General features: G+C 38.6%; 9 protein-coding genes and 1 pseudogene across 16 annotated transcripts; 4 read left to right on the forward strand and 6 right to left on the reverse strand.

The window, feature by feature from the left end:
- Positions 1 to 13,426: 13,426 nt before the first annotated feature.
- Positions 13,427 to 18,575, reverse strand: LOC114357156 (lipid droplet localized protein). Its single transcript, XM_028310655.1, has 3 exons — positions 18,304 to 18,575; positions 17,603 to 17,768; positions 13,427 to 13,780 (listed from the first exon to the last, which is right to left on the reverse strand). Exons 2-3 carry the CDS (start codon positions 17,766 to 17,768, stop codon positions 13,572 to 13,574), a joined length of 375 nt encoding a protein of 124 aa, XP_028166456.1. The 5' UTR covers positions 18,304 to 18,575; the 3' UTR covers positions 13,427 to 13,571.
- A 101-nt stretch (positions 18,576 to 18,676) lies between these two features.
- On the forward strand, positions 18,677 to 25,086 carry alpha-PheRS (phenylalanine--tRNA ligase alpha subunit). Its single transcript, XM_028310663.1, has 6 exons — positions 18,677 to 19,045; positions 19,293 to 19,647; positions 19,948 to 20,225; positions 21,490 to 21,630; positions 22,583 to 22,790; positions 24,836 to 25,086. The coding sequence occupies exons 1-6, from the start codon at positions 18,773 to 18,775 to the stop codon at positions 25,054 to 25,056; spliced, it is 1,476 nt and encodes a 491-aa protein (XP_028166464.1). The 5' UTR covers positions 18,677 to 18,772; the 3' UTR covers positions 25,057 to 25,086.
- A 383-nt stretch (positions 25,087 to 25,469) lies between these two features.
- Positions 25,470 to 36,166, forward strand: LOC114357150 (glutamate dehydrogenase 1, mitochondrial). Of its 2 annotated transcripts, XM_028310648.1 has the most exons (12): positions 25,470 to 25,640; positions 25,695 to 26,022; positions 26,215 to 26,338; positions 26,414 to 26,521; positions 26,608 to 26,700; positions 26,771 to 26,857; positions 27,697 to 27,863; positions 30,139 to 30,276; positions 31,837 to 31,998; positions 32,620 to 32,824; positions 33,743 to 33,885; positions 35,706 to 36,166. In XM_028310648.1, exons 2-12 carry the CDS (start codon positions 25,762 to 25,764, stop codon positions 35,820 to 35,822), a joined length of 1,605 nt encoding a protein of 534 aa, XP_028166449.1. In that variant the 5' UTR covers positions 25,470 to 25,640; positions 25,695 to 25,761; the 3' UTR covers positions 35,823 to 36,166. The 2 variants fall into 2 exon arrangements, with proteins under 2 accessions (XP_028166449.1, XP_028166448.1); XM_028310647.1 differs by lacking the exons at positions 25,470 to 25,640; positions 25,695 to 26,022 and having other exon boundaries at positions 26,179 to 26,338; positions 35,706 to 36,164.
- LOC114357152 (uncharacterized) lies at positions 28,342 to 29,181 on the reverse strand (annotated as a pseudogene).
- Positions 36,167 to 36,991: 825 nt separating the features above from the next.
- Positions 36,992 to 41,153, reverse strand: Gmer (GDP-L-fucose synthase-like protein). Its single transcript, XM_028310649.1, has 8 exons — positions 41,000 to 41,153; positions 40,752 to 40,903; positions 40,317 to 40,431; positions 39,940 to 40,068; positions 39,786 to 39,859; positions 38,440 to 38,579; positions 37,831 to 37,959; positions 36,992 to 37,414 (listed from the first exon to the last, which is right to left on the reverse strand). Exons 2-8 carry the CDS (start codon positions 40,901 to 40,903, stop codon positions 37,179 to 37,181), a joined length of 975 nt encoding a protein of 324 aa, XP_028166450.1. The 5' UTR covers positions 41,000 to 41,153; the 3' UTR covers positions 36,992 to 37,178.
- Positions 41,154 to 41,652: 499 nt separating this feature from the next.
- Positions 41,653 to 74,092, forward strand: Fmr1 (synaptic functional regulator FMR1). 5 transcript variants are annotated; one of them, XM_028310670.1, is made up of 16 exons: positions 41,653 to 41,765; positions 42,135 to 42,187; positions 42,279 to 42,432; positions 43,317 to 43,480; positions 47,490 to 47,639; positions 48,959 to 49,045; positions 52,697 to 52,868; positions 54,608 to 54,751; positions 57,120 to 57,185; positions 59,266 to 59,403; positions 60,879 to 61,029; positions 64,534 to 64,624; positions 67,710 to 67,866; positions 69,389 to 69,476; positions 71,363 to 71,434; positions 73,749 to 74,092. In XM_028310670.1, exons 1-16 carry the CDS (start codon positions 41,715 to 41,717, stop codon positions 73,931 to 73,933), a joined length of 1,923 nt encoding a protein of 640 aa, XP_028166471.1. In that variant the 5' UTR covers positions 41,653 to 41,714; the 3' UTR covers positions 73,934 to 74,092. The 5 variants fall into 5 exon arrangements, with proteins under 5 accessions (XP_028166471.1, XP_028166472.1, XP_028166475.1 ...); XM_028310671.1 differs by having other exon boundaries at positions 52,721 to 52,868; positions 73,749 to 74,091; XM_028310674.1 differs by lacking the exon at positions 71,363 to 71,434 and having other exon boundaries at positions 73,749 to 74,091.
- On the reverse strand, positions 43,764 to 45,331 carry LOC114357173 (collagenase-like). Its single transcript, XM_028310676.1, has one exon. It carries the CDS (start codon positions 45,051 to 45,053, stop codon positions 44,226 to 44,228), a length of 828 nt encoding a protein of 275 aa, XP_028166477.1. The 5' UTR covers positions 45,054 to 45,331; the 3' UTR covers positions 43,764 to 44,225.
- Positions 74,093 to 80,179: 6,087 nt separating the features above from the next.
- On the reverse strand, positions 80,180 to 83,665 carry LOC114357163 (uncharacterized; the record flags this gene model as incomplete). Its single annotated transcript, XM_028310661.1, has 3 exons — positions 80,180 to 80,468; positions 81,374 to 81,461; positions 83,428 to 83,665. Coding segments are annotated over 3 exons (474 nt in total), but the record flags the coding sequence as incomplete, so codon positions are not given.
- On the reverse strand, positions 81,929 to 83,208 carry LOC114357155 (protein transport protein sft2). Its single transcript, XM_028310654.1, has 3 exons — positions 82,890 to 83,208; positions 82,614 to 82,765; positions 81,929 to 82,520 (listed from the first exon to the last, which is right to left on the reverse strand). Exons 1-3 carry the CDS (start codon positions 83,070 to 83,072, stop codon positions 82,250 to 82,252), a joined length of 606 nt encoding a protein of 201 aa, XP_028166455.1. The 5' UTR covers positions 83,073 to 83,208; the 3' UTR covers positions 81,929 to 82,249.
- On the forward strand, positions 83,591 to 86,389 carry Daao1 (D-amino acid oxidase 1). Of its 3 annotated transcripts, none has more exons than XM_028310653.1 (2): positions 83,591 to 83,690; positions 84,295 to 86,389. In XM_028310653.1, the coding sequence occupies exon 2, from the start codon at positions 84,301 to 84,303 to the stop codon at positions 85,309 to 85,311; it is 1,011 nt and encodes a 336-aa protein (XP_028166454.1). In that variant the 5' UTR covers positions 83,591 to 83,690; positions 84,295 to 84,300; the 3' UTR covers positions 85,312 to 86,389. The 3 variants fall into 3 exon arrangements, with proteins under 3 accessions (XP_028166454.1, XP_028166451.1, XP_028166452.1); XM_028310650.1 differs by lacking the exon at positions 83,591 to 83,690 and adding an exon at positions 84,046 to 84,182; XM_028310651.1 differs by lacking the exon at positions 83,591 to 83,690 and adding an exon at positions 84,046 to 84,178.
- The last annotated feature ends 57,790 nt before the right edge of the window (positions 86,390 to 144,179 follow it).

The following is a 144,179-nucleotide window of genomic DNA, read 5'->3' on the forward strand; positions in this document are numbered from 1 at the left end:
CTGGAATCGATGTCCATCAAGAGCTCAGAAATGTTCGTAAGATAGCTGTTAGCGAGTGGACAGTTCGTCTAAGATATAAGCAATAGAATTTGACTCCAAAAAGGCCTGCCACAGGCTCGAAACTGACGGCAGGTCACCGATAAGCACCCTTTCAATTTGCTCGTACACATCTCGATGGGAAGGCGAGTAATGGAGGCGAGTTCTGTTCTCCGATGAATGCAAACTGTGTTTGCAGGGCAGCAGTCGAAGAGGTCGGGTTTATAGGCGGCCTGAGGAGCGATTTGTGCAGTGCTGGTTCGCTGAAACAGTGGCTTATGGGGGTGGCTTGCTCGACTTAACATCGAGATGTGTACGAGCAAATTGAAAGCGTGCTTATCGGTGATTTGCCGTCAGTTTCGAGCCTGTGGCAGGCCTTTTTGGAGTTAAATTCTATTGCTTATGTCTTAGACAAACTGTCTACTCGCTAACAGCTATCCTACGAACATTTCTGAGCTCTTACTGGACGTCGATTCCAGTCAAATGACGATTTCATAGAGAGGTTGACATGAAAAAACGGTCTTCCCTCTGCGATGTGCGCCGGCGCTGTTCAGAACTTGGTCTCGGGATAAAGCCACCAGTCTCCCGAAAGCGTCTTAAAACTTTCGAAACCCAGGACTGGCTTATGTGGCGCTGACGTGCGACAGCCCGCTGGCTGAGCCCTTCTTGCAATAGTGCAACGATTTGTGCTGCTTCTGAAGGTGTAGAATCCCAGGTAAAGTGTCAAAAGAAGCGGAGATGTGTATGAATCAACGTGTGAAAGCAAAAATCCGAAAACGCGTGCTTTTATAGGGGGTAAATAGGCCGCAACTCGCGACGTATCAAACAGTTCATACATGTCTTTTTCGTTACTTCTTCACATCAGCCGGGATATCTTTTTAAATACTGGTGTGATTTAAATGAATTTGGTATCAATTTAAAGATAAAAGTTTAATCTTTAAAATGGTGCCACTTTTTTTGTTCCTAACAAATTCGTTAGTACACAAGCTCGCGTGGAAACAACTTCATGTAAGTGATTCCATACTTTTGCTCGCGAGTGTAGTTAAAGGGCTTCTTCCAAACAAGTATTCTTATGCCCCAGTTCCATCATACAGAAACTTATCGGTTTCTCTATCACACTTGGTTCGTGCCGGAAGCCGGTTCAGCGACCGCTTTATGTAATCACAATGCACGTCTGCAAGGGGCAGAAATTACAAGATATCAATGCGTTTAGTTATGTTCGACGTGAGTGAACATTTGTACTTTAATTTAATTGAATGATTCAGGTTTTTTTTTCTCAGCAGACTCTACCACAGATAACATAATCTACGTAGGTCCGTATCGTTCTCAGTAGTCGTAAAAAAGGTTACATAATGATATCAATAAGCCTAAGCTAAGAATGTATTGTATGAATGTATTATGACCTCGAATGAGCTGAGACATTGCAAACAAACAAAAAACTTGGGTTTAGTTAATGACATAACTGAAAAAAAAAACTTATCAATAGAAGGGTAATAATCATCGTTGAAGCTGATGGATCCTCGACTGAAGGGGCACACGTACACGTGCTACCCTATTTGATCTGGGTACTCTGGCAGATTTAATTGCAAAATGTAATTAGCACTTTAAAATGCGTTAAAACCGTCAAAGGTAACTAACCGAGCTGTGCTTTTACAAAAAGTAACATTCGATTCGATACCGATAAATATTAGCGAAAATGAACGCTTTTTACACAAAGCTTTTCAAACGTTTCTTAGCGAAGCTCATCACTCAACAACTTAATGAAGTTAGTTAGTGATTAATGTGTTTGAGTAGGATATTATGGATACTCGTAGTCATGAATGCAACGCTGTCATATTTTCTTACAATCTACATCACAATTTGATTAGGTACCTAACCTAACTTTTAGTACTTAAGCATTGTTTATGTTTTCTTAGAAGCACGTTTGATTACATAACTGATCAATTCATACCCCAGACAAGGTACAGTAAAATGTAAACAGAAGCGAGCCCGTCAAAGGGCGTTCATTATGCAGCGCATCGGAGACCGCCCCCGCCGGATATTGCCGGCAAAACGCTACGTGCAAACTTTGACAACGTCGTGTACTGGCAGGCAGTGCTATAGCGATAAAGGTGAGAATGAGAACTGAGTAATAATATCGCCCACATTGTCATCTATCATCTCTCATTCATGGTTTGTTAAAGATCGCCCAAGATGTCAACTAAAACACGCAGTTTTCATTTCAAAAAATACCTTTTAAAATTACGTCAAAATAGCCAAGCCAGAAGTTTTTTAAGTACTAACATAAAACCATTGAACGAAATTGGATAAATTGACAATACAAACAGAAGACAGAAAATCCATGATTTTGACTTTGTTCACTTTACGGTCGCACCACATAGCTATGATAGTAGATCATGACTTGATATTAATGATATTTGATAGAATGAAGTCTCATCTTTCAACTTATATGCAAATCAATCTTGTTTTAAGTAGTTGCATTTAAAGCACCATGTCCAACACCTTGTATGGGCTCGATCCACCGTGCGACGTTACGGGTATATCTAGCATCTCGCGAGGGATGAAAACATTCGAACTTTGGATTTCGTTTTTGTGAGCAGCCCTGCTTGACTTCTTTTTCTTTTTTTAATGGCTCGCGTGGCTTGCTCATTTGCCAATGTCAAGGTAGGAAAACGGATGTCAATAAAAAAGCGGAATTTCGGAATTCAGGGCCAAGATCAGTATAGGTAGGAACTGAAAACGTTACTTTTATTCTTACACCAAATAAAGTTGTATAGTCAGCGTCAAATAGTTCGTGACATCCAAAGTGGCCAAAAAGTTGATAAGCCAAACTTATTCCAATTCTAATAAAAACGTGTTGCAAACTTATTAGTTACTTTGAGTGTCGCGAACTACTATTTGACGCTGACTGTAACCAAAATTCTGGACTATTAATTATTTTTTTTATCCACTATGAGGAAGTTCTTGGCCTGTATCTCACCTGATGATAAGAGATGATCAGGGCGAAGGTAGCGGGGATAATTAGAGTCCCCGCTAACCCCTCAAAATGTATGCTTGTATTAGGAGTACTTACCATAATTTAAATACTTAAGTCCAGAATTCCTGAAATCTGCCGGACCTATTGACTCGTAATAATAAAGCGTTGCATTGCACAAATCAGTCGTCCGTGTCGTTTTCACCTATAATGGTTTGACAACGTTGTGTAGAGAGTGACTGAATATCTAGGCAGCGCTATATTCATACTAAATCAAGTCTTATTATTATTTGTTTCTATTTTGGTTACTAAATTTTCTAAAATTTATAGCTTAGCTAGGTAAGATGTCACAAGCCTTAAAATGCTTCTATCTACTCTATTTTCCTGTCGCTGACTCTGCATAAATGCACAACATAATCATTTTAAGTTTCAGTAAACAGGATCTCATTTGAAAATATCTAGAGACATTAACATTATATAGAGTTTGGGGATAAAAATATGAATTGAAGTTCCCAATTATATTATTTTCAGCTGACGATCAATTGAGTAAAAAGAGCTTAGGGCGTCAGCTGTCGAGCGCCCTCAAGTAGCTTAAAACAAAAAGGTACTCCAATTGAAGTAGTCTTGATATGCAAAAATACGAATTTCAATAGGGCTTTGCCGTCCCTAAGTGAAATGTAGATTGTAGAGTTCGGAATATTCGTCATTACGTCACCCCTCTACTTTTAGAATTTTTTATAATGTAATACTGCCATAGTACGAGTAAGTTATGACGCGATTCCCACGTAATAGAACGTTACGTAATTGGCTTACTAGTTTATAATAATATTTTTAAAAGGAAAAAGAAACAATTTTGTACACCCACATTGAGTGCACCGAAAATGTCAAGACTCAATCACAATCATAATAGGTACAATACAAATCATTTATGAAAAAAGAAATTATGATGAATTGATGACCCCAAATAATATTTTTTGTTTCATAACTTATTGTTTTGTATGGTGCATACTTAGATTAATAAAACCTAGATAGATAGTCAGTGCACGAAAGGTGAGGCAGTTTTTAGGGAGCCGGCAAGGCTTACCCGTAAACGTCACATGAACTGTCAAAGTGAAAAATTGGTAAACACGTCGGACGACTTTTAATTAATTAAGACGGTTTGTGCTGTGAAAGGGTGTCTAAATACATCAGAAAAACGAAAGAAAGTGACCAGTGTTACATTTCATAAGTAAGTACTACGATTCGACGCGTATTTTGCTTGAATTTGGCTTTCAAAAATTAAATACGGGAATGATACCAGTAACAAGAAAATTTATTTCCCAATTGTTCGCCGTACAAATACACTTCCTTTTTTATGAAATCGAGACTTTTAAGTCGATTTATCTTATTGTTATTAGGTAGGTACTTTGAATTCAATAAATAAGTAAGTACATGATACGTTTTGTTGTTGTTAATTATAAAATAATTAAAAACGTATTAAAAATTTCCCTGCTTTCGGGAAAATCGCCTTCACTGTCTACACTCCCCAACAAAATTGACACTAATGACATAAGATTTTTGCCTCACTCTTGACGAAGCGTTTGTATGAAGACTATCCATCTAGGTTTTATTAATCTAAGGGTGCATATTACACAGGTAACCGCCGGTTAAATTTTTTGATACCATACTAAAAATCAAAACAAACCATAAATCATAAAGCTACCAAAAACATTTACACCATGCAACCCCTAACCTGTTCGGCTTTTGTAACACCACTAGTGCACTATTTTGAATCTTAACACCATTTGGAGACGGTAGTAAATAGCCCCAACTAGCTGACCATGCACAGCCCCTAAGTGGAAGACCTGCGCATGTCAGAGGGTGCGGTAGACAGTCTGCCGCCGGTGAAACGGGGGTGCCGTGGTGTCAGGGTCAACGAACGCACCAAAACAATGCCACCTGTGGCGATATGATGTACGACGAACTAAAATATTCATTTGTTTTTTATTGATACCAATTTTTGATAGGCATTTGTTTTTTGATGCAATTCCTAAATAGAACCCTTTTGATATTCATTTGTTTTTAGATGACAAGCAGTTATTGAAATATTTTTTGTTGGTTGCCAGTTACTAAGTTTGGGTAAACAAGTTTCAATTAGGAATTCTTAAAGTGTATGTTTATAATGTAAAGTTTTTGTGGCATGATTCGCATGCCGAAAATAAGACGGTGTTCGTACCTGAGTGCTTATTTAAAAAAATACATATTAGCAGTAAAGCTTAACGTTTTTTAGTCTCAAAATGTAACTCTAATTACTTTAAAAGATTATGTAGGTATTCAGAAGCGGCAAGACTTTAAAAGCAGTCTAGTGAGCGATATTCATAAATTAAATAGAAAAAAACAGCTGTGTGCCCGTAAAACAAAAGTTTTACAACAGTATGCACAACTTTAATGCACTATTGTTCTGCTTCTCAGAACGATTTGCGATTTTTCTTCAGAAGTAAGTAGACACTCGCATCTTCAGGGAATTGTAAAACAATCGAATATTGCTTAATACTTTTTGTGTGAGTTATGCGAGTGAAATTATGCCACGTAGTTTTTTACCTGCAGAATAATTTCTGAGAATTCAAAGCCGACTGACGAATTACCTACATTATTCCTTTTTGAATCTTAAATAAATTATAACTAAAAGTTGTCAGAACCAGAACAACTAAAAAAACTAAGAAATAATACCTAGGTACCTATGTTATACTCTTTAGAATTTACTCATACCTATAACTTGCATGGAAAAACATCCTTCAGTTACATACGAGTATCTTCCAGTGCCACATAAATTTCTCAACACGGAACTCCAAAAGTCTTCGTATAAAATAAAAGCAAATTACATTCTGGAGAGCCCATTACAAGTGTGAGCCAGATTAATTAGATCCCTTCCTGCGATAGTCATGGTTTCTTCCCTCCACTTCACACACGGAGGGGAGATTCCCTACCCGTTTAAAAATTATTCATTTACACATTCCCATCTTTACAACGAAGATCTAAAGTCCAAATTTGTGGAACCCAAAGCAGAGAGGTGTAAGTTCTCTTTGTTTTAAATCGCTCGTGGGGACTATTATTTGCTTTAATTAAGCTATCGAGACCAAAATTGGGATATAAATTTATCAATCCTTAGTTTAACTCGTAAATTTAAATAATGAAGTTTAAAAGCTCATTCCTTACCTGCTTAGCCAAGAACCAATTTAAAAAATCCAAATTATTTTTTTAATATAAGCACTTTATCCATACTCAATGAAATCTAAAGTCTAAATCAACACTTTTTACTGCTCGAAGCCTTATTTCGTCAAATTAATAAAACATTATTGACACAAACACTTGTTTTGTCGCGCGACTAATCGCGATAAAGCCAAGACCACACTGCGCAATGTCAGCGCGTTATGTCACAGATCAACCTTGAACTCTGTTGATTATGTAAATTGCACTTTAAGATATCTTTGCGAACAAGTTTGCGCGTTTTGCAGTGTTTATAAACGCATCAAACGGTGATTGTGGAGCTGACATTGGGTGCTACAATGTATGTGCGGTCATCTTTACAAATACACTTACAAGTAATTGACGGTCACATTGTGTATGTTTAATAACTAGCAAAAAGATTATACTGATAAAAAAGTGTAAATACTTACATTATGTGAGCATAGAGCTGTAATTAGGTAGGATGTAAGTAGGTGGATAGAATTATGCATAACTAATGGTATAAAAATACAATTAGAATGTCTTATAAAATACCTCATACAAGACCTACAAGTTTCAGGCATCTGTTGTCCTCAATTGTTCGCTCTAGGACCAATAGCATGCAGATTTTATTATTTTACTTGCAACCATTTGCAATTAGTACGGTAGTACCTATGTAATTTCATTACTGGGCACAATATGTTTTAAAGAAGATAATCTTCATTTACCATAACTACAGGTAGATAAGGGAGGTTACTTACTACCCAGGCAACCTTCTTTCCTTTCTTATAATAAAAACGGTAGCTAGTCACGAATGAAGTTCATTCATTTAGCCAACGAATAACTGTTCTTCTGACATGTAAAATTACCGCTCTAATAGACAACATCACGCCATCGAGGAAACAAAAACATTTGATAGACACTAAACAATGGCAGCCATTGAATCTACCGTTTACATACAACGATTGACTACATTTATGACTACACTAGCTGTGCCCACGACTCCGTAGGCATGAACATAGTTTGAATTGTTAGATTCGTACACATACTCACTCACAAATTGGATATTAAATACAAATAGTCTGAAACCAACTTATTCACCAATACCATAATTTGCTAAATCAAGCCATCAATCATAGGTACACAACACACTTTCGAAAGCTCTCGGCTTTACTCGCTCGCGGCCCACGTTCGAATGCCACAAGGAATATCTTTTTGTTATCCCGTACGACTCCCCGCGTTCCTCAGGTGTAATTTGATAGCCAAATCAGCGTTAATCCTTTCGTTGCTAACAGACGGCCGTCCTGATGCCGGAATGTCCCCATTCCGCTTCGGCCATTCGAACGTTATGATGTATGTCCCCATACATGTATGCTATCTATATCGTTTAATTACTTGAGAATCAATTATCATCTGCAACACCTTAATCAACAGTTGAATCAATCATCCAGCTGAAATTCGATTCGCATTTGACAACACCAGTGTAGTGTCAACACCTTCCTTGTGAATAGTTTCACCCGAGGACCTTAAATTAAANATTTCATTTCATTTCATTTCATTTCATTTCATTTCATTTCATTTCATTTCATTTCATTTCATTTCATTTCATTTCATTTCATTTCATTTCATTTCATTTCATTTCATTTCATTTCACTTCACTTCACTTCACTTCACTTCACTTCACTTCACTTCACTTCACTTCACTTCACTTCACTTCACTTCACTTCACTTCACTTCACTTCACTTCACTTCACTTCATTTCATTTCATTTCATTTCATTTCATTTCATTTCATTTTATTGCATTATTTTATCTCATCTCATCTCATCTCATTTAATTTCATTACATTACATTTATTCAATTCATTACATTATTTAATTTCATTTCAATACAATTCATTTCCTTAATAACAGGTTTAGGCGGCATAGATACAGTGTAGGTTCCATGACACTACCTTGTGGAACTCCTGCTTTCACTTTACCAATTTCCTAATTATAATATGCATTTAATATTCTCATACACATCTTTACTGCTTCTATGTATAATAGCAGGTACTTTAAAATTAACATATTTTACTTTTATTTTGTTTTTAAATGAGCAGTTAAACCAAACTGAATACAATCATAATTTCTCTCTAATAATGACATAATATCAAGTTCTCATGTTGTACAGTGCCTGTAACAAATCTCCATCGAACCGGCTTCTTTACCAATCCCTTTAAGATTCTACTCGTTCAAAAACTGAGTAAGCATCGNCCGACGGTATATTCATAATATTTATTTATACATTATTTGCAAGTCATATTTCATCACATACATCATACTTAATATTAACTCTGTAAGGGTGTAGCAATTTTACAACTTATAATAATTTAGGTACTGAGTGAGCGCAGCTTGTGCTTCGACATCCCTTTCACAATTAAAGTGAGCACCGCTTGCACTTCGGCCTCCTTTTCACTCATAATAAATAAATATCAAGTTCTCATGTTGTATAGTGCTTGTAACAAATCTCCATCGAACCGGCTTCTTTACCAATCCCTTTAAGATTCTACTCGTTCAAAAACTGAGTAAGCATCGCTTGTGCATCGGCATTCTTTTCACTCATAATAATATGTATATTCATAATATTTATTTATTCATTATTTGCAAGTCATATTTCATCACATACATCATACTTAATATTAACTTGGGTACTGAGTGAGCGCAGCTTGTGCTTCGACATCCCTTTCACATTTTCGAGTGAGCACCGCTTACACTTCTGCCCCCTTTTCACTCACAATATACATATTCTTAATAATTCAAGTACTGGGTGACTACCGCTTGTGCTTCGACATCCCTTTCACAATTAAAGTGAGCACCGCTTGCACTTCGGCCTCCTGTTCACTCATAATAATATNCACCCACTCCTCTGAAGGTTGGAGACTCTACTCTCGAAGTTGTTGACAATTATGTATACCTGGGACAAACAGTGCAGTTAGGTAGGTCCAACTTCGAGAAAGAGGTCAATCGTCGAATCCAACTCGGATGGGCAGCGTTCGGGAAGCTTCGCCATATACTCACATACATCATACTTAATATTAACTTAGGTACTGAGTGACTACCGCTTGTGCTTCGACATCCCTTTCACAACTAAAGTGAGCACCGCTTGCACTTCGGCCTCCTGTTCACTCATACGTACATAAGATTTATAAACTTTAGCGTTCCATTTCAATTCAGTAACTCGTATAAAAATGTCGCATTGAGACCAGTGTGGGGGGTCAGGTTCGCTCCGATGTAAAAATAACGCCGTTTTAAATGTTCACAAAACAGTTTATTGCGAGTATTTGCAAGTTCAGTACACTTTTGGGCAAACACGTGTTTCTTGCGCGCGGTAGGCTAACGCGGTATCGCTCCGAGGGCGTTTGACAGCAGACTGGAAGACGCGTGAAATTGTGTGCGAATAAAAACTGCCGCGTCGCGTACCAACGACACCGAGTTACCCTCCAATCTATATATATAAAAGAAAGTCGTGTTAGTTACTTCGCTTATAACTCAAGAACGGCTGAACCGATTTAGCTGAAAATTGTCAGGGAGGTAGTTTAGAGCCAGGAGAAGGACATAGGATACTTTTTATCCCGTTATTTATTGCCATTAAGGCGGAACAAAGTTCGCTGGGTCAGCTAGTAGAAAATAAAAATTGTTCTTAAACTACCGTTATATAATACANGACTAACGCGGTGTCGCTCCGAGGGCGTTTGACAGCAGACTGGAAGACGCGTGAAATTGTGTGCGAATAAAAACTGCCGCGTCGCGTACCAACGACACCGAGTTACCCTCCAATAGAAAATAAAAATTGTTCTTAAACTACCGTTACATAATACAATAATATTCCGTCGCTAACAACCAGCGTTTCTTTATTTTACTCATAATGTAGTTTTAAAATAATTCAGCTATCTACTGAGTGAGCACCGCTTAAGCTTCAGCATCCATTTCACGATTAAGTGAGCACTGCTTGCTCTTCGGCATACTTTTCACTGCTTTGTCTAATGAATAATATTAAACCATTAACCTCGATTGGTGTCAGCATTACTACCAAAATAATATTCTTAATCACCATTTTTTTTTCACTTGCTTTCCTTTTAAGTAGTTTGGTCCCGTTACAGTAACATAATAAACATTCTGAAGTAAGGAATTCAACCATTGCTTTAACAGTAACATTATAATTTACATTACATTACATTTCAACATTTCATTCTCAATATAGTCAACCAATATGTAAATGTTCACAAGTAGGACCCAGTAATCATTACTTGTAGCACACATGATTAAAATAGTTGCCTGCAAATTATGTCACGTACATATCCCAAAATGAGTAGTAATAGGCTAGTTGCCACTATTTTTATTATTTGATAAAACGGTTCATTACGATTATATTACACCATAAAAAAATTATGAATTTTTTTGAAGCCTACCTATCCTAATATATTTTAAATTTTAAATTATATTTTAGCTATACAGCCATAAACGCCGTCCGCCATGATGGTCTATTAATTATCTGTGCCGTGACGTCACTAATAAATAAATAAATAATTTATTTCATAATATAAAACGGTTTACAATAATTAAAATATTGACCAAACTTCCTTTTAGGTAAAAATATACCTGTGCCAGGAAGTGAGGCTCTTCTATATCTAGGTATTGTTACTTATCTAAACACTTGTTTTGGAATAAAATAAAATAAAAACTAAGTTACATTACATAAAATACACTTTTTTCTAGTTCGGGGGTAGAACCAAAAATAGTTGGTAACCGTTCTGTTCTGTGGTATGGTACAAGTGAACAGCGGTTGCCTTTTTAATAAAATTATACAATTACAACTTAACAAATCTTAAAATGTTGCTTCTATTTATTTTTGATGTATGTGTTGTGTGTGTGTATGTGTGAATTTCGTTAGCTGCAACCGGAGGTTCCAAGAAAAAGCAAACTTTATTTAATTAAATTTAATTTAAAAGAAAGAAATTACAATAAAAGTAAAACTAGTGATACCGTCTCGAAGTATGAAACAAATATGATTATAAAATAATTGGTAAAATTAATGAAACGTCGCCGCTGTCGACATGAGAGGCGCATTTTGCTGATGCTGTTGTCAAGAGAGGCGCGTTTTGCTGATGCTGCTCCGCGCGGTCCATAGTGCAATGTGCAATCTTGATTTGGGTAAACTGGGTCAGCGTCGATGCAGCGATCTTCATAGATTAGGTGTGCGTAACACCTCCCCCCGAAGAACAGCCACCACCGAAGAATTTCGTAGTGAATTGAGGTGGGGGTTGGCTTGCCCTTGTCTTTGGTTCTGGTACAGCATATAGTGAGTTTCNCTCTCATTTAAATGAATTACGACTTGTTGTATCCTTTGCAACTTAATTATTTATGTATGAATGAATGAATTTCATATAGGTACATAATGTTCCGATAATGTTCTATCACAATAACTACCCTGGAGCCTGGAGTCGGTCATTTGAAATGTTCGTAAACATCTGTGTCCACAGTTCCACACTTGTATCGACTTCCATGGACAAATTTTTCATATGTGGCCAATTAATTATTACATTATCAACATTATCATCTTCAACTTTTCATTATCTTATGCTATTAAATTCAGTTACGGTTTCATTACATTAGATTTTCGGTATAATGTCATTATCTTCAGATTTTAAAAGAGGGAATCAAATAAGTATGCGTTATAACCCTTGTGAACTGGGTCGATCGTTGCAGAATTCAGTAAATACTTACTAACTCTTTCACCAATGAACTTGAATCATTATTAAGAAGTTTAGTACCAAGTAAATACATGTAATGTACTAAAATAATGTCTTATTTTAACACTGGAACAGTCAGTTCGAGAATTGCCAAGATAAACGTAAACTTTTACTGTTTGCAATTATTGCTCTATTTTATTAATATTTCATTTAATCTAGTGATCGGGTTTTCAATAAAATTTTGTCCTCCATCAAAAGCCTGCTTAAGGTATCTTTTGCTACTCGTATTATATCCATTATCAATAGGCAACTTTTTTTTCATTTTCTTAACTTTCCATTTATTAACCTTTTACTTTTATCTCCATCCCTAGAGTATCATTCTGATGTTAACTCAATCACCAAATAAGTACATTACTTATTTTAAATTTTCGTATACAATATTTTAAGTGTATCTTGAAATGTGATTAAATTTTATTTCTGTATAATAACATCTATCCATGCGAGGATTTTATATATCTACTCAAAACTACTACTGAGTACATTGTTTTCACCGTATGACACTCGTAGAAGCTGCTCTTAATTAACAAAATGCTCTAAAATCTGTCTGTCAGGCACATGCCTCCTCGTCATTAGACCAGGTAGTCCTGTTTTAAATTTACATAGTTGTATTCTCCAATTTACACACCTCTAGTTTTTCGTCTTCAGTGTTGTAGGTCTCGCATATACGTAACAACAGCTAAATTGAGTCTCATAAATCATTAGTATTGTGATATCAATTCATTATCAGGCAGGTCCACTAGTACACTACTCGAAAATGGTAGGTAAACATTAAACTCTACATAAGTTACAGAGAATGTGACCATGTAATATGAACTTCAGAACGACGAGTCTGTTTCGATTCCTCGTCTCGCAAATAAGCAGGTTGCTTCTTTTATTTTTTTTTAACTCGGATAACATTTGTCACGGATATTTTGAAAGATTTTCAATAAACATACATTCNTTTTTCATAATCATATTAAGTGCACTTTATCAAGACACACTGTTTAAACGTAAATCAGTCTTTGTCGTCCTGAGAAAAATAAATAAAAGGTTACCCTACTTAGAAAGAGAGAGCCTGCCCACAGAGAGCGAGATAGTGATACATAGGTTGTGCTTCAAGTAGGTATTCTAAGTCTGGCCTCCATTTTTATCTTTAGCTTCATGATGCTACCGTACCGCGGACTTTTTTAAAGAACTTTTAAAGGGGAACAATCCTGTCAACCTGTCATACATGATTTTTGCGAAACTTTAACCGTTTACGCAGCGTCAGCTCTCAAAGGAAAAAATTCACTGATTTGAAATATTCTTGATTGGTGCTCCGCTCCTATTGGTCTTAGCGTGATGATAAATAGCCTAAAGCCTTCAGGAACTAACGGGCTATCCAACACAAAAAGAATTTTTCAAATCGGTCCAGTAGTTCCTGAGATTAGCGCGTTCAACCAAACAAACAAACAAACTCTTCAGCTTTATAATATTAGTATAGATATAGATGCTAGGTAGGCATATCCGGGTTTGTTTCGATGGTATGTTTGTTTGTTTGTTTATGGTACTGATTGAGATGCTTTATGGAATCTATGCTAACACACCGTTAAAGTCGATCAAAACTCACATCTTCCTCGCCAGTGATGTCGACGTAGTGCGCCTTGGCTTCGATAGCTGCACGCACCACCGGCTCACCATACAGGCGGTAAGGCCCGCAGCAGTTCAGCAACACCTTGGCCTGTCTGCACATGCTTGTCAGCGACGACTGATCGCTGACGTCAGCAATTATAATTTTGATACCGGATATGACTACGCCTGAAAAAACAAGTTTGTAACAGTCAACCTTCCAACCAAGTCAAGACTTGAAAATATAATCAGCTTGAGAAAGGGACAGCTAACTTTTCTTCTCGTACCCATACCTCCATAAGTTTTTATAACTCATTATTATGTGATTTACTGAGTTGCACCATCTTATTTTAACTTAAAAAAACGTCAAAAATCAGTCAAACTCTATACTTACAAAAAACAACGGTTATCGTCAAAGTTACGGTCAAATTTAGGTCGTGCAACTCAGCCTAAGCGTTATGGAAAATATTCACCCATCAAAAACAATACTTGTCAAAAAAACCAAGTCTCGCAACTCAGTTGTTCTACGGTAAAAAATTGTGAGATCCATGTAATACCAAGTCCAGGCCAGGAAATCTTTAACGTTTTACATAAATTATTGACTTGGCCATCGCACTAAATAATTTAATTTACACGTGTTTTCATGCGATGGCCAAGTCAATATATTTATGTAAAACGTTAAAGATTTCCTGGCCTGGACTTGGTATTACATGGATCTCACAACTTTTTACCGTAGAACAACTGAGTTGCGAGACTTGGTTTTTTTGACAAGTATTGTTTTTGATGGGATCTCATTTCTTTTTGTATTTTGTAGACAGCAGTTATGTATCTAGAAAACTGGACCGAAATTGAAAAATTTTACTCGACTTGGCGGTTGCACTACCGTGCCCCCAAATATTTTAGTTTTTCCTTGATTCATACACCAAACACTACTTATATTCCAAATTTGAAGCTTCTAGGTCTGCTAGAAGTGCCTTAGAGTTTTGATGATCGGTGAGTCAGTGAGTGAGTCAGTGAGTGAGTGAGTCAGTCAGTGAGTGACAAAATTAAGTAACTTTGACCCGTTATAATTCTTAAACTACTGGTTCAAATTGAATGAAATTTTAAATATACCGTGTCTTTACAATGCCTGCATAGCTAATGAAAATTCAGCCTTCTAGTTTTATCCACAACGAAGTTACAGGCGGTCGAAAATGGCCTGAATTGCTTCGAGAAAAGGATGGTACGGCCGTGCCGCTTTTTTGCTCGACTTGGTGGGGGCACTGCCGTGCCCCCAGATTACACTGACAAAAGATAATAATGACCTTTGATTTTATTTAACCTTTGGTTCCAATGGAAACTACACTTGACGTCAAAGAAATCGCACCTCCCGCGACAATAAAGGTTTTCTTCTGACCACCAATATTGATGTTATTTGAAAGCCCAATTAAAAAACACATTTAGTTTTTTTTAAATAAACAATTAACAGGTACCATAAATGTGACTTGAAAAAAGCAAATGTTGCCCCTCACCTAGAGATGTGCCGCTGAGAAAGTTCTCGTTCCCGGCAATATTCCCAGTGAGAATATTCTCGAGAACTGAGAACGCTCCCGGGAATATTCTCAGTGTTCTCGACAGAATACATTTAGTTTTAATTTTAATTTTGTTGTTTATATGTGGTATTATTTGTAATGCTTCGATGTTTTATTAACTGGGCGTTAAGACTAGTCGTTATAAACAAGGCATGAAACGTGTGAGTGAAATATTGCTGTCTTGCTCACTCTTTTCATGGCGAACGCGTACCGCGGCTTTAGGACTCGGCTACGGTATTTGAACATGAGTGTGCCTCTGAGTTTTAAGGCCCTTGCCACTCTGGCGGATTTCAAGCGGATTCAAAGCGGATTTAAAGTGGAGCGGCGACGCGACGGCGGCGCCGCGTGAAAATATCGTGAAGCTTCCCGAAGGCTGTCCAACCGAGCTGGATTCGATGATTGACCTTTTTTTTTCGAAGTTGGACCTACTTAACTGGACTGTTTGTCCCAGGTATACATTGATGTCAACAACTTCGAGTGTAGAGTCTCCAACTTTTAGAGGAGTGGGTGGGTGCAACACGGATTTTAGACATGATTTTTAAATCTTGTCCATGGTCATTTTGAGACCCACTTGTTGAGAGACTCTATTGAGGCCATCGAGCATTGTGCCTAGATCTTCCTGCTAAATCCGCTCCAGCCCAGAAGCTTGAAAACATCTTCTAGGGCGGTGGTGATGACGTCTCCCTGTCTCATCCTTCGCTGCAACTGGATAGGTTTCGGGTCCTGATCTTGAAACGGACTATTACTATGGCGTGTTTGTACAAGCCTTTCAACACTTCTATGTATCGATAGTCAATTTGGCACAGTTGGAGAGACTGCAGCACTGCCCATAGTGCCCATGTCTCAATCGAATCGAAGGCTTTCTCATAGTTCACAAACGCAAAGTGGCTGATTTTACTTCTTGATCTTCCTTATAATCTGCCGTAGCGCATATTATTATGGTCTATGGTACCTACTAAAGCCTTTTCAGAAACCGGCTTGTTCGGGGGGCTGAAAGTTGTCAAGCCTGCTAGCGTGACAATTCGTAATGACTATCAAAAACAGCTTATAGATATGGCTCAGAAGCGAAATGGGTCTATAATTCTTCAACAAGGTTTTGTCGCCTTTTTTGACGAGGAGTATCACCATACTTCTTTGCCATGCCGTAGGCGTAATTCCCTTGAGGATGACGGAATCGAACAGCTTCTGAAAAGCCTTTAGTACCGGCGTTCCACCTGCTTTCAGAAGCTCAGCCGTGATTACGGTGCCTTGTTGCTTTTCAGCTGTTTGAGAACCATTCTAATCTCGTACAGACTAAGATCAATCTAGCTAGCACGTATTTTATATAAACATGTGTCAAATGATCCGTCAGACAGGCTATCCACAACTTATCCAGAAGTGGCGAAACAGGCCCTTACTAAACGATTGTGAAAATATGCCCTAATGTCAAATGTAAAGAATAGTTTAAAAAACTAAAAACACGCTTTTAATTACTAACAGGAATCATCAGGACCCTGGACATCATCTAGCATTAAAGTGCTCGAAAAGACAAATCCAACGAACCCAAACTAGATGAGTTTCCGCCGTTTCGTTTAGGAGTTTCTATGGCCACCTCCTGACTCTATCATTAGGACCCTGGACATTATCTAGCACTTAAAGACATCGAAAAGACAAATCCAATGAACCCAAACTCGATGTGATTCCACCGTTTCGTTTAGGAGTTCCTTTGGCCACCTTCCAGTCCTATCATCAGACCAGCTGGTACCACAATATTGTATTGTCATCTAATCTGCATAAAGTTTCATGATGATACAAGACTTAGAAATGCATGTAATCAGATTCTAAGATTCCATTACATAGTTAGTTACATACACGACGACCTAATAAAAGCGTGTTAAAAACGAAAAAATTTACAGTTATATTATTTAATTGCATGTAAAAAGAAATTTCTGACATCTTACATATCATTAAAACGACATTTCACGACGAAAAAAATAAAATAAAATAAAGGAACAGTTGCCGAGAATATTTCCGAGAAAGTTCCCGAGAATATTCTCGGGAACACTGAGAATATAGCCTTTCTCTGCAAATACAGTGTATTGTTTAATATACACTTATCTGTCGACTTAATTTAAAACTATTTTACTTAAGAAAGTTTGTTTATTTCCATTTGATAAACATGATTCTCAACCTTTCTCACTTAGGAGAACGCTCCCGGGAGCGCTCCCGAGAATATTCTCAGTGAAGAGAGCGTTCTCGGGAACGGCACATCGATACCCTCACCTCTAGGACCAATTAGACCAATTTTGTGGTTAAACAACCAAATAATAATGATCTCACGTGTCGACGCCGTCTGTATAAATTTACCTAACTTATTTGAAAAGTGAGATTATTCCATGAAAGAAAAATAGCAAAAACAAGTCGGTCTACAGGTGCACTTACAAACTGCACCATACCATACCATACTTGGCAGAAATATCGCTTAACAGGCTCTGCAACTTGGCTTCCGAGCGGCCGGCCACTGCCCAGGTGACCCCAGCATACTTGGCTCTTCCACGGGAAATCTCTTCCACTACCTTCTTACCAGTGAAGCCAGAGGCTCCAAATATTACAATATCAAACTGCATCTAGAAGAGATGAATATATTTTTATTTTACCCAGAGAAATAATATATTTTCATATCTTAATGGATAGACAAAACAATTTTATCAAAAGGTGGAATGAATGTCACGTAAAATTCTCTGCATTCTTAAGGTATAATCTTTTGGGATAAGCAGAAAATTTTACTATGTAGGTACAGGTAGGTACCTACCTAATAGCCGTATCCGTATAATATACCCACAAAACTATCTTATACAATAAATGATTTAGGTAGTGTACTCAACACAAAACAATAAATAAATAATTATACTCAATCAATGTCTCACTTACTGATAAATAAATAGCCTGTTTACATACATCTGTGAAATTAACATTACTTTAAAAAACAAAATAATGTGCCTGATGTCGTATTTTTTTCATCCCGCCCGAACAACTAGGTATAATTTAGTGATAGAAAAGTAAACTGAGCATTTTTAATCCTGTTTTATGTAACAGTGGTATTGTATGAATTCCGTAACAAGTGGGTTAAATAAAGGCAATAAAATTGATTGATTTACTTACATTACAGTGCAACGTAGATACAAGGAATTTTCCGAATTATCTAATACCTACTTTCGCAATTTAACATTTACACTCACGCACGTGCAAATTGTGCATGCTGCTACAGAAACTGAGTTTTAATTTAAAACTGAGCGCCAATTTTTTTCAAAGGGAGGGCAAGGTGGTTACTTGCCATGTTAAATAATGGTTTAGAGTGAACAATAAAAAGGCATTATTTATTAAACAGCGTAATTATTTTAATTTGTTGTTATTGGGTGTGTAATTAAGTGATTACGACACGTTGCATTATAAAGTTTAAAAATAAATATTTTTGAACTTGTTCGATTTTTTTTACAAGCCTCGGATTTAGCCTGCTGCCATCTGTCATTGTCAAAAGTCAAGTCGTGTTGTCATCAGTCGTCTGTTGTGTCAATGTCACCACTTTTATAACCTAAAACGAAGACGAAACTAAAATAAATTTGCCACAAAAATGGAACTGAACGAAAGAATTTTGCTTGTGCTAGACAAAAATGAGAGGGTGGACACTTTAAAACTAGCTTTAGAGTTCAATGAGGACCATCAGAAAGTAGTGGGTGCTGTGAAAAGCCTCGAAGCGCTGGAGATGGTGACTTCGGAGGCGGTGAAGAGTACCCGATGGGAGCTGACCGAGGAGGGCCAGCTGGTGGCCGACAAAGGGAGCCATGAAGCTGTTCTTTACCGCAGTGTACCGGATACGGGGATACCACAAGCAGAACTTATGAAAGTACGTGTTTTAAAAACCACTACACTCATTACTTTTATCTATTACTTACATCATAATTCCTTAGATTTCGGCTTTGAAATGTTTACGCATAATCATTTTTGGGCCTTATGTAGGCCAAACACACTTTGAAATAATTTGAATTTGTCCTTTAATGCATTTAAACAGATCAAATCATGCTTGCTTACAACTTCAAATGTTTAATTCCTAATTGTAATTGTTAGATTCNAATCACCTTAATTGATTTCAGACAGTTCCTAATGCAAAAGTAGGCTTCAGCAAAGCCATGTCATCGGGATGGATATTAATAGATAAGTCCGGGGGAGCACCTCTTGTAAAAAAGAAAGTGGATAGCATCACAGACACAGTGCAGGATCACCTGAACGAAATAAAGAAAGGCATAGACAATCTAGCCGATAACATTAGGAATGACTACAAAAAGAGAAAACTCCTACAAGAAGTAACTATCAAAAGCTTCCTTCTATCCAAGGGACCACAGTTCGCAACCACAATAAAGAAGCTGGAGACTGATTTAACTAGTGAAATGCTGTTGACAGGGTCGTGGAAGAATTTGGATTTCAAACCATATAATTTTGATGCTTTAGGTATGTAAAAATCTTATAACATACAATAGTTACCTATGTATTTTATAAATAGCAATGATAAGTTAAATAATTCATAATCATAAGATAATGTAATATTGGTAAATATGTACCTTCACTTCCATTGTGTTAATGATTATGAATATAACTTTTAAAGTTTTATGTTAATACATTACCTTTTTATTATTTATCCATACAATATTTGATTACTATGTATGAATAATAAAGTGCAAATAAATATACTGGGTCTAAGCTAAATCTATTTTATTACTCTTACTAACTACAAAATCTAAACTATTTCAGGTCAGCCCCCAGAATGTGGGCACTTGCACCCCCTACTCAAAGTGCGGTCAGAGTTCCGTGAGATATTCCTCGAAATGGGTTTCACTGAGATGCCAACCAACATGTATGTGGAGAGTTCTTTCTGGAACTTCGACGCTCTGTTCCAACCGCAGCAGCATCCTGCGAGAGACGCTCATGACACCTTCTTCATATCGAACCCTGCGGTCACTACGAAGTTCCCCATGGACTATTTAGAAAGGGTTAAACAGGTCCACAGCAAGGGAGGATATGGATCACAGGTACTACTATTTTAGCAATACAGAATATTTTTTTTGTTGACAACAATTATTAGTTTTAGAAAGATGTTTATGGCGATTATCACACTGCGCCGCGGTACGCGGGACGACAGATTTAATCATTGTATGCAAGTACCTCAGTTTGTATAGAAAACACGCGCGGCACAACACACTAACAACGCGTCCGCGCGCGGGATTTTTTATATGAAATCACGCGGACCGCGGCGGAGCGCGGCGCAGTGTGATAATCGCCTATTATAACATACTTTTACCAGTTTTATTTTTCCTATGCCAAATAACATTTAAACTGAGTCTTCTTATGATTTTTGTAAATGTAAGTCATATGATGCACTTGAACTCGTTGGCGCCATATCAGGATCTTACAAATGTCGAGTATGTTTACTATTAATTGACGCTGCTCATAGACAAGCAAATGGGTCGCCAACTTACGTCGCCAATGATGCCAAGTACGGTGTCGCTCATTGTACAAGGGGCTTAGTATGAGTTTATTTCAAATGTATTCGATGTCGTGAAAAAGTCTATGAAGATTTTAGTTCTGGAAAGTTTCCGCTAGGGGGCTGTGCAATCATACATAATGTACCTTTTATTCGCAGTCGAAATCGAAAGCGTTTGAAGTAAACTCACACTTGAGTTTGGTGGGACAGTTCAGCGTGGGTCATCTATAGAATGGTTTAACATGTATTACTTTTCTCTATGGTAACCCCCATGTTGGTACCCGCTGAAAACCAGCTTCGTGACTTGACGACTTGTGTCATGACACGATTTTCGCTGAGCGGGCGCCTTTTCAGCATGGCTCAGTAATTTAACCTCTTTACATGTATGCATATAAATGTTAATGCTGAATAAAGGTATTCTATTCTATTCTATTCTATTCACACTACGCCCCCTGCCCCCCTAGACAAAACGCACTTTTTGATCGAATCGAAAATCGAATCCGTCAAAACTCCATACAAAAAAGGGGCTTTTCGACCACTTTTCGACTGGTTTGCGATTATAATTTCAACTTTGTCTAAAACCTGGTCCGTGAGCACGTAGAATCCCGTCCAATGACCCCAAGCTACCCATCCCTATCTGTGTTGCTGTCGCGACTGTGCGACGGGCGCCCGCAGTGAGTGTGCGAGCGCGACAGCAACATAATTACGCGCGAGCGATAGGGATGGGTAGCTTGGGGTCATTGGACGGGATTCTACGTGCTCACGGACCAGGCTTTAGACCCACTGATCTCTTATGACGTAACGGTTCGCAGGGCTACCGGTACGACTGGAAGCTGGAAGAGGCGCAGAAGAACCTTCTCCGCACGCACACGACCGCGGTCAGCGCGCGTATGCTGTACCAACTCGCGCAGCAGAAGCAGTTCACGCCGCAGAAGTACTTCAGCATCGATAAGGTAACATAAATCAGAAGACTAGCTGTGCCCGCGACTTCGTACGCGTGAAAACCCGTTTTCGCACATTTTTCATTTTTGCTCTGCAGCTATTACTCATAGCGTGATGGTATATAGCCTATAGCCTTCCTCGATAAATGGGCTATCTAACACTGAAAGAATTTTTCAAATCGGACTGGTAGTTCCTGAGATTAGCGCGTTCAAGTAAAAAAACAAACTCTTCAGCTTTATAATGTTACTAGCTGTGCCCGCGACTTCGTACGCGTGAAAACCCGTTTTCGCACATTTTTCATTTTTGCTCTGCATCTATTACTCGTAGCGTGATGGTATATTATATAGCCTAGGCTATAGCCTTCCTCGATAAATGGGTAGTTCCTGAGATTAGCGCGTTCGAGTAAACAAACAAACAAACTCTTCAGCTTTGTAATATTAGTATAGATTCAGAAGCGAAGATTTTTCTAAGAAATCGTCCATTTTCTTACAAGAAAGAAACCCTAAGGGGGCTTTTCTAAAACTCTCGCGGGCGCCCTCGGACATTGAACACTAGAACACAACCTTCACATCCAAATGTGATGCAAACATTATAATTATTTTTTGCTTTTCAAAGGTGTACCACGTGCCGATGACTCGATCCTATGTCATGGAGACACGATGCTAGGCCGCGTCTCCTTTCATTTACTCCATTTTCTTTGATAGTATGATATGTTTTTTTGCCACATTTGACCAATTGAAGAATGCAGTTTAAAAAAAAACTTGTAATGAAATAATGTAGAATCATCTATCAAACTTCAACACATATTACGTAGCCACTAGTGATGTTTTCTTCTACTTATCGTGTCGACAACAAACCTAAACAGCGTTATCCCAAAACTCCAGTGATGTATTGCGTAGTTGGCATTTAGTGTGTTAACCAGAATTTTTACCTCCACCATGATATCGTCAATGTATATTCCAGGTGTTCCGCAACGAGACCCTGGACGCGACGCACTTGGCCGAGTTCCACCAGGTGGAGGGCGTGGTGGCGGCGCGCGGGCTGTCGCTGGCCGACCTTATCGGCACGCTCGACGCCTTCTTCAAACGCCTCGGCTTCCACAGGCTGCAGTTCAAGCCTGCTTATAACCCTTATACGGAGCCTAGTATGGAGATCTTTGCTTACCATACGGGTGAGAATTTCAAACTTCTTATTCTTTAGCAATTCCGTCATTTACTGTCGCTTCGGTTTGAAGAAGCTGCAGTTTAAGGCCGCCTATATAAATCTTATACTGAGCCGAGTATGGAGATCTTCGCTTACCATACAGGTCAGTGATGTTTAAAAAGTTCTTTGTACAGATACAATATAGTGAAATAGCTACAGAGCTTTTCCGCCTTCTTCCACCACTTCGGCTTCCACAAGCTGCAGTTTAAGCCTGCTTACAACCTTTACACTGAACTGAGCATTGAGATCTTTGCGTACCATACGGGTAAGTGTCGCTTGCTTTACATACTACTCTGTCAGTAGCTGGCCGACCTCATCGGCATGCTCGAATGTTTTTGAAGTTCTTTGTCTGTAGCTGTTCCACCTTCTTCCGCCGCCTTGGCTTCAAGAAGCTGCAGTTCAAGCCCGCCTACAACCGTATACCGAGCCTAGTATGGAGATCTTTGCTTATCATACGGGTGAGTGTCGCTAGCCATACAGACTTTTCCAGTAGCTAGCCGACCTCATCGGCACCCTCGACGCCTTCTTCAAACGCCTCGGCTTCCACAAGCTACAGTTCAAGCCTGCTTATAACCCTTATATGGAGATCTTCGCTTACCATACAGGTCAGTGATGTTTTTGAAGTTCTTTGTCGTAGCTATTCCACCTTCTTCCGCCGCCTTGGTATCCACAAGCTGCAGTTCAAGCCCGCCTACAATCCGTATACCGAGCCTAGTATGGGGATCGCGCGTACCATACGGGTGAGTGTCGCTTGTCTTACAAACCTTTCGTCTGTAGCTAGCCGACCTCATCGGCACCCTCGACGCCTTCTTCAGGCGCCTCGGCTTCCACAGGCTGCAGTTCAAGCCTGCTTATAACCCTTACACCGAGCCTAGTATGGAAATCTTTGCTTATCATACCGGTAAGAGTTTCAAACATCTTATTCTTTAGCTATTCCGTCATTTACTGTCGTTTCGGCTTCCACAAACTGCACTTCAAACCCAGGCAAACCCTGTACTGAGCCGAGTATGGAGATATTCGCTTACCATACGGGTGAGTGTCGCTTGCCTTACAAATCTTTCGTCTGTAGCTGGCCGACCTCATCGGCACCCTCGACGCCTTCTTCAGGCGCCTCGGCTTCCACAGGCTGCAGTTCAAGCCTGCTTATAACCCTTATACCGAGCCTAGTATGGAAATCTTCGCTTACCATACAGGTCAGTGATGTTTTTGAAGTTCTTTGTCTGTAGCTATTCCGCCTTCTTCCGCCGCCTTGGCTTCCACAAGCTACAGTTCAAGCTTGTCTATTGAACCGAACATGGAGATCTTCGCTTACAATACGGGTGAGTGGATCGAGTTAGGTGTACTTGGAGTTTCCCTATGTGATCGATTATGAAATGTGGTGATTCGTAGCAGAACCAAAGCAACCGATATAACCCGCGGAATCGCCAAACTTGAGTGGCAGGGGGCAGTGGCGTAACTATTATAGGGAGGCAGGGCTGGCAAAATGTTGCGGGCCCCCGACCCGAGAGGACCCCGGCCCAAATCCCTAATCGCACTGCTTCAGGGAGATGGTCCCGGTCCCCCCTGAAATAAAAAACCCAGAATTTGCCACGGGCCTTGGGTGCTATAGTTACGCCATTGGCAGTGGGCTGGGGACAAAATAGAGCTGTAGGTTTTCACGCCGTGCTTTAATGCGGTTGCATTAGCGCTATCCTTACGTTTTACCGAAGTTGAGCGCTTCATGAGGACTATAGTTTTTGTGCGTCATTCTGGTAAGTGCAAATGCTATAGTCTTCCAAGTCCTCCAACCTTCAGTGCACACCAGTTGGCACCACTATCTTAGCCACTAGGATTTCTACAACGACCGGTCTTACGCTGCCCGCATCCAGGCACCTTCCGCGACCACAGCTTGTCGGTCCACTTAGTGGGCAGTCTTCCGGCCCGTGGTCGCCATTCGAGAACCCTATCCAGAGCCCTCAGCAGTATCGATAGACAATGTACCCAGAAGTAACTGATCCCCAAAACCTTCCGCAGGTCTCGGCAAATGGATCGAGATCGGCAACTCGGGCGTGTTCCGTCCAGAGATGCTGCTACCAATGGGGCTGCCCGAAGACGTACGTGTCATAGCATGGGGGCTGTCTCTGGAGCGCCCCACCATGATCAAGTACGGGCTCAACAACATAAGAGACCTGGTGGGCCCGCGCGTCGATCTCCAGATGGTGCAAACCAACCCTATCTGCAGGCTAGATAAATAAGCTATTTATTTGAATAAAGCGTTAATCAGATCTGTTGTTTATTTTATTTGCTGTTGAAGAATGTGTGTGCAGTGTCATGAGCGTTTTTGAATTTACATATTGCGTGGTTGAGGAGTAGTAATGAGGGCTAACGTTTTTATACTTAACAGTTGGCACCCCTGGCGATTGACAGGACCTTACTCTACAGTGGCGCCATCTTGAGTGCAAATGCGATAGTCCTCCTACCACTTTAGCGCTCTCCAGCTGGCGCCACTGTCTTCGCTACTAGCAAGTGACAGGACCTTACTCTACAGTGGCGCCAACTGGTGAGCGCTAAAACGATAGCCCTCATTTGACAAGACAAAATTGGATGATCTATTCCACTTTGATCACCTGGACCTGGATGCCTAGGTGATTTCACCAGTGATCAAAGTGGAAAAGACCGATTGGAATAAGATGATTTTTTTAAGGAATTCCCTGATAAATATTCAATGGGCTCTATGATTTTTTCTGCATTGTCTCAATGCCGCGATTTTAATGCGTGACATCTCATTAGAAACTAAATCAAAAACTAAATCTGACAATCTTAAAACGTCAATTATTATTTTATTTATTTTATTTTTTATCCACAACGAGGAAGCTTAAAAGCTTAAGCTTATTTATTTTTGTAATCGCTTACCAAAATACTGAATTAATATTCGATTATTGATATATTGTTTTCAAAATATGGCTTTGCCAGTGCGTAAGTGTGCTAGGAAGGTGTTATCATTAGCCTTCGGTCCGATTAGGATCAGTTTGCGATGTTACGAGATACCGGAGCACCTGAAAACAATCGCCACCGACCCGAACCCGAGCTTCTACCGGATGGTGGAGTATTATTACCACAACGCCGTGCAAGTCGTGGAGCCCTCGTTGATCGAATATTTAAAAAAATACCAGCATATGTCGGATAAGAAGAGGCTGAATCGAGTGGCTGGTATATTGAAGGTAAGCCAACTTTTTGACAATGGGAGATAGCTGTTTAACACCGCCTTGGGTTGTCTCATGTAGCAGCATAAAGCTTATAATTGTGAACTTACATAATAATATGTACCTTACTTACCTGATAACAAAATTATATGAACCCAAAATGGATTATTACCTCTATTTTTGCCAGAAGTACGGTTTTGTATTTTTCAGGTAATGGGTTCCTGCAACAGCTCACTGCAGTTTGAGTTCCCGCTGCAGAGAAAGAATGGCCAGTATGAAATTATACACGGCTACCGCTCGCAGCATAGCGTCCACCGGTTGCCATGCAAAGGAGGTAGGTATTTACATACCTTCATGTATAGCTATTTCGAATAGAATAAAATAGCATACCTATTCAAATGTTCCACAGGAATCAGATTTTCAGACGAAGTGAACCTCGAAGAAGTAAAAGCACTGGCTGCGCTCATGACTTATAAATGCGCCTGCTCCAATGTACCATTTGGTGGAGCTAAAGGAGGTAGAATCACTAGATAATTTATTGTTCATCTTTAAGTTTCAAGCTCAATTCCGGGTTAACTAAAATCAAATGGTTTGTGTACGCAGGTGTTGCAATAAACCCGAAAAAGTACACCGCCGCGGAACTGCAGAGAATAACCAGGCGTTACACGTTAGAGCTGGCTAAGAAAAATTACATTGGTAAGATTTTTCCACACTATCTTCACATGGTAGTAACGATTAGATATAAAAATGTATTTAATTGACACAGGAGCTGGAATCGACGTCCCGGCGCCTGATGTGAACACTTCGGGCAGAGAGATGTCCTGGATCGTCGACACGTACATCAAGACCATAGGTAACGTAGAAAGGCGTGTGTTGACGAGCCGATTTCTATCCGGTTCGGCGCCGGGCGTGCGTGTGTTCACGAACCGGCGTCTATCCGGCGCCGGACTGGATAGAAACCGGCCCATCAACACATGATCTAATATTCACATTGCTCTTATAGCTTTATTACTTCACATCTGAACAAAAGCCATTTTTTTCTCTGCTCCTTCCCGCTGGGTACGCCCATAATTTGATCTACCCTTCACCCATCAACGGCTAATCACCTGCGAAACCTCACGAGATTCTAATAGATCTTACTAGCATTGGAATTAAAACAAACCTTAAGCAAAGCACTTCGATCTCCATTAATTGCTTGAAGAAGTTAAGACACTATGTACCTGACAGGTTTCATGGTGATCCAATTATATTTAAGGCGATTATCACACTGCGCCGCGCTCCGCGGTACGCGGGACGACAGATTTAATGATATGCAAGTACCTCAGTTTTTATAGAAAACACGCGCGGCACAACACACTGACAACGCGTCTGCGCGCGGGATTTTTTATATGAAATCACGCGGACCGCGGCGGAGCGCGGCGCAGTGTGATAATCGCCTAAGACCTTATATCAACACTGTGAAATGCATGTACAGAATACCAGCATTCATTGTTCTGAATGGAACATGATACAAGCTGAGTAGGAGCCATTTTGGTATTTAAATTGTGTAAAAAGTTTGTTTGAACCAAATAAACTATTTTTCTTTCTTTTTTCCTTTCAATAAAGAATTGAGTATTGAGTTGCAGTGCTCGATCGAAACGTCACCAAAGCCCTTTACTGAACTAATTGATGAACTTAAGCCTTTGTATTCAGGTTTCCACGACATAAACGCGGCAGCATGCGTGACGGGCAAGCCGATCAACGGCGGCGGCATCCACGGCCGCGTGGAGGCTACGGGCCGCGGCGTCTTCATGACCGTGCACCACTTCATACACAACGCCGACTGGATGAAGCTCATCGACGTCCAGCCTGGCTTCGAGGTACAACCACAGAATAATAATAAGTACTACGTACAGAAGTTTTACTTCTCGAAGGTATTTAAAAAAATGTATGCTCAATGTCATTAACAATATGGTGTAATTTAGCTTGTCTCAAGAGTCAAGCAAGTTTGTCAGAAGTTTTGTTGACAAACGTCAGTGATCGGTACTGCGCCGAAGCTATTGGGAACGTGCGAAGTGGGTGAAAGGGGTAAAGAAAACGATCGCTGCGCTCGTCGCGGCACAAATGTGTAACATTATGGGCAAGGGAAGCAAACAAACTTGTCTTGTCATTGTCAATGTTGTTTTGATTTTATTGTGATTGTGTTAATTTATTCAATTGTATTGATGATATTGTACATGTATGTTGTGTTTTAGTTAATTTACAGCCTCCAATCTTTTCCAAGAGTAATACTGTTGTAAAAGGTAAATAAAAATCAACTTTTGAAAAACATAACTGTTTTTTATTTTATAAAGTTCTGCACTTATATTATTATCATTATAATATTAAATTAACACTTTCTTATCAGTATCATTACTGCAACACATCCAAACATAAGAAGTTAGCATAAATTGGAGATATTTGATGTAATATAGATTGTGGTTCACAACAGTCAGTCTTAGATACTGATCCAAACATATCTTGAAAATAGCTTCCTTTGGAATATTTACAAGCTACAAATCGACGAATAATGGGTTCTCCCCATTGTTGTTCGATGCTCGTTTTTAAATTACTAACTTTGTTGTTAATGTAACATATTAAAGCAGCAACATGTTTGCACTTGCTGCTCTGGTTATAAACGCAGCTGCATTTTACTCCTGTGACAACCCTAGCATGATCGATCTGTAATAAATGCAATGAATATTAATTTTATAACTTTCTCTAAATCTTTAGTCATATTTTTAGGTTAGGAGATGACTTACGTTTAAACTTGTTTTATAGGGTGTCGAGGTCACCGATGTTTGACGAATGATGGTGGCTCAATAAATAACTATTGCCATTAGTTCTCAGCTCTTCTACATTCCTCACATGCTCTGCTAGCACCAATTTTTTTCCTTTTAGCTGAGTTTGGGGTTGGAAACTTATTGTGTGTTTTACACACTCAAAACCAGTTTTTATAATGACGTCCATTTTCTCCATAAACAGTTTTTATCAAATTCCATTCAACGTACCATGTGCATTTATTGTCTTCTATAGTATATTTTATTTACTCTAATCAATAAAAATAAGAAAGCTGTTGTTATTTATTTTTTGACATATGCCCCTTAAAGTTTCGTTGGCAGATGGCGCTAATGTCGTGCACGTTCCCAATAGGGCTGACTTCGGTAAAATGATGTGACGTGAGGTGCCAATCTGCAGAAAATGGCGGAGGAAATACATGATTTAGCATGAATTAAAATGAATAATATTAACTACTTATTTACCTCTCAGTGTCTTGAGGCAACTTAAAAAAGTACATTCTGTGTTTTTATTATTATTTATTTATTTATTTATTTAAAATCTTTATTGCACACATAAAAATACAGTGGTACAACAGGCAAGCTTAATGCCATGTGGCATTCTCTTCCAGCTAACCAGAAAATTAAACAAAACAGAGAATTTAAGTAGGCGGTGCAAAATAGTAAAAATACAATAAAATAAAATCTAATACAATATTTAGGCAGTTAAATACTACACAGTATTTAGTACACCATTTTCTTTATTTTTTTCCATCATACACAAGAATACGCGTGCGTGAGTCAATGTTCGCTCGTATGTGAGGCCTTGTCGAATAGTACTCTTGTAGGGGGCAATCGTGCGTGTTTTGTTTTCGATGTAAACTCGCGGAGATGAACAGGCCTGGTACAACTAACACTAACTTTGCAAGTTGAATAGTACTCAACTCAATGTGTAGACAATTTTTTCAGACATTTGCTCGACAATGGCCTCCCAAGGATTCCCAGCAAGGCCGGCCTTGCCCTGCCCGCATTCAGGTGCTTTCCGCACCTTCACCAGATCGTCAGTCCACCGAGTGGGAGGCCCGCCTACTATGTTTTCTAGTCCGTGGTTGCCACTCGAAAACTTTTCTGCTCTAATGCCCCGCCCATTACCACTTGAGTTTTGCTAATATGCACCGGTTACTGTATATTCCTACGGATCTCCTACAGTTGTAGTCAATAGCTCAACGGTATAGGCATCGAACTCTTCCGGTTCAATCTCAATCTTATTTTTACTCTACAAACACCAATAATACCGGACGTAACCAGTCAATAAACGCATTTAAATGGTCGTTTCCAGAACAAGACGGCGATCATCCAGGGCTTCGGCAACGTGGGCAGCTACGCGGCCATCTACCTTCACGGGAAGGGCGTCAAGATCATCGGCGTGCTGGAGTTCGACTGCAACCTCCACAATCCGGACGGAATCGACCCCAAGGTGAGAATACTATAAATATTTTAAGGTGGGTCTACGCTAGACGAGCGGAGTACGAGCGAACCAAAATTCATGGAGTGTGGACCGACTTACGAGCCTCAAACGAACGCGCTTAGAGCGTTTATAAAAACTCATTTATTTATGCAAGTAGGTTTTTGAAAAGCACTTTTGTACGTCCCAGTATTAACCCTACCATTGCTTCAGGACAATAAATGGGCCAGTGCTGAGAAGAAGCAGAGCAAGAAACTCAGCCACATTGTCAGCCTCTTTTTCAAGGGTTTACAGACTTTGAAATATATTAGGATAGTGTTCGACTGTGCTTCCCCTATTGTCGGTTATTTGACGATCATAAAGAGATTTGCATCGCGCTAAGTGATCTTGTAGGCTCATTATAAATAAATAAATATCCTTGGACATTTTACACTGCGCTTCTAGTCCCAAACTAAGCAAAGCTTGTACTATGGGTACTAGATAACGGATATAAACAACATACTTAAATACTTTTTTTTTGTAAATACATACTTATCTATATATATAAAAGAAAGTCGTGTTAGTTACTTCGCTTATAACTCAAGAACGGCTGAACCGATTTAGCTGAAAATTGTCAGGGAGGTAGTTTAGAGCCAGGAGAAGGACATAGGATACTTTTTATCCCGTTCGAAATTTAAAAAAAGTCTGCTTATTTATTGCCATTAAGGCGGAACAAAGTTCGCCGGGTCAGCTAGTTATACATAGAAAACACCTAGTCCAATACAAACAAATATGTTCATGCACACAAATGTTTGTACTGTGCGGGAATCGAACCCGCTACCTCCGGAATAGTAGTCCGTTTCGAACCACTACACCAAACGGCCGACAAATTATACATCCACACTTGACACCGCGAGTAGAGCGGCTTGGGCTCAGCTCGGTAGTATAGACCCACCTTTACCATATACAGGTTTATAGCCATGAAATTAGACTAAAAACGTCCACTGCTGAACAATGCATCCCCCAATTATTTCCATATTGACCGGTTGGTAGCGGCCTGCATCCAGCGCCTTCTTGCTACCTTTTTCAGGCCGTCGACCTTGTGGGTGGACGTCTCACGCTGCGCTTTCCGGTATGCCGCCTTCACTCCTGAACTTTGCTGCCCCATCAGAAATTAGACTAAAGACTATGTCAAGTGTCGTTTGCTAAGACAAGCATAAGATTTAACTTCATCCGATTAGTGTTCATTTTTGCATTCGAGCAGACCTTGAATAAAGAGGAGGTGCAATGGTAGAAACGAGAGGAGTCCTTGCACTTTTTGGAGCTGTCCAGTTGATGTTGCTAAAATATATATGTCACCGTAAAATTATGAATTCCGTCAGATTATAATCTGACGTAGTTAAATTATAATCTACCCTAACCTAACCTAACCCACTGTTAGTTTACAATCTAACGCGTTATATTATAAACTGACAGAGTTCACAATTTCACGTTGACATATACATCAGCTTACGGAACTGTACCAACCTATACACGATCAAAGAAATAAAGATTTGATGTAACGTTCAACCCAACAAAATGTTCTTTGCGCAGGCGCTTCAACTGTACAAAGCGAAGAACAGAGGCAGCGCCAAAGGCTTCGAGGGCGCCAAGGACACGGGCCCCGAGCTCATGTTCGAGCCCTGTGACATCCTCATCATGGCCGCCATGGAGAAGGCGCTCACGCACGAAAACGCCGCCAAGGTCAACTGCAAGGTTGGTATACGCTGACCCACCTGGATCTAAATCCCGGTCCCAAAGGAATTATGCAGACTTTTGAGGAATTAATTTCATCATCATCACCATTTCAGCTACAGGACGTCCACTGCTGAACATAAGGCCTCCACCAATGATTTCTACATCGCCCGGTTGGTAGCGGCCTGTATCTAGCGCCTTAACCACTTTACCTATAGTGGCTGAATTGTTGTCACCATATTTTTAACTTTATTGAGATGACATAAGGTTTAAAACCAATTAAAAATATTTTTATCTATGTATACCAGTTAAAGGGTTAAATTCCTGCTACCTTAATGAGGTCGTCGGTCCACCTTGTAGGTGGACGGACGTCACACGCTGGGTTTTACGGTTCGTGGCCTCCATCCTGAACCTTGCTGCCCCATCGGTCGGCAGTTCCGCGTACTATGCGCCCTGTGCATTGCCACGTCAGCTTGCTAAGCGCAGTATTGACTGCGCTACTGCGGTACAATATATATATTTTTTTTATGTGACAGGAGGCATACGAGCATATATGAATCATTGGCACTGCCAATATACATATGATAACATCATGCATGATGGCTTATGATAAACAGCTTTATTGGCACCTCCCACCCCCAGATAATAGGCGAAGGTGCAAACGGCCCTACGACCCCTGCCGCCGACAAGATCCTCAGAGAGCGTAAGATCCTGGTCCTCCCAGATTTGCTGGCCAACGCGGGAGGCGTCACGGTGTCCTACTTCGAGTTCCTGAAGAATTTGAACCACGTCAGCTTCGGAAAGCTCAGCATTAAGTTCTGGAAGGACTCCAATTCGGCGTTACTGGGTGAGCACTCAGTGGAATCACGCATTACTTTATTTCGAGGTAGGCTCTATTGCTAGACCCTGCGGGAATGTAATGTCCCAGTCCTTCCGAGTTTGCTGGCTAACGCGGGAGGCGTCACGGTGTCCTACTTCGAGTTCCTGAAGAATTTGAACCATGTCAGCTTCGGGAAACTCAGCATTAAGTTCTGGAAGGACCCCAATTCGGCGTTACTAGCCTCTTACCTACGGGAGGCACCTATAGTTGCCAAGTCAAAAGTCACTTCTCAATACGGGTGGCATCTATTGTTATTTTAGCAAAGCCAATACTAAATCACGGTTTGCGACAATAAAACAATAAAATTGCAAATTAAGTGTAAAATGCGCTTGTAATTATGAAACTACATTAGTTGCAAAATATAATATTCCAAATTTCAATCCGCAAGCCTCATACTTTTTAAAATATCTTGATGTAAAGTGGAGCAAACAATTTTATAGGTTAAAATACCCCGTATTGAGAGGCGACTTTGGTTTCCAAGGGCCCCGTAGGTAAAGGGCTAGGTAAATACTCAGTAGAAACGGGCATTTCGTTTATTTTGAGACGGGTAGTAGGTTATTTGGCATAAGTTTGCTAACGGCACTTTTTGTTCAATAAACAATGAGGGCTATCTTTTTTATAGGACTTAACAGTTGGAAAAGAATATTAGCAATTTGTATTGCACAAATTACTAATAGTCCCATTAGCCCCTCGTGTTAAGCTAAATAAGCTTGTGTTACGAGTGGGCTCACCATAATAGTCGAGCAGCGGTGGGATCCGAACCCGCGTTCCTCGGATCTAGAGTCGGTCAGTCCGACTCCTTCACCGTTCGGCTATCGTAGCTATGTATTTATGTCTTGCCTGCTTGTATTCCTTTCTTACAAAACAGTTTTCTATTGTATTCAGAGTCAGTGGAGGAGTCGCTGAAGGCAGCCAACGTGAACGCCAAGATCCAGCCGTCGCCGCTGTTCCAGACCATGATCGAGGGCGCCAGCGAGAAGCACATCGTCAACTCCGGCCTCGAGTACTCCATGACCAACGCCTGCGATGTACGGACTATTTAGGCCCACGGTGACTTTTTGTAGTGATGCTGTCGCGCGTTTCGTAAACAAGCGACAACACAGCTACTAACGCGCGTTAGTAGCGAAAACCAACGTCGGGGCACAAAATATAACAGAAGGTAAACTCCATACTAAGCGCACTCGAGCCACGCACACATAGACACCGCTCACGTACGCGTTATCAAGACTGTCTCGCACGAATGCGAGCGCGACTGCGTTCGCTTGAGTGACGCTGCTCACGCGTTCGTAAAATTATTTTGTTTGTGCGAAAATTAGTGAACAACAAAAAAGGGGTATTATAACATTTGTTAAGTAGACGGTTGCTTACACTCAACATTAAAAACTAAATTTTCGTGTTTGAAACTAACAGTTGATTCCGGGAGGTAAGTAAGGTATTTATTTGTATTTCAATAGTTCGTTTAACGTTGACAAATTGAAAGCCAACTCAATTATTAGGAATATCGAATTGTTTTAGAGAGGTTTTAGGAATTATTGGATAATAGTGTCAACCACTCAACTAAATACTACTTCCTTCTCGTGTATTTGTTTGTAAACTAAAAAAAACAGTCGTTCGACGCCGTCAAAGGCAGACGTGTGTCCGATTTCTTAACAAAATATCTATAATTTGGCATTTTAAANAAACTATTACTATAATAACGTACTAAATATAACTGCATAAGTATACGTGGATATCTGTTATTGTCTTTCTTCCATAGTATTAAGAGTAACATTTTTCTATCATAACGAAATAAACGCAACACATGACAAGACAACCCTGGCGCACGGCCGAGCGTGCGAGCGAGAGAGGTATGCAAAGCGAGGTACATACATGAGTTTACCTTCTGTACCTCTAGTAGGAAAAACTTTCGAGTTCGTTTCGTTGCGTATTCAAAGTGTCATCGAAAAATTTTGTATGAAAAATTAAACAGCGCCCCCTAGGGCGGCTATAATATAGGGGGCGCTGTTTAATTTTTCATACAAAATTTTTCGATGACACTTTGAATACGCAACGAAACGAACTCGAAAGTTTTTCCTACTAGAGGTACTGTTATATTTTGTGGTCGGGGCACGCGTGCATGTTCGTATAGCTCGATTAATGCTGAGCGGGAGCCTTTTTTGGCACAAAAATATGCGAGTAGTAGGTATAGTCTTAAGTCCCTTTGTTCTTTTTTTTATTTTCTTTTTGTGTCAAATAAAGTTTTTCTTATTAAAGTAGTTCTTAAAATTGCCGAGAGGTCCCGGGTTCGATTCCCGGCCGGGCAGAAATTTAAATTATGAATTTTAATTTCTGTGACGGGTCTGGGTGTTACTATGTATAATATGTATGTATTTACAAAAAAAAAAAGTATTTAAGTATGTTTATATCCGTTGTCTAGTACCCATAGTACAAGCTTTGCTTAGTTTGGGACTAGAAGCGTAGTGTAAAATGTCCAAGGATATTTATTTAAAATAAATTTATTTAAAAATATTTATTTATCTTATCTTAGTCGCATTTGCAGAGCGTTACAGAAGTGATGCCAGTGTGCTACTAACGCGTTACACTACAGAATCGCTACTGCATCGCTACAAAAAGTCGCCTTGTGGGTGAGGGACCTTATACATTTTAACCCTTTATGACACAATCGACGAGATATTTTGAACGTTATTGGCTTTTTAGAGCCAAACGATTATTATAATAGTTGACTCGGTGGGCATATTTGCCCGGGACCGTACTGATATGGCGAAGGCGACGTATACCCGTTGTTTTCATCAAATCTATGATACATTTAGTTAAATTACTCCGGCTGATTATGGTCAATTGTTTACAGAACGTGATGCGGGTGGCAAAACAGCATAACCTGGGCTTGGACGTGCGAACGGCGGCCTACGTCAACGCCATCGAGAAGATATTCATGACGTATGACGACATGGGGCTAGCGCTATAACGCTCACGTCACTATACCACCGGTATTCCCTTGGCCATTTGATTGAGACGTTGAAAATTTTTTGAGCATAAGGCCCAGAACAGACGGTGAAACGCAGCTGCAACGAAACTGCAACTTTCTGATGATTCTGTACACTTACCATGAGTTTACGTTAGATGTGCTCGCTAGCGACTGCGTAAACTAAAAATATGACATTAAATGTATGACATATTGTGCAGCGCCCCTAGCGGCTACTTTCAAGAAATATAATCTTCATAGATTTTTCGCTAGCGAGCACACCTAACGTAAACTCATGGTAAGCACACTGATGAATGAAACTGAAAGTTTCAAACTGGTCGCGTCATGTGTGGTCTCTCAACGGACGCTATGGCAGAAACTTAGATGCAACTCAAAAGTAACTAGCAGTTGCAGTTGCGTTTCACCGTCTGTTCTAGGTCTTAGAGTTTAAATTAGCTTGACAAGCCGATGACTTCTGCATTCGTAAACTAATTTGAATTGTATTGCTCCAAAAATATACGCTTCATTTTTATATCCTACAAGATAGAGATGGTGGTACGAATAAACCTAAAATGACGCTTGCAAACTTTCGGTTTAATTAATTCTATCAGATTTACCGAAACGACTGAAAGTTATATTTAAGTATTTACAAGTTGTTATTATTCTTATTTTACTTTGTAATAAACGTAAATGTAGTAAATTTTTAAAACGTGTTTCTTTTAGAAAATAGAAAAATATACTTTTTTGAGTTTTAACAAAATGATAAGGCAAGTTGGCTGCTAAAAACATCGCAAGTTTGGATTGGTCCATAAACATTTTATTATAATAACAACGAAAACACTTTGAAACTTATTCAATGCTTACGGCGTTTGTTCGAGACCTGTCTCAAACAAATGCCGGACGCATGTAAAAAAATAAGCACATTAGACAAATTATTGCAAAATTGTTCCTGTAACAACTGCATAAGGTGTCTTTTCGATGTGCCGTCGCCTGCATAGTCAGCGTCAAATATTTTGTGACACCCAAAGTTGCCAAAAAGTTCGCAACACGTCTTTTACAATGAGGGCTATCGTTTTTATACTTAACAGTTGGTACCCCTGGCGATTGACAGGACCTTACTCTACAGTGGCGCCATCTTGATGAGTGCAAATGCGATGGTCCTCCTACCACTTTCGCGCTCACCAGTTGGTGCCACTGTCTTCGCTACTAGCGAGTGACAGGACCTTACTCTACAGTGGCGCAACTGGTGAGCGCTAAAACGATAGCCCTCATTGGAATAAGGTTGTGTTGTCAACTTTTCGGTCACTGGGTGTCACGAACTATTTGACGGTGACTGTTCCTTTAACCTGTTCAACTGCATCACGTCCGCGCCTGCTCCTTGTTCTTCTTAAACCAGTCCACAGTGTCCTGTATGGCTTGCTCGAATGGCGTGAAGTGGAAGTCTTTGCAAAGAGACCGCAGTTTCTTGTTGGAGGCAGTCTTTTTGTACTGGCCGTCGGCTTTGCTGGTGTCGTAGACGATCTGGCCGGTGTAGCCGTGCGCTTTCTTGATAGCTTCTGCTACTGCGCTAATTGGCACCTCGTCTTCTTCGTCCACTGGGGATTTAAAATGATGGAGTTGAAGAGTATTGTTAGAAGAAAAGAAAAAAAAAGATATTGTTCAGTATCAGCGTTACGAGCAAGCTTTTAAAACATATGGACAGCTGGACATTGCATTTTACACAAGGATCGGTAGATCAACGGCATCGAATTTTTGAATCTCCATCTTCGCCAAAAGCTTGCAGAAGCCTTGACAGGCTGCTCGCTTTTTGGGGCGATCCGGATTTATTGGAGTAAGAAGATTTTTCATTTGTTCTATAATTTTTCGCTAGAATATTCGATTATTATTTTGTTTTGATTTCCTTCAACAATTAACCTATTCCAAAAATTTCTAGGAAGTAACATTTATTCATACAGGAATCTTGCTATGCCCATGTCTGATTCACTAGCTCATGTATTTGAACAATAATTACCTGACAATATAAGCGGTTCAACACTGTCGTAGTGTCGCAGCGTCCATACGAACAGCCGAGCCAAGTCCAGAGAGTAGATGAACTGCCGGAGCGGCTTGCCGCTGCCTAGCACCGTAAATGTTGGCGCACCTATAAATACATCATTTTATCCGTTACAAACTGAATTCTACAATCGTTCATTTGAGATAAATGACGTCCACGAACATAGGCCAAGAGGATTTCTACAATATACCAAAATTTAAATCTAAAATTGCCGAAAAACACGATGATTTCTCCTACTAAGAAACTTCAGGGTTCAGTATTTTTCTGAACGTCAACCTGTTTTATGAGATTTACTTTTACTATAATAATGTCCAACTTACGAAATTAATCCAGGATCTCCAGATCAGATAAGTAAAATAGATTTTCTAACAGTTTTTCTGCTATTTCAAAATCGTCCTCCTCTCTTCTTATTGATGTGTCCTATAGGGCCTATAATGTTCTAGTTTTTCATAAGTTCGTGAATCATGATAGATGCAAAATACGACTGAATAGTGAGTGTAATAATATTATTACGTTTGGACAGAACTATGTCAACAATACAAGAAATAAATATGATATACCACATACCGTCATTGAGAGCGGTATCCATGCGGCGTATAAGCGCCGGGATGACGTGCGACGAGTCGAGGCGGAAGTTGTCGTGCGGCCCGAACACGTTGCACGGCACCACCGACGTGAACGTACGCCCGTGCTGCTCGTGATAACCCCTGAAACGGTCAACATTCCTGCTTCAACCACTCACAGGTCGCGCGACCTGTCATTGGCTTATGATCGCGCGGCTTATTCCACTATTCCCCGTTGACAATCCCCGTCAACGGGGATTAGTGAACTTTTATTTATTTATTTAAAGACTTTATTGCACACACAACAATGTTCTGTACAAAAAGGCGAGCTTAATGCCATACGTCATTCTCTACCAGCTGACCTTGAGCAAAACAGAGATATTTAGTAGGCGGTGCTAAAAAGCTACAAAAATGTACACAATATAATACATAAAATATTATAATATATATTTATACAAAATATATACATAAATGTGAAACTTTGTGTTCACTATTCCCCATTAACGCCAATTGGGAGCTTATAATGGGGAATAACTGGTGGGGCACACTGAAAACCAGCGCCGTGGCCTTCGTCACCGTGGGCCACGGCATATGCTGAGTGGGGTCCCGTTGCAGTGGGCATCTTGTTGGTGAGTGGGTGGCACTGCTCAGTTTACTCTTGTTTTTATTTTTTTCTTCTTTTATTATTATGTGCCACTGTCATGTCTATGTAATTGCCTGTATTTGTGTGATGTCCATTGTAATAAATGTATCTTTCTTTCTAATGAACTAGAAAGTTGATGGGGATTGTCAACGGGGAATAGTGGAATAAGCCGATGGCGATTTGCACCATTCTGGGAGTGGGTAGTCAATGCGAAAAAATACTCAACGGTTAGAATATGCAGGGGAAACTACCCATTCCCAGAATGGGTTGAAGCTTCACTCTATGACCTAGTCCAGACAAGGCGATAATCGCGCGGTTTCTGGACAGTTCTTGTACATTTGCATCAAACCATATCCGTAAGGTTGCTGCCTCAGTGCCTCGCCGACGAGAATTACCCAGAAACCGCGCGGTTATCATGCTTTTCTCAATTAGGCGTATGGACACAGACGGACTAATCAGGGGCCTTCAGATAGTTGGCAATTTTAAACTTACAGATTAAATCTTGCAAGATTAATCTTACAGGATTTGACCCCTAATCCCGAATCTCGGGATCCTGGAGGATTGACAAAATTTTTAGTAATGTGACTAGAAAATGATTAGGCACTGCAGCACTTTAGTCCTGTTGTTACTAATTGTAGCTGACTGTATTTCCTAAGACGACTCTATTCAAACATCATATTATATTTAAGTTTGAATTTCAAACTTACCTATTTAAAATATCAATCATACGTTTTGCATAACTGTAACCATAATTTGATGAATGGGGTGGCCCATTGTGCACCTGAAACACAAAATATTCATATTCTTTAAAGTTCATATAAATACTCAAATCATATTTATTTAGAGATCAGAAATACTGACCATAGTCTCATCAATTGGGTATGTAGTCTTGTCTGGGAATATACATGTGGAGAGGCAGGACACCACTTTCTTCACCCCGAATTTGAAGCTTACATGTAATACATTGTCGTTTATTGCCATGTTCTCCCTCTGTAAACATAAATTATCATTTAACAAGTGAATCATGTTTCTTAGCAAATAATGTAAATATAGGTCATATTATGTACATTTTAATTTAATACTACTGTACATACATATTTTGATAAAAATCAACTAAAAACAAGTACTGAAAATGTTTATTTATTGTAATGTAGTTTAGAAATTGAATGTTTCTAATCGATCTAGAAGTTTATGGATAGTATGTTGTTATCTTACATTTACCAAGTAAATAAACTTACAAAAAAGTCCAGGTTGTGTGCCATGTTGTGGAAGAGTCCCCCCACCATGGCTGCCAAGTGGATCACATGTGTGGGCTTGTGCTTCTCAAATAATGCCTCTGTTTGCCCTTTATCCCTGTAATTAAGGTTATGATTTATGATTTACTTTACATCAAGCCAGTCTCATGATAAATAAGTCTAGGAAAAGCTACAATATCTTAAGCCTTGCAGAAGCCTTAAGCTCCTAAGATTTTGAGGTTTATAGATGTCCAGAACATTGGATGATGTCTATTTGGAGTACACCCTCAATAAATCTTGTTTATAGCTCAAATTTATTAGAACCATATTTTGGCCAGACAAGTCTGTAAAAAACCAATCATGTCCGGCTAAAGCGGGACACCTGGCAACCTTAGTCAGGTGTACGTACACTGAAAAGGAATCGTTATCACTTATTACCTGAGATCGCCATCTTTCGACCCACAAAACACCCACGTTTCATCTGGGTCGCCGGTTCCTTTTGATTTTTCTTCTTCTACCACGGTTCTGATCGCCTGCCCGACTAGGCCAGAACCTCCAGTAACTAGCACTACAGTTTTATCAGCACTCATCTGAGAGAAACACAAAAAAGTGATGGTGATAACGTTATCTATTTTATTGCTAGTACACAGAAAGATTTTATACAGAAAGCAGAATGTATACATTACCTCTTAGCTTTTACAAATTACACAACACTTTTCTATTGTTAAATGTAGCGTTGATACTATTAGACTGTGAAATTTTCAAAGAATTTTCAATTTATTTACAAATTACTAAATTCCCAGTTTGCCAGCTGTCCGGCTGTCATTTTAATCTGTCAAATTGTCAATGTCAGTCAGCCAGCCAAGTCAGTGTTTTTTTTAATTATCACGCACGCAGTCACATGGTTGTCTATGGTTTGATTATTTTCGATTCCGATATAAATTAACCGATTCTGAACGATCTATAGATGGCAGTAAAATATATTCAATTTAAGGGCTTAGGCCTTAGCTCAGGCACTCATTAGTAAGTTCATTAACTAATTTTAGCTTTTTTGTACCCAAATAGCTAGCAATTTTCTGAAAGACTAATTACCTACTTGATGTAAACATTTTTACTCTTTCTAACTTTCTTTTTTATTCTAATTAATGCCTCCAACAAAAGCACCAAACTCTTATTCACAATGTTATTGAATCCGTTAAGCCGGAAAACTATCGTCACTATCGTGGCGATAGTAGGGGATTTCTAGATTCTGAATTCAAATCGATGATTCATTCTATTGGCTATGAACTAATTAAGAAGTAAAAAGTTGTCTATGCACAAATTCTTGCATGTGATTGGCTGGTTGAATTTATACGAGAGTTCGTTCTCGCTCGAAAACGCCAAATACGCTTTCAAACCAAAATGGAGGATTTGTCGGTCGAGGTGTACGGTGAAAATGGTGCTTATTATAAGGTTTGTAAATCGTGAAGTACATTATAAATTGATTGGTTCGACAGTACAATATTTCGTGATTCCCACCCTGAGTTATTTGCAGTCGCATATTCCATCTTGTACGTTTTACTTACAAAAATATTTTTCCGGGAAGATGATCGCGGCTGGAATGGACGCCATGTCCGTCTGACAGGGCGTGATTTTTCCATGTGTTGTAAATTCGCTGCTTTTTATATTTTTAGCAACTATTGCGGCACCAAATTGGAGTCGGCACGAGCCGTATTTTATAAGTGCGCATTTTCTCGTATCTGACCTAGTTTACTTCTTTATTTCTAGCACATTACCAACTTATTGGATCATCGTAATGTTCGAAATTTCCTTTATTTTTAGGCCATTGTCACCGACGTGCTCGACAACGAGGTTCTCGTAGCCTTTGAAAATGAGTGAGTTGAAATTTTGTATGCCCTTCATGAGATATATGGTCTTCGGGTACCTTCCTATTTTTATTATTTACATGCGAATTGTGCATTGCAGCTGGCAGCCGGAGTCCAAATTTCCCTTTTCTCAAGTGTTCCTACCACCCAAAGACTCCGGCAAACACACTGAGTTCGTGGAGAACCAAGAGGTCGAGGTGTTCGCGAGGTCGAATGAGAAAGAAGCATGTGGGTGGTGGACAGCAAATATCAAGGTATTGAATTACATTACTATTTATTTTAATATTTTAACACCAACAATATTTATTTTGATTTCTGAAATCACAAGACATTTAACTACTACCTCCCTTTTAAAATTTATTGATGAAAACCATAAATATTTCAGGCAGCTATTATTAACTTTGATGATGCCTTTAATATCCTTTGAAGAGTAGGAATAGGTACTCTCTCTCTAGTAGTAGGGAAGTGAAATGTATTATTTTAAATGTATTTAAAAAAAGTAAAATGTTTTATTGTATATTGTAATAATGTATTTATTAAAAATAAGCCAAAAATAGCACCACTTGTCTATTAATTAATATTTGAAATGCCAGTTTTCTACATAGGTATATTTTTTTATATTTGGTTTTGAATTTTATTGTTTTTAAATTATTAAAACTAAGGTATTGGCTGAAGTAACCATTTTTTGTGATCTAACTAGTTTACCAGAATTACCAGTATCTCTCACCCTTGAAATATTTAAATCACACCAGGTGCCACCTAGCTGCTATATGAATGTCTCAATGGCACTGTTGGCCTTCAAATTACTATACATTTAGGGTGCTAACATTAACATTACCGGTATTCTTTATACTCAATTAAATTGAGTTAATATTTCACACCAATTTAATGATACATTATTGGGTTAGCCTGTGAAAATAGTAAATGTGCATGTGTCGATAAATAAATAGCTATTTTTGAAATATGTATACCTAAATTTTACACAAAGCTTAACTATTGAAAGCTACAACTACCAGTTTTCGAAATGAAATATCTCCAATTAGTTTCTCTCATCACTTTTTATTGTTATGAAATTAAATATTTAATTTCAATGAAAATCATTTTTGTGTCATTTCAACAAAAATGATTCGTGTTTCAGATGATAAGGGGCGACTTCCTCGTGATAGAGTACTTGGAATGGGACAATTGCTACACAGAGATAGTGCCAAAGGACCGGCTCAGGGTGAAAACTCCCAAGACCCCCATTGACAAAAACACCTTCCACAAGTTCGAAATTGTGGTGCCTGATGATCTCAAGGACTAGTAAGCATTTTTTTATTTATTTAGTACCTACTTATTTTGGAGTAAATAGTATTGTAAGTAAGGCCTTCAGCAGGGCCAGATTTATGGCTGTTCGGGCTTCTGCCTAGGGCCCCGTGGAGTCAAGGGGCCCCTAGCTAAGTAAAAAAAAATATTTTTCTATCTCATTTTTTCTATTACTCTGAGTAATTATTTTCTATTACTTTGAGTAATTAAGTAATTAAGAGGTGGGCCCCTAAGTAGTTTGCCCAGGGCCCCTAAACTCATGGGTATTGGCCTTTAGTAAGTATGGTACCTGAAGAAGTAGTGGTAAGTATTACAACTCCAGAATTGTGGTGAGATGTGAATCTCATACACATTTGGAGAAAATAATGATAAGCCAATGGAGCAGTATATTTAAGTTTTAAACAGTAGAAAGTAATAATTATCTTGAAACTACAATATAAAGAAATGTTTGCTAAACAGCACCAGTTTACGGATGTGTTGTAATATTTTTAACAAAATAGATAAAGCATAACAATTTATTTGATAAATAGAAATAGTTATTCAATCATTGTAAATCAATCAACACAAATACTCTGTTGTAATACATCAAAAAAATCAGGTATAAAAAATGATAATTTGAGTACAACTTATTTTATACTCTCAATGTATTATTAAAAACAATATTTTTACGCCAATAATTATTTGATTATTCTTAAAAGCAATTAATTTGTATAATTTAATCAATGGAATAGTATTGATACTATCAATAACAAATTTTATCGTATATCCAGTCAATAAACGAACTGATTCGCGTGAACACTGTAGGGTGGCCCGCCTCGCAGCCGTAAGCCGAGCCATACGACACGACGCCGATGAGGTACTTCTCCCCAGAACGCTCCGAAATGAACAGCGGCCCGCCGGAGTCCCCTCCGCAGGACCCGCCGTATATGCCATTCGTGCAAATCATCGACGCCCCGAATAAATTCCCATATATCGCGCACTCCTCTTTAGGTTTCACAGTTACGAAAGCGAACCTCAGGCTCTGGCTTCCCGTAATTTCACTCGCATCACCCGTTTTTCCGTAACCCACCACAGTCGCGACGCGACCCTCGTGAGAACTGAACAGGTTTTCCACGGGTAAACTTATCGGCCTGATGAGTTCGCTGAATTGGACGGGCGGCACGGTGATCATCGCGATGTCGTTGTATATCGTCTCGGGCACGTAAGCCTCGTGCGGGACGACGTCGGCGGTGATTATTCTGGTCCCGCCGGTGAACAGCCGCACGGAGGCCAGGACGACTTCGAACAGGATGGCCTGTCTCTCGCCGTCGTTCCAGCAGTGACCCGCCGTTATAAGTTTGGTGTCGGTCAGGAGCGTCGAACCGCAGACGGATGTTAAATTCATGGGCAGCGCGATAAGTAAGCCGGCGAAGAACGGATGCAAACTTCTGTAGGAGGGTAACCCGCCTGTTATTCTGGTCTCACCGCCGTTCTCCAGCTGCCATATACGGGCGGCGGCGGGCACCCCAATCCTGGCGTGGTAGTGCGCCGACGCCGTGGCGAGCACGATCAACAAAAGATGTAGCTTCATCGTGCACCTGAGCTGGACTGAGATGTATTTTGGATTATTTTATCGCAACTCTTATCAAAGTGGAACCACTTGATTGATATCCACATAATAGTTTAGCGTCGTTTTAAGTGTTTTTAAAAATATAAGTCTTATGAAATCACTTACAACGTCGTAAAGTTGTAATATTAATTTGATGTAACTAAATCAATTGTTTCAGTTTGACTTCATTAATTTTAATCTTTACATTATGATGCCTTGTAGGATGCAGTTTTAAGCTCATAGTAGACTTATCAACTCGGAAAGGGATCAACACCGTATCGCCTTTCGCGAGCTGTTTCGCCTTTTGCCCGCTGTCAATGAGGGTTTTCGCGTATGAAAGATCCGCTAGATGGCGGGACGTGGATGTGGGGTCCGACTGCTGCGTGATTGGTGGATTTTGACATATATCTGTCAACTAGCTGTGCCCGCGACTTCGTCCGCGTGGAATAATGACTTTGGGTAGGCACTTTTAATAATTTAGTCTAATTATTTTACAAATAGCTTTTGCCCGCTACTTCGTCCGTGGAGAAGTCGAAAACGTTCTCTTACGATTATTTTTAAATGTTTTAACGTTATNAAACTCTTCAGCTTTATAATATTAGTATAGATGTCATGTCAAAAATAACCAATCATGCAGCATTTGGACCTCGCGTCTACGTATTGCCATCTGGCGGATTTTTCATTCGCGAAAACCCTCATTGCGAGGCGAGGCGTTTACGTTACGGTGCGGATAACTATGCGTTGTCGTATACAGACTCCATAGACTCGTAGAATTTCATACAAATAATACTGATTGCTTCGAGTTGATACGGTTACGATCCCTTTCCGGGTTGATAAGTGTGCTACGTCCTTTAACCTAATCGTATAATCAGTAAATGCCATACAATCGAACATTCTATAATAAGGAGAATAATAATAGTTTTTAATGTGATGAGGAGTGACTGACCGTAAAAAAATACCTACCTGATTTTCATGTAACGATACTCATTACGCAATACGCACCCATAAAATTAGCTACGTCGTAACTTACAACGTAGCTGATTTTACGGGTTTCAAAATCTGTTTTAATTTTAATTTTTAGAAAATTGCCATCTGTGATTAGTTTTTCTCATGAAATTGAACAAACTACAGGGTGTGGTTTTGTGAAACAACAACCCCCTTCTCAGGGGTGTACCCTGTAGTTTAAAGGATTTAAAAAAAAGGAAAATTTAATTCGTAATCTCGCATCGCAATCGCATGTAACAATAATAATTTTCTAAAAATACAAAATTACTTAAAAATCTCGAAAACCGTGATATTTTTACTTGGTAAAAATTTTGTATTAGAGAGACCATAGTGAGGCTTATCGAAAGTTACAAGGTTTATCCATTGTTTTTGGGACACTGTATATTAAGATTCAAAAAACTTCGCTCTGCCTTGGTGGAAACCAGGTCTAAGGCTGCGTTTCCACCAGAGATGTGCGAGGATTACCGAGGCGAAGTAAATGAAGCGATTCTATTGGTTCTTTGCAAACACATCCCTCGCTACGCATCCTCGCACATCTCTGGTGGAAACGCAGCCTTATGCGCTAGATCTATAACCAGGCCTGTTCATCTTCGCGAGTTTACATCGAAAACAAAACACTCACGATGGCCCCCTACAGGATTACAATTCGACAAGGCCTCACATACGAGCGAGCATTGACTCACGCACGCGTATTCTTGTGTATGATGGCAAAAAATAAAGAAAATGGTGTACTAAATACTGTGCAGTATTTAACTGCCTAAATAATAATAAAAACACAGAATGTACTTTTTTAAGTTGCCTCAGGACACTGAGAGGTAAATAAGTGGTTAATATTATTCATGATAATTCATGTATTTCCTCCGCCATTTTCTGCAGTTTGGCACCTCACGTCACATCATTTTACCGAAGTCAGCCCTATAGCTTCGGCGCAGTACCGATCACTGACGTTTGTCAACAAAACTTCTGACAAACTTGCTTGACTCTTGAGACAAGCTAAATTACACCATATTGTTAATGACATTGAGCATATTTTTTTTTAAATACCTTCGCGAAGTAAAACTTCTGTACGTAGTACTTATTATTATTCTGTGCTTGTACTAAGTCCGCCTGGCTAGCTACCACGGCAAGTCTGTCGCCATAACAACAATGTTGACAGCATTGTTGTGTTCCGGAAGTTAGAGGTAAGATAGCCAGTTCCTCCGTGGTTGAGGATTCCGGGTGAAGCTCGTTTCCACCTTCGGCCTGATCATCACTTACCATCAGGTGAGATACAGGCCAAGAGCTTCCTCGTTGTGGATAAAAATAAAACATTGTTTTTGGGACGCTCTGTATATTAAGATTCAAAAAACTTCGCTCCGCCTTGGTGGAAACCAGGTCTTATGCTAGAACTATAACGTATCGTGTTGTCCACAGTGCGAAGGTGGAGAACGCCCACAAGGAGTTTCAGAAGGCTATCGGCGCGGCGCTGGTGTGGTACGTGCCCGAGCGCGGGCTGCTGGCCGTCATCTCGCGCTGCGAGACCTCGCACAAGCGTGCCGAGATGCTGCAGGAGATGCACTTTAGGTGACAACTCTTCTTTTTATTATTACAAGCTTTATATTGACTTGTTAGTATGTGTGGGATAATAAATCTTGCAACTGAATTTAAGACCAGTTCTCCTCAACCGATTGAGCTGAAATTTGGTATACTTATGTAAGTACGATGACAATGCAATATTATAGTACCATTGAGCTGGTCCGATGATGGAGTCGAGAGTTAGCCATAGGAACTCCTAAACAAAACGGCGGAAACTCATCGAGTTTAGTTTCGTGGGTTTTGTCTTTTCGAGCACTTTAGTGTTAGATAATTTCCAGGGTCCTGAGATTAAGATATAACTAAAAAGTGTAAAATAAAATAATAATAAAAATAAACTTTTTTAAAAACAAGCTTTTATTCTGAATTTCGAAAGCTTGTAGCGCAAACAGAGAAAAAGAGGAATAAATTTCATGCGCGATACAAGCTTTCGAAATTCAGAATAAAAGCTTGTTTTTAAAAAAGTTTATTTTTATTATTATTTTATTTTTTTTAATAGGAAGTTTTACAGCTCTGGGCCCAAGCTTTTTTAAGATAGTCGTTGATTAGGTAACACCACTCTACATACCAGATACTTTTATCCTCCATTGTCCCCGGCAGAAACACAACACGCGTGACTGTAACGAAAAATAGTATAAGAAACGCTTTGTGGCGCAGACACATGCAACGGGTTTCCACACGCGCGGCGGGAGTCGATCGCATTACGCGCAATGAGGGTTTTCGCGATTGAAAAATCCGCCAGATGGCAATACGTAGACGGGAGGTCCAAATGCTGCATGATTGGTGGATTTTGACATATCTGTCAATGTCATGTCAAAAATAACCAATCATGCAGCATTTGGACCTCGCGTCTACGTATTGCCATCTGTCGGATTTTTCAATCGCGAAAACCCTCATTCATAGGCACGCGTCAGGACTGCGTTGAATGTCCAAAGTGGACACCAGCACCGATCACCCGCGCTCAAGTTTTAGCGCCGTACGCTCATCCATAAATTCTGTCACAATAATGAGGATTTAGATTGGCTGGACTTTATTAAGTTTTATTAATACCAGTGAATAAACATTACCTCACTTTGTTAGTTACAACTGCTATGAACGTACCCCTGTTTTTCACTGATATTGAATGTTATCCATAAACTTTAGTAGATACCTTCCCATTTTAACCTCTTTTTTCAATATTCCCTCTCAAATTAGGTTCATTTGACTATGGAATCAGACTATTAGACTTTGTTTATCATCTGACCTTAAAACTTTTTGCAACATATCTCTTGAAACTGGTTAAAAATAACAGCTATTTATTTCTTTCACAGGAATTTAGCCCAGAAGCTGCTATTGCTAAAAAAGACTGAAGAGGCAGCAAGGCAACTGGAATCTACTAAAATTCACAATCAAGGAGGGTAAGTGTTAAAAGTAGAATTCTACTTTTACTTTTTGTTTTTTACATTCTAAGAAAAATGCTATGCAACACAGAACTATAGTCTATCCAATATAGCTTGATTAGAATGACGGCTGTCAAACGAATGTGACTAGTGATGGGTATGTTTCGTACGGTTCACATAGATGTATCGATAAGTTTTCGAAAAAATGATATAAAAAAATGCACCCAATTTTTCTTCATATCTTTATTCATAAAAATGACAATTATGATTTAAATTTAAAGACAGTAAAATTTAAAATTCATGTCAAGGGTGTACAACCTAAGTCGTAGTCATTATCATCAGTGTTCTTCAGTGGTTTTTTCCTCTCGCTAGAGGGCGGTGGGCATCTCTTCTAGAGCAACGGTGCTATGAATACCCAAAAAATTACCGGTGATTGATTTCCGATGTTTGATTGTTTAAGAATGAAATGTTTTTTGGTTTTTAATAGTGAACATTTAGAAAAACGTATAACTTGACTTAAATATGTTAAAAAATTAGTTAGAAAAATTTTTGTTAAATATGTTAAAAAAATAGTTTTAATTTAATATGACATTTGTCGATATGTCCCAACACTAACATTTTTGTAACTCGAGATAACCTTGTAGAGACGTCGTTAATACTCTAGCTTGATTTTTATAATTTCGAATTACTACTTATTGGTGTAATTTAACGCTGCATTTACACGAAATTATCATTTTTATTGGAAGCACTGTCGTCGAAAATATTGTTTGTAGGTCAGACGTGAATTATTTCTTGTCCGCTAATATTTAGCTCTCATTGAACGCTACTACAAAGTTATGTCGTTACTTTTGATGACATCTGTCATTCTAATCAAGCTATATTGGATAGACTATAGCTTTTAATTTCTCCAATCAACTTTTGTTCAATTTGTTATACAAGATTCAATTAAAATTTTCATTTACTTACATTAAAGTTGTACAACACTCATCTTTAAATTTATAAAAGGTAGTGTTTGTGTATGTTTTATGATTCCAAGATACATGCACATTCATTTATAATACAGTAAATAATTAAGTAGACTGCTTCAACTCTTGAATGTATGATATCCCGATTCTGGATTAACATGATATTCTTTCTTTTTAATTTGTTGGAAATAAAGTATCACAAGAAGCTACAATGTTTAATCCAGTATTGGAGATTTAGTCTGTATTATGAAACGACACATCACTTGTGCAGTATAAATCTGTGAATGCTCTAATTTTGCATTAAGTAATTTAAGCCTATAATTGGTTGAACTTAATAAGAGCTATTGCAGGCTCTAACTAATCTTTCTTGTCTACGCACAAGTGGGTTTCGTTGGATAATACGGGCTTTAAACGCATTTTCACCAAAGTTGTGAACTTGAGTGGTGGGAAATAGAAAAAGCTACTAGCTTTACTCCATGTATTTAGTACTAGCTTTCCGCCCGCGGCTTCGCCCGCGTGGAATTTTGTCTGTCACAGAAAAACTTTATCGCGCGCGTCCCTGTTTCAAAAACCGGGATAAATACTATCCTAAAATTATGCATAGAGTAAGTTTGAGTCCTTCCCCGGGACTCAAACTTACTCTATGCATAATTTCATCGAAATCGGTTCAGTGGTTTAGGCGTGAAAGCAAGACTGACAGACAGAGATTTACTTTCGCATTTATAATATTAAGTGTAGATTGTGCTGTGGTAGATAAAAGCTTACGGGAGCGAGGTCTTATTATAAGATAAGCAAAACAACATGCTACTCGCTACATTCTGCACCGCTTTACCTTTCTCGCGTAGAATAAATCCCTATTATTTCCTTCGCACAAGTTGGCTATCATGCACATCTTTGGTGGAAGCGCTTTCTTAAGTTCGCATTCTAAGGCGACACTCAAAACTCAATTCAATCTCCATGATTGGAACCTATGATTGGTTGGATTTCGATATTTTTACCAACTAAATCACGGTCTCGATTTGAGATTGAATGAAGTTTTTGGCGTCGTCTCAGAATCCGAATCTTAGGCCCGGTTTCCACTAAGGCGGAGTAGAGAGGAGATATGTTTTGAACAACCAATCAGTTTTCCTGAGTTTCTAAATAATGAAATCTAATTGGTTATTAAAAACACTTCTCTGCTCCGCTTGGTGGTAATCGAGCCTTAGGCCTGTATTATAAAACGACGCGCTCAAAATAAATCATAAAGCATACTTGTGTCATTTCATAATACGGGCCTCAGGTTTGATGTCGACATCGATGATAATCTAGCGACATGCGACGACATTCATATAAATTTATTGTATTTGTATGAAGATCTTGTCTTTGTCTCTGCTGCCAGTCTCGATGTCGAAATCAAGCCTGCACATCTAGGATGCGCGCCGTGATAAAATCTTATCGATCATAGACTATATATTGTCGTCTCATATCGATAAGATTTTATCTAGGCGCGCATCCTCGCCTATTGGGAAGCCAAAACACGCGCGGCAGGAGGCGTACGATGACTAACGACACCTCGGGCCGACAGCGTCATCATCGGCGGCGCTCGGCTCACACACTCGCCTTGGGACACCACCGTCGACACACGAATACTACTACTAAAACACGTCCTTCGAGCCGGATCATTGTAAGGGTCCTAACGAATAAATTAAATTAAAATAGCGGCCTGTATAAAAATAGGTGCTGTAACTTTCGCCAGCCTAATTACAAGAAATAGGCTAGATGACAAAATTTCAATTATTTGTCCGACAGACAGATAATTAGAAAATATTCGACTCATATTTTTTTTTCATAATTAAATAATAACAGTGCTACATCGAGTTGAAATGGCGCTATACGTCACGCTTGAGTAGAATTTTTACTCAAAAGTGACGTCACGCGTTATTTTAACTCAATAATTATAGTACTGTAATTAGTCGATTATGGAAAAAAATAAAAAATATGAGTCTTATTTTCTAATTATCTGTCTGACAGACTAAATAGAATTTCGATTTCATTACCCAGTCATCATCCCTATTATAAGGGTACGCGGTATTCGTGCGTCGACGGTGGTGTCCCAAGGCGAGTGTGTGAGCCGAGCGCAGCCGATGATGACGCTGTCGGCCCGAGGTGACGTTAGTCATCGTACAATACCCGGCGATAAATATTGCACATCGACTTTTAGAAAGAGATAATCGGCTAATTTCGGTTTCGTAGAGCGTTATCACTGTCGCACTTGAACAATGACTGACAATGACGTCTTGTCAAAGTGTAAACAAACTTTATTTTAAATGTGTGCAATTTTAAAATAAAGTTTGTTTACACTTTGACAAAAAAAAATCAGATTTTGTGAATTAAATTGCTAAAAACTTTTTATAGTCGTGAAAGAAGTGGTTCACAATGTGTTAAAAGTATTTGACGAAGATAAATATTTAGAGTTTGGACAATATTTTCATTTAATAATGTTTTGTCAATGACGTTCTGTCAATCGTATAGGTAGTGTGCGACAGAGATAACGCTCTACGAGCCGAAATTAACCGATTCTCTTTCCAAAGGTTGATGTGCAATATTTATTGCCGGGTACTGTACGCCGCTCGCACGTCTCCCGCGCGTGGTTCGCTTCCCATCATCGCCCTCTTCCCTTCGTGACAGCACGGCTAGCATAGTGACACGTGTGATTCCGATTCAGAGTAGATGAGTGTGTGACCGGCAGGCACACGGACGAGTTCTCAGTGCGCGAGGACCTGATGGGGCTGGCCATCGGCACGCACGGCGCCAACATACAGCAGGCGCGTAAGGTGCCCGGCGTCACCAACATCGAGCTTGAAGAGCTGTCCTGCACCTTTAAAATCTGCGGCGAGGTGCGTGCGTGGACTACTTTATGCTTAATCATTATTGCTGATCCCCTCAGCAATGCCACTAGTGTTCATCTGAAAAAGCCTTCGATACTATCGATAGCTCAAAACGAATACTATTGAATATGTGCAATACTAGCGGCTACTTTCAAGAACTAAAATCTTCATAGTTTTTTTTTACGCACTCGCTAGCGAGCACACCTAACGTTAATTCATGGTTAGCACACTTATCTGCCCCCGATAGTTGAAAGGGCGCATCTAACACCAAATCAAAACGGAGATAAAAAGTTTCAAATAATTTAAATAATTATTACCCATTTAAATTATTTTCTTAGCTGTCCTTGAGCTAACTCGTAGGTTCGTAAAAAGTTAGATGCGCCTTTTCAACTATCGGCAGTTATTCTGTGGTACAGTCAGCGTCGACTAGTTAGTGACACCCATTTCCAAGAAGTTGATAACACAACCTTATTCCAATTCCAAATGCTACAAAGACGTGTTGACGAACTTTTTAGCTACTTTGGGTGTCACGAACTATTTGACTGTAATACAGGCTATTTTAGTCTGATAAGCTGTACTTGCAGCTTTGTGTCCACTGGCAACAACTGACGGTTGATGGCGGCTTCTACGTTTGATTCGAAGTTTTTTTTAAACATCAGGCCTCGGTAATAATGGCCTTCCTATCCGAATACCTATTCAATTCGGAACATCCATTAACGTTTATGTTCAGAACTGCACAATAACGCGAGACAGATGTGACTAGAATATTGCCTATAGTCTGGTCTGTGAGCACGTAGAATTTTGTCAAATGACCCCAAGCTACCCATCCTTATCGCTCGCGCGTAATTATGTTGCTATCGCGCTCGCACACTCACTGCGGGTGCCATTCGCACAGTCGCGTCAGCAATATAATTATGCGATAAGGATTGGTAGCTTGTGGTCATTGGACAAAATTCTACGTGCTCACAGACCGGGCTTAAGTAAGAAAAAACTGAACTGTCAATTGTTGCCTAGTGGACACAAGTTTACTATGCAAGTCAAGGGACTCACAGCACTTTACAGGGCGTCCAGTGTGCAGCTAACGCTGGGCGCCCGGCCTACCGCCCGCCGACTCACGGGCCGCGGCCTTCGTGCTAACAGTATGCGGACGCCACAGGGCCGGCGGCTTATAGCCAAATGCCCCGCGGTAGTATGGGGCGTCCGACAAACAACCAAAATTAGGCAGTAAAAGAATTCAGTTAATTAATACGAAATTGTATCTTCATTCAGTTTCGTTATTTTCAGTAACAAGAGTATATCAACGGTGAAGTGTCAATAAATTAATAATAACTGACATTTTGGCGATTTGTTTTATTGCATATTCGTGCTCAAAATAGGGTTAAGCACATGCAATATTTCATCAAAAATTGAATACCAAACCTTTTCGGACCCACTTAATATATTAAAAAAAAAATGATCAGAATATTAGAATTACGAAATGAAACGTCTTTTGTTTCGCCTTCTGTAAAATTTACTTTTTGCAGATATTATTTATTGATACTTCACCGTCGATATCCACAATTTACAGGGTAGCAGTAGGTCTCCTATCACTCTTTACGCAGCTTTCTTGAGAACTAAATTTTCAAAACCAAAATCCTAATGACGTCTTTCTGTCATCTGAAATCTTAGCACAGCAATTAATTTTAAATTTTAAAGCAATTTCATAAGGTTCAAAACTGAGTTGGATTAACGCTCCCTTATTGTTGTAGTCGAGCGAGGCGGTGCGCGCTGCGCGTGCGCTTCTTGAATACGCGGAAGAATCCATCACTGTGCCGCGCGCGCTCGTGGGAAAAGTCATCGGCAAGAACGGCAAGGTCATCCAGGAGATCGTCGACAAGAGCGGCGTCGTGCGCGTGAGTTCAACCCCCACCCTCACCCCCCACTGTCCCGGACCCGTTGTTCTAGGTGAAGGACAAACGCGACACGATGCGACGCGACCCGATGCTAAAATATCAAGTAGTCGGTGTTATAATAGACAGTTTGACACCATACCCCAATAATTCGAAACCACTACTGTTTTAAAAAGATCCTTCATTCTGGTCTTAAAAAATTAATTAATTTTAAATTATCTGTAAATTAAGAATTTTGTTCGCAATGTAATTGAAAAAAGTAGTACAATTGAGTTGACAAAATAGTGACGTCACTTGCTTGTAGTGCCATACAAAATCTATGGGAGAGTTTCGTTTTGACAGTTTTAAAAAGTATAGCCTGACCAGGAACATAAAAACCCTCGCCATGTTGCGGAAAACAAATGGTACTAATTTCTTTTAATGGCAACAGTAACTGAAAACTTCATTGTCATGTCACCTTGCATGTCAGTCTATTACTGTCAAAGTGTAAACAAACTTTATTTTAAATGTGCCCAATTGATTTTGTGAATTAAATTGCTAAAATCTTTTTATAGTCGTGAAAGAAAAGTGGTTCACAATGTGTTCAAGTATTTATCGAAGAGAAATACTAAGGGTTCGGACAATATTTTCATTGAATAATATTTCCGACAAGGTTGTCAAATTGAATGACATGTTTATCGTATAGTACAGTCCATTATAAAAATTAGCTGTGGTTTGTTTCAAATACCTATTTTAAAGTTTTTTGTCACTTTCTAAGTGTTGAATTTTATGGAATTGGGAAAGAAGTACCGAGTTTGAAGCGTTCATGAGCAGACATTGCAGTTGAATATTCAAGTTCTGAATTTGATTATTGATGAATAATAAAATAAATCCTACTAACTCGATTGATGGTGTCATTTAATTTATTTAAACCAGGTTACCTACAATAATATTTTTTCGTTAATTTATGAAAATATCAAATTAGCCCGTAATCCTGAATCCTGATACATAAAGTTAGCCTATTAATTTAACACAGGTACGACTGTACTCAGTGTTGCACTATCAAATGCAATTGCAGCGCCTCTGTGCCAGGGTTTTTATGTTCCTGGTCAGGCTATACGTAAATTGACTGGTGGTGTCAACATGTCTATAGTGGCCAACTGGTCATCACTTTTTTTTTGTTGTTGGCAATACTCGTCGATGCCAACTTGATTTGTGACTTCACATGAAGCGCATCACGTCGCCTCGCTTCATATCGCGTTCCGTCGCTCATCTAGGACAACGGGTAATCCCCTCACACAATATACTTACGCGCGTTATCATGCCTTGCCTTTATATTCGTGTGCATATCTAACGTTTGTTTTAAATTACGATTCAAAATTGGAACCATGTCCATTGGCCGAAACTAACTACTTAATTTGATACGGCTGTCTAAAATATTAGTAGTTCGGTTTTTATTATAATCAAACATGCTTTATCAATGATCTCTGATCAGAATGCTAAACGAAATATTAAGATAAACTTTTCCTTACTTTCACACGTATATTATTATCTGAAGACAAGAAATGACAATGCATTTTTCATGAATTGTTCTTTACTACCTGATAACACGTTCTTCCCACCCAAAATGAAATATTTCATAGATTTGTCAAGTAATTACATTTCACGTTATTCTATGTCGCACTCCTTGTATTATATGAATTATTTATTGGTTGGATTGGACATGTTACCATGGAAAATCTAGAATAAGTGATACCTTTTAAATAATAATTGAACTGATGGATCTGATGACTGTTGGGTTGGTGGTGCTTTCTTTGCAATGCGTCAACTTCCTTTGCTTCGTAATATTGACAAGTGAAGAATCCTTGAATATAATATTATGTCAAATCCATCAGTAGATATAAAGTTTATCTATCAGTTGCTATAGTATATTTTGAAACAATAAAATCAAAATATAAATAAAATCATCGCATATTCCACTTTTTATAGTATACTAATTATGCTTCAGAATGCTACAAATGTAGTAAATGCAATTCATTTATCGTTCATGTAAAAATGTATTTATTCACACGCACTGCTACTACACAATATTATCAATACTACTGCTCGTATGTATTTGCTAACTACAATACAATGAAGATATTTCTAAAATGTTAGTCCATTAAGTTTACTCGAGTGTAAAGTAAAAACAAATGAATTTATTAAATGTTTGTCGAAAGGTGTTTGAGTGCGTGCTTTGGTTTCCGCATGAGCGCTTCCGACCGGCGGTAGGCGGTAGGGTAGTAATAAAATAATTTTAACCGTGAGATTGCAGCATGTCTTATTAATATTCTGACGAATTAATAAGGCATGAATCTCTATTGTACTAAAATTTATGATTGGAAACTTTTAGATCTACCCAAGTGAGCTCAACCTAAAACCTCCAGTAGACATACCTTCTCACCATAAGAAATCTTTAGTAAGTTCATTGTTATTATAATATATGATATGATTCCGAACACTTCAGACTATGTCTACCACTTCCTCCTAGTTCTAAAGTTACATGATATGATAATGAATATATTCGTTAAAGATGATGCATGGATGTCCATATAAAACTCTGATTTAGACACTATCTTCTTCCATAACTACTTATTGTATCAGTTATATCTAATCTTGGATATAATTGTTGAATGCATCAACTTTATAAGATTTTTCATTGCAACTCTATCATAGTATTTAATATTATATTTTAAGTATTGACAATTTAGAATACTTATCTAACTTAAAACTTATACATAGAAATAGGTTTAAATTATCGTGAAAAATCGTAGGGACTAAATTGACTAAAATCACAAAACATGTTAAAAAGTTTCGCGCAGGATTGGTCTGGTTTATCTTAACGCATGGCTCGCCTAACGTTTCAATATTGGTATTTCTGTGCCTAATAATTTTTTCGTCGCTTTGGGTGTCATTATTTGAAGGATAACTAGAAATTAAATAAATTCATATAAACTACAAAGTAATGTTAAATGCAAACACAATGAAATAAATCCACTCCTAATAATTGATTCATTTACATTACATTCATTAACAGATGTATTGACTTAATTTCCCATTAATCACTTATTGTTTTTCATAATTGTGCGCTATTAACTTGTTTTCTTAACTTGATTGAATGAACGTTAAAACAAACCAAACAGTAATTTGCTTGGTAATAGTTTAAATTGCCCGACGATTTCTTATCGACCGGACATCTTGATTTAGTGCGAACCGACAGAAAACTTAAAGCAAGACAAATCATTTAAAATTAGAAGAACCTAGCTTCACTTTTCATGCATTTTATTTCAATGACCAGTTCGTATGGACTGTGTATTTATTTTCCCAATCCTCTCTCTGTAATATAAACAATCGCCTAGATTGCGTACAGCGCATGCCTGTACACAAGGTTGCGCAAATATTGCATGTACATCTATAAATATCTGTTGATTTAGTAACTCGTATGCAGTTATGTTCGGTTGAATGACTATATTTTATTACTCTCAATTGTGTACGTTTACTGAAAGAAATGTTCAAGTTAGTCGCTGAAAACTGCCTATGTTTTGCTGATGCATATTCGGCATAGAGCAATATCTACGTCACACAATCGTTCCTTTGGTCTACCATGAGAATCGCTTGTATTGTAACAAACTTGACTGGTATCATGTAGCGACATTCTGTGCTAGACGTAATGCGAGTCAGGCTGTTATTGATATAGATATTGGCCTTACTTTACCATGTTTAACCTAAGTTATAGTTTTGTTCAAATTTGACATGTCTGCTTCAAATAACTCCAGAAATTGCGATTACTTTTCCGATTGATTTGGTTTATGTGTTCACTGTTATTTTTCAAACATTAAGTTTATACTATGTCAAATTTAAATGCGATTAAAACTATTGTTTACAATTTCGGGCATTCAAAGTCAGTTTTGCTAATTCTTGCTAAATTAATAACTAACAAAATTACAGGTTACCGGCGAACCATATTTCTCTATCCGTGACCTATGAAATAAAAAATATTAATAAATAACCTAATAAATCTATCAGCAAGTGGCGAAACAGGCTTTCGGGCTCGTTTTATGAAATGACGCTCAAAATTCAAGAATTGCGATTGGTCTGGCTTGAGTTGTGGGCGTGGCTTCAGATCACTGTGTACTGCGCAAGTACACTATGCGGAAAATTGACCGAGACGGAGCTCGAGCCCGCACATCGAAATGGGGGAAGGAGATAGTAAAGCCTTGATCACACGTACCGAGCAAACGGGCGAGACAGTGCTTTCGGCCGAGTACTCGGTGTGTACATTACGCCGAGTGCTCGGCCGAGCGCTCGAGTATGTGACTCGCTCACCCAACTGTCTCGACCGAGTAAACATTTTACTGTATCGCCCGTTTTACTTACTCGGTATTTACTCGGTACGTGTGATCAAGGTTTTACACTATTACGTCTCGGCCAATGTTTCGCATTGAGTACTTTCCACTTGTGTAAGTGCGAGTGCGAGTGCTGAGAGTGTGGGTGCGCAGGTGAAGGTGGAGGGCGACAACGAGCCGCAGCCGTCGGCGCCGCGCGAGGAGGGCATGGTGCCCTTCGTGTTCGTCGGCACGCGCGAGAACATCGCCAACGCCAAGGTGCTCGTCGAGTACCACGTGGCGCACCTCAAGGTACACACACACATACACGTCGCCCAAGGCAATGAGGGCTATCGTTTTAGCGCTCGCCAGTTAGCGCCACTGTAGAGTAATGTCCTGTCACTTGCTAAAGCCTGGTCCGTGAGCACGTAGAATCCCGTCCAATGACCCCAAGCTGCCCATCCTTATCGCTCGCACGTAATTATATTGCTGTCGCGACTGTGCGACGCGTGCCCGCAGTGAGTGCGAGCGCGACAGCAACATAATTACGTGCGAGCGATAAGGATGGGCAGCTTGGGTTAATGGACGGGATTCTACGTGCTCACGGACCAGGCTTTTGTAGCGAAGACAGTGGCACCAACTGGTGAGCGCTAAAGTGGTAGGAGGACTATCGCATTTTGCACTCATCAAGATGACGCCACTGTAGAGTAAGGTCCTGTCAATCGCCAGGGGTACCAACTGTTAAGTGTAAAAACGATAGCCCGCATTTTTTTTATTTGTCACAAAAACTATAAGGCTCAGTCTCCGGTTAAACGTTATGAAGGACGCGCCTCGTTGATCCATGGATTGATGACAGTGGCGAAATAAGCAAAATGATCTTTGACACTCGTTTTGGAGGTCCTTACGTCTAGCAGAAAACTGTAACTGGTTAAATTATGACGTATCTTTTTGTAACATTGAGTAATTGACTGTATAAACTAACTTCAGTAAGTTTCTGAGAGTTTGTTGAGTTGGCAAAGTAATGGTGACATTACTATTTTGCTTGTAAAAAGTTCACCCTTTGACTGGTTTATTTTCATTGTTTGGTGATTCTTTAGTTTCAATAAGTAGATTGCCAGACTGATAGACAGTTTGTCTCGTCATGAATTTGAGGAAAATATTTTTTATGTAAATAATCCGGCTCTGCCTACATGAAACGCTAGGTATATTTATGTGAGTCACCGTCTACTGCGTTATTCAAAAGTTACCAGACAAAAAGTTCTGCAGCCACATAAAAAGCTGGACAGACCGGACGAGAGACTATTCAGCGGGATACGTCTATAATGTCAAACGTGTCGGTTAAAGCCGGACACCTGGCAACCCTGTCTGGGTGTGAACAATCCTATTGACTGCTAAAGACCGGTCTGTGACGTAGAAATTTGTCCAATGACCCCTAGCTACCCATCCTTATCGCTCGCGCGTAATTATATTGTTGTCGCGACTGTGCGACGGGTGCCCGCAGTGAATGTGCGAGCGCGACAGCAACATAATTACGCGCGAGCGATGAGAATGGGTAAAGCCTGGTCCGCGAGCGCGTAATTATATTGCTGTCGCGACTGTGCGACGCGCGCCCGCAGCGAGTGTGCGAGCGCGACAGCAACATAATTACGTGCGAGCGACAAGGATGGGCGGGCAGCTTGTAGTCATTGGACGGGATTCTACGTGCTCACGGACCAGGCTTTAGCTAGGGGTCATTGGACAAAATTGTACGTGCTCGCAGACCAGACTATAGCGTTATTCGTATGCAGGAGGTGGAACAGCTGCGCGCAGAGAAGCTGGAGATCGATCAGCAGCTACGCGTGGTGATGTCGGGCAACTCGGCCGCCTTCCCGCCGCCGCGCGGAGCCCCGCCCGCGCGCGCGCGCCGCCCCCGCCTGCCCGCCGTGCGCTACCCGCCCGGTAACTACCCTACGCATGTTTCGTACACAATTTTTAGCTTACTTATGCCCGTTTTCACCGTGAATCCCTAATTTTTAAATAACCCCTATGGTAAACAACACGAATTTTGTATTCAAAGGGGTCACTTAAAAATGAAGGATTGATGGTGAAAACAGGCATTAGACCACCGACTTTTAAGCTAAGAACTCACGGCGCGATTTTCACCCGCGCCTGCGGCGGTTGTGGAATTACGGTTTTAATTCAAAACTCACGGGAGCGGTTATTCTAAGAACTCACAGCGCGATTTTAAATCGCTATTCAGTGCTAAGTCGCTGGTACAAAATGGTCGCCCACCGAACGACGCGCGGGCGAAACCCGCGTCGTGAGTTGTGCATTAGTTTTTACATAAGTATCTGCATTAGAGATGAAACGGATAGTTGTTTGGCCGGATACCGGATACCGGATATCCGGCCAGGTGCTAGGCCGGATAGCCGGATATCCGGCGGCCGGATAGTTGGCCCATTGTCTCGTTGCATGTCGTGATGAGTTTAGCGCCGCACAGATGCTTCAAACACGATCAGTGGGTCTATTAGTAGACTCGACTAGTCACACTTTTCGAAAATCGAATCCGTCCGAATAGAATGTCAGATTTTGCCACTTGTCTAGGGGGCAGATCAATTCGGGCGATTTCGGTTGCTATCGTGAGTGTGTGATTGAATAGCGAAAATTAAATTAGTTTACTTGCTGCGTAATCTGACTAAACTGCATGCATCATGTCATCAGACCATCGCATCAGCGAAACAAAGATCGCCTTTTTATTTGGCAACTAGATGAAAACCCGGCTTCGCTCGGGTGAAATTTGACTCATAATACACAATTCTAGGTGCAAAATGTAGATAGATGTTTCTGTAGTCATCGGTTCTCAAAGAATATTAAATTCATATAGCTTCGTTAGTTGTGTTTAATAAATATTATTATGGTAAATAAAAACTGCAAAAGTTTTTACACAAATTATTTTTATTTTAAATCAGTCAAAATAAACTAAGACAAATTAACAAAACAATCAAATTCAATCGTTAATATAGGTTATGTAAATAACTCTTATTAAGGCGATTAGAGTCCTCAATCCGCGCCAAATGGGCATTTTGTAAAGCCTACTCCTCTTTTACTGCTGGACAGAAATAGTTGAAAAAAATATATGTTATACAACAGTTCAAGAACTACATTTGTGACGTTTGAATTTTCGCTACGTCTCTTTGTTTTGGATTAAAAAAATAAATACGGGACATCGATTTTTTACTTAAATTCCCTACTCCTCCAAAACGGCTATGTTAATTTAAAAGATTTTTGCACGAATAGATTAGGAATTCTTTAATCTTTAAATGACACGTTGCGTTTTTCAATCGAACATTACTTTCATTCATAAATTTTACTTTTGATAAATTCCGAACGTTTTGCTGTTGAGGGGGCCTTCGCGGGGTGCGGGCGGCAGTCGGCCGCTGGCCTTCAGACGGGGAGGTTGTGTCACTCGCTGCAAACTGACATTAGCGATCAAAATGAATTTTTTCTTTGGCTTACACCACATGCAGGAATTGAACCTACATCCTCGACTTCTCCGTTGTCGCGCTCTTACCATCTGAGCTGAGTTTAATAAGAGAAATATATTTTATTTTTAGACAAATATTCAAATAATAATAAGTATTGTGAATGTATGTAGGTGTAGGTATATCCTCCCACCTCTATATTTATTTTACTTTACTCAGTGACCTACACTATTAACTTACCTGAAAGTCATCAAATAAATCTTGTGATGCAGCAGAAGCAGCTTTTTGCTTTTTAGGAAAAAGGTTTGATAGTGCCCGAGCCTTGTTTATTCTTAACTGCCTAATTGTTTCTAAGCCACAACACTCGCAATAATTGAAATTATCTGCAAAAATATATTACACAATTATTTATAATAAGAACCAGCCGAGCTCAAGTGGAACTTGCGCATGAAGGAGACTATTCCGTTATCGGAAAAAACGGTGCAAAAATCGTGTCTGTTTCTGTATATGTTGATAACAACTCAACACAGGCTATGCATGTGGTCATTTATTATTATTTGTCGGGTTAAATAAAAAAAATATTAAGCCGCTTACCGAGTATAATGTTGTCGCATTCCACATATCGACTGCACATTTGAATTTGTTTGCAGTTTCTTACAAATATTTTGCCATTACAAAAATTGCATGTCACTGGAATTTATCACTGTGCGAAACTAAATGACATTGACATTTGAACTTCAACTTTTATGGTTATGGCTAATATTCTTTTTCTGTGGTTGAATCGGCCAATATAAGGTTAAAAGAAAAAACACATAACAAAGAGTGTATCATAAAAATCGCGAAACGCACTGATCTCCATTTATTTATGGATCGATGACAACCCAGCAAAGAGGTAGTAAGGTTTTGGCGCTGATCGCATAGTGAGTGGATAGTGAACTACTAAAGATGGCGACAGCGGTTTGTTTGAAATTGTTTGTCAGTGCCATCGGAATTTAACGAAATTCTCCATTATCCGAATTTTGCGGATATATGTTGTCGACTCAAAATCGATATTTTTTTATGCTTTGTTATTCATATAAGGTTTCGATCCAGTCTACCGTACCCCTTGACGAAATTATTAATATAGATATTTCGACATTAACAGATATTTACTATTTATGTATTCGTCATTAGAGTGAAAGCCCAGAATAAGAAATAAGTTTTTTGAAAAGCCTTAATATGGCTTTTTTGTAACTTTTTGGACTTTAAATAAAAGCCGTCATTATTATAAGCCATTTTATTGATATTTACCTCAAAGATTAATGTATTTCATTTTATTAATAGGAAATTGTAGTAGTTTTTTAATATCCGGTATCCGGCCGGATAGTGAGTTACTATCCGGTATCCGGCCGGACAGTAAATTTAGGCCGGATATCCGGCCTACCGGATAGTTACCGGATATCCGTTTCATCTCTAATCTGCATTCTACAGAAGCTGCGGGCTCGCAACCGCCGCGGGCGCGGGTGAAAATCGCGCCATGAGTTCTTAGCCATAGTCTGCCGATTGTTGGAACCGATGTATCCGGTTCCGAGGAATCAATTGGTGTAATGTGCTATCGGCCAACTAAAAGTCGGTGTTCTGCGCCTAGACTTAATCTAAATTTATTATCATCTTACCTGTAAACTTTGTTTTGATTAGCTATTTATTGTTTGATTGTGTTAAAAATTGGAATGAACTAGAATCACACATAATATTGACATGACATTCTCATTTATCATGACAAAATTAATGATCCATCAAAAGTATTTGACTTGACTTAATTTCACCGATTTATTTGTTGCTCAATTTTTGATTTGAAATGTCCTAACTAGATCACAACAAAAATACAAAGTATTTTCATCTTTTCTCACCTGGGGAAATAGACTAAATAAATATAAGTGTGTGCCGCAACATTATCGTTTGTTGTTACTAGACAGTGTTGATTAATTGGTTGTTTGTGCAGGCGGGCGGCGTATGACTCCCGAGGTGGGCGAGGAGCGCGGCGATGGCGGCGGCTACCGCCCGCGTGGCGGACGCGCGCCACGACCCAACAGGTGCGTTTTACATTATGTCTATTATCATTTTCTTCGCGAAGGTATTTAAAAAAATGTATGCTCAATGTCGTTAACAATATGGTGTAATTTAGCTTGTCTCAAGAGTCGAGCACCATTTCGTTGACAAACGTCAATGATCGGTACTGCGCCGAAGCCATAGGGCTGACTTCGGTAAAATTATGTGTGACGTGAGGTGTCAAACTGCGGAAAATGGCGGAGGAAACACAGAATATGCATGAATTATATTTTGTTTCTATTATTATTCAGGCAGTAGAAAAATACTGCACAGTATTAATTACACCACCGTTTTTACAAATAGTTTATTGTCTTTACAATGCAAATGGGTGAAGAATACACGTGCGTCGTGCGTGCGTCAATACTCGCTCGTGATTGTCCTGTCGACTAGGTACCGCAGAAGGGTTAGGCGCGCGTGTTTTGTTTTCGATGCAAACTCGCGGAGATGAATAGGCCTGCTATTATTATCTACGTTCCCATACGTTATATTGTTATACATTACACAATTTACATGTGTACAACACACTAATCACACCCTATCTCTCCAATACGTCTGGCTAGCGTGGGGAGTTAGCTAGAGTCCTCTATTATCCTCTGGTAAAAGAGGGTTGAGGATATTCTTTTGGTGGAGATAAATGATCTGACGATGGTATTATCATAGATAAAATTAATCATTGAGTATAAAAATATACAGCAATATTAAACTTTAGTGGCTGTTTGCAGTTGTCTTTTCAATGAATGTTACAATCATACACTTGGTTTATAGCGTTTCACACTTATCAATGAGTGGCTGATATGCAGTGAACGATACGCGCGTAGTACACAAGTACTTTTTGTTGATGTTTTTTGACACATCACGTTAACGTGCTCGGATGTGTGCCGTTCGGTCTATGTATTGTCCTTTAAGGCCGGGTAGCAGAGAAAATGGCGAAAATTAGGTTTTCATTTTTCATTTTTGAGGTACTAAACAGTAAAATTAAAGGCTAAGATTTTTATTGGGCATAGTTGAGGATATTTTCTAGGGCTATTAACGGATGGAAACACGATTTGATGAAGTTGACTCGATAGAATAAATTCCCAAAGTTACCTCTATTCGTTTTCTATTTATGGTTTTATTTTTAAAATAAGCGATTTGAGATTCTAAATCTTTTACTAAACTAAAGTTCAGAAATAACTTGAGGGCTTTTAACGGATGAAATTTTTATATTGCGTCTTATTTAGTTACTATGTTAAAAAATGTGGAAAAAATCGTCCATGACGGCTTGGACAATCTCAATCAGTCGCGCGGTGGCGCTTACGGAGGACGGACGCGTGTCAGTTTTATGGCCGTGACAGTTCGCGATTTGTCAATATTTTTGACAATGATGACTTTGATGAGTCACAGTATAATAATATCAGTGTTACTGGAGAAAGCTTGCTAGAGAACGCATGAAGCGTACAGGTACGGAATGAACCCGCTCGCTTTCGGAAACAATATCTACATTAGTATAAAATATATTCTTATGAGACAAATAATCTTATGGTATAGTGTGCTTACTTTCTGTGAAAGTGTTCTTTCACAGAAAGAAGCAGTAGAAAGCGGGAGCGAGAGGCCTCAGCCGACACTCCGGTTATCCGCCGCCGACACCCTGGGCGCAAGAGGACAGCTTATGGTCTCCAACTGTCCCTTCCTAACAGGCCTCGGTCGCTAGACATGGAGGTGTCTGGTGGCGGCTAAGGACGAATGCTACAGGCAACAGCCAATGGCGATGTCCCGCGTTCCCTCATATCACTCATATGGATCATGGCAGAAACAGTCAGGTTTTTAGTGGGTGTAGGGGCTACCCACCTTCTGGTAGGAAGAACCCCACATAACCCACTAGCTGCCCCCGCAGCTGGTGGGTATGAAATGTTATGCATTTTCCGGATAAAAAAAGAATAGTTAACAGGAAAAGTTTGTTTTGAATAGAACCGATTTGAACAAATCTCTCACCATTAAAATTCAATTTTTTTCTGCTGAACATAGGCTGTATAAAATATTCTCAAAATAGTAAAAAACCTTTGATAATTTACTATTTGAAAAAGAATTTATGTATTTATTATTTATTAGGACTAATGTATACCATGATTTATAATTATGGAGTCGGTGTTGGAAGATTTGAAGATTTTATAGTTTCCTTGAGCTGTCACTTGACAGCCTGGCACACTTTTACGATGGTGGATCAAAGTATTTTGGTTTGACTATAGAGCGTGAGAACACGCACACAGTCACAATTATTTTAGTGTGAATAAAAATAGCATCGAAATTACCTAAACTTGACATGCCACGCTAGACGTAAACGCTCTTAACTCTTTATAGGGCTTTGTCAAATATATTGCCACCATAATTTAAAACCTTGTTTACCTAACAAAGGTCGAAAAGCTATGAATTTTTTGAACAATCTGTACCCTATTATATAGAGCAGTGGTTCCCAAAGATGTCTGGGCTACGACTCGTCTAATACAAGTTTCCAAACTTGAGATCCACCTATAGGAAATTTAGCCCGCTGCCTAACGGTTGCATCGGTAGGGTGGTGCGTCGTTCTACAGGAAGGGCCCACTCAACGTTCGCTCGCGACCCATGGTTTAGGACAGGGTTTCCTAATTTTTTTTTGCCAAGGAACCCTAATTGATTATACTTTTCCTAGCGGAACCCCTGTACTACTCCGCCCGCACGCCCTGCCCCTCCCTTGTGCGTAAACAAGTCGGTGCGAGCGAATAAAGACGGTCACGAAACGTGGGATAATATTTTTTACGGAACCCTTGCGGCCTTTCCACGGAACCCCATTCGGGAACCGCTGCTATAGAGGGTTTTTTTTTTAAAGATTATTAGTAATTTGTTATTACACAAATTACTAATACTCCCGTTAGCCCCTCGTACTAAGCTAAATGCTTGTGTCACGAGTGAGCTCACCACAATAGTCGAGCGGCGGCGGGGACCGAACCCGCGTTCCCCGGATCACGAGTCTGCCAGTCCGACCCCTTCACCGTTCGGCTATCGTGGTTAATCGTTAATGATCTCTCGCTCACATTTGTAATCCCGTGTCGTCAGGTCCAGCGAACGCGGAGAGCGTGGCGAGCGCGGCGAGCGGCGCGGCGGCGGCGGCGAGGAGCGGCGCGTGCCGCTGGAGAACGGACGCCCGCACCCGCCGCGCGCGCCGCACCACGCGCCGCACCCGCCGCACCAGCCGCACCCGCCGCGAGCCAATGTGAGTACACTACATACCCAGTGTCTACAGCTGGCCCGCAAGCGCCGCACCAGCTGCACGCGCCGCACCCGCCGCGAGCCAACGTGAGTACATTACCTTCACCTCACTTGCAGGCCTGGGGTGCAGCGAGGGGTCACGCCAATACGCTAAAGAGCCGCGCCCACCACGAGCCAATGTGAGTACACACACACACCATCACCTCACTTGCAGGCCTGGGGCGCAGCGAGGGGACATGCCAATACCACGGAGCGCTAAAGAGCCGCACCCGCCACGAGCCAATGTAAGTACACACCCAGCGTCTACAGCTGGCCCGCACCCGCCGCGCGCGCCGCACCACGCCGCGCCGCGCCGCACCCGCACCCGCACGCGCCGCACCAGCCGCACCCGCCGCGAGCCAACGTGAGTACATTACCTTCACCTGCACTTGCACTTCAGACCCACCATACCCCTGGGAGTAAAGTTGGCAAACGAGGACCGGCGCGGGCGCGGCGGGTGGGGCCGGGACGCACAGTGCACAGTGTTGTGGAATACCTCTATGAATTCTAAATTGATTTCATTGAACATGCAATAAAATTTATATCCTTAAAAATAACCCGCCGCGCGCCAACGTGAGTATACTATACTCGGTGGAATCTTGTAATGCCACCTGGAGGGAAAGTACTCCTAATACTGTAGATATAGTCTGGTCTGTGAGCACGTAGAATTTTGTCCAATGACCCCACGCTACCCATCCTTATCGCTCGCGCGAAATTATGTTGCTGTCGCGCTCGCACACTCACTGCGGCCGTCCGTCGCACAGTCACGACAGCAATATAATTACGCGCGAGCGAAGGATAGCTTGGGATCATTGGACGAAATTCTATCTGCTCGGCGACCGGACTTTAGATACACCTCCACACTACCACATCACACCACATCCTATTACCACCTAGAACCCTCGCTGACCTCGCCGTACGAAGGTGCGGCTATACATAACCACCGTCCACTCTTGCTAGCCAGCTCTTTTGAAGTCTGGAGACGTGATTCGGAGAGCTCACGACTCGCCTGGGCTCGAGTATACCGAGCTTACAGAGTCCTGCTAATCCGCCTCGACGTTTCAAAAATAAAACAAGACTCCTCGAGATTTATAACTTGCGGATGAGCACGGAAACAGTTGTAACTGCTCGAGCGGTTCCGTGTTAACATTGTACGTAGTGTACTGCAGTTTGCTATGCAGTCGCAGCTTGAAGCTGTCGGATAGGTACTAGCTGCTTCAAGCTGTTCGTGTATGGCCGGCCTTAGAGCATTTGACGATTTGTACCTAAGTACTTTTAAATTGAATTGCACAAAAATAATTTTGAAGCAGTGGCAGTTAAAGCAATATTGAGACGCATAAAAAAAGCTTTATTTTTATACCTTTACCTACTTGCAAAAATAAGTGAATTATATTCGTATCGCAAGATGTAAAGCAAATAAATTATCAATTATTTTTTATGACAATAAATATGAGCAATATTTAACAACGAATCTTCCTTCTCCACAGAGCGGGCGGCGGCGCGAGGAGCGGCGAAGGCAGACCGACGACGAGAGCTCAGTACTAGACAGCCAGGACGTGTCCAGCGCCGACAGAGGTACGCTTGTAGCCCGCCTTATGCCTGCTCGCCTGTGTAGCCCACACCTTCCGACGGTCGCATGCTAAACTTCTAAGATTAGTCCCTTTTGTAAAAGCTTTATTAACGTTCCTAGAAAACTATTCAAAATCAGTAGATTGTGTCATCAAGACAGTGAAATTGTTTTTAACAATTTGAGAAACATAAGATTTGATTGTACAGTCAGCGTTAGTTTTTTTTTTTTTTTTTTNTGTGATTGGAGGCAAACGAGCAGACCTCTTCGGGTGTTACGAACTGTTTGAAGCTGACTATACCTAAAAAGGTAGACATTTTTTCATGCGAATAAAATTGCTTGATATGCTGTTAGAGGAAATGATCCATGAATGTTTCTTTATATCTCTATTTTTAAAAGTCCTTAATCTTATTGAACAAATTCTATGCAGTTTTTAATCTTCCTCTTATTAGTGATTAAACCTTTGAAAGTTTTAGGGCTTAGCAGATCAGATCGGAATGTGTGGGCTGCATTTTTTTTTATCATTTCTATATTATTAATTATGTGCACTCTGAATATTTAAAATTTGGCAATTGATTACCTAGCTTTAGATATTTTTTATACTATAAAATAGTTACTTAATTTATTCCTTGCGTAACTAAAAACTGACTGATATATTTGAGTTAACGTAAAATAAATCTAGGATTCATTTTTAAAAACAACAAATTGCGTGATTCAAAATCTGAAAATATTACTGAATGTGCTAGTTAAAATGTAGTGTGTAGTGCTCTTGGATTATTTTATAAGTGGTATATTATTATATGCATCGTACTCGTATATTGTGTTTGTTTTGTGCTCTCGTTTTCTTACATTTTAATTAGTACATTAAGCCGTAGCCGGACGAATGGGATGTTTCTATTTTTCTACTTTTTCATAAACTAGATGTGGTGATTAGTCGTTTGCTATTACATAATTTGGAACTGGCTTTTTACTTCCTGGGCGACGATAATTATCTTAATCTTCCGATTTACTCTGAAACTAATTTCGGTGGTGGCTTTACTACGATAAGCGTAACTGTAAAGCGATTGACGTACCTAGCTTAATTTTTAAAACAATAATTCGAGTCAGTGAATTGGCACAAAAAGTGTTATCAATTTTTGTAGATTCTAATTGGTAATTTGTTATTATTTGTTTTATTTAGACCAAATATTTTATCAATTTGTTTCATTGTTAATAGACACGATTTACGATTACAATGTTGTAGATTATTAGATTAGAAAAGATTAGTAATAATTATTTAATAGTTCAATATTGCTAAGGTATAACTTTCTTGTCTTTCCTTCTGTCTACTGTGTAGATTTTTATTTATTTTGAAAAATATAAGAAGTTGGATCATTTAAGAATATTTATAGCAAAATAGAAGGTGATCCACAGTGGTTCCTCACGTATCTAAGTGACAATCCTGACTCGAATCGCTAACAACTAAAATAATATAGCCTATAAGCCACTCGCTCAAACGTTAAATGTGTCCTATCCCGTACAAAATTGTACCTACCGTTTCGAATTGTACCTATTCATGCTCGCCGCCGCGCCGCGCAGTGACTTACTGGATGGCTTGTATTTTATTTGCACCTACCTACTTTATAAAAATATAAAATCACTTATAATAGAACTGCTCTACGCTAAATCGTTTTTGTATTGTTTATTATTATTAAGACATATTAATGTTTCTCTGTAAGTGATTGCATTGTAATCTTTTTGAGAAATAAATATCTTTAACCATAATACGCTTCGGGTGTAGACAATAGCTGTAAGTTCCAGTCCAGTAGTAGCGAACGGTTAGTCCCCAGGGTAGCGACTAGTGTAGTTACTAGCGGGGTAGCGGGTGCGGCATGCATGTGTGTTGTCGCCGCAGAGTCCGCGACGTCCGAGGAGGGCCGCGGCGCCGGGGAGGCGGCCGGGCGCCGCCGCCGCCGGAGGAAGCAAGGTGAGCCCGCGCCGGCGCGCCGGGGTTACGACAAGGTCAAGCCTTGTTCGCGCTAGTCGAGTCATTTAAAGATTTATGCTTCAACCACACCAACGCGTGCAGTGTGCTTACCATGAGTTTACGTTAAGTCTGCTCGCTAGCGAGTACGTCAAAAAACTATGAAGATTTGATTTCTTGAAAGTAGCCGGTAGGGGTGCTGACTACACCTAACTTAAACTCATAGTAAGCACACAGATCGCCATCGCCGGCGCGATCAAAGGCCAATGACAGGTCGCGTGAACTGTCATGGGTCGCGCGGCCTGTCATTGGCCTTTGATCGCGCCGGCGATGGCGATCTGCACGCGTTGGTGTTTGAAGCTTTAGTCGAGTACGATACTAAATCGTTTAGTCGAGCCAATCCATTTTGTTCTATTTTGACAGGCGAGTAGCCCTTCACCATGCGTCTATGCTCACTGTATCACCGGCTAATTGAGTCCAAGCTGTACGGTTTAGTAGAGTTCATATAAAAACCACTAATGACTTGTAAACTGTACTCGACCAAAGTCCGAACGGTTGTTTGGCCAGCAAATAGTTTAGTTACTAAAGGCGAGTTACTCTACTAAATAACTCGACTAGTGCGAACAAGGCTTAACATTAGTAAACCAAGATCACTAAGCGGTTCCAACTTCAATTCGTATTTCAAAGTCCGCAGCGTCTGACGAGTTTCGACTCCTGCGCCACGCCGCCGCGACGCATCGCGTGCATAATATCGTAACACGCACTGACACACAACACGCACGCTCCTGAATAACTAACAGGGATAATGACCATCATACCGCCAACATTCGACGTCCATTTTGCACATACTCTCACATTCTTCTACACACACAAAATCTTGCAAGTGTAAACCTACTTGCAAGAATTTGAAGGGATCAGATAGAAGCTATGTAAATATGTGTTGTATCTGTGTTGTTTTATGTATTATTCAACACCATACAAAGTGAATAAACACGTGTTCAATTACGTAGAAATTCATTGTTATTAATAACTTCTCGCGCAATAAAATTCCTCATACAATGTTGAATTCCTCATACAATGAAACATGCGTGGACATTGCTCTAGTGTGCATTCAATGTTTATGCTGCCTGTACTCTGTACACTTAAAATTACAATCACACAAAGTCTGGCATGTTTATTTTCACAAACACGTGTTCTAAATTACACCGTTTCTCAATAGTTCGTCACGGTTGTCGATGACATAATGGGCATGGCAGTCAAAACGAGGGGTCGTAGTTGGCAGGTGGGGACCTGCCAGAACTACAATTTATACATAAACATTTAACTTGATTGTATGTAATTTCTTTATATTCTTTTACCTGATATTGTAACTGTAAACTAGTTTTTACTAGAATGTAGGTAATTTGATTTAAGACTAAAAATAAGTTTTTGCCTCTTATTATTTATGTTTGCCATAGCTTCTACTATTGTTGCATAGTGTTGATGCATGATGTTGTAGCTCTAAGATAACTTTGTAATCGTGTTTCGCATCAATTGCTTTTAGAAATAAAACCGTAGCATCATAATTATTGCATGTTCGTTTCCACATGACGTAAGATTTTCAGATTTGCTCCTAATTGTCTGTAATATTCACTCGTGTGCGCGATTGGATTTCATCGCACTGCGGCTTGAGTTAACACATCATCCGACGGCTTATAAATTAATGTATATGGCGCGAATCAATACGTATCAATCGATCCATTCAAACGCTTTACTTGTGTGTAATGAAACAAATAAGACTTATCGCGTGTAAATTTGCACAATTAAGACGTCGCGTATTCTACGCGCTCCATATATTATTATTGTATGTCTCGGAATAATTCAAAACAAATAACTTTTCGAAAACAGCTGGTAATGAGGTGTCGGCATCTCGCTAACAATAACATCTATTTTCATACAGTTAGTATCGGATATCGTCTATAAGTTTTATAATTGTGAAGCGATTCTATATGTATGGTAATCTGATTTTAGTAATCGTATTTTTATCGGAACAAGTATTTGGAGATTGTTTTAAAATATATTATTTTTTGGATCGGAGTACCTACGCCAAATGTTACTGCAGACAATGAGGGCTATCGTTTTTATACTTAACAGTTGGCACCCCTGGCGATTGACTCTACAGTGGCGCCATCTTGATGAGTGCAAATGCGATAGTCCTCCTACCACTTTAGCGCCACTGTAGAGTAAGGTCCTGTCACTTGCTAGTAGCGAAGACAGTGGCGCCAACTTGTGAGCGCTAAAACGATAGCCCTCATTAAGTGATATCGTAAATTTCCAGGAGGCGGATGGAAGAACGGAGTGAGCGGTTCCGGCTCAGGCCCGGGCGGCGAGGGCGCGGGCGCGGCGCCGGCGGCGGCGGCGGGGACGGCTGGCGCGGCGGCGGCGGGCGCGGACAAGCGGCCGGGCAAGGGGCGCCGCGAGCCGCCCAAGGCCAAGGCCGAGCTGCTGAACGGCACGGCGTAGGGCGCGCGGCGCCCGGTTGGTCCCGGGCGGGCCCGGAGCCCCGGCAGCGCAGGGCGCCGCCCCGCGCGCCCCGTGACGGTTGATGGCATTTATTGACTCTTCTGTTTGATCACTCGTGTCTGACTCGCTCGGCCGCGCCGGCCCGGCCCGGCCCGCCGCCCGGCCCGGCCCGCCGCCAGGCCCGGCCCCGGAGCCGCGGCGGGCCGCTCGTCCCTAGACTCACTTGTATTATGCTTTTGTAAGAGATTCGTGATTTGTATTCCTGATTATTCGTAATATGAAAAATTAAACATGTGTACGTCGCTCCCCGGACGATGCGAGCCGCGATCGGCTTTTCGGTACCTTTATGGGAGATCGGACATAGCGCAGTACATACGTGTGTCGTAGCCTGTACTCTGTGGTTATGTGATTTCCTATAAAATAAACATTTCTGTACATATTTTCAATCGTATTTTTATTTATGAACGTTCGTAGACCGAGCCGCGGGGCGCTGGCCCGGCGACGGCGATTCGTTACAGCGATACTTTACAAAAATACTTAACACTAGCGGGATGTTACGATCGACTATCGACATCGATATACTACATTGGAAGATTCCACAGGATCCGTGAGGGGGATATTACGGGGCACATACATTTTTGTGACAGTTTTATTATAACTCTACGCTCGACTTTACGACGCTATTGACTTATTGTTACTTTATTTACAACTAATACTATGATTTCAGTCGTAATAATAGTACCGTGATATGCATTATTGCCGGGATATCACTAAGAAATGTATAGTATTTACAAAGAGATATGCTTTCGAATTTCAATGTTTACATAGCTTTTTTTCTTTTCATTAAAAATATACAATCATTTTATTTGTAATAAATGATATGTCTACTTGTACACGATTCTTCAGACGTATTCGAAAATAAACTTAGAAATTACAATAGCATAATAATTATAGTATGTATTTATAGAGCTCATGTTTATCGTCTTAGTACCAAAATGTAAACCTGCGTATTCGTTTAGTTAACAATTTTGACTCGTCGATTATGGAAAATACTTAAAAAATATCAAATTGGAATTAGTCCCACTAGTGACGGGACGTGTCCCGCAGCGGCTGCGCGGCGCGTCCCGCGGTGGGCACATGGCCTAGTCACGAGGGTTATCGCAACCTCTTGTATGCGGACGTGATCCGAGATGCTATGTGACCTATGGCGTTCTCGATTGTCAAATAATAACATTTCTAGGCTATAATTTTTGTATTGTATATACGTCACTTAAATCGACATTAGATTTAGGCTTTACGTTAAAGTCAATAAAAGCTTTATTTTATACACTTGGTGTTTTGATTATGTTCACCCAAATCATCAAGTCTTAAGTCCTGAATGCATCACACGAGGGGAAAGCATGGCTTATGCTTTCCTCTCGGTGGTTTTATTATTATTTTGTAAGTTTAGCAATACGAAATATGACGTGCCACCATACATTTATCATTGTATTCACGCAATTCAAAAACAACCGCATACAAGAGGTTATCATAATCTTATTTAAAATCCCTTTTAAAGTACTTCTCTCCACCATATCTTTTAATCAATCGGAATGGTAATACTTAAGCGTTTTCTCAGTTTTGTTACATTCGCATGTTCAACAGCGTGACTTAACGGTAAAAGTTTTCGTATCAACGAGACCACGGAAGAAAATTCGTGTTCTCAAGAGCATGTTGCTCCCTTTCAGTGACACTGTTACACATATGGGTCAGCGAGTGTGACAAAACCGGAAACACCAATCAATTTACACATCAAATGAACCTAAATAGCAATGTAAATTAGTACATAAAAACTAGATCACAAGTCTATGGGAATAATTTAAGACAAATCAAAGTTTTCTGGATTGCACGTTTTTGGAGAGGTATGGATTTATTTTGTAATATTTTGCTACATTTTGTAATAAAACATACATACTCAAATTATTTTTTTCTTTGATTGGGCTTCCAGATTTAACGATGGGATTATTTAGGCCTTGTAATAATGTACAGTCAACAGCAAAAGTGATATTGAAAAAGGTCCTATATTACGAAAGATATCTACTTTAACTGCAAACTGCACCTCATTCTGCCTTAATTAAATTAATAATATTATATAAAATGTTATACGAGGTTCATTTTGGGAGTAAAACGATACGCTGCGGACCCTGTTCGCGAGTTCGTTGGAATAATCCACGCTAAGCGGGATGGTCCCTCCAATACAAATGGAAAAATGAAATGTTTACTAAATCTGAATCTTATGCAGACTCCTTTCATGGCGCTAAGCTATATAGGACTATTAATATTTCATTTAACATTAACGTAATAGGCAATAGATAAGACACTCCCAGAATTAGGTGATAAAATACCGCAACGATTAATACTTATTTTAGGAATCTAAAAAAAAACTGAAGGTATTTATTAGTGGACAACATTTTTTGCAGTGTTGGCAAAAATGTGCGACTTTTCGCTTAGAAACAGTACCTAACAAAATATTATGTTTCAAAATATGCAGAGAAAACCATTTTGACATATAAGTAGGTACCTCTATATTAAACTGACTTAGTACCTATTGCCACTTTATGTTAAATCAAATACAAACATATCCTCAAAGTTGCACCAGCTTACTTTTACTGTAACTATTATAGTATATTAACTGCCTTAACCGGTGTTTTTTGTATAGAGTTTGACAGATTTTTGACATTTGTTAAAGTAAGATGGCGCAACTCAGCCTAAGACTGATTCTGATTTGGTTCGTGGATAGTGAAATATGCCATTTATCCTCAAAGTACAGACTGGTAAATGGTAAACATTTGAAGGGCTAGTTCCTTATCGACGTATCCGTATTTTCGGTTTATCTGTTTCTATCGCTTGCTATGAGAGGGATGGATATTTTTCGTTAAGTATTTCAATTTATATTTATCTGACGTGTTGTGCCGCATCAGTACGGAATCGCTTTGACTCATGCGACACGACCCGTCTGATAAATGGACCCATTTATGCAAACAAGAACCAACCCACAGCAGGGTGGTTTCGAGAAAACGAGACTTTTGTAAACAGATGTTGCAAAATGCGTACATAATATATTAATGAATGATTACTTGTTAATCTTATGTGGGATACTGCAGCCTATCTAGGAATATCAGATTTATAAATTTTATAAGTTATAATATAAAGTAAATCGTAAAAAACCGGTTGGTTCTTTCTTGCAAAAACATTTTTTGTTGCTTAGTTCCTTCTTGCAAAATGGATGTAAGATTTCATTGTTGTGATATATCTAAAATTAAAAGTCATTCTATATAAAATATAGATTTTAATGCCTTTTATTAGATAGTGAATTGGAATCACGAACCCTTCAAACTAAAATCACTATTATTATCGTCTTCTACCTCAAAATCGATTGGCCCGGTAATACTGTCGATATGGTCTTCTATCTTGCTGCTTTTCAGGGTTTTGTAGAAATTGTGTGTGTCGTTTTGGTATTAGATGCAGAATACTTTTAATATTCTGTTAGTTTAGCCTCAGATATAGCTTTTCCTGTAAGCTAAAGTAAGTCCATGTCATTTTTTGTCATCACGGCCTTGCTTCTGATATTTTTCTGTATATTAACTTCTTTGTGCCGTGTGGGAACGGCCATAAAGAATAAGTACTCTTCCCTACCAGGAACAGCGTGTCATGAATGGCGTGTCGTAAGAGGCGACAAAAACTCCTGCAGCACCGGACGCTTAAACTCCAACTTAATCACCTCAAAATTGGTAGAAAACTGCATGAGTCAACTGAATACCCTAGGAAAACGTAACAGAGTAACGCTGAGATGGGTTCCAGGTCACGCGGGAATCGTGGACATGAAAATGCCGACGAACTGGCCAGAGCGGGAGCGGAGGGAACACAATATGGTCCAGAACCCGTTTGTGGCATTCCCAAAAGTCTCGCTCAAATGACCCTGGAGAACATATTATCTAAACAAATCCTTTAAGGCATGGTCAGACACGCTAGGATTAACTCATTCCAAAGCTCTTATAAAAGCCTATGATCGAAAATGCTTTAAGCAGATCATAGGACTGAGTAGGATCAAAATGCGCATCTTAGTTCGAGCCTTCACTGGACACAGCAGCTTAAACAAGCACTTGTCCACTATGGGACTGTCCGAATCAAGAACGTGCAGGATGTGCCAAGAGGCAGATGAAACGCCACTACACATTCTCACGGACTGCGGACCTTTGATGCGCAAGCGGAGCTTACACCTGGGCAAACACATCCTAAGCCCACAAGATGTAAAACATATCGCCCCCCAAAAGATACTGCAATTCCTAATGGATGCAGGACTCGGAGGCGAACTGTAAGGAAAATAGCGGCGATCACTATATATCGGTACCTGTCGCAGTGATACTGGGACTTTATTAAACTAGAATAGCCGCTCAACTCAATAAAAAAATAGTTCTTCTGCGTTTGAAACACAAATTAGTACAGTATAGGAGAGGAATAAATTTCAAATAGTTTGTACAGTATCAATATCGGCGCGCCGACAGCTGGTCGTCGGCGGCGGCGGCGCGAAAAAATTCGCGGCGGCGGCGGCGCGCCGGCGTGGCGCCCACCTCTATTCTACGGTAAAAAGTTGTGAGATCCATGTAATACCAAGTCCAGGCCAGGAAATCTTTAACGTTTTACATAAATATATTGACTTGGCCATCGCATGAAAACACGTGTAAATTAAATTATTTAGTGCGATGGCCAAGTCAATATATTTATGTAAAACGTTAAAGATTTCCTGGCCTGGACTTGGTATTACATGGATCTCACAACTTTTTACCGTAGAACAACTGAGTTGCGAGACTTGGTTTTTTTGACAAGTATTGTTTTTGATGGGATGTTTGTTTACAAATAGCATTTGCGAACCAAAAAAAATTTATAAGTTTATAGGTATAACTTGATTATACTTTTATCAGTCATATTGAATACCATTTTTTTATGTCTACATAGTCTAAGATCCCGCTATACAACGACCTTCACCGAGATGCTTATTTGATGAAACATATTTTATATNGTTTGATATCTGTTTATTGTTATGATTCTATTGCTATTTATTAGTGTCCGACCGAAACTAGTTTTACGACCGAAACCGAAAACGAATTTCGGCAACGGTGTCTATTTCGGCCGAAACCGAAACCGAAACTTCCTTACAAGGCTCATATTTTAAGGAAAAAATAAAGAAAACGTTATTATAATCAGTCAGTCTTTATTGTTTTCTCTTTAAATTGCATGAAAATTGAACTTATAAAGTGCCTTTTTACTCTAATTATGTATCAAATTATGTATTAAAAAAGAAAAAGAAGGATTTATAGTCTAGTTTTTTTTTTAATTACTCGCAATATTCAGGACATCTACATAACCCGTCCCATGGTCGGGTCTTTTACCTTAATAATTTCTCAAAACAAAATTGGTAGGACGTAAGTTAGTACCTATCTTATGTACTTGCCACTTGGATACCTTGGTGATAAATACTAAAATGAACTTTGAAACTCTGAATCCGTAATATTATCACCATGAAATGCACTATAGTCATTATTAACTACTTAACTAATCTGGGGGCACGGCAGTGCCCCCACCAAGTCGAGCAAAAAAGCGGCACGGCCGTACCATCCTTTTCTCGAAGCAATTCAGGCCATTTTCGACCGCCTGTAACTTCGTTGTGGATAAAACTAGANGGGTCCAAATATAAATCCGCGTATATGCGGTTACGTCGTTAGGGAACCCTCGCTGAATATAGCGACAGCATCCAATAAAGTTATATTCGTGACAGTTTAAAATCCGAAATCGCTTTACGGAGCTGAGTGATTAAGTACATACAAAAGAACGTAAAGTTTCGGAATTACAGCTGTCACGTTTGTAACTGGGGGTGCACTGGGCATAATAAAAATAAATCGACGTTACTAATTGTCAAAATCGCAGAGTCCTCAGAGGCCTTAGTGTGAGTTTACATCAAACGTCCTTACCAGTAAGCGCGTTAAAAAATGAAAATTTTAGTTCTTGAAAGTTTCCGCTAGGGGCGCTGTACAATCCGTCATACATTTAATGACATTTTTTACGCGCTCACTAGTGACGACGTTTGATGTAAACACACAGCCCTCTGGGCATAAAAAATATTTTGACCGACGTTGTTAAAATTCAAAATCGCAAACAGAGTCCAGTAGGCCTAAGATGCGCGCCGTGATAAATTTTATCGACGTCAAAATGTATGGGTAAAATCGATAAAATGGCGTGATAACCGCTTATCGCGGCGCGCATCTTAGGTCTACAGCTCGCTCTACAAAGACATTAAACGAAGGTGCCCAGCTTAGCGGGCTTGTCCCCGGCAACAATGAGGTGGTGGCATTAGAGCAGGCGGTGCCGATCGTGCGCTTCGGGCTCGGACTCCGAGTCGGACGGCGAGCAGCACGACGAGTCCGACCAGTGCTGGAACTCCTCCTTGTGGTGCTCTAGGGCCATCAGCGACGGGAACAGGCTGTCGCACGCGCTGCAGCTGGAAACGACGATAAATAACTTGAGAACTAAATTTTCTTACTTTCATACACTAAAGCAGGGTTGCATCCACAGATATATCCATATCTTATTTTAACTTTGACAAATGTAAACTTCGACGAAGATAATCAATTGTTATGACATTAATTAATGCCGTCTGGGACTCAAGCGGTTAAGGCAGGTTATTTGATCACAATCGCTTAATTGTCAAAGTTAAAGTAAGATGGTGCAACCCAGCCTAAGTTTTTTATTTACTTTCATACTTATTAGAAGGTTGAGCAAAGAAAATTAAGAAAGACAAAGGAAATTGGATAATTTACAAATACTTAACATACTATTTTAACTTCATATTTTGGATGAATGTGAATGAAGCAGACATAAAAAGGACTTATTTGAAAACGCTTTTCACGCGTTACGATGTCACGCGTTCAGATAGTTATAAATTCGTATTATAAAAGAGTACCTATATATCTTTTGGACACTACATTGCGCCATCTAGAACATCTGATACACAGACATAAAAAAAACAGATCAATACAAAATGATTGTCATGCACACATTTTATGGAAGTTGGTTTCACCTAGTATGTTCTTGAATAAAGTGAAACTCGCAGGAATTATGATGGAATTCCGGTCACGCACATTACGTGAATGTACGCAAAGTTGTAACAACATTTGCGAATTCACAAATCAGATTAATAGTTTCAGAGATGCTTGATTAATCTTCCCTTGTGCCGGAGTTACACTGCGCGAAATTGATCAAACTACATATTATAGTGTAAACACGCACGGAAATAGGGCGAAACGAAATTAAGTGTGCGTTGTGCTGTTTCGATCAATTTCGCGCAGTTTAACGGTGGCATTGCACATTAAGGGTACATAAACCACAAACTATTTGTCAACTCACCCGAAGTGCCTCTTCTTCTGTTGGTGGTCGGCCAGCTGGCGGCGCGTGGGGAACGAACGGTCGCACACGTTGCACGTTAGCGCCTCGTCTGGAACACGTTAGTAACGTCTCAGTTATTGGCATTCTTTGGTTGCAATAAAAAAATAATGTTACGGATTTAAAGAGTAAAGCAAAACTGGGTCAATGATTAAAATCAGGGTAGGATAAGATGATAATGACGACACACATGGAATACATGGTGTAGTATGGGAACTATGAATGTGTTGCTTTGATGATATTAAAATGGCACTTATGACTTGTCATTGCATCATTAGATTTGTTGGTAGATACAAAAATATAATTACCTTTTTTCCTTGAATGTTTTTCTGATAATGAAAGTAATAATCTAGCAGTGTATACCTTAACTATAAACAATTTCAATGTATCTTATCAATTTCAATATATTATCCGATTTGAAATATTTAAAATAATAAATAATTTTGTCAAATTATTTTATTAAACTTAACTTTAATTAATGTAGATATGTATATACAAAAATTGTGCTATCAGTGTATCACCTCAACTCAACACACATTTAATCATAAACCCTTTAAAATTAATTGAAGCATTTTCAATATTTACCTCATAAATTTTGTTCTCACTTTTATAAAAATAATAATTACTGATTACACCATTCTCTTGTAATTAAAAATAGATTATAAACTGGCAATATTTATGTTTTTAATAATATTATTATACCTGATTTTGTTAATCAGTCTTATTCAATCTAAAATGTATCCCTCAAAAAGTAGAAAGAACCCAACCATAAGATTCTAATAGTTGCACTGTTCACTGTCATAAAATCCAAATAAATGCAAAAATCCATCCACATGTGTGTTAAATAGGCAAGGTGTTAGAAACCGATGACTTAAACATGTTTCCGAAGAATCTTGCTCCTGTAGATCCTCCAGGAATCGATGCCGTCATCATCCAGAACAGGGAGATTACTTGCGCCACCGCACATACCACAGTGAGCGGGGTGCTTCTCAGGGAGAGCGCACAGTACAGAGTGGCCACCATTGTGATGACGTATAGTGATGTAGTCAGGGCTCGCTCCTTAGAGAATAACGATTTCATATGAGCCCATGGTCCATACAGAAAACTAAAGCTGGAATTAGAAATAAATCACCAAATTAAGTGCTACAAATAACACTGATAGCAAAAATAAGAGTATCAATATTAATACAATAAAGTTGCTTACCTAAGTAGGAAGAATAAGCTGCCTAGAGTAAAGAGCAGCACAAACTTTTTTGCTTGCAGCAGTAGCACCGGAATGTATATGAATGACAATATAAAGCAAAGTATTCCCAATCCAAGGCAAACGCCAAAGCACATAAACCGTTGTGTTCGGCTCTGGAAAAAATAAGAGCATTGTTACATACCTAGTACCTTTACTAGGTCATCACATGACTCATTATGATAAAACAATTTTAAACATCATAAAAGTGACAACGAAACTATAATGTGATAAACTTACCAGGGTAAAATAGTCATTTTGCACTCTTTGAAACCATGTCGAGCTCTCACTGACTGTGGGGCTACTATCTTCGGAACTTCTTGAAAGAAAACTGGGTGTCGAAAAACTTGGAAGAGTGAAGTACCCTCGACGACTTTCTTTTTGAAGCATGTACTCATCTAACTCGGATTTCAAGTTAGCCATGTTTAATTACCGAAACTGAACTACCTTTTGTCGTCTAAAGATAGATTTCGCTAAATAAATTGAGTAAAAACACAAAACGGGTGGCGAACAAAATTATTTTTACACTTGTCAATGTTTTGTTGACACAAGTGATGACAGATGTCAAAATTGAAGCCATAAACAAAAGTCTTTAATTTTTCAACATCCTACGCAGAAACGAGACAAACGCTTTTCGCCACATAGTGATGCGCATGTGTAAGACAAACCGGTTTATCGATTAGTCTGTAGTCTAGTAATTTTAGCAGAATGTTGTAACTTCAATTTAAGGGAGATTTATATTTTTCCGTAAAAAATAACTGAAATTATAAATTCTCACCGTAATCTGTATCATCACTGAAGTCATCATGTGCATGCCGACGAATGTTGTTGTTGTATCGGTCATGCGCACAAGGCGGGCAAACGCCGCGCGTGTCCCTCTCGTCCAAATCGGTGCTGCTCGCATCCGATTCCACCTCGGCTTCTTCAATGTGAATGTCATCTGGCTGTCGGTTGTCAAGTTTTTCATTTGATGAAAGTTGATTGTAGTTTTTCCGTGGAGGTCGCGACTCTGTAAACAAAACATTTTGTTATAAGAACTCGGTAGGTAGAAGTTAACTTTAAAGAAAGTGCTTAGAAATAGGCAAGAAAGTATACAAACAAAAGTTTTACGCAATCAACTGTAAATCAGCTGGTACCTAATGAAATGCCTTGATAGTGCTATTTATGTTTCTTATCTAATAAAAATAAATTTTTACTTAGGTAAGGGTAAGGGTTTTATTATCTAACTAATACATGCATGGTTCGCTTGCCAAAAAGGGCGCCTAGTATAAAAATAAAAAGTGGATTTTCTGTATTTTAGGGTCAGAAGTTCGCTAGATACCTACTTATTATGACACAATCGGTAGATAGCCGGTATTTTTGTTACTATCCGTCTCATCTCCAACACAACAAACAAGTTGTACACTGTATAGGTCAACTTTTGATAAAAGTGCTTCAACATTGATACAGCAATAATGTTTTGCTATTTTTAGATAATTGTTATAGTGGATTGGTATCAAAGTATTACTTTAAGCGTTGTGACTCTCTAAGTAGGTACGTCGTTTTAATTTTATTGTTGTATTTTTTCTAGTGTGTCTGTTTAAGGTATGGTCCTATCATATGTATGTACATGTTAACTAATAATTAAATTGGACTCTCTTCCCAGATAAAAATGGATAAATCGTCGCCAAAAATTGCCATAGTGGGGGCTGGCATCATAGGGATGACCGTAGCTAAAATATTGCAAGAGAACCTTGGCAAAGCGCAGATTTCTGTGATAGCAAATAAGTTCCACGAAGACACGGTCAGCTACGTTGCCGCGGGCATCTTTCGCCCCGGAACCAGCTTCAAGGGGCCTACTAAAGAAATTACCAAGAAATGGATAGTCGACTCATGGAACTACTGGCAGGACATCCTCAAAACATCAGAAGCGCCCGATGCCGGCATCATGTCATTCGATAGTTACATATTCTCTAGTGATAATTATCACGTCACAAGGAATCACTTGATTGAGGACCTCGTACCAATTTATAGACCTGTAGAAGAGGAGGAATTGAAACTCGTAGCTGGGGACTGGAAGTACGGCTCGTATTTTTCAACGCTGAAAATAGGATCGGAAAGGCACATACCGTGGATCGAAAAGAGGTTTACCCAAAACGGCGGGAAAATTTTGCAACGAAAAGTCGATAGTTTCGCATCACTATCGGATTACGATTTGGTTTTCAATTGCGCGGGTTTGGGCGCGAAATATTTGTGCGAGGATTACGATTTGGTGCCGATTCGCGGGCAGGTGATAAAGGCTCGGGCGCCATGGTTGCGGTGTGCGTTTTACGGGGACTACGATACGTATATCGTGCCGGGGTTGGACGGGGTGGCGACTCTGGGTGGGGTGCGGCAGTACGACAGTTATAATTTGGGGGTGTGTAAGTACGACACGGCGGCGATCATGGAGCGTTGTTGCGGGTTGCTGCCGGCGTTAAAGAAGGCTGAGGTGGTGGACGTGAGGGTGGGTTTGCGACCGCACCGGGTGCCGACGCGGGTGGAGGCTGAAGCAGACGGGGGCCGGCTGGTGCACTGCTACGGGCACGGCGGCTATGGGGTGATGTGCGCGCCAGGTACGGCCCTGCACGCTGTGCGCATAGGTCTCGATTTGCTGAGGGGCAAACCGGTGAGCAAGTTATAAGAGATTAGTCTGCGACCAATATTAATATTACAGTGCCAAAATTTATGAATCTGACATTCTCATTTTAAAAATTGCACCCAAAGTCCTTGCAAGGGAATTTACCGCATAATCAGCCAATTTATCAGTTTGGGCATGAATAATTTTACAGAAAGCTTTTTAATGGTAACTTACAATATTAGCCAATTTAGATCGCTCTGTCTCTGTCATGTAGAGCTAAAATAATCCTACGTTGTATAGCATTTAGTTTCTAGACCTTTACCTGGATTACCTAATATTACCTACTAATTCAATCAAATTGCTACGAATTAATTATTAACTCAAGCAAGTATAATTAATCTTGCATGGATATTCAATCCGATAATTACGTACACCTATCTCTGATGAGTCTTAATTATGGATATGAAATTAATATTGTAATGAATATTATTGTGATGACCCAGTTCCGAATTTGCTTTATGTATGAAGTCGGTTAAAATATACTTATTATAAAGGTTTAATATAACCTACCTACTTTATCGAACTTTAACGGAAAGCCATATCAACCGATGTGGTTTCTCCGTTTGACTTTTACTTTTATACAGTGGCCTTTCAGATTCCTCAATCTTCAAAGGACAATCTTTGCCATTTCACTTTATCGAAGTTTTTAGTTAAACTGGCCGGTGCTGTGCAGGCGAGTTCACAAAGAACTCGTATATCTGCATCATTTCCCGCGGTCGTAAAAGCTAAAAGCTTTTGCGGTGCAGTATTGGCTATCAAGGGCATAACGCAGATCGGAACTCCAGCTATTCGCTCCGACGTATACGTACTTAGTTGACTGGAAAATTCACTTCTAACGTTTTCTTCCAAGAAAGTTGGTCTGCACTTTCAACGATGCATATCATATTTTGCTGAAACAACCTAACAATCGATGTCGATGTATAATGTCGAAGTTAAATTGATAACAAAATGTTTAGCTCTATGTGCCGTCGTCTGTAACGTAATGTTACATTAATACAATTACTGTTTAGTGAAAATCTACATAATTAAACCTGTTATTATTATATAGTAAGTAATTAATCATGAACAAAAATTATGTCAATAAAATTATTGTGATGAAGAAAGTTGTTTATTTTTCATACCTGAAAGATGAATATTGATGACAAGAACTTAAATAGTACCTAAACAGAAGATATTAATTCGGTGTGTTGATTTTTCTATTGCTTAGAGCAAGTGCACTCCAAGTTCCCAAGTGTTCTAGCAGGAAAATTAAAAAGTATCAGATACAGCACTAAAAGATATCGAGCAAAATGCATTGCGGACTCGGTGCAATCCTTGCTTGCACCTGACGTTATGTACCTATTTGCGGCGAACACAATAATGTAGCGCTGTTTGTATAAATTTTTTATTCACTTGTAGTGCACTTTCTTGTAGTGTTGGTATGAGAATTGTTAGGTTTGTTCAGGAAAGATTTTCCTTGAAGTGGGTACCTTATACATGAAGTTTATTGTTAGTTCTAGCAGTTCTAGTAACTTGTAGAGTTATTTACTATGAAGGCCTAATGGATGCTCTACTTCACGTTCCTTTACCTTTTATAATATCAATATGAGATATCTACTTGGCTAAATTTGAGATAACTTTGGTTCAGCAGTACACGTCTTGTGGTTGTGTATTGATGATGCGGGCTAGTGCACTGTATGCCTTACGCTGTTCTTTATGCTAGACTTTTGAATCACTGAAACATACTTCCTTATCAAAAAAAAAATATTAATTGCCGTTTAGTTTAATAAATTACCAGCGTAAAGAGACTTGGTAGTCCCATAATCTGCAAAAAATATGATTCCATATCTATAACAGTTTTACTCAATCTTCAGCCCACGGTTATGGATGGGACTCTCTGTATAGACCGGTTGATTCTTGGAAGAAGCGGTATTTATGTACGGTCGGCAGCGCAAGAAACGTCGCTTAGTTACTGCTCCTGACACTGACACATGTCGTCGTCACGCCTAACGGCTGCGTCTTGATATACTAACCGTACTTTTTGCCCCAAGACAAAGTGATCGCGATGGTTTTACTACGATCTCCGACGAAGAAAAATCGCAAGAGACAAATGGGACACGAGTCTTCCTTTGTCGCGATACGCTGGTTTTAGTTCTTTGAATGATTTGTATAATGTAATGACTGCTTGTTTGTTGTTAAAAAGTAAGACGACCTGAATCTTATAAGGAATAGTAGTCTAACAAATTCTCTTTATAAATTACTTACATTTCATAAGTGAATTTGTTAAACATGGCTCATGGTTAAATTACAAAAAAAAGTAATAATAACCACATTTAAACGGTCTAGCCATTAAGAAGCTAAGTAGGTAAGACTCTACCACAAAATTCTGTGCGCTCCAGCGGCAGTATAAACGTAAATAAACTCTCTCAATTTACGTGGGAGATAAAGATGCGGAAGCGGAGCTAAATTAAAAGATGCATAAGCAAAATTTATTTCGTCATTTTGAGGGTAGTTTCGTTTAATTTCAGTCACGCGTGCTGATAACCAGCGGCCAGACGGTAATTATGTTTTAATTATGATTTACATCAACTGTGGGTACCGGCGTGTGCCCCATTAGGTATAACCTTGTATTGATTAAACAATTAGACGCAATTTATCGTTCAAATTTTAGATTACGGACAGGGGAACGAGGAAATTAAATTATCTCATGAATTTAGAATTTCATGATATTATCATCATATCGGAATTCCACAGCTGGGCCGAAACGGCCGACAAAAGTCAATATATTTTCTTAATATTAACAGCGATACCATGTTAAGGTTGCATGAGTGGGGGAGATGGTACCTTTTCTTGCACGAATAAACTTGGATTTATAAGTAGGTTTCCTTTTTTAAGACAAATTAAAGCAACAAATTAGGCAAGAAGAGATTAAACATCAAGATTTCAAGGTAGGTAGTAAAACCTTAGTCCTATTAAGTAAATGTTGTTCAAGATCACTTTATCTCAAGTAAAATTATGTCTTTACCAACACAGGCGAAGGTTTGGAATAAAAAGCCATTAATAAATCGGCGGGTAATTGGCGATACCCTTGGAGCCAAACAACAGGACACCCAACAATATCAAAGTACCCTAATAACCCTTCAATCTTGCCCGCCGACTCAGAATGTAGGTACGTAGAGTAGGCTCTTTACTTATCACACTTATATCTAAATCAACACTCTGGCTTTTTGTTTTTCTTTAACATCTCCTCCTATGTTCATCTGATTTAATTTCGTTGCAGGTCCAATGAAAGTTTAACTTTCCCCGGGACAAACTTGACCTTTAATGGTTGGGTTTTTATTGGCGGTCAATCTGTAGATCCTGGCTACACAGGATAAGCAAAAATTGCAGCGGAAGGAACGAGGGGTGGAAGTCCCGTACCTTCACGATCACGTATCTTGTCAAAAGACACAGCTTAGCCCTGGTGTCAGACTTAATGAAGAATGTTCACTAATTTTGTTTTTTAGCTTTCTGTATTCTCTGTTAAAAATAAAAAATACACGTGAAAGAATGGACATGGCGCACAATTTTTGTTGAAGATGCCAAAAAATACTACAAAAAATTAGAATGAATACTGTATTTTTACTTTTTTGATATCTTTAAAAATGACTGAAATATTCAAGCTCAAAGTGCGCTCTTCCGCTAGGAGCGATTTATCCGCGCGGATTTTGAAAATGTGACGTAGTAACATGAAAAGCTGCATGTAAGATATTATCTGTGTACAATGGTTAGAATGGTTAGTAGGGGAGCCGAAGCGGGGATTTCGGGACTTACTAAAGAGTGGCAGACTAACATACAAGGAAATACTTTGTACCTGGTTGATTACCTTTAAGTATGAATTTTTGATATAAAACGGCATTAGTTCTTATGCCTCTCACCCAAAAAATACCTCAATTAAGCCCAAATTTGAGACCGCAGCCAAACTTTGAGTGACGATGGAAACTAGCCTAGATGGAGGACACATGAAATTGAACTTCTGCTTCTTCATTGATANCAAATATTTAAGTATGTTTATATCCGTTTTCTAGTGAGCGGACGCTGTGAATGTACGTCACACGGGGTCACGTGACCATCGGCGGGATTCAATATTTAAGCGAACTTTGAATGCCTATAAAATCATAACTACTGGGTATTTTTGAATGAAATAAAAACTAATGTATTTGTAAATGTAAAAGCTTAACTGTAACATAGGTTTCAAGTGATTTTGCATACCTAGTAACATTCTCAAATAGAGGCTCAACTGAACTGACAGTTAACTAAGACCCTATAACTCTGATTCGAGAAAGTCTCTACAATCTACATAATTATAAATTTACTGAACTACTTAGTAATACTGGTAGTACTTATTATTATTCTGTGGTAGTACGGAGGCGGAAGATAAAAAAGAAACAGTGGCAGTGGCGGTATGCACGTTTATACTTTGATATTGACAAACGCTTGAAAATGGCAATAGAGAGAGAGAGAAAGAGAGATTCTACTGAATCTCGGTATCTCTCTGTCTATTGTGTGAGTAGAGGTCTCCAGTTGCCGACAAACAGCAGTAAACTGTTTGTTTATTGTTCCTCCGAGCCATTAATTTATCTAATAAGCACCCACTTTGTTAACTTTAGAATACCCTGCCTTTGTTCTTAAGTTGTATTTTATAAGTTCCTAAGGAATAATTACGTAATTACTTACTCCAACTGATATTCATCACGCTGCGTGAAGTTTATGAAAGTGAAGAAATAATAAATTAATATGCTTTGTTTCCGGTGAAAGAGTGAAAGTGACTTTATATTCAAATTTAGCTTTTCACTTCCCCAAAGAGAAATAAAGGAACGGACGAAAAGGACGAACAGTAATGGCACCATTTTTTCTTTGGATTGTTTTCAAAGTATAGTCGATAATTGGAAATTTACGCACGCCGCACACCAAAAGTCGAGGCGAGCAATTATCGGATTTTAGCGCACTGAGGGCTTCATTGTGAGCGATCAAAGCCTTTTTCTCGGCCGACTTTGTAAGCGTTTTGTTTGCGATCGGCATTTTTGGGGTTAGTCTTCATTTCGATGGTATTGGAATTTGCGTGGGTTAAGTGGTTGTGCGGTCGTCTAAGATTTTGTATCTTGCTACGGTTTACTCGTGATTAAAAAACTTAAAATGTTAAAGGACGTAGAATATTGAAACAAATGTGACGTTATTTCTTGTGAAAAGACTTAGGTACTTGAATTAATGACTATCAGTCTCTACATTTCTGTTTCTCCGTTTGTTTCTTATAAGTCATGCTACTGCTAATTAGGGATATAATTGTCAAGATATGTTAAGAACTGAAGTGAATTCCATCCGTGCGAAACCGGAGCGGGTTGCTAGTATAGGAACATACTCGTATCTTATGACGCAACCCGATAACAAAGTCCGGGGAGTTGAATTAGTATGATAATATCATTTCGTCCACAGTTTGAACAATGGCCCGGTTTTGGGATAATTCTCTGACAACATCAAGCCCTTTTGTCGAATTAATGGACTGAGATGTAGGTCAAACCAAAATCCACATTAGCATGAATCCGGCCCTAGCATAGTGTCTATATAACACATGTGGGCGGGACTAAGCTGACTACTGGGAAGGCAGTCTCAAGTGAAAAGCAATCATCGATTCTTATTTGGGCTTAGAGGTTTTAGACAGACCCATATAGGCACAGGTTGACACCTCTATCTACATAAAAAACCTTAAAACAATGTTCTGAAAAAGACATGCAACGAATCGGTCCTAGCTAGCATGTATTATTGTTAAACCTATGGACTGGAGCTTTTTCTACTCGACACAATTTTCCTGAAGTAGTGGTAGAGTTAAAAACACGATCAAGAATATTATATTTAATCTAAATATACTTATACATACATATAACTCTGTTCTGTTCATTTCCATAAATCAGCTAGTAGTAATTAGTACAATGAGGCAAAGCATGTTTGTAAGATGGGGATAGCGGTGCGGGTTGTACAATAACTAAATGTCGATGTATAACTTTACTGCATTATCTGAATTGTACAATTGTTTGTTATCCTAAATAAAATAAAACTCAAAGGTAACTGACTGACTGACTGACATAGTAATCTATCAACGCACAGCCCAAAGCACTGGACGGATTGGGCTGAAATTTGGCATGCAGGTAGATGTTATGACGTAGGCATCCGCTATGAAAGGATTTTACGAAACTCCACACGTACGAAGTCGCGGGGGTCGCTAGTAATAGTATAAACAGCGACTGTCTTCTGTTGGACTCGAACTCATTTCTCCTAAGCAAGTTGTACAGCGCAAACAACACGCACCTGTAGCTAGCCCGTATCCCGGGAATCTGTTCAACTTTTCCAATTCCTTTAACTTCGTTCCCAGTTACGACTTTCCTATGGCGTATACTTTTTCAATTTCCTGAAATATGGATCTTTTTGTTTCTTCTCTAAATTGGCTTAGTGATCTGAAACTCGGCAATTTCAATAGGTAACTTAGTTATTAATTGCTTTGAATACCATCAAAGCTGAGATACATTACGTTTTATATGAAATCTTTGGTATTGATTTCAGTTCGTGAAAGTCCTATTCATTTACAGGGTCTATTAAGATAGAACATACGTGAATTATTCAATTTCGAGATTAGTGCACCAATTTAAATCGCTAAATGTTTTTGAAATCCAATTTCATACAAATGAAAATCGGTGGCTTAATATTTTCGGTGTCGAATTTTCACTCGATTGATCGACGCGGCCACTCAGTGGAAAATCGGAAGTCAGCGAGAAAAATTGCTTTTCATTATGATGCTACTCAGCTCACAGTTTGATTTTAGTTCACATTATGTAGGCCTAAATATGTTATATTTTGAAAGAAAAAATAATTGTGTACTTCTGCTGAAAACGCTGAAACAATAATTTATTGGTCTAACTAAATCTAAGTCGGGTTTGTTCGAAAATTAACTCGTTCGTTCGAAACTCGAGATTTGCTGGATAAATTTTGACGAAATTTGACATGAAAGTACTTAGCCGACACTCTGGATTAGCCTGTAGGCTACTTTTTACCCGACTACCCAAAAAAGGAGGGTAATGTTTTAGTGTACCAAATAAACTGCGGGTAGCACCATCTCAATGAAAACAAGGGCGGTACGATGTTCGCCGGGAAAACTAATTAGTAAATATAAATAAATGGGTTATGAGCTAAGCTCGAACGTCACATCTTGATCCCACGCCCGCATTACCAGAAGTAATACATCTTGCTTAACGTTATTGCGTACGAAACTATGTAGATCTGCCGATCGAATAGAAATTCTTATTTGTGATCTCTCTATGCCTACGTGTCACGTCAATGATATTAAAGATTAGGGAACTGGGTAAACGGATATGAGAAATCTAATAATAACAAATACTGTTACTACTCGTACACTCCTAGTCTCGCTCGCCACTAATCAATAAAAATAAATTACTTATCTAGATAATGAGGCTGGTGAAAATGTATAGTTAGCATTTTTCTACGAGATTTTTGTATGAAGCCAAGATCATAAGTCACGGCTCTTTCGATTATAGGCGACTGTTAACACTAACGCCATCCAGCGGCAACTGGAGGAGAAACGACACGTCACAGATTAAGCAAGACATACATCGACCGGTGCCGCACAGTTCTTCGGTACTCCGATAGATGGCGCTGTCCTCCATGTATAAAACGCGATGACATAAATTTCGTCCACTTACTTCATTACTTCACTTGTTAAATTTCATTCGATTGCCATTGTAAACGTCAAATAAACGTTATAGTCTAAATTCAAATATAAAATTATTCATTGAGTACGAGTACTACCTATCCCAGCTGAACCTGATCCGCTAGTCTGAGGCGCAAACAGCGACGAAATACTGAACAAATAGAAGGTGGCTCCGCCGTCACAAAATGTTGATAGGTTTTTCACAGAATTTAGGACTGACGTTAGGTTAGCTGGTTTCATAGATTATGAACTTTGCAACACAATACCTAGGTACCAATAAGGTTGCGTCATCTCTCTGTATATTACATCTGACATTCTAAGACAATTATTTATGTATTTAATTTTTGATTTTATTTGACTGATTTGTTATCGTTTTACTTGACAATTGTACACAATATTGACATTTTTAATTGATATTATTTGCACGATTGTACCTATAACTTGTTGGCGCGTTGGATTTTCTGTAAGCCTTCAAGCAGCCTTCTAGAATAAATAAATAAATAAATAAATAATAGCGGCTAGCGCTGGCCGGCGGTCGGAGGCCGGAGGTCGGAGGTGTCGGGAGCGTCCATCCCGCCGGCATCCATCTTGCCGCCGGATTTATGACCGCGGCGTGATCGGGAGTACTACATGCCGATATTACTAGGTGAAAAAGACTAGATTCTTGAGATTCGTGAATTTGCTTTGGTTAAGTGGAGGTTTTCAGGGTTTAAAATGTGAAGGTGCGAGCTGGCAGCAAAATTATTATTCGATACGAAAACGATAAAGGAATTATGTGCTTAAAGAAACATTGTTTAAAAATAACAAACGTTTTAACACAAACGTTATAAACCTTTGTTTGTCACCTGTCTTCCGCTTTGCAATGGAGGGAAGTCGAACCTTAATTTCGAACTCCTCCTATGTTCTGATTAATTTCGTTGCGGGTCCAATGACAGTTTAACTTTCCCTCGGGACAAACTTGACCTTAATTGGTTGGGTTTTTGTGGCGGTGAAGCTGTAGATCCTGGCTACACAGGAGTTGCAGAGGTGGGAACGAGAGGTGGAAATAGTCCCGAATGGTGGACAAACGGCCTATTAGAGGTAGCAGGAAGACGCTGGATGCAGGCCGTTACCAATGTAGATGTCATTGAGGGATGCCTATTTCAGCAGATCAGCAGTGGACCGAAATGATGATGATGATGACAAGCAAACATTCGAATACAAATTGTATATGTATTTATGCCTCGAATAGGCAATTCTTGCAATGCACTCACCTAACTCGTAAAGCGCGGAGGCCCTGAATTTTTACTATGAACTTTATGTCCGCAATGAAAAAAGCCTTCCAACGTAATGGCGAGAATATTTTCTTTCATACAAAGAGGATTGAAATGTTTATTCCAGTTTGATGTGTCCGTGCCTTGCGTTTGTAACTAGCTTAAGGTTTTTTTTAATGTATAATGTAATGTAGTAAAACGTGGCAAAACGAGAGTTAAAGTACCTATTTATTTTGTGCTTAGTACGGAGTTAAAGTGATGGGTCACAGTAGTCCGGATATGTATGGCTTTCATTCAGGGGAATGCCAAACCAACTCAGGACCCGCGGCAAGAGATCCAGCATGAAAAATATCTTGAAAGTTTTACCAAAGAAGGAAGATTTTACCAAAATAAGTAATATTGTTTTAATGTGACATTCTCAAACACTGTTAACATGACACCATTGCGAGTGACCCAGAAATTATTCCATACCTCGGCGACAACGCTTTGATCACTGTAGAACACTTCATTATCACCCACACAGCGCTTTAGGTTTCCATTCATGTACAGCCAATCGCATATCAGACTACAAAATTTTGTGGCAAAATCGCCCCTATTACCAACGAAGATAAAGTTTTTAGATTGATGCCGCTGCGTCGTCTGTACACCTGTCAACATTTGAAATTCCAACGAGTTGATAGCGCCACGTGAATGAGGCTGTAGCGCCGCTCTGGTGGTTGGATGCGGAAAAAGTAAGTGCCACTTAGATATTTTCTTGTTTCAAGTTGCCTCATTATTCGTTGTTTGCAAACTACTCGTATGAACCTTATTTTCATTCTGGAAAATATGCTACGCGTCTGAGAGTAGTGATGTGAACAAATAAACTCATGGCACTAAATTACCTACTTGATCATAATGGTTCCAGTATTTGGTTACATTTATTGTCATCGGGATTTTTATAGTAAGTAGGTATATTGGTTAAAAAAAGATCATAGACACGAACAAGAACAATAACATTTGTTTGGTTACCTAACTACATGCTAATTCATCATCATCATCTCAGCCATAGGACGTCCACTGCTAAATATAGGCCTCCCCCATTGCTTTCCATGTTGCCCGGTTGGTAGCGGCCTACGTCCAGCGCCTTCCTGCTACCTTTATGATGTCGTCGGTCCATGCTAATTGCTAGCTATTATTTTGAATTTGGTTCGAATCAATTATTCGCTTGACTTTTGTTATTTGGGTTCTATTTTTAGAACAGACTAATACACTCGCGAGCAAAACTATGGAATCACTTACATGAAGTTGTTTCCACGCGAACTTGTGTACTAACGAATTTGTTAGTAACAAAAAAAGTGGCACCATTTTAAAGATTAAACTTTTATCTTTAAATTGATACCAAATTCATTTAAATCACACCAGTATTTAAAAAGATATCCCGGCTGATGTGAAGAAGTAACGAAAAAAACATGTATGAACTGTTTGATACGTCGCGAGTTGCGGCCTATTTACCCCCTATAAAAGCATGCGTTTTTAGATTTTTGCTTTCACACGTTGATTCATACACATCTCCGCTTCTTTTGACACTTTACCTGGGATTCTACACTTTCAGAAGCAGCACAAATCGTTGCACTATTGCAAGAAAGGCTCAGCCAGCGGGCTGTCGCACGTCAGCGCCACATAAGCCAGTCCTGGGTTTCGAAAGTTTCAAGACGCTTTCGGGAGACTAGTGGCTTTATCCCGAGACCAGGTTCTGAACAGCGCCGGTGCACATCACAGAGGGAAGACCGTTTTTTCATGTCAACCTCTCTATGAAATCTTCATTTGACAGTAATCGATGTCCATCAAGAGCTCAGAAATGTTCGTAAGATAGCTGTTAGCGAGTGGACAGTTCGTCTAAGATATAAGCAATAGAATTTGACTCCAAAAAGGCCTGCCACAGGCTCGAAACTGACGGCAGGTCACTGATAAGCACCCTTTCAATTTGCTCGTACACATCTCGATGGGAAGGCGAGTAATGGAGGCGAGTTCTGTTCTCCGATGAATGCAAACTGTGTTTGCAGGGCAGCAGTCGAAGAGGTCGGGTTTATAGGCGGCCTGAGGAGCGATTTGTGCAGTGCTGGTTCGCTGAAACAGTGGCTTATGGGGGTGGCTTGCTCGACTTAACATCGAGATGTGTACGAGCAAATTGAAAGCGTGCTTATCGGTGACCTGCCGTCAGTTTCGAGCCTGTGGCAGGCCTTTTTGGAGTTAAATTCTATTGCTTATGTCTTAGACAAACTGTCTACTCGCTAACAGCTATCCTACGAACATTTCTGAGCTCTTACTGGACGTCGATTCCAGTCAAATGACGATTTCATAGAGAGGTTGACATGAAAAAACGGTCTTCCCTCTGCGATGTGCGCCGGCGCTGTTCAGAACTTGGTCTCGGGATAAAGCCACCAGTCTCCCGAAAGCGTCTTAAAACTTTCGAAACCCAGGACTGGCTTATGTGGCGCTGACGTGCGACAGCCCGCTGGCTGAGCCCTTCTTGCAATAGTGAAACGATTCGTGCTGCTTCTGAAGGTGTAGAATCCCAGGTAAAGTGTCAAAAGAAGCGGAGATGTGTATGAATCAACGTGTGAAAGCAAAAATCCGAAAACGCGTGCTTTTATAGGGGGTAAATAGGCCGCAACTCGCGACGTATCAAACAGTTATACATGTCTTTTTCGTTACTTCTTCACATCAGCCGGGATATCTTTTTAAATACTGGTGTGATTTAAATGAATTTGGTATTAATTTAAAGATAAAACTTTAATCTTTAAAATGGTGCCACTTTTTTTGTTCGTAACAAATTCGTTAGTACACAAGATCGCGTGGAAACAACTTCATGTAAGTGATTCCATACTTTTGCTCGCGAGTGTATTTAGCTAACGTTCGTCTTGTTATTTTCTCTCTCCATTGTAATAATCACCAAATTATGTCTGAAATTGCCCACTTGTTCCTTGAGTACAAATTAGTGACAAAAGTAGACGAAGTTATTTTTACACTTGACAAAAATACAATTTCATTGAAGAATGGTTTAATTTTAATTTCTTCTGAACTCCAAATCTTCAAACTCTAGACTTTGTTAAGTCGTTTGCCATTTTGTTTCAGTGCAAGAACACTTGTCATAAGGAAATTTAATTTGAAAGCAGATGTTGGTAGTTTGTTAAAGTATGTCGTTAGATATTGTTATGAGAGAGACAATACAATACAACTTTGAATAAATCTTCGTAGTCGTTCTGAGTAGATTTAAAGCTCTGTTTGTAAAATATTTTTTGCTTAATTAAATCTTAAATTAAAGCCCCAAACAACAGTGGGCGGGATAATGTAATTTTTATTTTATTTGAAATGTATGTTTAGGTAATGCTTATCTGAAAAAAAAAAGTATCCGTGAAATTACGAAGTTCTTATTTAGCCGAGCGGATATATTTTTCAGTCTCTTTAAAGTGAGGTCACACCGACCTCATCATGCAGAGGTTTACAGTGTCATGAATAATGTGCCTCGCTCCAAAAATCCGGTGACATTATAACGTACCCTTCAAGGGACGCCAGAACAAAGGTCCGCGAGCCCAGTCGTTAACATTTGGCTTTATGGCCGTCGGAAATGAACGAGCAAACATGATGTATCGGCCTTTGTGGATGGCATCATTAAAGGGGCGATATAATATCGCACGTCGTTCAGTTGTTTTCCACCATTACTCTGACGTCATTCTAGAGATATGATGCACACTTAAATCTTTTGGTTTGTGCTGCGCTAAGGTGGCGAATTCACTGTCGTCTCGACAGCGCATCACACGTTTCGCAGACGCCGTTGTTCATTTGTTCTCTCACTTGCGATTACAGCATAAAATTCACCACTAGGCAGAACCATTAACGAAGTTGAAGAATAAGTTAACATCCTATCACAAAATAGAAATGAACCAGCCTTCTAAATGTTCGCCTATAGCAACGAAAGAACCAAAAGAAGTAACTCACGTTATCGATTCCCTGAACATTAATTTATTCGTTATTCGACATCCTTGTATATTTCATTCTGCTGTAATAAAACTCACTTTATTTTGTTCTTAACTAAGGAGAATACCAAAGCGATTACTTTCGTATCATGAACACTGTAGCGCTATACGCGTCGAAATATTTTAATAAATGGGTGGTACGCGGCACACACAAACTTTTAGTTCGGGTGATATGAGCAAAAAATGTAATTTGAAAAATTCATAACGCCCAAAACAAGACCTTCATTATTTGGGCTACGGCTTCAAAGTCGCCGGCTGATATTAAATTCCACACTTCTGATGAAAATCTGGACATCAGCGTTTAATTGCGTTGGAAAGTATCATATAAAATACTTATTAGTGTTTATGAAAACATAATTCCAAAAAAGAATGTTAATCGATTGGACATCATTAATTTGGTTTTTAATATTGCTTAAAATAACATAAATTCATCCATTATTGGTGTTGCAGAAAAGAAATTAAATTTGAAATAGCTAAGATCTGAAGAACATGCACTTAGCACAACACGAACCCATATCAAGTTGCAAAGGGACGCACGACTATTAATTACCCCGGCGGCATTTATCTCCGTTTTTCTTAATTACAGGTGTTTAATTTTTCCAATTAGCCCCCGACTAATACTGAGTGAGTACCAGGCGGACAGGACACGGCAAGAGATGCTTTGTTCTTAATTAATCCAACTCTGCTTGCATCACGAGTGAAAATAGATCTTAAACCTGAGACAAAGGGTAGGAAATAAACTATCACAGACCTCTAATGGAGGAGATTTCATTACCTAGCGCGCCACTAATAAAAGACCCATCTGATTGAGTTTGCTAGTCAGTAACAAAAGGGCATAGGACACATTTTAAGCACCTGAAAGGCCTTGCAAGAGTGGAGACCCAGCCAGGTAATCAGTGAAGGAATTACACTCGAGGAGACGCTTGTTTTATGATATACCTAACTTCGTCTTCGTTCGCGTGAAGTTCAAAAACCTCAAGTTTTAAAAACTAATTAATTTATTAAATAATCAAGCCATCTGACGTGAAATTCTACCCAGATTCTTGTGAAATTTACACTGTCTAACTGTTACATTATTAAATTTTGAGATATAATTCGTTCAAATGTAACATAAAGATTTTGATTGTTTTGTTTTATTTGACTTTCACAACGCAAGTTAGGCTTCTGTCACGGGTCATGAGATCTAACGAATCAATTTCAGACGAAATAGCACTAATTTATTTATTCTGCCAATAAGATCTAGCCACTTAACGTGACCTAGCGTGGAATTGGATTGGCTGGAGACGCGATGGAGCCAGACATGACCCTGAAAAGAGACAATAAAGCAGATTAGGCTAGATCTTCGCCTTTATTTGGGTCTGAAATCTTGCTTGATCCATCAATTTGTGCGTGAAAATAGAATAAACTACATACTTTCAAACAATGCTTAAGTAGGTAGGTTGGTACTATCTTCTTCAGGTGCGATTGCGATGAAATACCTGCTTTGTGCTGCTTAAAAAAAATGAAGTTAATTTTATGGTGTGTAAGCCAGTATAAGTACAAGTTAAATAAAAATAATTTTCAAATTAGTTTGAGATGCGACTCTTAACGCTAAAAATTAAATAACTAATTAAAAATATTTGGATATTTATTTGGCTCGGGTCAGGGCATCTTTAAAAATCCAGCTTTTAGGCATGAAACGATTTCCAATGAAAACCTAATTGAATATTACCCTCGTCTAACAAAGTACCTATCAATTAATTAAAATAATTAGTTTACACCGATGGGTTTTCTTTGTAATCAAATCCAATATCGAATTAGAATCACAGTCGCTCAAAACAAGTGCCTTGAAGTTGTGACGATTGCTTGCAACTCGATATGCTTTCGACAAAATTCAGAATTTGAGAGAGAAGAAAACGCTTGAATGTTTAGCGTAGCGTGGACTCTTACTTAGTGGAAACGTCTTAGCACTTAGATTAAAAGAAAAGATATTTTTAGAGAAGTATCAAGTAATTATTACCAAAGTTATTAGGTGTCATTTTCAGTGTTTTGAATTAATGTAACGAATTTTATATATGTGTGTGTGGTTTTTTAGGTATTTTCAGTAGATTTTAAGAGAATTTGATAATACATTAGCATTACCATTATCATTGTGATTTGTTTCTCTGTCCTTCTTTATTATGTAGTTATTTAGTATATAGCCTCTTTTCAGGATACTCACCTACATGAATCTAAAGGTCTGTGGTAATCCTAAACGTGTAATTTAAATGCCTAAGTCTAAACTGGTGTGGTATATAGGTACGTGTACTGGTTAATTGGGATGCCTTATCCCGAGAAACAGGTTTTAATAAAAGATTGAGTTACGCTACTGTTGAACTTTCATAAAATTCCATACTAACAATCAATATTATAAAAATATTCTGTTTCAGATATGGTGATAGCGAATATTTTTGTAATCCTAAAGCGTGAAAAGAATACCTGCCGGTATTTCAAGGTTCAAGATGTGACAAATGGATTCCGGGGTCATTTGTCAGCGAGTAAAGATCACCCGGAACCCGGATGCATGTGGTAACCGGTCGTAATATCCATCATACCTTTGGGTTATTGGAGGCCGCAATAAAGGAGGTAGGTAAAAGATTTATAGATAGACGACAGCGATACAGAAATGAAAGTTAAACTACGAGTATTTTTACTTTCACATAATTTGAAATATTCCTCCTTAACGTAACGTAGTCGGAAGCATTTTTAAAGGTTAGAAATCCAAGATAAGAGAAACGTTGCTAGGGAATTTCTGTGTGTATTTATAACCGTGAGTATATTATAATCAAAAACAATAAGCCAACTAGCTCCTCGTCTAAAACCGCTCTCCAGTAATGAAACCTTTGTGCAAACAAGGATTTGCGTGTGTCTGCTGAGTGTACGAGTACCTATAGTATGTGGTGCCATAACTAGGTATATGACTATGTACAGTCACGGAATGAAAAGGTTCGTCAGTTTTCAAATTGATTCCTTCAACGAATCGCGAGCACATATTACCTTTTGAAACTATGTTACAGAATAATCTCGAGTTAGAGAAAATAATCTTTAACTGTTCGTCAGTAAAGTTCAAAATTATTCAGATCAAAGTTGTTTGACGATTTATCTTGTCAAGAAGATTATTAAGATTGAGAAACTAAAACCTTCTTGTTGGTTCAACCTGCCATTATTATTTTTATTAAATAAAAAAAACTATTGTCAATTGGTCAATGTCATCATCATTGCATTGCACTGTGATGGGATAGAAAAATAAACAAGCAAAACCTTATTTGTTAGCAAACGTCATATTTATTTAAATGTTAGCAGCACTGTTTCTTGCACTGTTATGTTGGCAGGTTTGACTCTTACAGTACCTAGTGCAAGCGAAAACCGACACTAAGGTGACGAACCTTTTCATTCTGCGACTGTACAAACGGCGGTTTCGTTCAACACAGCCCAAAGAACGTAAACTAATCTACAATGCAATTTTTATGAAACATTTATGGGGCATAAAGATTGATTGTATAACAAAAATAATATATTCGTCAACTGGACTGAACTGACTTGAGACTGGGTAAGAAAAAGATAAAGTTTTAATGATGCACAGAAAATTCATTTGAGGAGCAAATTGATTTCACGCATTATAAATTTTTCTGGACTGGAAGTCACTGCCTGATACTGCCTTTCTCGAACACTTTAATCTGGGCCTCTTCAAGAAATAGGCGCTTACAGGGCAGGTATGTACTATCGTAGACTGCATCTCACTTAATAACCCCATGTGACATGCAATGAATGATTTGAATTTGAAATATCAGGTGTGATTGCAAACAAATATCCTTTGTTTTGCATAAAAAATAAATAATCTGTAATTCACCAAAGTATGTTACTAAGGGTAGTTTAACGGAGGCTTTTCTCATCAGGCTGTACGTACTTATCTACAGCTTAATTAGACACACATCGCGTACAGCCGACGGATACGTTCGATTGTTCAAAGATATTTGCGGCTTGTCTGCACTAATTGGGAGCGAGCATCACTTGTAACTGGCGTGTGCTGCCGGGTCGTGTTCTGGCAGGAACATTGACAGATACATCCCGGTAACTATGAATGTATGGCTGTATGGTATAACATTACTAATTATATGTCAACGTGAAATTGTGAACCCTGTTAGTTTACAATCTAACGCGGTATATTATAAACTGACAGAGTTCACAATTTCACGTTGACATAAATACAAGGAACGCAGGCTCGAACCTCGCCTCGTGAATCCACTCGTAACACAAGCATTTAGCAGGAGTTAACGGGACTATTAGTAATATGTATTTACCTCCCTAATATTCTTTATAGAAAGCGACAAAAATACTGACTATTACCTTGCGAACTGATGAGGCGACAAGACACAACGGTGTTATAGATATAACTTGAAAAAATCGAACTGCCTAAGGCGGGAATTGAATTGAATTATTTATAATTTTCAAATTAGTTTTAGATGCGACTCTTAACGCTAAAAATTTAATAACAACGGTGTTAGTTTCGGCGGTAGTTCAATCTCTACAAAAGACTGAAATAAGACTCTTTTAAAAACGAAAAAATAAATACTGAGCTAGCTTTCTTTTTAACCCATAAATTCTCAAGCGGTCGCATATGACCGCGTAACAAAATTAATTGATTTATTGTCTCGATTTGCAGGGGTTCAATATTTATGAAATAGGCGAATGTCGGATTCATCATAGTGTTCAGATGAATTCGACATTCGCCACTATGTTACCTTGATGGGAATTTCATTAGCTTCCTCACTTTTGACCTTTTATAAGCACGTGAACTATTTTTCTGTCTGCCAATTTCAGAAATAAAGTGGGCGGAGACATATACGTAGGAAGCAGAGAAATTGAAATAGTTTGGCTTAAAGTTAGAAAAGTTATTTTCAACACATGACTGATAAGCCCACGCATTTTTTCGGGAACTTGTAGTCGCACTATTTAGGAATCTGTCCATCATTTCCACGAGTTACAGTGGTGTGACTATTATTAGTTGGTTAAAAAAGGATTAGTTATTTTTTGTTACGGTTACCTTGTTCCTTTAAAGAAAGTATTTTTTATTACGAATGTGAGAAATGTATATTCTGTGCTATATAAAAAACTAATATGATCATATATTATAAGTACTGCAATTTGAATAAAAATCTCATGTTCAATGATAATAAAAATTTACAACAAAAGATTCACAATGTAAATGCGTTTCGAGCTCATAAGCATGACAGTCATTTTATTTATTTCTTCATTTGTCAAGTACTCATTCGGGACTAATTTGAATAAACATGCAAATTAAATTCAGTAATTTGCATGAATTGGCCGAATTCGCAAGACGCATGAAAAATGTACCTACATTCAAATTATAATGAAGAGAAACAAATGAGAAACTTTTAATTGGCGTGTGTCTTTTTTTGCGCCTTGTCTGAGGGTCTACTTGATTTGGAGACTTACAGGATTAGGCATTACATCTATAAAAAAATGAAGTACAGTCAGCACATCAGATTATACTTGTAGTTGTCAAATAGCTCGTATTGTTCTACTGGAAAAGATGTCTCAGTGATTAACTTGATGTATTTCTTTTCTTTGTTATAATAGACTAGGTTTTATCTTTTTATTGATTCTCGTCGATAAACGAATTTTGGTTTATATCTATCTGCCATAATATGCCCTTTACAGGCTTCGTCATTCGTGGAACTTGTATTTCTTTTAAAACCTGAACAGAGCTTCTAAAGTTTAACGATTCTATCCCACTGTGAGTTTATTTTATGTTTTTTATTATTGTTAGTTATTTTGAAGGATTTCAAATCAAATTTTATGTTTTAGGGCGAATTAATTCCATTTTTCAGTACATGGCAGCTTTTAAAAATATTTCAGGTGAATAGTGAATGATGGATAGGTAAATATTCGAGAATGTTTCGAAATATTCACACACTAAGGTTTTAGGTACCCACTTAACTGTATCGTCTATGATTCGATTACCCGGGCTAACCATTCCCAGAACCCATTTAACTCTCCCCGGGCCCAAAAGCTAAAAGCTCTCGATACAAAAACACAAAGCCATGAAGAATAGACATAATTTAATTGAGTGGGACAGCTGCCAACACTGGTATTTTTAGATGAGAGTGGCCTAAATTTAGGCAAACAGAATCCTATTCGATCTTGTAAGTTGGTTAGAGTAAAGTAAGTTGGTTAATAGTCGTTTAACTTTATAATAGAATAGAAATACCTGTTGGTACATAAGTATTTGCTTCAATTTATAATTGGTCATTTCACCATTTATTACATAACTAGCGGCCGCCCGCGACTTCGTACGTGGGGATCCCGTTTTACCCCCTTAGCGGTGGAGTTTCATAAAATCCTTTCTTAGCGGATGCCTACGTCATAACAACTATCTGCATACCAAATTTCAGCCCGATCCGTCCAAAAGTTTGGGCTGTGCGTTGATAGATCACAGTCAGTCAGTCAGTCAGTCACCTTTGAGTTTATATATTTAGATATTTATTGAGGTATTCATTTAGAAGTTCGTTGTAACTACTCAAGAGCATACTTGTACTTGAAGTAAGATAAAAGGAAACGTTTGTAACTTTCAAAATCCACTGCCCTCAATTACCAAAGTTACGACAATACCTAAAGAAAAATAGAATCTTGATAGTAGCTAAACATTGTTATTACAAATTGATATTGTGCTGTGTACTATCCTTAAATAAATAAATAAAAATAAGAAGACCATACACCGTTATCATAATTTCATAAACTATAACGTTACTCGAGCACATCTTGACGATAATGATATCAAACATTCTCGTGCGTGTATAAATAAACTGGGGACGCTAAGCCCTTCACTTCGCCGTAACATAACAGCGTGTGAGGTAATGTGATTAAAACATAATCAAGTTTGCGAAGACGCCTTAGGTTGTGATAGTAAATAATGTTCATTATCTTATACTATACTAATATTACTTGCATTCACTTTTAACGGGTCCCCAAGATTAATAAGCCTTTTAGAAGAGATCAAATTATTCAAGATGTAACACTGTGCTCTGTACTCTATTTAAGTAAATATAATAAATATAAATATAGGTAAATATAATAAATATAAATATCCTTGGACAACATTTTACACTGCGCTTCTAGTCCCAAACTAAGCAAAGCTTGTACTATGGGTACTAGACAACGGATATAATCATACTTAAATACTTTTTTTTGTAAATACATACTTATTATACATAGAAAACACCCAGTCCAATACAAACAAATATGTTCATGCACACAAATGTTTGTACTGTGCGGGAATTGAACCCGCGACCTCCGGAATAGTTGTCCGTTTCGAACCACTACACCAAACGGCCGATATAATGTTATTTCAACTACATTAACTCACTACTTCAGTAAGAAACTTTCACAAACTTTCATCCATCCTTTGATGCTACGCCGTAGTTCACTGCAGGGCTACGACTACGATCGCATTAGAATACGCTACGATTACTACGATAACAGTGCTACGAAATTCTGTAGCAAATCTTCTGTAGTAAATTTTAGCTACATAATTTTATTACAGAGACAAAACATAATTATTGGTTAAGAAACAAAATAAAATAGTGTGATGTTTTGTCATTGGTTGTTTGCGTTACCAATCTACAGTGCAGTGGTGCGGGTTCAAATTCCTGCAGAAGCAAATATTATTATGATGAATACGGCGAGTTCATCTATTTTATTTATGGATTAATTAGTTCGGGGCTAGGTGTGGTTAGATGTGATACCTAGTATATGCCTTGTCAGGGTTAAATCGTTTATAAAGAAGATATTAATATATGAGTCGTCACGTCAGTTACCCGCCGCAGCGTGACACGCCTGCTCATTATAGGGGAATACCGGCATCAGGAGTCTACCCAGAAAAACGAAGTCTTATAGTATTGTTCGATAAATAATTGAAATGTTCGAACAATAAACGATATTTATATCAGTACCTAATTAGGTATAATTGAACACTTATCCACAACGAGGAAGCTCTTGGCCTGTATCTCACCTGATGGTAAGTGACGATCAGGCCGAAGGTGGAAGCGAGCTTCACCCGGAATCCTCAACCACGGAGGAACTGGCTATCTTACCTCTAACTGTCGGAACACAATAATGCTGTTAACATTGTTGTTATGGCGACAGACTTAGGTAAGATCATCAGGTCATCCAACTCATTCAAATAATTTATTTTTAGATATAATAAAGAGTAGGTATTTTTGAATTCAAGTGTATAAGTAATATTGCTCATACTATAATCTAGATAACTATCTGTCTCAAAATGAGTAAAACAAGTAGATCAGAAAATACAAACAATGTCTGCCAGAGTATCCCCCCAGAGCTCTCTCTAAACAAACGATGCAAATTACACGAAAATCGCGAGAAAATTCTTCACCTCTATCAATTTGGACGAAATTGATTTACAAAATTGGAGGACCTTTAGAAGGTTTTCGCGAAGCACCGTTTGGTACATGACTTTGCATTTTTATAAGAGGCCATTTGTCTGCAATCACTTAGCGGGCTGGTCGCTTTGGCTGGATTCATTTTGTAAGAGCTTATTTGGGTATACATTTTTAGTTAGAATTTTCATTATTTCGTTACATTTATTTTTTTCAAGATTGCCACCAAAAGGTCACATTTAAATTGATGCTTTCCAAATATTGCAATATAGTAAAATGTTATTTCGTTTACCTGATACCTAACAATTACTTAACTTCTGTCTAGTTTTCTCCTAGCAACAGTTTCTCAGATCGCAATCCTGACTTGTATCAGCAAATATAATCACCCGTTTACAAACAAATAGATTACATAAGATTGCGCGTTTCCCAACGAGCGAAACACCAACATGATTAATTCAGTGACTAAGTAAGCGTTATAAATCACCATAATTGAATACAGACGAAGTCTCGTTACGCCGCGAGCACGACATCTTTGGGCACACCTCAACTTTAAGTAAGTTATACTAAAGATACGAGTTCACGAGACTGTTAAATCATACATTTATTTAGCAACATTCGTAAGTGAATAGAGACAACTATTAAAAAAAGAGCAATTCCTTTTTTGTGCATGTAAAGGTCATTGGCCACTTACAAGCTTTAACCGCCTCTGTGGTCTAGTGGTAAGACCACCTGCTTCAGCCGCAGAGGTCCCGGGTTCGATTCCCAGATTCCCAGGGGCAGATTTTTCTGTTCGGTTTGGTTCGTGGTAGGGCTTGTTCTAACAGTCCGCCTGGCTAGCTACCACCATCTTACTTAAGTCTGTCGCCATAACAACAATGTTAACAGCAGTATAGCCAATGCCTCTGTGGTTGGGGATTCCGGGTGAAGCTCGCTTCCACCTTCGGCCTGATCGTCACTTACCATCAGGTGAGATACAGGCCAAGAGCGTCCTCGTTGTGGTTAAAAAAAAATATTTTTCTGTAATGAAATCGATTTTTGTTTTCAAGCTAACCAATAACTTCGTAATTAGAACGTAACAAACTCATTGGTTGCGGAGCTGGCCACTTAAACTTTTCTCATTTTCCACAAGGAACACGATTGGCTTTTGTTTAAATCAAATACACTCCGCCCGTTTCAGTTCGTTAGGTCACCTACATATCCAACTCAAACGTCGAGCTAGCCGACCGCTGGGAAAGTTTTTTTCAATTAGTAACCAATCGATTGACTATGTCCTCGAATTCTGCTAATTGTAGGTAATTTGTTTTAGGATAACTACTATTTACATAACAAAGGTATGTAGGTAGTTAAACAACATTAACCTATTAAGGCCCGATTCGACCAAATTTTCATCCGAGAATAACTCCTGGTATAACTGGTACACTGACAGTTTCAGTAGGTATTGGAAATATGTCAAAATGTCGAATTTATTCTGAGATTAATATTTAATCGTTTGGTCGAGTCTAATTGAGACTCTAGTCTAATAACAATACTGTAAAACTGTTACATTATAATATTTTTCAATTAAAACGGGCAAGAGAGGTAACAATAACTTTAATTAAATAATTTCCTGAAAAATTTTCAGTTTTTTTTTCTTTTGACATTTTATTTTTGATTTTGTGTCTATAACACTATGCCTCTACAGATAACAAAGGCTTTCTACAAAACTTTCGATTAATCAGTTCTTTCTAAACATAGAACATAGAGTAGCAATCCTACTTTCCACCGCAATGCACGTGCACGTGTAACTACAATCAAACTGGTGGCAACAGTTAATGAGAGGCGAACTCCACCAAGCCTGGTCCTGGGAGACCTGACACCTCGACTTGGCTTGACTTGACTTCGACCTTCATTCTTATAAGATACACCATACAAGAATGCATGGTAAATTCAGTGAACTGCTCCTGAATCGAATGTACCTACTACTACTATTTCTATTTATTTATATTAACCGGCAGACAGTGGTGACTGAGTTTGTTGCGGCGCTTCTTCTCAGCACTTGCCAAATGTTGGTCTCGAAGCGCTGGTAGGGTAAAAAGATTATGAGACATGTAGAGGCTCCTTAAGAGCAAAATGACGATTTGTAAGAACTATTTATTAGTCCAAACAAATAAAGAAATTTTGACTTTGACTTTGACTTTTGACTTTGACTTTGACTTTGGCTAATTGACTCCAACTGGAGCTTTGCGAGTTCTCCTGGGAAGGCACCGGGTTAATCAAAACTCTAAAGCAATTTGGAAGATGGCGTTGTTGATGGCTGAAGGAGTTAATTTAAATAAATGGGTACAGTTTTGTCGTCTATATTAAAGAATGTGTTGAATGTTCGGATGCAGTCAGTGAAAAATAGTAGAAACGTAGAAGTAAAGTACTAAGTAACGTGTATAGAGCATGGAAGAACGGCCGCGAAAATAAAGAGAGAGCGTTTTTAGCTATCTACCTATTTACGAGTATGACAAGAGAAATTCTGAGCGGGTGCCTATTGGCGCAGTGGCCCAATAATTGTTTTTTTTCTTTTCGTGTTGTATTTTTTTTTATTTAAATGTCCTTACTGTATCAATAAAGTCTTATTCTATTCTACTTCTACCCCTCTGCAAATGCAATTCCTGAATAGCAAGGTTGACAGCTAGACCACTAACAAACGTTTTCATATAATCTGGGAGGGCTCTTGCAGCGGAGACTAAATGACCTGATGTTGACAGTTTTCATGAAAATTCAAGTGAAGTGACTGTCTGGGGTCCTGAATCCATAACAGAGGGCTTAGTGTGAGTTTACATGAAACGTCGTCACTAGTGAGCGAGTTTAAAAAATCTATGAAGAATTTAGTTCTCGAAAGTATCGGCTAGGGGTGCTGTACAATCCGTCATACATTGAATGTAATTTTTTTTCGCGCTCACTAGTCACGACGTTTGATGTAAAACTCACACTAAGCCCTGTGAACTCTTGTTCGATTGTGGAACTGGCTGCTTTGGTTGAGCTGTGGCACTCGTTTTGCCAACGTGTGCGATTTACTTACTGCAAATGATATCGCATGTTTAGAGGCTCTTATGTCGGCTTCAAATAAAACTGGGCCAACAACTCATTCTAATAAATAGCAAGGTGGTTCAAGGAAGTTTAAAAATTGCGCAAAGTAAAAATTCATAACTACTTTGTATAATGAGGACATCATAAAGCAGGAAGACTGGGTGCAGGTTTCTACCAACCGGTCAACATGGAAATCATTGGGGGAGGCATATTTTCAGCAGTGGATGTCCTATGGCTGAAATGATGATGATGACTACAATTTGTCGTTTTTCATATTAATAGAATAGTCAAGCTATGCAGAAAACTCAACAGTAAGAGGCCAGAAAAAAAATCCTTTGCACGTGTAGCATTCTCCAACAACACTGCAAATATCGGAATCGACAGAACTGAATTCATAATGCAATCACTCTCAGCGTGTATGTTTGTATCGCAACAATAAATGAGCGCTACGTCCGTGATCTCGATGGAATAATTAATATTTCGATTACACATTTCCGCAGAACTGTCAATGATATTGGCAGTATTTACTGTTCAATATGTATGCGGGAATAAAGCCTATAGTTTCATTCTGGATCATAGGTAGGTATGCGCGTTTCAAACTACTTGTTTACTTACTTGTATCTCGATTTTTGATAATTATTATGGACCAGCCAGCATACCTGAAAAGGGCAAACCAAATATTAGTATTGATTTCAAAATAAACAATGGCACACAAATGTGTTTCGCAAAATAATAAAGTAGCAGGGCCTTGAATTCGCTTAACTCTATGGGTTAACATTAGTTGTTAAAAAACATAATAAATTGATTGAAAAATCTGTGACTAGCTTGTGCATAAATCATAGACTTCATATCACCTTCGCCTCATTTTAATAACCTAGTAACTTTTAACATACCTAAATAATTTATGACTGAAATAGCCGTAAAAATATTTTGACATCATCGAAGCGTAAAACTTAACTATCAATTAACCTGTGTCCGTTAAAGCCAAAAATCCGAGCTTAATCCGATTATTCCTCAAGTGTTAACAAGCTGCAAAATAAAAATCGTTTCACACCTTCGAAAATAAAAAGTAAGTTGGTCTGATTTCTAATAATGATTATCTTGATATTTTTACTGGGGTGTAGTCATGGTAACCGAGTTTTGCTTAAATACGGCATCCTTTTCAGTCGTTTCTTGGATGGATTTTTATCTCAAGGTCTCAATGACAATATAACGTGACAAAGATAAAAGAAATAAAAGATCCTTTATTTCAGTTTGATATATTGTATTACAATAATCGTAAACGACATGGCTCCATTTGTCATTGCTACTTAATTTGAGAGGTTGGTAACGAGTTTTTGTTTTGTTTCTTTTTTACGGAAAACCTAAATCCTAAAGCCTTAACCCACTTACTCCTACCAGGTGTTATAACACCGCTAAAAAGTAGTTCGGAATATCCTCAGATAAATTATAAAAATATCGAGAATTTGTTTACTGTTCCTTGTATTTTCTCTTCATTACGAATCAAGCTGTAATTGAGTATGTTCGATATCGCATATTTACTTTATTTTGTTAGTTTTTTATTATTTTGAATTCTGTTATTTAGTTTTGTGCAAAAACGTCTAATAAATGGTAAGATATTTCATAAACTTGCTATTAATACCTCAGATTATACTAGTTATTATTTTATGTACTACTGTTTGCTACAAAACAATAAACATATGTTTTTGAAAAGCTTTACATTTTTGAGACTTTTTATGACAAAATTACGATCGGTGTTTTAACACCTGGTCGCATAATCCACGTCTAACCTGTATATTCATTAAAAGTTTAGGCCACGATATAAAAGACCGCTGAGACTTCACGAAATTGTGGACGTATTAGAAAACATTGACGACGATGCCCAGATACCGAATCACATAGCAATTTTACCACCAGAAAATGCTAATGCAGAAGCAACGGATGAATATTCTAGTGAAGAAGACCACGTTACCTTACAAAATCTTCCAGATTAGCCTGGTTCCGTTTATCTAACCTGGAAGATTTTGTCAGGTAATGTGGTCTTCTTCACCAGAATATTCATCCGTTGCTTCTGCATTGCTACTTATAGCGTGTAAGGTCCAGGTTCGCAACTTAGAGCCTAGGCAGAAGTACTGTACGACAATTTATTAGTCTTCTTCAGATAAAGATGATAACATCCCGCTCTCTGATTTTTTTAAAAGTAAGACGATATGAATCTAATGATGCCTCCAATGCAGTTAGTTCTTCTGCCTTGAAAGTACCTACCGCAATCACAATTACAACAATACAATATAGTTCAAGTACCTTCTGTGAAAGTTCTGTACCAAAATGTCTAAAATATACATGGCACAGCAGTCATACTCCTAAACAATATTTATGAAGAATGGCACCACAACGGAGCTTACATCCCTCCCTGTGTACAACTTTACTTACGAGTACTACACGCAACTGACATGTAAAATTTGCAAGAAAAAATCAATTTGGTGTAAAAAATGCGCCACGTACTAAAGCATCCTAGGCTATGATTTATGTCTTACCATATACAATAGCTCTGAATAAGATTTTGGTATTTTTTTAGTAAATGAGTATAACTTACAACTCCTTTTTAACTCTTAAACCTAACAAAATCATAGTATGTTTTTTTCTCATAGTAGTAGTTGTGGTAGTAGTCCATTCTCCGACCAGGTGTTTAAACACCACCCATTTTCCGGCTTTTCCAGTTGACCAAGAATTTTTCTAATATTTTTCTGTGGATACTTGACCTCTATTTAGAAACATACTAAAAATTTATAAAAATTGACAAGTATAAAAAGTTTCAGGAGTATCTGGGTTAATAAACCCTGGCTTGCCTTGTATAATAGGATCTGAGGACTAATAAGAGCAGGGACTATCCCCAGCGTAATTAATTTCTCCGGAGCAAAAACTAAAAAAACCCTCCCTTTACTGGACTCATTCCAGATGTAAATTTTACGGCAAACGACTTCATTACCCGCTGCCCCTAGAATATTCTATTAACAAAATCGGTTTTAGAGATCCGCGAGATTAGGACAAAACCTTTGTTACCAGTGTTTCCAGGTAGGATCTAATCCATTCAGAATTAATACAATGTTTAACAAATGGAAATCAAAGTTGTCAAGAACACTCCCGGCCATTAAAATTTGATGAATGCCAGAGATAAACTGTCTACTCTTTTTACGGGGAGCTTACGACGTCACATTTATGAATTGTCGTAGGTGCTGATGTCATTTGGTACCGGTATCACAAAGTGAACTATCTATAATAGTGAGTGCACTAGTATCACGTATCGGTGATGAGCGTAGATATAAGTAATTTTAAAATTTTGAACGGAAGTGAAGGACTTTCTACGCTCAGCACAACTTCTCCAATGCTGCCTTTGACTAGATGACGGAGTATATCGTGATGTCACATGACGTAGGCAATTATGGAGAGAGCTTACGGATTGACTGTGTCGTTACACATAACTAACCTGCTGTCATCTCTTTACGGCAGTTATTAGTAAAAGTTTTCTCTGTGTAAAGAGACACGCCTACCTATGGAAATAAGATGAAATACTTAAATACCGAACCCTGCAGAATATTTGTGATCAAGCCCTCATTGTCGGTTTTTCTGTCGCGTCTCAACGAGTCTGTCGTGGCGTTCCGTCTGAATTAGAAGGGGTGTTTAATTCAATTGCTCGCCACGATTGTGTCAGCAGTGCCGTTTCTGATTTATAGAAAACGTCCTTTCGTTTCTTTTAAACCTTAATTAATTACATTTTTGTGTTTCCCGCTTTTCATTTTGCTTAATAGACAAATTAATTACTTTTTTAACTTCGTTTCCACTTCCAAGATTGTAATTGCTGACCCTTAAGGCTCGGGTTTGAGTTTTTACAAGTTCTTTGTTTATTAATGGCAAGTAATTTCAATTGAAACATAACCAGTGAATAAATGGGGCTTAATATAATTTTTTTGGCTTACTTTTGATTTTTAATTATAATTTTTGATATACCTAAAACCACGTAAAAGTTTTAATATCGAATATTATTGAATACAAATTAATAATTAATTTTGAATGTAGGGTAAGGTTGCCACTATTGGACCACTTAACTTTGAAATGACATAACAGCGGAATTGTGATAGATAGGAGCAACATGATTTAACATTTTAATAAGCCTTATATATAAGAACTTGCATGTGTCATTTGTGATTTTTAGCATTAACCATAAACAGAGAAAGTAAAACTGTTTTGCCATGGTTGCTTTCTTTGGACCACTGTTTCTTTAATTGGACCAGTGAGTTGCTATCATTGGACTTAGGAAATTTTGTGCAGTGGTCCATTCAACGGTACCATGAGAATTCAAACAAATAAAAGACAATAATATGATAATCAATTTTATTATTCCACAATTAGTCAACGCTTTATAAAATAAAATTGCCCGGCCTCTTTAATCAGTCTCCGATTTGGAATGTTAGCTCACGGCGACAGTGGTGGGTAGGCATGGAAATGATTGCTATTTTTCATTCATTTTCATTCTATGAAATGATGATTTTTTTTCATATGATTTCACATGCGAAATTTCACAGGCAATGATTTTTATTCGCAGTGTTTTAATGTAGCTCTTTCATATAATGTGCTACTTTTAATGAAGTATGAATTATGATGAAGGATTGCTAATTAGCTAAAATATGAAATGTAACAATATCTGTTTCATTTATGTCGCACAACAAAAAACAAACAGTTTCACAGCACATTAATAACCGCGCGACTAATGAAAATCATTCATTTCATCTGCCTGCTATCTAATGAAATCACACGAATCATGACAAGGAAATCTAAACCTTACACCTTTGAGTTTAAAGTTCATATTTAAAATGCCCAGTTTCGTCCGTCATCACATCTCTTGTCCTTTTCTAACACGCACATGATCAAATCATTCCTTCTTACTCGCTCGGTCACTTCGCAGAGCTGCGCTCACGAACTTCGCTCGAATGAATGAATGAAATTCATGTGATTCGTGATTTCGTTGACTGTGAAATTATAGCAGTCTATGTGAAGTAAAATAGCAGGTGTGATTAATGAAATTCATTTCATATGATTTTTCACCTGCTATTCATGAAATGTTCCATGCCTAGGTCTAACTTAAGCGGTTTAGATTTTTCATACAAAAGGATTTTCCCGCTAATTCCCGTTCCCGTGGGAATTCCTAAGTATCCTATAACCTGCCCAGGAGTATGAAGAATAATTGTACCAAGTTTCGTTAAAATCCGTCAAGTAGTTTTTGTTTCTATAAGGAACATACAGACGGACAGACAGACAGACAGACAAAAATTTTACTGATTGCATTTTTGGCATCAGTATCGATCACTAATCACCTCCTGATAGTTATTTTGAAAATATACTTCATGTACAGAATTGACCTCTCTACAGATTTATTATAAGTATAGATGACCAGTTTCGTCCGTCATCACATCTCTTGTCCTTTTCTAACACGCACATGATCAAATCATTCCTTCTTACTCGCTCGGTCGCTTCGCAGAGCTGCGCTCACGAACTTCGCTCGAATGAATAAATGAAATTCATGTGATTCGTGATTTCGTTGACTGTGAAATTATAGCAGTCTATGTGAAGTAAAATAGCAGGTGTGATTAATGAAATTCATTTCATATGATTTTTCACCTGCTATTCATGAAATGTTCCATGCCTACTGGTGGGAGCGGGGGTTGGTACTAGCTCAAATAGCTAACGTTTCATGCAAACGGTTGATTTTTAAAGTACTTAGGTTCCGAGAAATCAGAGCGGTCCAAAGAAAGAGCCGGTCCATTGATCGCAACCTTACCCTAAATCCAATTGCGATGTAATAAATGATGCAATTAAAGAGCTATGTTAATACATTTCTGTTGATTAACATAAATTCCAGTGCCAACAACGCGGAGGGTTCAATTATAATTCGAATTATGCATAATATGATTAAACTGTAGCAAATGGCATTGCTGTAATATTGTGCTTAATTACATTTTAGTTAAATATTCATTCACAAAGGATTGTTTGCAAGTAAACATGACTGGCTCTCTCCATTGGGTTGTTGCAGTGTGTTTTATTTATTGTTATGAGAGCAAGCTCGCGTCGCAGTTATGAAAACTTCATTTTTCATAACGTATCTGGCCAGTGAGCAGTGAGCACAGTTCAGGCCTTAATTACTCACCAACATTGTGTCGGCAAACGACACTCAGGAAATATGTCGGCTTGGTTTATTATGATTGAACTGGGGTGGTTTAAAAGACTCAATTAAACTGCGCAGCTTTTTAAATAAAATAAAGAACTTTATTCTTCAAATAATTTCTGTGATAGGAACAAATGCTTTGAATTGTTGTTGAATATTTTGGTTATGATTTATTAAATTTAAGTGGTATGGTGCCATTTTGTGCCATGCTACGGAATACCTACACAGAGTACCTAAATCAATAACTTTCAGCGACATTTCAAAACAATTTGAGGAGACGTCCTTAATTATACAACTACGTAAAGTACAAAATTTTTTCATGAAGAACATCACCGAATGCCAGCGTCTTCAAAAGTTCTACATTCCAAGAATGCGGGCTTAGTATTTGACCCCGGCTCAGTGACTTTCACCGTTATGACTTGACTACTTCAGAAAAGCGTTATTGCCAAACAAATTCACAATAAGAAAGCGTTTTAGTCCCTTTCCACGCCAACGTAAAGGAAGATCTAAGAAAGGAAAATGCCGAGTCAGCTGTTTTAAGCGACTTAGATGGCATTAACTGGAGAAAACCATTTACAGGGCAACGCCCAGGTAACGATAGTGAACGAGACAGAAAATTGAATATGTACTTGGCATTTAAGAAATATTTAAAACTTCAAATACAAACTCAGTACAAACATTGGACTAGGTGTTTTCTATGTATAATAATGTATGTATTTACAATAAAAAGTATTTAAGTATGTGTTTATATCCGTTTGTCTAGTACCCATAGTACAAGTTTGGGACTAGAGGCGCAGTGTAAAATGTCCTAAGGATATAAAAAAAAATGGTGATCTACGTCTTCAACGGCACAATCTAGATTGCAAAATGTGTAAAAATGAAATTTGTTACCGCTAGAGCGTGAATTTTTGCAAATATATCTTGTTCTACTCGTAGTTTTAATTGAATCCACCATCGACGCGAGAGCGAAACGAGGAAAACTTTCCATTTACTCTTTAATTTGCAATCGTGTTGACACGTTTCGATTACTTTTAAATTGTACGATTCGAAAGAAACGCTAGCGAGAGAACTTGCTCGATTACAATCACAAGTCAGCGTCACAATTTTCAGCTTTATGTGTGCTTTGTGTGTGTAATTAAATTAGGAAGAGAGACCTTACGAATTGTTTCAACACTCGAGCTGTGATCAAAATGTAATCATTGTGCTTCCGAGTTAAATTTTACATTTGTTGAGGGTTAAAACAAAATGTAAACTGTCTCATCTTTTAAGGACAACTTTGTCTTTTAAACGTAAGACAATCATACAAAATAGACGTTAAGTTAAATCTTTAGATTTTTACTAAAGTAGGTACCTATTTCAACCAGTGGATATTTCAGTTCGTTCGTCGTTCGGTCGTTTCAGCCGAAAGACACCACTGCTGGACAATGGCCTCCCCAAGGATTTCCACAAAGACCGGTCCTGCGCCGCTCGCATCCAGGTACCTCCCGCGACACCACCAGACCGTCGGTCCACCTAGTGAGAGGCCTGCCCACGCTACGTCTTCCGGCTCGTGGTCGCCACTCAAGAACTTTCCTGCCCCACGGCCATCAGCTCTACGATCTATGTGCCCCGCCCACTGCCACTTGATTTTAGCGATTGTGCGGGATATGTCTGTCACTTTGGTTCTCCTCATCCTCCATATTTCAGTTAAAATTGATTTCTTATTTCTTCACATGCAGAAAACTGGGCGCAAAAAAGTTCAATAAACCTTTTAAATTCTATTCATGGCAACTTAAAAAAAACAAAGCTTAAAGCTTTGACACTTTAAGCCGTCTGTAAACACCGTGCACGGGCTGAGCCGTTTTAATCCCGGCCTACGCAGCGTTATCTTAAGGGCTGGTTTTGTTTGTGAAGCAGAGCATGTACAGAGTAGTACCGATTATTCATCTAGATACTGGTTAATGTCCTCATTCAGTACAACTACGCTCTTCAATTTCTATGGGTTTGGGTGATAGATGATATCTTCAGACACTTCAATGCTTCTGAGATTGTATTTCTGTTGTCATTTCAATATTGTCGTGATATCATGCAAACGTTCTCGAGTAAAAAAAGAACATCAATGTTAGTGTATGAAAAGAGAAAAAGTTTATAGGAGGTTAGGTGCAAGGCTAAGGAATTTTCTAGGTTTCAAGAAATACTTAACTAACTCAGATAGCAACCATCAATACAAAATGTTCAATGAATAAACAATTAAAGAGAACACCAATATTGTTAATTTAATATCTACAGTTCCAAAGACCTACCTAGATATTAATATAAAATATTTCGGTGGTTTCAGGTAGGTAGATCAATGATTTTTTTCTTATTGGTAACTGTAATTAAACTTTTAAATAAATTAATGTTACTGAACCTCTTTATGTTGCGGCGTGGTCTTATCTCGAAAGAAGCGACAGTCTGTTTTTGTCTACAATGCAAAAATATGTAAAGAGTGCTGGCGAGGATTACCGCGCGATTGACGAGGGTACCTGCAGATAAGGTATCTTCGCTGGAGTGTGTATACTTCAGCCGTTTTGAGGATAAAAGCTTTGATCAGAAGGTTAAAGTTCAAATATTGAGACTAGGCCTCCAGACACTACAGTGCTGCCGTGCTACCAATATCAGCAGTAACTCCAATATTTTGCTTTAAAAAAAACTCCTGTTAGCTCATCTGAAATAGAGCTCATTAAAGTTTTGCCAAAAATGGAGTTACTGCTGATATCGCTAGCACGGCAGAGTGTGAGTCTTGATAAAGTACACATATGAAATTAGGTTCAACTAGACCTATTTTTATCGACGGAAAAAGATTCAAAAAATATCTGAGATTTTTGTAAATTTTGTAATGTTTTTTTTCTTTCAATTACTTATTGTAATCTGGTCTGGAACTTATGTAAATATAGAACATGTCTCTTGTCACGTAACCATGTACGTAGTACGTACTTAAGAATTTTTCTTATTCTTCCTATTAATTCCCAGTTTAGCAAAACATTTGGTCCCCCTATTGCTTGTGTAGCGATATTTATTGCGGGCTAAGGGACGGACACGTGGCCAAAAGCTACAGACCTGTTACGCAAAAATATTGCCAGTTTAGAAACCATTCTGCTGTTAATAGCCTCTTTTTGGGTAAAGTTGCCATTCAATAGTTTTGTTTCCGCTTTTCACGTGATTACCTGAGTGCTGGCGATTGGGTTCGTTCGTTCGTTCGTTTCAGCCAAATGACGTCCACAGCTGGACAAAGGCCTCGCCCAAGGTTTTCCACAATGAACGGTCCTGCGCTGCCCGCATCCAGGCTCTTCCCGCGACCTTTACCAGATCGTCGGTCCACCTAGTAGGAGGCCTGCCCACGCTACGTCTTCCAGCCCGTGGTCGCCACTCGAGAACTTTCCTGCCCCAACGGCCATCGTCTCTACGAGGTATGTATGTGCCCCGCCCACTGCCACTTGATTTTAGCAATTCTGCGAGCTATTGGGTACTTTAATTTATTTATACATTGTATATTTAATCAATCTGGCCCAGTTTTGGCGGTCCTTGAATTTGTAATTTAGTTGCCAATGGCAGGCGGGTTGGCGAGCGCAGTTTTTTATAAGGTTTCGCACGCAGACGCTGCTGCCCATCTCGTGCTACAGGATTTAGTCCTCTCTCACGACACGCCTCCTGTTGCAGGTGGGGAATGGTATTCATACGACACACACGACACTCATCATCATTCGTTATCATTATAGCCACGGTTAAAGTTAGGTGGTGCAACTCAGCCTAAGTAACATGTTAGCTCCCGGTGAGCTTCAAATAACAGATTATCTATACTGTCTCTAGTTTAACTAGAATAAAGAAATATTTTGTCTAGAACTAGAACATTAACATAATTTTGTGTTATCCACATAAGATTTTTTTCTCGGTAAGACATATCGACATGATTATCACATTATTGTAAGATAAGAACTTTGTTTTCCCAAAAATATTACAGACATTTTCTTACTTCAGAAACTATACAGACATCAATTTTATTATATGTTTATTCGGCCAATTTTATTATGAAGTGTTAGTTTGAATTCATAAAGTAGTAGATATTTACTATTACATTTAGAAACTTATGCTCTGAAGTAAATAAACTCATTAGTTACATATTCTAAGAAATACATTGTAGCCATTGCGGTGTAACTTTCGAGAGGCGTGTGAAAATTAGCAAAATGTAATGACTAAATTCAGTTTAGATTTAATTTGTTACTCACACGACTGCCGCGTTTACTCGTGCGACTAATTTGAACATGCTCGGCAGAAAATTGCTCAGTTATATTAGAGACATCAAGCTAACATTAGAATAAGAAGTTGTAGGTCAGAAGGAGCAATAAAACTGGTCATGTTTTTGCAAAAGTGGACTGCATGGTGGTGATGATTACTCTAAAAGTGGAAGCGAGCTTCAACACAGAGGAACTAGTTATTTTTTAAACTGCTGAAAGATAAGAATGCTTTGTATTCGGCATGGTAGCTAGCCAGGAGGGTTGATCAAGCCCTGCTAACTTATTAATTGTAATTATTATTGTAACCATAAGTATCGATGTAGAACTGCAACAGCATTAACACAAACCTTAGTGGTTTCCTGAGTGCTGTCAAAACAAATTTTGTCTGTAATTCTTTTTATTTGGTAAATAAATGAAAAAAAAACTACCTTCAACCAAACCGAGCAGAAAATTGTGACCCTATCGGGAATTGAACCCGGGACCTTTAGATCTGGGACAGGTGGTGTTTCCACTAGTTCACAGAGGCTGTTAAATCCTAGACGGTGTTGATATCTACAGGGTGTTAGGTAAATGGGTATATGAGCCGACACTAGCCCATGTTAACATGATCATATAAATGGTATGGTGAAGTCAGAAATTTGATATCATAATTTTTTTTTAAATTTTCATACAAAATAAATTTTATAAAATCCGATTTGTATGAAAATTAAAATAATTAAAATGAAGATATACATTTTCTGACTTCATCATACCATTTATATGACCATGTTAACATGGGCTAGTGTCGGCTCATATACCCATTTATTTAACACCCTGTATAGCTATTTCCGATACAAGGCCGGAATTTGGGGTGTAGGTCGTAAATCGTGAATGTCCCCACACAATGGCGCGCGTTTACAGCGCGGGCCACGGCTCATTAACTTTCGCGGGATGCCCTGATAAATATAAATCTATTGGCACGTACACAATCGCTTTATGTGACCAGCGTGTATTAGCAGCGAGAATGTAATCAAAGAATCGGCGAAGAATGTACGATTTTTCTTCACAATCTTTTAGAGCTGTCTTTAGCTACGTAGTTGTCTTGAAACATGGAAATTAATGACATTTTAGGACAACCCGGGTCTGAAGATTTTTGATTTTCCAGTTATTTTATGGTTCAGGATTTTGGGTAAAGTTCACTTTCCTCTTTAACCAGACTTTCCTTTAGGTGAGATTCAGGCTAAGAACTTAACCATTTTGGAAATAGAAATGTTGTCAAAAGAATAAAAACTATACTCAAAATATATACATGTTTGTTAAACCTCGCTAACTTTTAGACAAACATTAACTAAGGCTGAGTTGCACCATCTTATTTTAACAAACTTCAAGTCTTTCAAACTCCATACAAAAAACAGCGGTTATTGTTATAGTTACGGGTAAAGTAAGTTGGTGCAACTCAGTCTGAGCATTGTAAATGGCCGTTGGATTTATTATCATAAGCAGTTAATAAATGTAACAAAGTTTTAACACAAACTAAAGTGGAGTGAGGGACGCATACAGGATCATTACTACGCCTGCGGAACCCTAATGAATAATAAACCCCTCACAAACTGTTGTGTAGCCGGCCCATAACCGTTGCAGGACGTGATAATTAATGGCCGAGCGAATTGTTTATCCTAGTTATGATGTGTGGTGTGTATTAAACAAGCAATGAAAATAATAAAATATCCATGTACAAGTATTATACTCAAATCATAGAGATTAGATAAGTTTTTTTTGCAGACCAATGCAGGTATTTCACCATAATCGCACCCGAGTGAGATTATTTCTCACCTTGAAAGGATAAAAGATTGTCTTTGGAAAATTACTGAAATATTGGGTATCTAAGTTAATAATGGGAGTTCATTGGAGAATTTGGTACAAAGATACCTACTTAGTTTGAGACTCACAAAATTAGGAAAGTTTTAATCCCGGTTTTTAGAAGGGAGACACGTGCCCGTAAAGCCTAGTTGTAAATAAACTCCAGTTCAATATAATAGTAATGGAAGAATCATATATTCGTCTTGGTAGTACATTCTAGGTATTACATTAAAGAGCGAATGGCATCCTAGACTCGCAATAAACTGAACTGCAGGTATCTGCAATAAGACAAGTACGATCTCGTAAAGTTAAAATTGATCTTCGATTCCCGATTACTGTGGATCTCTAAACCTGGTAGCTAGTGGATTGCCATCGCGAAGTTGCGTACTTCGTTGAACTTCGAACTCGACCGTACTCCAAGCACCCTTTAGAGCCATTGTCTTCAGGCGACTCCGTTTGTTCGGGATCGTTCAGAGTCGAAGTGTTTTTGTTAGGTTCGAAGTTAGTCAGTTCGCTGACTTTTCCATTGGACGGAACACAAAGGGCTGTACGCTTAGGCTTAAAGATGAAGTTTGAAGGATGAAATTATTATATTCGGGCATTCTTTTATTGTTTAGCCTATAGCAGCCGCGGTGATTGATGTGATAAGTCATGAACTGAGTTTGGCAAATTCTTTTAATTTGAACTTCGTTGAAATTCATTTCAAGGCTCTGTAGTTCATATTTTGGATGCTTGCCTGCCAGCAATAAAGAGAGATGAAGATACTAGTAAGATGTTATATATGATTTTAAAAACTCACATATTTTTGTACTCATTTTACTGAGCAACCTGCATGTAATAACCTATCCCAGCGGTTCCCAAACTTATTTAGTCTACTGCCCACTTTGAGAATAAATTATTTTTTAGCGGCCCCCATTTTTGTAGTCAAGAGTCGAGCTCAGTCGGTGTCTAAGAGTCCTCCTAGCAGATGACGCCTCCCAAGCCTCTACACAACGTCCTGATTTTTTTTCTGGGTCTCTTACCGCCCCCCTTTAAGCCTGCAGCGCCCACAAGGGGGCGTTATCACCCACTTTGGGAAAGACTGATCCGAATAACGAAATTTCGCGTCGTTTTTTTATTTAACAGTTTTGTAATCATTATTGTTCGTTAATAGTACCTAACCCAGAGATGTACCCTTTGAAATCTGTCTTATGGGGACTGGCACGCTCTGAAAACTGTGTTGTGGGACTTTTTCGCAAAACCTATTTGACATTTTGTTGTTTGTACCAAACAAACTTTTTTAGTTTCCATTTCGCGAACGTTGGTCGCCGACAGTTTCCATTAGCGTCGTGTCGTGACGTGTAAACGGCGTGCCGGAAGCGTAAACCGCTTTACTTCATCGCGTCTCCGGCTCGGATCCGTTACGTATCGGGGAACTTTGATTTGAACGGATTTGCGAAGCCCCCGGGCGCCACTTCACTGATTTTGTATTTACAGTAGGTACAGCCAGAATTCTGTTTTACGTAGTAAACAACACAATGTATTTGCTATAACAGGAATTTGAGAGATTCTGCAGTAGAACTAAGGTAGCAGCTCGGTTGGATTAGCAAGTAGAAATAGTTATTGGTAAGATTAAAAAATTTATGACTGATATTGAAAAGATAGCATAGTAGCAGTACATATAAAAATACCTTTCAAAAGCCTAAAGAAGTACTTGCAAAAATAAATAGTTTAATGAGTTTATCATTATTTAATTCTCCCTAACTTAAATTACGGTGTTTTAACAAGCATCCCTCCTCAATGAATACCACATGTTCTTTCCTTAGCCTGTCTTTTATAAAAAAGACAGCTTAACTTAATAATGCGCCAACTGACAAAATTAAAATTTAATAAATAAAATGTTTAGGCCGATCTCGCAGCTCATCTGTCATAGTATTGTGGAGAGGATCGAGGTAATCCGCGCCGTCGGCGGTAACGATGCGATCGCGAATTTATTAACGCAATATCTCATACCGAAACAACAACGTAATTCAATGTAAGCCACAGGTCAGGATGTAGCGAATAATAAATTTTAGGTGATATCACTTAGGCGCACATGTTTAGAATTGATTTATTATTTTGGGCTTGCAATGTCGTAACCAAACTGCGATCCACGTCAGAATTATAAAATGTGTTCTGTAATGTATGACGATTTTTTTTATACTTTACAGCGTAACACATTTGGAAAAGACACATTGAGCAAATCTTATCATTGGCTAAGTTGTGAATCTTAAAGTTTGCAAAATCTGATAACTCTCATGTAACCCAATATTATCATTAGTTGGAAGACATCATATTATGATAAAGGCTTATCATAACGCTACCTTAAACAGTTATTATAAATTCTTGGTGATGTTTTAGTAGAATGGGATTTTTATGGCAATCTCGGTTTGAGAGTAAAACATAAATCACTACGAAAGCATCGACATTTATGTCAGTCGATTAGAGTCAACGCAACCCATAATAAAACAAAGGTAACAAATCAATTTATCGTGTAAGTACAAGTATGACTTTTGTAGAAATTTCTGTGGGGTCGTATTACCTATTACGATGTAATATGTATCACCTATCTATGTATGTGTAATTGCATGTGTTATTCCCGATATGTATAAGTCAGTTGTGGAGGCGCAGGCGCATTGATCGGGCGCTGCGCCAATAAACCGGAATTTACTGAATACGACGTGTATCATTTATTATCCCACGTTCACGGCCGACACCCAGCCGTGACACACACCAAAAAACTTTGATCCTAACCAACACCGCCGCTTATCAATTCGCATAATTTATTGGCGAGTGCTGAGAAGGATCAAGCCACTTTAACGTAGCAAAAGTTGTAATTTATGCATCAGACTAACGTTTTAATAGAAGCCTTCTTGACCCACTATCTCGCCTAATGGCCATTCCAGGATATTGCTCGCCGGGGGCCACTCGGACAGCAATAATTGGGGGCCAAGCAAAAATAGATGTTACACGAAACAAGCCAGAGATCTTAATGAGGGAGATCACGGAATGTAACTTCATCAAGAAATAGTTGTTACAGTTGGTAACAATGAAAATAATTAGGTAAATCTTCTAACCTACTTACCAAATTTTTATAAGCTATCAAAACGTTGTTAGGATAGACTTTGTATAAAAATACACACGTTTGGCTTCACTTGAGAGGGTTCTGCTATTTCAAGTCAACTGAACGACTGATTTATAGTCAAAAACCTACCTATGGATATCAGAATTTTTTTTATGAGTTAGTTCAAGAAATTACTTCTGGATTGTTTGATTGATGCTCGTTTTCACCATCAATCCCTAATTTTTAAGTGACCCCTATGACAACAAAATTCCTGTTATTTTTTACCATAGGGGTCACTTAAAAAGTAGGAATTGATGGTGAAAACGGGCATGAGTCCCTTGTTATTAAGGATCTTCGTTGATTATTATATTGTTGAAGTTATGAACAGTTTGGCGAAAATAATATTTTTAGCTAGGTAAGTAAATTTTCCTCCGAAGTCCAATTTCCAACAAGTCAGGTACGATGAAAAAGAAACGAAAATAAAGCTTAATCTGAACTGTACGCAGACTTCAGTTAAATTAAGTTTTATTTTCATTTCTGTTTCATCGGAATGAAAGGTTGGGTACAAAATACACACGCAATTACCAGAAAAATAAAAATTGGAATAAATGTCAACGCTATTACCAACAGAAAAAAATAAAATGGCAAAATAACGAAACGCAATTCCACACGTCACAAATTAGCTCGCACACGCCTCACGCGAGCAGGTGACGAAATTGAGAGAATCCAACGAGATTATACAGCGAGGAGCAATCGGGGCGGAAATATCGGCCGGAGTGGATTGATTTTATTACGCCAACCAATATCGACACCTAAAACACCTTATATCGAGGCCGTGCATGCGTCCTCCGCCATAAATAAGCGTTTTGGCGGGAAAGTTTGTCAGTTATACGTTTTGTTATTACCACCACCACCACAGAATAAAAAGGTGTGGTGTAATAATGAAGTCGACAAAGTGGTGTTGTATTTTTTCTGTTTTAGATTTTGATGAAAATTAATAGCTTATTTGATTAAGCATTGTGGAGTGAGTGCCTTCGATATAACTGTTTTAATTAGAGGCAAGGTAATATATGTAATTGTGTGACTTATCGTTTTTCTATTATTTCTAGCTTAAATCAATGCGAGTATTAAAATTTGTTACTTCGTTGCATTTCATCAACATCAATTTATTTTTTGATTGGACCACGCCTGTGATATTGAATCGTCGTGTGCTCGCTTTTAAGCTTATGATAATGATATTTCGACAATGGCCTATTTGGCCCTTATTAGATTAATTCGCGTCTGTTGAAACCTACCATAATAAGATTAAGTTACGTTTGCAAATGTTATGAAAATAAAAATCAATTTGGAAATGTAGCCACTATTGTTGTCATCATCATCAATGTTAGGGACAACAATTTAAGTACCTAGTACTTATTTTTACTACAATATTATGCTACCAATCTACTTTTAGACTACAAAGTTTCTTCTACTACTACAAAGTATCTAATTTTGTGATGCCAATGCTAATTTGCGCTACTTATTAACCAAGCACATGTAGGTAATTAGCTAACCGTATAACAACAAATAAAGAATTCCCGAAGTGCGTGTCTCAGAGTCATTAAAAGTACGCCGTGCTACGGAGCGCCGTCACTACAAGTTACAAGTTAGGTCTGGATTCCACTAAGACGGAGCGGTGCGGAAACGAGAGAGATATGCGGCGAAGCTGGCAGGCTATCCACCAAAGCGGAGCGGACAAGAGCGGAGCCGTTGCGTAGACGAGACCAGATGTGTGAGCTGTCAGTCTATTGCTATCTATGATACACCGCACCGGTCCGCATATCTCCTCACTGCATTCTCTGCACTTCTCCGCTCTTCTTTGCACCGCACTGTCTGTCAAATTCTGTAGAAAAACAAGTACGCCCGCTTCTTCTCCGCTCGATCCATTTCCACCAAGGCGGAGCGAGTGGAGATGTGCAAATAATGGAATCTTCTTCTTCTTAGTCGGGCACCCTTGTTAGAGTGGTTGTGGTTGCGCTGACGAGGTACATGGTGGGGTGATGTCATCTCCGAGGGTAGCTCTCCTGGCGATGTGCTTCCATTTCCGACGGTTGGAGGCGTCGCGAGTACACCGGACCATGGTGGACTCAGTGACCTTTGTGATGGCGTCTATCCAGCGGGTTGGCGATCGAACGCGTGTTCTCTTGCCTTCCACCTGGACTACCAGTCTCTCTAAATAATGGTATCTGGTTATTCAAAACACTTCTCCGCTCCGCACCGCTCAGCCTTGGTGGAAACCGGGCATTACTCAAGCTGCGGCGAGCAAAGTTGCGACTTGCGGTGACTAATAGCCGACGAAAGTTTCCAACTTATGCATTATGCAGCGGGCAAACTTCGGTGGCGATGTATCACGATACAATGTACCTATTATCGTCTTTGTTTCCAAGTATAATTAATCAAATGGCATCGCAATATTTGCAGACGCATACATTTATTTGCTTTTATTAGGAAACCACTGAATTTGGTATGTAAATAGTTATTACCTAAGATGTAGGCATTCTAAGAAGAAAGGCTTTCCGAAATTCACCCTCTAAAGGGATGAAACGGCCGTCCAAAGTTTATGGTGAGTGAATGCGTGGGCCTAAACTAGTAGAAAATAAAATATACTAAGTCGCTCGAGAGCAGTTACCTACTTAGCACAGGATCTTATTTAATTAGGAGTGACTCGTATCAAAATAGTAATCTCTATGACCCAATAAAAACTAGTTCAGCCAATAATTATTCCATAATAGGTACTTATTATCATTAGATGTCTCTCAGAAATGTCTACACTGTTTGATAAAAGTTTTGCCTCGATTGGCTTTTTTCTGTAATGTCATTCGCTGCATTCATCTATGATCCCGCGGGATCATATTACTTTTTCTAGCTTTGACGAGAAAGTTGGCGCGCCCCTGAAACAGATCCTGGCTGGAAATTTGCATTTCCCAGCCTAGATTAGCGAGACTAGCCGAGCTCGCCCGGGGCGTAATGCTCGGTCAGCGCTGCGCTGATTGACCTGTGGTCGTGATGCAACTGCTCTGTGTACTTTGTAGGCTTACGAAGCTCGGTTAATAACAGTACATATAGATGACGAATACTTTCCTACTGTATGCACGTGAGAGAGGTATTACCAATATTTGAACTCTATATTTTATCCAACTATCACACAAAATAGGTAAGTAGGTAGCAGAGCTTGATGGCATTTAGATACTAGTTTAAACGTTACTTATTCTGGGAATAACGTTTGTATCCATTTCATCATTCTCATGGTCACGGAAATCGAATTTTGTTTTCAATAGCCCTAAATTATCATCGAATCCTGAACACCTATTACAAACCACTAAGCCGCTTACCTATTGGACATGTTTGCAGGTGTAGTTGTCTCTTACTAAACCACACACGTCCAGATGTCTTTCGAACTATTTGTATCATCCCAACTATCCCAACTAATATTATAAATGCGAAAGTAACTCTGTCTGTCTGTCTGTCTGTCTGTCTGTCTGTCTGTCTGTCTGTTACGCTTTCCCGCTTAAACCTCGCAACCGATTTTGATGAAATTTGGCATAGAGATAGTTTGAGTCCCGGGAAAGAACATAGGATAGTTTTTATCCCGGTTTTGGAAACAGGGACGCGCGCGATAAAGTTTTTCTGTGACAGACAAAATTCCACGCGGGCGAAGCCGCGGGCGGAAAGCTTTATTACATAAATACGAATTTCCAAATCGTATCTGAACTTCTGTACAATTTCTGCTAAACTTAATGGGACTTAGAATTTTCATATTTACCTATCACATAATAAAACTTGACGTATAAGACAAGTTGGCAAATACTGCAAAGTATGGTGACACGGCATAGCCATGCCCAATTGTACATTCCTCAAAATTTTAAGGGATGTTCAAAATTTGATTTTAAAAACTATTACATACAAATGGAAAACTACACAAAAAGCTTGTTAGCTCATTAATAGTGGCTAAACCTGTCAAAAGAAATGAAAACTGTGAACAAACATCGGGTTTTTCTTATACAGATTTTTGGTTTGAAATTGGCCTTTGCATCCACGACGCAATAATGCCTGAACTTGTACGCTTATGAACTTGTATCCATAATATAATGAAGCCCTCTGACTGATTTAATAACGAACCCCGGCTCAATACAGTGTTTCATAACATGCAAAGTGAAAAAGTAACCAGCCTGCATAGGCCTCGTTATGCGCGACGCGTGTTCTCACAATAGCGCCGTATAAACTCCTCGGGTATCCATATTTTATAAGCCCTTGTTATTCAAACTCGCTTCATAAAGATGTTACTCATCTTTTTGTACCTGAAAAAAGATTTAATATGCCTACATATTAAAGCAACTCCCTGAAAATAATGAGTCTCTTGAGAGTAGATATTAACTAGTTTCTTGTAGGCCGCGTGAATTCTCTGAATTAGAATAACCTTTAATAGGCGTCCAGCGAGCAAAAACACGTTTTTAGTACAATAAACTACGAGTATTCTACATCAACCTATAAAAAATAAAGCCAATTTCCTTTTCAGGTATTTCGTGCGACAAAACCTTGAGTCTTTTCCAAGGTTTCCAATGAATTTCTAATCTTAAAAGAGTTAGTAAAAGTAAAATTGGGTTTAACGGCTCAGTCGTGGAAACTTAACAGACAAAGTTACTTTTACCTATAATAATATAGACGATGTTTAATTAGTATCTCTGTTAAGTAATTAATCAAGCTGATAAGAGTCCCAGTTAGCCAGCTTTGATATCTCATTACAGATCTTGCATAGTTAAACACCTAGAAATGTACGAAATAACGATAAATAAATCGTACAAATTTTACATCGGACAATTTAACCTTGCGCCTTGATCGTCTTTAAGAGCGTCTCAGAATTTGTTAAGTAGCTTTGGAAAAATAAATGAAGATAGATTCAAGAAATTATTTATCAAATAAATTCGTTTCATTTGATTAAATAAAGTAGTACGAGTAAGACTTAATTTGAATATTTCGCTCCGTTGGTACTTAGTATACTTTTATGTTTATTTTGTATTTTTATTTCTGATTATATTCCATTACTTTGGACAGAAATTATACTCTAAGTTGAACTTAGGACACAATAACTATCTATCTCTCAGTCTACACAAGAGTTATCAATATGTATAACTTTTGTCACAAAAATACGAGGATAGACGTCGCGCACTATTTTAACCCGACTGCGCCAGAAGGAGGGTTATTTTATAGAGATTATAACCTCGCAGAACGATTGCCGTTGATCCTGCTCGCATATCCTTACGTAAAAACTGAAATTGTCAGAGTGGATAAGTTGCCAAGTGTAAAAGTTTATATAACATTTTTATTCGAAAGTGGAAATGGATAGAGGTCTTCATAAATTAAGCCAGTGACAGCTCCGCGGCGGTTACAAGTTATAACGAATCTGTGTTAGGTTATGAGTTTTTTACGATATCTCGAAACTTTGTTTTAGTGTAGACTTGACCTACTTCAAAAGATTATACTTATGATCTTTATCTTACCTGAACTGGTATAGAGTTTCGAAGAAAAAGGCCTAGCGTTATTTTTTTAAACTTTTTAGATTAAATAGGGGCCCGTTTTTTTCGGAGTCCAACTACGGTTGGTACGTAGATAGTTTTTTTATTTAAATGACAATATCTATGAAATACAAACACAGTTTGACGATTGGATCGAATTTCTCCAATAAAAGGAAAAGTTTTAACAAGATGAAATTAATGTATCGCGTCGCACATACACGTGTGATATTAGTTTTTGTTGTTGAAAAAATAAAAGAATGTATAGTGAAAGCTTACCTATGACGTTTTTTAATTTTTACTACATTTGTTACTTCAATGCTATTATTACATTCTCATCGTCTAGAGTCTAGACTTACTAACAGACCTACCTAACTACCCTTTGAAGAATTCATTTAACAATTGTACCAAAAACATAAACCCTCTCGTTAACGAATCGCAGATTCGTAACAAGTTATTTGATATTCTTCAATTTACTTACCTTCAGTTTCAATGCTTCGTTGACATAATGTCTCAATTTGAGTCCTTTATTTACTTTCATTCTCTGCTTGGTATTTATCTTCGAATCGTTGGCGACATGCCTAACTTCGAAACACTTCACCGTCATAACGTCGCTGAAGTCACAATGAGTCTGGAATTAACATTTACCTGTTTTAATAATCAGTGTTTGATTCCAAATTTTCAATTTAACTTGCAAGGTTTTATGAACAAAAGTATATTTACCAACCAGAATAGCTACGTCGAAAGTATTAACGAATTTGATCCAACGGATTTGAACAGCTTTACATACAATTTTAGTATTTTCAATTGATTAAAGGTACTATAGTAGTTTTCAACCGACTTCAAAAAAGGAGGAGGTTCTCAATTCGACCCGTATGTTTTTTTTTTCTATGTTTGTTACGCGATAACTCCGCCAATTATGAACCGATTTGAACAAATCTTTTTTCGGCGTATAGGTAATACCTCAAGGGTGGTCCCATTTAAATTTAATAATAAAAAAAACAACCCCCAAGGGTGGAAAATTGGGGATGAACTTTTTTATACGCAATATCTCCGCCGATTATGAACCAATTTTTTTTGGTCTCAGTGTACTGCCTACCTTCAGTGGTAACATCAAGGTAATAATTAGTTAACTAAAAAGCAAGAAATAAGTAAAATTTTATAAAAAAAAATAAAACCGACTCCAAAAAACCTACACTAAAACGTAGAAAAATAATTACTAATTACCTACTTATTTATTAGGACGAATTATTAATATTTATGTAGGTATACCATGATTGATACTTTTGGAGTCGGTGCAGGCAAACTTTACATTTTTCATAATCTTGGCACCGACTCCAGAAGTATCAATCATGGTATACCTACATAAATATTAATAATTCGTCCTAATAAATAAGTAGGTAATTAGTAATTATTTTTCTACGTTTTAGTGTAGGTTTTTTGGAGTCGGTTTTATTTTTTTTTATAAAATTTTACTTATGATAAAGCATTTAAGAGTTGTTTTGAAAGCTTGGTAGGTACATCGTGGCCATCAAATTCTTAAAAGCGAGGGGTTCTTTAAAGTTACGTAACGAAAGATTACCTAATGACAATACACTGTAAAAATTCTCGAATTTGTAAGTCGACTGTACTTTGGACGAAACAGAGCGGGGCTTATCAGCACATCTTGGGAACAATGGGGACCCTCCGAGCAATTAATGATAGCACAGCGATTGTTTCTGGCTATCTCTTTAATTTGAGGCCTTGTCTTGTCTGCGGGAGGCACCCACTTGCTTGGGGAATATATCAAAAGCCCTTTGTGTGAGGAATCTTAAACTTAGTGAAATAATTAACTTTTAATTGGAGTATGTTTTACTAAGTAATACAAGGAATTAAGAATTTAATCATACTCGTAAATGAGACAATACCCAACTCTCGCTGCACCTCCGTTGAAGTCAATAGAGATTTTTACATATAATTTGTCGCCCATACAAACCGAGTTAGTGAAGGTTCTAGTCCCGAAACGGGTGAAAGATTTTTCAAATCATTTATTTGTAAAACATAGGTAGGTAAATGTGGAATTCATTGAATATTTTTAAATAAATTATAAAATGATGCAAACATTAATTATGTTTGTTTTGTTCTTGTAACAGCGGTAGTTAATAGAACATTTAAAACAAAAGAATCAGAGGTTAATCTCAAAGAATACTTCAGGCGAATAATTTATCATTTTTATTAGAAGTGACGACAAAGAAAAAGCGTAAAGGAGAAAAAGAACAATAATCAGCCGACGCAAAACTCATTTCCGACTAATGTCCAACTGTCCGCTGCTGACCTGCTGGTGTTGCCTGCTGAATACAACATTGAGGTATTCGAGAAAATACTGCCTTTTTAAAGCAGGCAATACATTCGTTTGGTACAGACCACGACACAGAGTTAATCACCGACGCCCCTTATGTGTAACTACTACTAGCTTTTGCCCGCGATTTCGTCCGCGTGAATTTCAGCCTGATACGGAAAGATTTTATTGAGCGCGATTCTCCTTCAAAAGGCATCTAAATACTATATTCTCATGATGTCCCTGGATCCCAAGCGGTCAGTTTAGTAGTTGAAATTATAAAAGGTACTGAGTTACTTTTGCATTCATAATATTTGTAGGGAAGTAGATAGAGTGCTTTTCCAATAAAAATGAGTCTGATGTTCTGTGACCTTACTCTATGAATGCTACAGATGTCTATGGTGGGTGATGATATAATCTCGCGGATGAAGGCCGGCTCACGCGGAGCTTAGCGCAAGTCGAGGGGTTATTATTATTTATTGATTATCTTGACCAAGAGCTTCCCTACATCCTTATGTAACTCTTGCTTACAAGACAGCATATCTACAAAGAATATAATATTTCTTAGAACGTAGGTATCTGCGCTATAACACTATAGGACCAGTATAACTAGCTCACAGGTTTTAGTAATGTAACATTGTACTAAACTTTGAACTGTTGTGTTCGATGATTTAATAATGAAGTGTAAAGAAACATAATAAAAGTAATTTATTACTTTAGGTTCCTCTATATTATTGTGATTTTTTCCAAAACACTGATTCGCAAAACGCGTATTTTTAATATCCCGTATCAATTTAATGATAATAAATTGTGCTGTTATTATTTTCTGTAGCGAGATAATAATAAATTATGCCTTCGGGGATTACCGCGGGCCCGGGACTTCGAGGGAAATCAAGTATTAAGTCCAAATAATAATAAAAAACTTAGCTGGCATGAAAGATTAGGTTTATAGCAGTTATATTACTGGGAATAGGAAAAGATGAACCTACAGCAGTGTTCTTGTGAAAACACAACGTCTAGTCTATAGTCTATATTTAGTATAAGTTATAAGAATAAGAGAATAAGAAATGGCAATGCCAGATTTTGTATGGAAGGTGGCGTCTTTTTTTTTTCGCGCGGCCATCGACCAAACTTTGTTTTTTGATTACAAAACAGTGTAATGAACCAAACTTACTATGGCATGTATACCTCTAAACTCAGTCTGAACTGAGTTACGAGCATTAGAAGTTTAATGATTTTCATACTAGATTTGCTTTTTGCGCGCAAGTTTTCCAAGAAATTGTAACAAAATATTGCGTTATTTTTTTATTTGCTCTGATTCTGCTGCATACTGATGTCTGGAGCCTTTAATGGATGGTATTGTTTGTTTACACATACAATGTCATTATTTTGTTGCAATTTCTTACAAAACTTGCGCGCAAACAGCAAATCTAGTATGAAAATCATCAAACTTCTGATGCTCGTAACTCAGTTCAGACTGAGTTTAGAGGTATACATGTCATAGTAAGTTTGGTTTATTACACTATTTTGTAATCAAAAAACAAGGTTTAGTCGATGGCCGCGCGAAAAAAAAAAGACGCCAATTTCCGGCATTGTCTTTTATTCATAATGTTCATTACATGTCAAATTTTAAATATATTTTCTTATTAATAATAAACAATATATTCTTACATTTTCATTGAATACAAGTAAGCAGTATTGTAAATCACAAAATAACAATATGTATAAAATATGTACCTACATTGTAATTAAATAGTAATTTTGGATTATTGAATATCTCGTCTGAAGCAAATAGCGTTGATTTTACTCGCCCAAAAATGACATTAATGTATCGATATTTTGCTAAAGGCATGTTGTCACCAATAAATATTTCATATCAATTTTATCACACAGGTTTATGATTCCATTGAATGACGGAACGGCAGAACGAATATATCTTACGCTGTAATATTTCTGGCAACATTGCTCACAAAGGGTGGCCCAGGGGAGATTTATTTTACTCGTAAAATCCCGATAAATCCGGTTGGAACCAGATCCAACCAGATTCGGCATTCGTCAGTCATTTTTACGTGCGAGCGAGTGTGTATTTATCTTGCGATTCATCGTTTAGTCATATTTTGTAGCCCACACAAATATGCGGTTTTGTTAAAAAATATTTCCAAATTAAAAAAGTGAAATCATTTCGCGAAAAGCAAAATTTTTACCCATTAATTATTTAATGGGCACTGAAAACGGGAGCATGGGAATGAATAAATAAATTAGGAGTTATGTTGTTGTATTTCATTAATTTCACAAGATAATCATAATAAAACAATACCACTGTTACATATTCCAATATGATGTTACAATTACTTCTATCACTTGGTAATATGCCAGTTATGTAATAAAATGTACTTTCCTGTCATAAAAGAACGGAATTCCTGGCCGAAAACGAAGTAACACAAAACGATTTGGTGTTACGTAGTATATTTTCGTAGCAATACTACGAAACATTTACCGTGCTACGACGCTACGAGTGCGCTCAAATCGTTCTACGGCTCGTAGCGATAATAATTTTTGTCGTGCTACGAAATTGAAGTGAACGAAAGAAGCCGAATAAAAGCTTTTACGTGTAAAATGTAGAAGTCATATCAATACACGTTAAAAAGATACAAATATACGATAAAAAGATACGATTCTTCTAATTTATTACGATTGAGTACGTTTCTGTTTGTTTCTTTCAAATGTTTTACTCCTATCAAGATTTATATTCGTTTTACTATCAACTTTGCAATATTTAACATTATGAAAGTTTTATCACGGGTTTTATTTCTTTTTATTACGTATTAATTTGGTGTATTAATTTTGAATTTCAATCGAAATGATTTCCATTAATTCCCATTATAAGAAATGGCTTGAAAGTCACTCGTTCACAAAAACACCGTAATTGGTTTTTCCCATTGTGCGAGTGGGATCCTTCGGCTTTGACGGACAAAGCCGGGGGGCGGAGAAAACGTTGTTAACACAATGCCAGGTTATCGGAAACAATCCCTGTAACAGGATAGCTTGCGGTGACCATGACTTTCAATTTCCATGGATCTTTATTTGTCTCTTTCTAATGTCAATTGAAGATAAGAATTTGAGCTTCGTACTATAATATAAATGCGAAAGTTTGGATGTCTGGATGTTTGTTACTCTTTCACGTAAAAACTACTGAACGGATTTTGATGAAACTTTACAGTATTATTGTTTATGACCCAGAATAACATATAGGATATCATTTATGACGATCTGTGACAAACGAAATTTCACGCGGGTGAAGCCGCGGGCAAAAGCTAGTTGATTATAATTATGTTGAATTTCATTTGTTTGAAGTTAGATATTTTTCGACCGGCTTTTGACTTACTAATCTTTTTTCGATACACAAGAGAATTACTTAACTAGATTTTATTATTAACTTTACGAGACGGGATTGAAATGTCTGTCAAGTTTAAGTATTTTTTTGACAAAGCAAATTTATAACTGCTACTTAGTGACTTCGTGTACGATTCTTCATTTGTATTAAGTTTAGTAGATTGCGTGTAGCGCTTTCTTGCTACCTTTATGAGGTCGTCTGTCCATTTTATAGACGGACGTGTCTTACGCTGCACTTGCCAGCACGTGACCTCCACTCCAGAACCATGCCATCCCATCGGTCATCAGTTCTGCGTGTTATGTGCCCTACCCATGTGATGTGAATTTGTGAATGTTCCCTAAATAACATTACTCGTTTTAAATTGTCCCCAAAAGATACTTTTCCTTGTCACTATGGTGTGTATAGTTCCGTCATTGACCGTCAGTTTTGCATGCTATGTGCCCTGCCTATGTGATGTAAAGCACATGTTCCTTGATTAACTTGTTTTAAATTGTCCCTAAAAGTGACTCTTCCTTGTCACCCCGTTGTATAATTCCGTTATTGGCCGTCAGTTTTGCATGCTATGTGCCCTGCCCATGTGATGTAAAGTGCATGTTACTTTATTAACTTTTTTTAATTTGTCCCCAAAATAGTAAGACATGGGTCTAAACGCGACGTTTATTAATGAGTTACATTATGTACTCAAGGCTTAACGTTTCGACTGCTATGCTGCAGCCGTGGTCACAAGCAGACTGGCGGCTCGCAGACTATTTTAGTTGAAATGTAACTCGAAAGTTTAAAATCTTATATTGTCCTCAAAATTGACACTTCCTTGTCACCCGGGTGTAAGCTGCCGGAGTATCAATTCTCCAAGCTCCTTATTGTTTCTCCCGAGGACGGCGCGGGAGCATCCGATAATGGACTCCGTGGAGCCTCGATACGCCCCAATAAGAGTATTTGGCGGTAATTAACGAAGCCCACTCCTCTTTAAATGACTTGTTTGGTTTGGAATAGGTTTGGGGAAAAATTGTTGTTTGTTGGAAGTTTTTATCTGTGTTTTTCTATAGTGAAATTTTCTTGACCATTGGTGAGATAGATTTTCAGTGATTTTGATCATCTGACCGTCTTTACCTACTTTATCATTGTGATAGTAGTGAGTGGATAGATGTTAGTTATTTTTTCCATTTCAGGCACTTTTATATCTATTAGAAAAATAGGTAAAATAACATAAGTAAAATACCAAGAAATGACAATATTAAGAAGACAAACTATTGCTAAGTTGAACAATTTCAACGTTTACTAATCCTACATCTACTTATTACAAGTTCACAAAGATGTGAGTCGCTGTCGACATAAAGCTGCGGACACAACATCGTAAATGTGTCGCAACCGCAGCGTATAGTCGCAACTTAAGTTTCCAACTAGTTGGCTTGGAAGTTGTTGGTATTTATGGCGAATAAGTTTAGAAGAACATAGACATAAAGCACGAAACTTTTAAAGTTGTACAACTTTTTTGAGCAGTGCCGTATATTAAGACCACCCGTGGTGCCCAACGCACAAACTTTGCTGGATGCGTCAACTCAAGGTCATAGAAACAAAACATAAATTTTATACAGCATTCCTTTTGCCTGCTGATTTCTGTCTTCCTAACTTTATACAACCCTTCAAGGTACTATTTATTCAGACATTTTCAAGTCACATTATCTTTTTATAGGTTAACAAGACTATGAAGGTATAAATTTGTGAGATCAAGGCACTTCATACATCTTCACATAATGATTTATGCGACTGAAAATGGAAGCCCCGCAGAACTGCAGAAAGAAAGATATTTCTAAAACAACACTCCTAATAATTGTGTTTGTAGTTCTCAAGCAATTTCTTTGGTTTACAAAACATACTTACGAGTATAATCCAGTTTTCGCCAAAATTATGATTATTGCCCAAACAATCTGCGAACTTTCTATGTTGAGTTGTTTGTTCCAATCGAATGTTTTTATTTAATTTGCTTCCAAACCAATTTGTAGCTGCGTGGTTTGACTACTAGCGAGTTCATAAAATAGCGATCTATATCCTGAGGCTGAGTTGCACCATTTTACTTTAACCATGACAAACGTCAAAAATCTGTCAAACTCCATATAAAACACATCGGTTATCGTCATAGTTACTGTTAAAGTTAGGTGGTGCAACTCAGCCTAAAAATTTAATGTGAGAATAAAAATATTGGATCGTCTTCGTAATAATGTCAGAATGTAGATTTTTAAGGTTAAGTTAAAATCAATTCTCCTTTTATGTTCTTTGTTTGGGTTTGGAAATACCAATCTGCCGCTAATATTAAACACCTTCTTGCAAATACTTCAAGATCTTGAGTAAATAAAGCCGAGATAGGTATTTTTATTCCATATAGATACGGTATTAACAAGAAAAAAAAAACGATCATGATCTCTTCCTATCAAGTTTGTTGTACTTCGAGTATATTTCCAAAGAAAAAGAAACCATACATATATTTTTTCCGCTGTCTGTAAGAACTCAGTTTCCAGGAGTGATCCGATCCGTAGATTAGTTTTCTATTTCCCGTGGAAAGCAATAAGAGAAAGCCTCATGAATTACTGATCACAGCTCCGGGAATTGAAGCAAATAGATTTTTGAGAAATTTCGAACTCTTATTTTTTGCAACCACTTCTCTGGAGCTTGAAAACAAAAATTAGTATTCTTTGAGAATATTTACATCTAAATAGCTTTTTTATGGCGTAGGACTCCTGAAGCCCGTTGGAGCGTGTCCATTTTTTATTATTTTCGTATCAATACGAGTATTATAAGAAGATTGCTCGGCACTGCTTTCTCGACTAAAATAGTAAGACACGGGTCTTAACGCGACGTTTATTAATGAGTTACATTATGTACTCACGGCTTGACCACGGCTGCAGCAGCTGCAGTGTTACTATTTTAGTTGAAATGGAACGCGAAAGTTTAAAATCTTATACTGCTTTCTCGATACTAATTTTACTGTACCTGTCTCTTGCCTGGTGTAAAATAATCGCCAAAGGGCTGACAACAGACGGATGTCTTGTCTCAAGAACAATAAATATTATCCTTGGACATTTTACACTGCGCCTCTAGTCCCAAACTAATGCCCGCATCCGTATTGCAAACTGAGCCCTTAATATCGTTTTTCAATATTTTCTTGACCCTAGGTTTGTTCTAAGAATTTTGGCAATTCCAAAACATAAGTCTTAAGTAAAATCAAACACCAATATTTGTGCCTTTTTTATAGTTCCTTACAATTGCAAAAGCGAAACACTTATTTTTATTCGGAAGGGAAGTTTCTTGAGCAATATAATTTTACGATAAAGTTTTGTGAGATCCCGTTTGTTATGGCACGTAAACACAAGATGTTTTGTTGCTGGGCTATCAAATTGATTGCACTCCCTTTACCCTACTGCAGAAAGTGGGACTATGTTTTAGAATGTAGAACTATATTTTGTGCTAAATAAAAATAAATCAAATAAATCTTTTTAAATTCAAATACTGTAGGCGTCTATACTCACTCTAGATTTAAGCCAGTTTTCTACTACGTATTAAATTACATTGCTTCATTTCTCACAATTGGCATTTGTATCAAGAGAGTTTTGGATACACGTTTGAAATTTAAGCCGGCTTTTGAAGTACATTAGAGCTTGTAAAAGCTTGTATAAGAAGCTTAAACTGAATAATGTATTAGATGACATTTATTATCCTGCTTTCGCCTCCGAGATTTATTTTACCATGTAGTACCCCTGTACGACAACCCAATCCGCACACAATATTCAGCGCAGTAGTAGTAAAAAACAAAAGAGCGGGCAACCCCACCCCTACCACGCTGTGGGCTCGGTGTCCGAGCGGTCTCATTCCTTTGTGCGCACGCGCAACGACCGCACGCAGTATAAGAAAAATGCTTAAGTGACGTCACCAGGACGTTTTTACCGACAAAAAACGTAATTATTTTAAGTTGTGCAGTGTAGTGACGAGAATTAGACCCAACAAAAGGTTGGTTGTAACAACTATTTTGTGCAAGTGCTCGTACATTTTTATTATAAGCGTTGTGACACGACGCGTAACTTTGACCCATTTTTAGCTCCAAGTTAACGCGCGATGTTAACCAGTAGCCATTTTTTNCTCCCAACCCGAAGATTTCTATATCTTCTTCCCTGGAGGTAAACGTCAATGTCATCTCTTCTCTAAATATAATGAGACCGCTCGGACACCGAGCCCACAGCGTGGTAGGGGTGGGGTTGCCCGCTCTTTTGTTTTTTACTACTACTGCGCTGAATATTGTGTGCGGATTGGGTTGTCGTACAGGGGTACTACATGGTAAAATAAATCTCTTCGGCGAAAACAGGATAATTTAGATCGAACTTCACTTGGTAAGTTCGTTTGATCATTCAAAAAGGGCTTTTATTAAATTCAGGCAGGTGTAGCGTTTTCTTTGAATTACTAAATGCGCCGATGTCTACACCACTTAGCGATCTACACGAAGAATATTCTTTCAACATAATAAACATCGTGATGCTAATGGATAAAGTAAATTTAAGAATCATTCAATGGAATATATATCATGAAGCTTTTACACGAAATTGTATTCTTTGGAACATTTGAATTTGATAATGTACATCAGTGGAATAAAGTATGTACAGTCTCGGAATGAAAAGGTTCGTCACCTTAGTGTCGGTTTTCGCTTGCACTAGGTACTGTAAGAGTCAAACCTGCCAACATACCAGTGCAAGAAACAGTGCTGCTAACATTTATAATGTAAATGTGACGTTTGCTAACGAAGAAGGTTTTGCTTATTTTTCTGTCCCATCAGTGCAATGTTACAAAATGTATTTTTTTATTTAATAGAAATAATAATGGCAGGTTGAACCAACAAGAAGGTTTTAGTTTATCAATCATAAAAATTTTCTTTACAAAATAAATGTCAAACAATTTTAATCTGAATAATTTTGAACTTTACTGACTAACAGTTAAAGATTATTTTGTCTATCTCGAGATTATTCTGTAACATAGTTTCAAAAGGTAATAGGTATGTGCTCGCGATTCGTTGAAGGAATCAATTTGAAAACTGACGAACCTTTTCATTCCGCGACTGTACCTTCATATTTTATAAGCTGCAAAAAATTTACATTTTGAAATGTTAATGTATTAATACTATGCAAAAAATTTGATAAAATGATTTAGGGGCATTGCGCAGTATTCTCTGTGCCGTACAAAATCAAGAATGGAATTTTGATCTTTTTCAGCTTCGTAAGCTTACAAATTGATGGTTTATTTTTAAATCTATCTGAATTTGTCTAAAGTTTTCAATTAAAAGACTTCGGCAACTAATTAGCAACGTTGAGTAGGCATTTCGGACTTGGTTTTATTAGGTTTTCAGAAGTTTCAAAGAGAGAAGTGAACAAAGTATATCATAGTGCTTTGGAGACCCAACGTGGAGAATACAATTTCTGCCTAGATTTTTCTGCCCAGTCGTTTAAAATTTCACGTCGCTAGCTCGGCTGGGTGGACGCCGGCCGCCGTGCGATTATCCGCATTTTCTAGACCATAAATTTTGAAAGATCTAGTTACACGTGGATCTTTTCTACGTTAACCCAGATACAGAGTGGTTTTGCATTTTTACGTTTGTACTTTGGGGAATCGTATTTACATAACGAATCAAGTTTGCGATCAGAGTGGTGCATCGTCTGAAACTGCTGCACTTAGATATTTGCATTTCGTAGCGGACGTAACAAGATGTGTTGCATTTCCGATGCAGGGTCATGAGATTCCTTGTGACTTAGAGCGGCTAGATGTAGATTGTCTGGTTTTCTGGTTACGGATTGAAGAGCGGTAAACGTTGAAAGCGGGAATGTTGACCAAATTAGACTGAACTGCTAATAGTCCATATGTGGCTAAATATCTAATAGTTGATGCAGCGGGTCATGCTTGGAGTTTCCCTGCGTGATCCAATCAGAAATGAGGAGATCCGCAGGAGAACCAAAGTGACCGACATAGCTCGCAGAATTGCTAAAACCAAGTGGCAGTGGGCGGGGCACATAGCTCGTAGTGACGATGGCCGTTGGGGCAGAAAAGTTCTTGAGTGGCGACCACGGGCTGGAAGACGTAGCGTGGGCAGGCCTCCTACTAGGTGAACCGACGATCTCGTAAAGGTCGTGGGAAGAGCCTGGATGCGGGCAGCACAAGACCGTGCATTGTGGAAAGTACTTTGGAGGGGGCTTTTGTCCAGCAGTGGACGTCATTTGGCTGAAACGAACGAACGAACGATGCTGTGTGGTGTAAAAAATATACGATATCATAATTACAGCATTGACATAAATCCTACGTTTGATGTGGGTTTATCCATATTCCTGATATTGTAGGATAAAATATCTTGAAATGTAATAGCCTGGTCTCACTCAGAATACAATGAAAAGGTCACAGTTGATTGATTGTGGCTCAAGCCGCTCTTATCGAATTCGGACACAAGTTTGCACCGAAATAATAATACCAAGGGGATAACCATTTTCGATTCCTTTACGAATATTATTTACAGATAAACGTGTTTGTTATTTCGATGTCTATTTATTTTCTGGAACTAAAGGCCGTGGGTTCAATTCTTACACGAGGCAATTGAATTTTTCAAGTTTTTAAAAAATGTTGAATGTTTGTTTTGTAGTATGGAAATATGGTCACGATTTTTATTTATTTTTACCAAACAATATTCAATATAGGTTACATTTTATTAAGTATATTGGCAATTTAAAACCTAGTATGGGGATGTTGCCTGGGTCAAAAAGCAAGAGTTTTAATTAGTCCGTCAGTTAATTTATAAAAAAATACTCTACACGTATTTTTCACTTTTTCAAACTAATGAAAATTTAAAGAGATAAAGCGCTCCAAAGTTCATAAGAAGAGGCCCGTGACGTCAACGCTTGCTTAAAAATGCCGCACGTTGTGACGTCGTGCGCAACTTCAACGCACCATAACTATGTAATTATTTGTTAGATTGACAAATAAAAATATATGTGTCCAATATTTTTTGATATTAAACATTACGGACTAAAAAAATTTTTTTAGGCAACTAGCCTATTATGAATACGTGATAATATTGCGTAGAGCAGAATTCCACGCACACATAATTTGGTAGATTTAACCATTTGAATACCTTCGCAAACTGGAGGTGTAATTCGTAATCCGATTTTGAAATTACTCGTACATAGACTTCTTACATCTCATTCACACATATCAGTATAACATGGCGAGTGAGAGAGATGTATCGATAAATGTACCAAACCAATTCCCAGACAGTGGTGTCAGTGGCAGAGATTCGTGGAAAACGTTTCCAAACTCTATTTCACGTGTAAATTCTTCGTTTATGTTATACCGATACGTAGAAATACCGTCGAGTCGCGTAACACTTGCACACGTCCCATTTGTAGGGCTCGGAGCTCTGAAGGACGAAAGCCGATTGGGTCGTTAGGGATCGCTGCGACAGCGTTCTGCTATCCGATATCTTGTGTGATAAAGACACACGTTACTACAGGATTGACTTGGCTTTTTGAGGGTAGCAGTGTGGCAGAATAGTCACCATATTCTTCTAGGTGGCGTACTTAATAGGCATAAGGGAACCAAAACATGTGAACAATAAGTAAATAGGCCTTTACAAATCATCAGGCTAGTAGTAAACCAAGAAAGCCACTGGACGTGTTAACCTTAATATCTGGTTGTGC

Source organism: Ostrinia furnacalis, unplaced genomic scaffold (assembly GCF_004193835.3).
Source record: "Ostrinia furnacalis isolate ACB-3 unplaced genomic scaffold, ASM419383v2 OfSCF3056, whole genome shotgun sequence".
NCBI lineage: Eukaryota > Metazoa > Arthropoda > Insecta > Lepidoptera > Crambidae > Ostrinia > Ostrinia furnacalis.

Coding starts and splice junctions, on each gene's coding strand:
- LOC114357156 (XM_028310655.1), bottom strand. CDS start 17,768: ATGCAGTTTGATATTGTAATATTTGGAGCCTCTGGCTTCACTGGTAAG. Junction 13,781..17,602: donor CGATATTTCTGCCAAGTATG/GTATGGTATGGT, acceptor TTGTTTTTTCAG/GCGTAGTCATATCCGGTATC.
- alpha-PheRS (XM_028310663.1), top strand. CDS start 18,773: ATGGAACTGAACGAAAGAATTTTGCTTGTGCTAGACAAAAATGAGAGG. Junction 19,648..19,947: donor ATATAATTTTGATGCTTTAG/GTATGTAAAAAT, acceptor AAACTATTTCAG/GTCAGCCCCCAGAATGTGGG. Junction 22,791..24,835: donor GATCTTTGCTTACCATACGG/GTGAGAATTTCA, acceptor AACCTTCCGCAG/GTCTCGGCAAATGGATCGAG.
- LOC114357150 (XM_028310648.1), top strand. CDS start 25,762: ATGGCTTTGCCAGTGCGTAAGTGTGCTAGGAAGGTGTTATCATTAGCC. Junction 27,864..30,138: donor ACGTCCAGCCTGGCTTCGAG/GTACAACCACAG, acceptor GGTCGTTTCCAG/AACAAGACGGCGATCATCCA. Junction 32,825..33,742: donor CTCCAATTCGGCGTTACTGG/GTGAGCACTCAG, acceptor TATTGTATTCAG/AGTCAGTGGAGGAGTCGCTG.
- Gmer (XM_028310649.1), bottom strand. CDS start 40,903: ATGAGTGCTGATAAAACTGTAGTGCTAGTTACTGGAGGTTCTGGCCTA. Junction 40,069..40,316: donor CACACAACCTGGACTTTTTT/GTAAGTTTATTT, acceptor TTATGTTTACAG/AGGGAGAACATGGCAATAAA. Junction 39,860..39,939: donor ACCCAATTGATGAGACTATG/GTCAGTATTTCT, acceptor TTTGTGTTTCAG/GTGCACAATGGGCCACCCCA.
- Fmr1 (XM_028310670.1), top strand. CDS start 41,715: ATGGAGGATTTGTCGGTCGAGGTGTACGGTGAAAATGGTGCTTATTAT. Junction 42,188..42,278: donor CTCGTAGCCTTTGAAAATGA/GTGAGTTGAAAT, acceptor TGTGCATTGCAG/CTGGCAGCCGGAGTCCAAAT. Junction 42,433..43,316: donor GGTGGACAGCAAATATCAAG/GTATTGAATTAC, acceptor TTCGTGTTTCAG/ATGATAAGGGGCGACTTCCT.
- LOC114357173 (XM_028310676.1), bottom strand. CDS start 45,053: ATGAAGCTACATCTTTTGTTGATCGTGCTCGCCACGGCGTCGGCGCAC.
- LOC114357155 (XM_028310654.1), bottom strand. CDS start 83,072: ATGGCTAACTTGAAATCCGAGTTAGATGAGTACATGCTTCAAAAAGAA. Junction 82,766..82,889: donor AAAATGACTATTTTACCCTG/GTAAGTTTATCA, acceptor TATTTTTTCCAG/AGCCGAACACAACGGTTTAT. Junction 82,521..82,613: donor AGCTTATTCTTCCTACTTAG/GTAAGCAACTTT, acceptor TTCTAATTCCAG/CTTTAGTTTTCTGTATGGAC.
- Daao1 (XM_028310653.1), top strand. CDS start 84,301: ATGGATAAATCGTCGCCAAAAATTGCCATAGTGGGGGCTGGCATCATA.